The following is a 136,692-nucleotide window of genomic DNA, read 5'->3' on the forward strand; positions in this document are numbered from 1 at the left end:
CGATATTCAAAATTCGGTGTGTCGCAAAACGAAGTTATTGACGTCGATAGATTTTCTTTTCAAAAGTTTGATAAAGATCTTTCCGTGAAACTGTGTATGTATGCACATATTGATTTTATCGTCCTTGACAATTGAGTTGAATATAGTTTCCTATATTCACCGCAGTAAATCGCAGAGGGCGTGAATAACACTCCGATTCTTTACAAAGTCGGTATTACAGATATTCTCTATTTTATCCTTCGTCGATAACAACTGAATTTTATTGCTTGTTCTACATGTTGATCGATATATTATCATTTAAGTAGTTAAATAGAAGATTAAAGATATAGGAATAGGCAAGGTGCTAGTTGTTACCAGTGATAATGGATGTCGCCGTAATACTGTGTTTCATTCAATATATAAATCTATTTATGCAGTTGAAATATGATTCGTAATTCAACGTGTTTCTCACTTCTGAAGTGTGTACTTCGGAATCTGGATAGAAATATTGTCATTTTATAGAAACACAGGTATGTAGTATCTAGATTTTATATAATGTATACACCACATTTTAACATTATTCGCTGATTGTTATTATGTATTTGAAACTTTGTTACAGTTTTCAAGAACCGTTTTTAATAATTGTTTGCCAGATTATACGTTATATGACAAAAGTCACTTTGTTGTTGAATTAATTACTTCTAGCATAAATGAAAGTGGAAGGTAGCTGTGTCATTATGTATTGCTCTTTAACATAGAAAATGAAGACAGAGGGGAAGATAGTCATTTTGGGTTCACAAGGTAAATTCTGCGTAATAATAAACATTTTACATTTTTCATTTTCTTTCGTTCTATATTTCGTGTTTATACCTGAATACGTTTATTCCTCGAAACCGTGTATAACCTTGTATAGCTTTATTAAAGAATATTTAGGTTAGTCTATTGTTTATATCGATATGCTCAAACTACTTTGTAATACCACCTAATTCTAATTTGTAATTTTTCAGGTGTGGGCAAGACAAGTATGATCATGCGTTATATTGGGAAAACGTACAACGGTCAGGTGAATCCTACAATCGGAGCATTGTTTTATAATTGCAAGTTAAATATACAAGATACAGGAATAATGCTACGGGTACAACGATAAATATAAAATTATTTCTCTTTGTTCTCTATGTTTCTATTTGCTGGAACATGTTAAATAGCTTCGATGTTGCTTAAGAATTTGTATAAACACTTTTAAGACAAAATAGAATATAATATACTGAATTTTTAAAGATATCTTTACTACGTTATTAGAGCTGAATACTGCATGGCTTTATTTGTTTTATGGGATATAGATTTGGGACACAGCAGGACAAGAAAGGTTCAGATCAATGGCACCAATGTACTATCGAAATGCTAATGCAGCTATCTTGGTATTTGATTTAACTCAGTACAATACGTTTGCAGCAATGAAACGATGGGTGACAGAACTTAGAAGAAACGTGGAAGAAGCTCTGGTATTAGTAGTAATCGGAAACAAGTCGGATTTAATAGAAAAGCGGGAAGTCAATGCAGAGGAGGGTAGACTTTACGCTACGAAAATTGGTGCAAGCTATCATGAAACATCGGTTCTTCAAGACGAAGGCATTGAGAATGTGTTCTTAACCGTTGCTAGAGGTCTCCTTGGATTATCTTCAACTGACCATGACTCTACACCAATAAGAGTATGCGAATCGACGAACTTAGATCCTAACGATATAGGCATATTATGTACACCGATTATCGAGGAAAGTGCTCAAAACCTTAGTATCGCTCACGGAATGCAAGAGAAACCTTATGCCTGTTGCTAGACTTCTTCTGATTCCTTATTTCAATGATTTTATGAATATGGAATGATATGTTCTTGTTTTGTAATTGTTCCTCGATAACGATTTAAGATAAGATCACAATCTTCCTGTTGTACATAAATACGCACACGAATCAATGCGCAGATTCTTATTTTCGGTTTAAAAAAATACATGCCATTTATAAATTTTTCTATAACTACGTCTGCCTTTCTTATATATCTAATATTTTTGATACATTTTTAATAGAAATAAAAAATATTTGATACTCTTTACGACACATTGAGTATTTCTGATATGATATATGTGATAATACACATAACGATATCAAATAATTATGATATTTGAAATGAAATTAAAAATGTAATTATTTCTTTCTTCGTTCAACGAGTTGCGAGTATAAAATTTATTAATGTAATTCAGTACTAATCATGGTAGTTAGTATGTATCACGTTAGTGTTCATAACGAAACAAATAGAGGAATTTTGTGCTCATAAGCACAGAATGATAGTGGTAAGGTGAGTCATTCCCTCTTTGGGCCAGGCTTCGCGAAGCGTAACGCATCCCAGCTTTGTTTATGTTTAACTCGTCTCACTTCCGTTACATAAGCATTTCTTTAGTACAGTACCTTCGGTTATGCCGTTATGCCTCAGATAGTTCATAGTAATGATGATTCACTGCATAAGGAATTCGTTTGAGAGATTCCGTTAAATGTGATAATCGTTTAAAGCGATTGAAATTGTATGGCTCGTTTGGTGCAACGATGCCGTGACTTAAGAATATTGATTTTTGGAAAAGCAAGCGTGAACTTGAAAACAAATTTTACAAGAAATTATTTTTACCATAAGTAAGTAAATTTCGTCTTTTCCAAAGCTCTACAGTCATTACAGTGTTAATGAAATCTAAAAACGTTTTGTATAAGATATATGATATATTTATAAAAAGTTTCTATAAGCGTTGAAATACTTTTGCGAGCCGCTGTATATCAGAGGATAAATTTAATCAATTACATAAATCCTGCATCCTTAATTTCATTTCAGGTATGTACCTGCAGCGTAAAGTTGTATTGTGCGAGTAACCCAATTAGCGGCGTTCATTCTGCGCGACCAAGTCGCGTGAATAAACGCGAGAAGAAAGGAGCGCGTTATTTGAACATCGTGATGTACATGTAACCAGGAGAACAATGTGCCGCAAGTGCACATTGAAAGAGTTTCTTCGTGTCTATGAGTAGAGATCTGCAACAGAAGAAGGAGAAGCAACGGGCAGAGAAACGTTTCTAACGTAATAGCGGCTTTGGAGAACACTCTTTACATTTTGTATAAGAGAGCATTACTGTTCGTTAGTATTCTCAGTCAAGTTTAGATCGTTGAATGTTACAGAAACCTAACTAGAAAACTATCTCATTTCGATTAAAGTATCTAGTGTAAGATGTATGACCGCGTTATCGATAATGTCATTACGTTTTATAATAATAGTGAATCCGGTTATTTGCCGTTCTAACCGATCGAATCTTTATTTGATTAATCTTTCGACTAAAAATATAAACAAATTATAATCGTTCGTTAGACCGATGTTAAAATGTTTAGACCGGGTTATATATTTTTGCCACTCGTGTTGCAAATTTTCAGTATTCTTCAACAATGTTCACATACTCTGTGTCTTACAATTGATAATCGTTTAACACCTACCGGGAATGGTAATTCCTATAGTAAAACGTATTCGTAGAAAATGTGTGTTTTTTTTTTTTATAAATATTGTAACGATAAAAATAGATCTTTTGATTTAGATTGTTTTACAAGGATATCCATTGGTTCTAAGTTACCCGAAATGGACATCGCGTCACGAACTAATGCCATGAGTTTAACGGAATGTGAAAAAAATTGTTTAGGAAAGAAGCATGATTGCAATGCGTTTTCATTTGGGTACGGGATATTGTCGATATCGCGAAAAAATTGTTTAAATCAACGCAACATTTTATCGAGCCACCGTGGTATTTTACCAATCGATACTATGTTCTCTTTCTTTCATTTTCTTTTTCTTTCTAGCGTTGGTGTAAAGGGTAACAGTACCTGTTTAATTAGCCGACAGATACCGGCATTAGAAAATTTAGAAACCGATCAGGAGTACGATGTTTACGCGAAAAAACGACGAGACTCGATATGGTGCGATTTTGACCGTTTCTATAAAAGTTTCGTACGCGAAGATGAAAATCGTTCAACGAAAGCAAATAAGCATATTAGTAAAGGATCCATTATAAATAATGATAATCCTTTCTCAAAATTAATACCAGAACCAATTTCGGTATTAGTACCACATAATACGTTAACATCTTCAAGGTAATTCCCTTTTTATTTCTATCTTTACTTTTAACGATAGAAAATCATATTTAAAATCGGCGAAAAAAATATGGACAGTTTAGTGATCAGTAATCTACAATGCATCGAACGTAATAATTTAAAGAAAGTATGTAAAATGATATATTTCTGAAATTTCAAGAAACAAAAATGGTATGACGAATCATGGGCATATTGGTAGCTATGGTTTGCTTATTAATCACGATCAACGATTTCTTTCCGAGGATAATAACCGTAGTGTTCCGGATATTATTGGAAACAAAAATAAAAAAACATCGTCCACGCCTTTCGGTAAGTTTCAATATTTTATGTCCTACTATATATATATATATATATACACTGCATAAATACATTACTAATAAATACATTTTTGATAGTGTAATTACGCAACTATCGTCATATATATGATTTCTAAACATTTCTAAACATTTACGTGATAATAATTGCTCGATATAAATAAACGTGTTATAAAGTTACTATTTTCTTAGAAGCGATGGCTCATCGACAAAAAAGTACTGAATGTATATGTAAATGACCAATTTTTTCGAATCATACTACAATTAGAATGATCGAGCTAGCTGAAATAATAGCATCTTGTATCCTTGACGAATCTCGAAGGACGTAAATAATAGAGCTTGCTTAGTTTTAAAGTGACATAATTTTAATATGTATGAAAAATTAATAGTAAATTAATAATGAAACAAGTAATGGCAAGTAAAAAGTATCTTCCACGTAGAATTCTAACGTATTGAATACAGACTCTATCAAAAATTATAATACAATTTTAAAATTCGATAAATAAAATCGAAGAAATTCAATATCATAACATACGACTAACTTCTTCTGTTTGATGAACATTGACATGAATATATGAATTTATATAAATATTCGCAGTGCAATAATAAAACAATTAGAAGATAGAAGCAGTGAAAAGCATTCGATTTGTAATAAATATCAATAGATGCCTCGATACTTACGGTCCTCGCTGTATTTGTGAAGACAATCGTTGTATTTGCATATTAAGAAACCAATTCTTCCAAACAACCTTTAGCAATCATCACGATGTCCCTCCTCCAACGTGCGAATATTTCCTCCCACTATTACATCCGAAGCACTCACTTTTCTATAAAACCATGCTGGACTTCAATTTCATTATTACTTTTTACACGTTTTGGTGTTCCCATCGTATACAATTTTACACATGTTCGGTATCTCTTGAAGGGTGTAGTGTTCTCTGTTGATACTCAATAACGCTGTTAATACATAATAAATGTAGCTCGATATAATTAGAAGAAGTTGAAGAAGATTTATGAAGGAAGTATGATCACGAAAATTAATATTTTTGTGTCTGTTACGAAAATCATCGTGGCGAAAAGTACAACGATTTTAATTATTTCGACTAAGAAAAGGGAGGCTTTCTGAATTGGCTGTGTCGGTTTTAATAATTAAAGAAACAGAAGCAGATATGTTTACAAAATCGTGGTTTTGGAGTCTCTTTATCTCGCTGCTTCTTCTTCGTACGATTCATAGTTCAACGATCTCGAAGAGAAGTAATAACGATGATTTTGCACGTAAGTTTACAATGATACGACTGGATTGTCCAAATCCTAATGCTAGGATTTTACATATTCATTTATTGGTAAATGTTACGCGAATGTTCTCGTATTACGATCTGTTAATGTTGCATGTGATATAGGTGTATGTATAGCTTACAATTAGATAAATATGTTTCAAAAATTTAGTTATAATTTGTCATCGAAAGCTGCTACCTGGCAAGAAAATGATGGGATTATTCATCGAGCGTATCGTCAATTGTGAAAATCTACAGGATTGTTGTCGAGCATGTGATTACGAAAAGACTTTTGTGTGTAAAGGTTTTAATCACAGGTATGTGAAAATGTCTCTATATACTACGCTATCGCTCTAAAGTAGACAGACAATTGCTTATTTTGACAAGATGCATTTTAATTACAAAATTAGAGATAAATCGAGGTATAATGATTTTATTCTTTATAATCATCGTAGCTGTATGCAATAGAATATTGTAATGTTAGTGAATTGGTTTTTAAAAAACTATATGCGATAACAAAATTCAACTGTGGATTATAATATAATTTTCCCGTAATTTGAAGACGTAGGACCGATGATTCAAAGTGCACATGCGAATTGACATCAACACCATATTTTCACATGGATACCGATGAAGATTTTTCAATCGATTCTTATTACGATTATTACGAGAAGGTTGACAATTGCCCTTCCTCAGCATGGCATGATAACGGTATACCACGTTGGAAAAGCTATGTAAAAAGTTCTCGAGAAAACAGTCAAAACGCATGGTTGGACCGTGAAAATGCGAATAAAGATTTCGTGCACACAGATCATTCGATCTATAAAGAGAATTATCCACTATATCGCGAATCAGCTTATGATTTTCCAAATGGTCTCGCACGATCTGGCAAACCATTTCATTACGAACATCCTCATGGTAAATAATTCTATTTAGATTATGATACGATACGATTACGATGTAATTGGAGGAGAGTAGTGATATAAGACAGAGTACACAACCGAGACAATAATCTATCATATTTTTCTCGTTATTAACGAAAATACTATTTTTATTTCAAACGAAATAGGTTTTACGTCTCGTTATCACGATTTGAATTGGAATCGCAACTGGAAAGAATCGGAGTCTCGCAATCCCGATGTCATTAACGACAATACCTTTGTCAACTCTCGCATTGATTACGATAAAGGATATTTTGACGCAAAATCGCCACGTTTCCCCAATTCACGATTAGACCATCCTCTGACACAGGAATATTCCATTCCTAACGAGAACGAACAATTTTATGGGAAATTGTACAATTACGGCAGTGCATTCGGCTATAATGATAATTACGTGTCCGTTCCAAAAGAACCATATTATGAAAAACACGAGACATCACAAATGACACGAAAATGTTCAGTGAAAGCTGCCTCAGGTTCAAAATTAAGTAGAAGCGTCTTACGAAAGACTTGCGCGGCACACGATTTTGAACAATGCGAAGAGTTTTGTACCAATGAAACAAGTTTCTCTTGCGAAAGCTTTGCTTATAGGTAAGCGAAAGAATAGAAGAATTTTTACTAATACCTAAGGGTTGGGCATTTTTTATTTGAAATAAATATAACGCCAAATAACGATTAAATGACTCAAATAATAAATGATTTAATAAATATTGAATAACACGAGAAACTTGTAAATACGGTAATTGATCAAATACTTTCGCAAGTCACTGCATGTTTAGCTGCTTTTGTCGCATCGAACGTTAAAATTCAACAACTCCGTCGTAGTTGAACATCAGTGACCTCGTTCTCACTAGAGAACGTCGAGGTCACCTTTCGAATTATGTTATGTTATTAATTTTATTCTATGTATCTATATAGATGCAATGTGGCAACCACGAATCCTACCGATAACTGTTTACTAAGCGATCGTTCCTATCAGGATCTAAATTTTTACACGGATCTTGAACCAAATCGCGATTACGATACCTACGTATTAACGTCAGATGCTAAGAACTGTTACTTAAAAAAGTCAACAAATCGATATCCTTTGGAAGAATGTTTCTCGAGGATCAGAAGTGGATTTACCATGCCGATGGATGTCACGAAGAAATCAATATTTGTCAATGATTTTGGAGAATGTCAATTTGCGTGCACCACGTCGCAAGAATTTGTTTGTAGAAGCTTCGTTTTCAAATATGCGATGGACAATCACAAAGTATACAGTCATGAACGCGTATCACCCAATTGTTTCTTAAGCGATTGGCCGGCAGAAGAAATAAATCCTATCGATATGCCAGATATGGATGGTGCTGAGTTGTATGAAAGAAATACATTATCTTATGGTTGCGAAACGCATCCTTCGTCCCTATCAAATTCGAATGCAATTGCTCCGTACGACAAGGGATCCTCTCAATCGCACATGGACGAACTTTGTTATTCTGAATATCATAGACCATGCAAACTAATGTCTCACGCAGTGATCTCCTCGATGCGAGCTGTTACAAAACAGGATTGCCGCCGAAGGTGTTCGACGATGAGAAACGCCGGTGTGGTACCTTGTATGTCGTTTAATTACATGTGAGTACTTCACTTTCGGTGAGTGTTAATATGTAGTCTGCGAATGCTTATGCATTTAGGGGAAATTGAAAAATGCGAGAATGCACAGAATGAGAAATCACTCTTTGCCCGGTTGTAGCACGGTTACAGTGACATCCGCTATAAAATATCCAAAGTATAGTAACTATAATAACACTTAGTAGGTGAAATAAATCTCTGTTTGGGTTCCATTTCTTGAGTCGTGCCCATAAAACACATATACTTTGCATAAACATCCGCAGTCTATTAGTATAGGTATGTATAGTGTAGAAAAGGTATCGTACAATAATGATTAATTTTATTCGTAGCATTACTATCGATAATACACGGAGTAACTGTTTTTTAAGCGACATATCAATACGAGATCTAAGGCCAAATCTGGACTATGTTCACGATAATGATCACACATTATATACATGGAAAGATTTTGATCCATATTGTGGTTTAATCGCGAATGCTTTCAATACGACAAATGCACCAACGTTTGAAAATCACGATCAGTCACATCCTCCTGAGTTCGGTTATCCGAATGCTCAAAGAACACCCGAGAGCGAAATACATCAGCCTCATGAGCCAGCTTCCTATCATCCCACTCGATGGAGAAATAAATTTCGACCTGATGAACACGATTACAAACATAAGTTAGCTAGTGGAGACAACACATCCCCTCTTGAACCTGGTACTTCCGAATATGGACTTAACTTTTTCCATTGTAAGTATTTCGATGACCTTATGTTGTCAAAGTCAACATTCTGAATAATTTTTTCTTATACATAATCGCTGGTCCTCGCTTTCAAATATTCGAAAAAAATTTCAGTTACTTTTACGTTAAAATTACACTATATTTAGGCTTAAGCGCACACGTTTCTATATAGCTGAACCTCAACCGATATAAATCATTAATGATAATTATTCTTAGTATAGATGAAAAAGGAAAGCAAATGAGTTATAGGTTGAACTACATTAACATCGCTATCTATTAATTTTATTTGAATAGCAACAAACCAGCTACCTCCATCTCGACGTTATACGGTAAACGGTTCTCCTTGCAAAAACGGCACCGTCTGTCAACGAAATGAGATCACTGGATTCTGGTCTTGCGAAATTGAAAATGAATATGGTAATTGGGATTACTGCTGCGAACCTAGTCATCAATGTGGATTTTCACAAGGATATCATCATCCTTGGTACGATTAATATCGATTGAGTTAATTCCATTTTATTTCCATTTTCTTTGTTTTCCATAATTAATTGTAAACATTAATTGTAGATTCGCAGTCTAGTAATGAATAAATAACTAATTAAACAATCTTGTAGGTGTTACGTGGGTCCCAACGAAGATCAATGGAGACCTTGTAGCGAAACATATTATCCATATCATTTTGCAATGGATCATTCAAGTTATCGCCAATCGCCATTATATACCGCTCGTCATTGGCCAGTAATTTACTTCCACGAAACATCACCACCAAACTGTTCTACCAATAATCCTAACGTTAAGGAGTCATGGAAACTACAGTGATAGATTATTTCAATAAAAAAAGAAACCTATCCTCATTGCCGTTTTCGCATACAACATGTACTGTGTTTTCTTTCTTATATTACATGATTTTAGCCATTATCAGACTTTCCTTTAGGTGATAATAACAGTAACAATTATTTTCTTTTTAAATAACAAATTCTTGATAGAAATATACTTTATGAACATTATATATTTCTATCGCAATTCCGTTGAATTAATAAATGGATAATTACGAAGTAAATAACATATCTTTGTTAAGATGATACTAGTAGACTTATAAAAAAATACAGAGTAGTACACAGAATCTACCCAGATAAATAACCCTAATTAATTTCAAAGAAAATAACTAAAATGTTCCATGACTTGGGCAAACTGTTTCTTATTATGTATGTGTATGTATACTGTATACATATAATCTGATATAATCATGTGTATAAGATTTAATGACAATTCTCTTACTTTCGTATTTCAATTATTGTCGAAAAGATAATTACAATTTATTATGAGTCGTAGTAGTATCTAAGTAATAAATTTATCTGAATAATTTATGTTAAAAATTTGGTTTTAATTTAATACATATTACTTATGTAAATACGTATGTACTCTGCATAAACATTAACCATAGGAAACTGAAAATTTGATACGCCAATTAGTAACAGTAAAATTAAACTGCTGAGAATAGGTCGAGTATCCAGTATCCATGTTATTTCATATGATCATCGATGTTTGAATGGTCACGTGAAAAACGAATGCTTTTAAATTTACTTAATGCTTTTAAATTGACCAGTGTAATAAGAGTTACATAGTTATTTAAGCAGTTATAAAAATTAAAATGGAATTTTCTGCCAGAAAAAGTAAAAGTAAAGTATATTGCTGTGTGGACGGTTGTAAGAGTCGTGCATGTAAACATGACACTGTACGTTTTTATCATTTTCCCCGTGAAAATGAAAACTTAGTTAAATTGAAAAACAAATTAAATAAGGAGGAAATTATTGACCGCTTCAGTGCATGGGTGAAAGTTCTAAAAATGGGCAAGAGTGTATCATCGTCGATGAGAGTATGCTCATTACACTTTATAAAGGAAGATTTTATCCCATCAAGTAAATATTACTGTAATTATATATAGTATGTAATTATATATAGTTGGGCATAAAATTTACAATTTTTTAAAAGTCGTGTCGGGAATTTACCAACATTTTTTCTTCTAGATAGTCGCATACGTCGTTTAAAAAACACAGCAATCCCATCAGTCAACCTCCCGAGTTCTTCACTTAATACACAGCTTAGTAAGTACATCAACAGCTTCTGAACGAGAGAAAAGATTAAATATAACAGCTCATAAAGAACATTTTTTTAATTAAAAAAATTCTTAATTGTTAGAAGCTGGTGATTATTTAGGATATATATAAATCAGCTGATTTAAATAAATGAACAAAAAGACCAAAGGACCTACGTTCAGTAGTTTGCCATCTTACCACCAGAGCATGGTCATATAAATAGGTTTCGACACTCGCTAGGGAAAACCGTCCAAAAATTGAATTATGAACAATCAACATGGAAGACAACAGAGTTATCGTTCTTGCGAGACAGATAGAAGTGAGTAGAGTGTCCTGTTCCTATTTGAGACACTTATAGCATATCATGTATAACGCAGAACGTAAACCTTCGTGTCTTCCATGTTGATTTTTTACGACTCAATTTTTGGATGATTTCTTTTATGTTTTTGGTATACGAGTGTCAACACTTGTCTATATGATTGGTGCACTGAAATCTAAGCCACGCCTCCATTAAATTTACCATCCATCACAGAGGTCGCCGGTGTTGCTCGTAACTTATATTTTCGCCATTGTGATTCTATCCATTATCTGGTTATCTTCGGATAGTCGCTGCCTTAATCATTATTATGTTATCGTTATCACTTTCGTTAATACAGCAGCATTGAACGTGTTGTGCAGTGTTGTTCATCATTGCCATTGGTTTCATTATGGCGACGCCGGTGACGCCGCCATCATAGTTCATTTTTGAGTCGATCGGATGGTATCACACAAACAAAGTTACATGTATAGAAAACCCAGCAACAATACACTCATTATTTTAGTATGAAACCCATTTTAGTCTGAAAAGTGTGAAGGTATCGTTAACGTTCCTTGCGGAAAATCAGGCAAAAACATACAGTAAAATTTTACTGAAGTTAAATGTATGTTACTCCCTGTAGGCAGTTCTGCACATTGTCAAAAAATTGTTCATACCACAAAAATGCCGAAAACACGACTGATTACGCGTTCAATAACGAACAGTCGACCACCTCACATGACTTTAAATTTGGAGTGTTCAGAAGAGCCTCTCAGCGAAGCACAGTTAGTGTTACGATTAGAACTCAAAGAAAATTATGACAGAGTATGTTTTATTTGTTTTCTTTAAACAATTTTCTTTTTTTTTTTTTGTAATTTTATATGGTAGATTCAATCTTCCTCTAATTTATTCACTTATATACCTGTAGGTTGCTGCCACTTTGGAGGAATTGGTTAAAGATCATGGAGGTAAATTGGTATGCCAAGCAGGCAATGTCAACGGTTATCAATATACATTGTAGGTATCATTTTCTACGTAGATGTTATCTTTTTGCAATTGCTGCTCTTTTAGCAAACTCAGTGATTGTATCTTCTCGTATACCAGGCCTTCAAATCCTGCTCAAGCAACGGTTAAAAATAATTCACAACCTATTGTCAATGTAGTAAGTGTTATGGATATTATAAACAATGTATATATGTATTATACAATTATCATTATGTCTTTAAAAAGTGATATTGATTACAGAATCAAAATAAAAACCAATCTATTAAATTGAATGTATTAAATAATGCAAATGGATCTCAGGGTAACATACAATTGGTTGTGGATTCACGAATGGGAGTTATTCTTGGATCCGTTGCTCAACCTCAAGGTAAATAATTGTTTATGATTGTTTATTGTGCATATACAATAAACCAATAGTAAAGTAATAAGTAAGTAACAAGTAATAAATTTTAGGAACTTCAATGACCAATGTTTCATCAGGTTCAGTCTCTACTTCAACATTAACACCAAATTCAACATCCACGTCTACAGCTACAACTATATCTACCATTGCACATTCTCAAACAGAAAATGTATAAAAGTTTCTCATTACTTTATTAAGCTCTAACAAGTTCTATTTTGAAGAAAACTTACTTTTTCTTTTTTACTTTTTCTTGCAGTATAAGTATACTCGTTCCGGACGCAGAACAAAAGTGCTCGAAGTACAACAATCTGACATAATAGAGGAAGTATGTTATGCGTAAATATCGTTTCACTATCAGATCTTTTTTCTTTTTTTTTTTTTGTTGAACTGATCCCATCTTACTGTAATCATGTAGCCCACGCTAGTACCTCGTGGAAAACAGAAATTAGGATGCTCGACACATGTTGTTACACCAAGTAAGTTCCATTTGATCACTTTGAAATATACCTTGAGTAAGGTATAAAGCATCTATAAATTAGCTATATACCAATTACGTATGCTAGACACATAGCCTCTGCAAATTAAATTTAATGTTTTAGCTACAACCAGCCCACAAGGTGTTACTAATCTCAGAATAAAAACTGTAAGTAAACAACAGGTTACACCGACAGTGTCATCGACATCGGCTACGATAAATACGACTACAGGAACTGTATCACCAACAATAACGGTATCGGCAACAACAACAAAACTGGCTATTGCAAAACCAACAGAGCATACGAGTATTGGTGGAATATCAGTTGGAAAAAGTGCAGGTTAGAGGAAGAATTTATGTGGAATTAAACGCTTTATGATTATCACGTTGATTGCTGTGTATTGACTGGGAAATCGAATTGACATTAGAGATAATTTATTTGCAGTCAATGTAGTAGACAAATAGAATTTTTCTGCTTTAATTCCAATAATTTTTCACTTTAGCTTGCGACCAAATTGATGAATCGAAGAAGAACCTTCCAGATGGAAAGGAAGTAACTTTTAACAAAATAAACGGAGGCAGAACGTTTCCTTCTTTGGTCATCGTAGCTAGACCGAATCTTCGTACAAAGGATATCGCGCCAATAGTAGCTCAGAAAGAAAGATCGGAGTTAGGTACCTATTAACATGGGTGTGATTATCGGTTGCCACCCTTTTCTTTATATAAATTATTAATGTACGTTTCAGATTTGAAAGTCAAGAGCGTACTCATGTACTCGGCTACAAAGTTTGCTGAATGGTTGATACAGCAAGGGTTGGTAAAGTCTGAACAATTTTGTACGCAACATAATAATAATTATCAGAGGAAATTGAAATTAGGAATGTATAGTGATCCCGGTACATTTCCATATTCGGGAGGATACGTTTGGATTTCAGAATGTTGTGCAGATCGTTTTGTTTCCCTCTTTTCCGGTTCAATTTTTCAGGGTGCTACATATACACCTACCATTCTTTTAAAATTAATTTATCATTGGGCATGCCAAACAAATGTTCAAAATGTTACTTCCTGGGTGAAAGTATCAAATGTATATGTAAAAAATTTTTATACACATTTACGTAGTGTTTGTACTGCCGCAATTTGCGATAAATTTCGTAAAATGGGAGGTAAAAATTCCGTGATACAAGTTGGTGTAATTAGCTTAGGTACAACATCGCAGGACGGAAATTTACGACAAGTTAAAGTCGAAGTGCTTGGTGTATTGCATTATGCCACACTTGATTTAAGATTAAGAGCATGTGATCCAGTGCAAGATGGTGATAGATCGTATAAACGACGGTTCAATAATATTTTACACCCACTGAAGGAGTGGGTACACCCGGATACGAAAATTATGACTGACTTCACCGTTGATAAAAGCACTCTTGAAGAAATGGGTTTTAATCATGTTACACAGTCAGCATTTACTGATCAGGGTCCTCGAAATTTTATGAGCAATTATCACATTATGGAATATTTAAGAAAAATTGTCCCAAGAATGTTTCAAAATACTCTTAGTTTGCTTAGTAGACAAATGATACAACAATTTTTGGACGAATTAGTATGGAGAGAAATGTACGGAACGACTGCTGCCCGAGCATTTGACAACATTATCGAACATATTGCAGAGCAAACTGGAATCGAGTCAAACGAAAGTCTTATAGATCGTTTAAATAAGATAGGTGCTAATCCTTTTCATAACTGGTCTTACTCAAATACGAATTCACTACCATTGACGCCGCTTATGACGATAAATAAAGAAGAATTTTTTTCGGGCTGCGAAGTTTTGATCCCAAGTAGTAGCAACATGAAACAACAAGAAACATTGCCTTCCGTTCAAACAACGAAACCTGGTCCGAAGAGGGGACGAAAGAGAAATCCAACAACAGCCATTAGCCCAGAACCCGAGGTGAAAAAAACCATCTACGATTCAAAAGGCATCAGAGAAACAGATAAGGAATGTAAAAACGATCAGGTACAGTTGCAAGAATTTTACTATGCTACTATGGAAGGTGATAAAACTCTTCTTTTAAAGGAACATAAAAGTTCCCTATATTTTAAATGCTTTCTTTGCGCTGCAATATTGCGTTCAAATACAGATGTAATGGAACACACTATTGGTCACGTGCCACCACAAGTACCCGGACAATCAAATTCTCCTGTATGCCGGTATTGTTGCACTGCATTTTCATCTCAACATCAGATGATTACACACGTTACGGAATCACACAGCACTTTTGGTCATTCTGATAGTGACATGGTTGTTTGTGCCATTTGTGAACAAAAATTCGGGAACACTGGTCTTCTAATTAATCACTTATCGTCGATGCATTGTCCTTCGGAGATGCCTTACCGATGCGAAATTTGCGGTTATCGTACTTCCAGTCATAAAGACGCGATTGATCATTTCTATCGCGGTCATGAAAGGGGTGAAGGGTTACAGTGTCCTTATTGTTTAAAAATAATAGATTTCGCAAGAGAAGGCAACCCCAATGTTACCAGCGTTCACGCATTCTTATTACATATGCAGAGACATGTTATCAGAAGGGAACAAGGACGTGGAAATAAATGTTCCAGATGTTGTCTTTGGTTTAATCAGAAAAGTTCATTAAAAAGTCATCAAAGGGAATTGCATGACTCTGTGTCTAGTACAAAGGTTGTTCCGTATTCAGATGGTAATAACGGAATAATGATTTCAAAACAACGATTTCAAAATAGACGATTTGAAATCGATAGTCCAGTTACGGAATTACCACACGATGAAAGAGTTAAAAAATGGATCACTGGCCCAATTACGGTGAACGTTCCAATTCAACATCTATCCTGTAAAGAATGCGAAGAGGATATAGATGAACAAGATCATTATCCAGGCGAACAAATATGCCAATTGTGTCGCTACGTAACTTGTTGTTGGCGTGCGTTTAAGGAACATCAACAACAAATTCATAACGAACGACCGATGACCAGTTTGGTAGTTCCTTCTCCTCTTATTAATATTCCATTAAATAAAAAGATGCGATGTACATGCGGTTATGCAACAACCGATGGAAACCAATTAGCCACACATTTGGTTAAATGTAACAAAGTGTCTAGCTACCCGGTTGAGGATACAGCACCGTCCGGAATGTTAAACAGTTTAGGTCTGGTACCAAAAAATAACTCAGACGAAATAGATATTGGCATCAAAAGGACTAATTTACTATAAAATAAAATAAAGTGAAGTACAAGTTTTTGAATTAATTAGGAGTCGTAGATGATAAGTTGTATAACTGTTTAGAGAATTAATTTTATCCAATATTTCAAATCGTTCTAAGTTACATCTGTGTAATTAGTATAAGATAACAAGTTACTCGAATAAGAATGTTATAAAATATAATAAAATGGAAGTGAATCTTATAAATCGGATCGATTTTGTATCATTTATCGATACATTCGTTTTCACTTTTATTGCTTACTTTCGTATTCTGTTATTTCAATTAAAGAAACCATAAAACAACCATGAATAGAAATTTCACTCATCATATTGTTATTAAACATCTTCATACACTTCATACACGCCATGCAATCTGTATTGTTTGGAAACATTGCTAATAATACTACAATAATAATACAATAACACAATTATTGAATTAAGTTGTATCAATATTATTAATGCGATTATGTTGCTGAGTTGTACCTTTATATGAAGTAATAAATTATTATTACATGAGAAGAAACTACAAGTTTAAAATATGTATCTAAGTATATAATACTTTATATAGTAGTGTTTGCGTAACTACAAAAACTCGATATTTTATCGTTGTAGCTATTCAGAAAAATATATTCCAGGAATTTATTTCTTTGACTTTCTAGACTTTCAATAGGTTTCGAGTTTCGAGTTAAAGTGAAAAGCGTTAAGTACAAATAAGATACAAAGAAAAGTTTGTTTGATATACGTAATGCAGAGTTTCGAGGTCACCTATCACAATGAAGCTAGTTACAGGAACGGACTGGTGAGGATATGGAGCTTCTGCTAAGTGGGGACTCGAGCACTACTTTTATGTGCGTGTGTGGACATTGTATATACAAAGGTATACATATAAAAGTTAATTTTTTCTTTAATTCTTCTGATATAGAACGAAGTACAAAATTTATGCATTTTTCTAAAGTTTTATTTAGCAAGAGTGTTTTCGGTAATTCCACAATAATAAATGTAACATACATGTATCTCCACGTAATCAACTATATCAATACATTATACAATACTAGTTAATAGAACGCAGAGAGTTTTATTTTCAATTGAAAACTCAAGATAAATCGTAAACTATTTGCTTTAACGTATACTAATTCATTATTCTGTACTTATCTATATTTCTAGCAAGCTATTAACACTTTTTTTACGTCACTTAACGTCATCTATTATCAAGTCAACACTAAAGAACGCATTTACTAAAACAAACTCCACAATGTTAATTGATTCGGGTTACCAAAAATTATAATTATAATTGCAATTATTGCCATTAGAAATATTATTTAAATACCTAAACATAATAAAGAAAAAAGAAAATATCGACCTAGTTACGATTACAACGATCGCTACCAGTGTGTAATTGATTGTTTTAGTAAATATTTTAACGAAATATTTTAAATATTATAAATATATTTTTTAATTGGGATTATGTTTAGAATTATGTTTGCACATCTCATTACAGATACTGAATAATATCAAAGTTTCATAAATCGTATCACAAGTTGATGCTTTATTTGAACTAATCTTTATTGGGAAAATAATGAATCTGTATACATCATGTAAAAAGTACAAGTTAAACAAGAATTAATTATTTAAGACAAACCAAACACTAGTTGCGCATCGTTACATGTATAAAATATCTGTATATGTGTATATAGAATAATAATACTTACAAATGATTTTTAAGATGTATAATAATACAGAATAAAACGCGGTAAAATCCAATTTGATACAATTAACATTGAGATTTATTAGTAGTAAATTTCTTTTATAATTTGACGTTTCATAGGTTTATGTAACTTTTAAGCCTTGATACCGTCAAATTTTTTACGTGGGGAGCTTCGTCAGCTGTTCATATGATCTTAACATTGTATTCAAGAGAATGAATCGACATATCCGCCCACAACCTGTTATGTTGGCGATCTACATATACCCGACTATCAGTTTCGGTTTGTTCTGTATTTCTTCGTTTTTCTCCCTACATCTTCATGTCTCTCTCGCTCTCACACTCATTCTCCCTATCTCTCTCTCTCTCTCTCTCTATATATATATATATATATATATGTACGTACGTATACATATAAAGATATTTCTCTTAAATTTAACGCCAAGGTGTATAGTGCTGGAAATGTTATTTTTGACATATTTTACATACTTTACATCTTTCGAAGTCGTTAGTTTCTAATACAATAATTTACTTTATGATCATAGCGAGTTGCGAAATGAAAATTTTGAATTTTTATATATTTTTTCGTGAAATCCTAAACTTGTGATTTTTTTTAGTAGTAAGTAACATGAACTAGCAAAGAAAGTAGAAAAGAAAGAAATTCTGTTTACTACTTAAGACCTTTGGATTGTAATTTATTTTTTGTTCCGATGGTTGTAGAACGTATATATTTCCGTTTATGTGCTTGTTAGCCCCTATAATTGAGAAAAAGGCAAAAAAGAAAAAAAAGTTTAGAAAAACGATGAGTTACTTGGAAATAGTAAAGCTTAGAAGCTTAGATCGACAAAAAATGGACTGGTTAAAGTTAAAACAAAAACAAAAACAAAAAAAAATACCTCTGCGTTAAATTTGAAAGAGAAGTCGAGCTTCTGGTTGACTACTCGATGGCATAGAGCATGTAGAGATTGCCAGCATCACTGCCTGGTGGTACCAAGGAGTGAGTCGGCGGTAGTACAGTGAAGCCCAAAAACATGAAGGTACGAACCAGCATAGCTAAACCATAACAACAAAGTGTTTTAGACGAGAAACTTCTCTCCTCATAATCAGTTTCATTGGAGTCAAAGAACAGTTGACAAGTACCTCGATCCGCTCTGTCTTTACGCAGACAAATGATGATATTTGTACATTGTAATGTTTCTTCAGCGTATTCCAGGAGAGACACGAAACCTTCTTTCGAACCTTCGGGTAAAAGGCAGCTTGGCACACGAATGTAAAGACAATGACGCCATACTACAGTTTCCCACTCAACGGATGTGCTTTCCGTCAAATGTAGAGTAAATGTCAAGCGTAATGATTCGCTATTTCGCACAGCTTTCAATAATTCATCCTCCTAGTAACATAATTGGAATTATACATATAAACCTTATAAACAAATACAGAGAAAATTTAAATATAGAAAATATAATAATATTTTAAATAGTATAATGATATAGAAAAATATTTTCATCTGATATAATAATTGTAAATACGTACTTGAACAATGTGGGAGCTCACAGAGAGCTGACTCTGCTTGATCCCCACGCCGCGGCTCTCTGTGTTGACTGTAGATACAGACAATGCGGCATGGGGCACATCAGGACCACCACAGAGGCCCCACACCCAACGTTATACAATAATGTTGTTGGAATCTAGAGCCTTCTTCTAAACTTTCATCCATGCATTTACTTGACATGTCACTGTAATTCCATATATTCCATCAATTCATATTTTATATGCCTAAAGTATATATTAGTTATAAAACTTTATTTGTCAATTAAATTTTATTGTGCCCACAATTACTTATGTTATCACTATTATCTGATATACTTTTATTACAATAATATCTGAGTAATTAAATTTCCATTTTTTAATTATCTATCAGGTTATTTATATTTTTAAGTATTTTATCTTTCTTTGTATATATTTACATTTCATGTTTTAGAATGATAGAAATTATATTCTTTTTTCGTTTCTTGGAATCTTGTACTTGCCGCACGTATGTGGCGCGTAATGTATTAGATAAGGTATTCATGGAAAATCATAGAATTTTGAACTCAAACATATTAATAAAACCGGTTGATATGAAATTGACAAATATATCGTAAATTGAAATTAATTATAGAATAGTTCAAAGAAGTTAACAAACACATGATTAATATTAGCGATAAAGAATATTTTTCAACACACACGCACGCACACACACACGCACACACACACACACAGCATTTCTCGATAATGAAGCGAACTTATTGAGGAAGATAATTATGATTAAGACTTTGTATGCTTAGATACGCTCGTAAATTTAGATATCACTGTTTATTGTAAGTACATTCGTTATCAACGAGTTTCTACTAAGTACATTCAAATTTATCTTTGCACGATTGTGAAACGAGGAAAAAGACGAGATTAAAATTGCATTGTGGATATTTTTGTTCAGACTGCTAATTATATAAAAACTGAATATGCATTTTCATAAAGATTCGTAGTGACTCATTTCGTCTTTCCATTCGGTTTTATATGATTGGTTATCGTTCGCACCGTAATACAAATAACGCAATTGTCACCGAAAATTGATGATTTCACATTTGTTACTTAATGCTTGAAAGAATTAATTAATTACTATATATTTTATTTATATCGTTACAGTAAAATTAGTTTGTTTTGACAACTATTTTCTTCTAACTATGATTTAATATTGAAAGTATGATTATATCATGATCTTATTCTACACATGCCAACTTCTACACTACAATAAGAATTATGTAAGAAATCTCTATGCTTTGTCTATATATTACACATATACATTTAATGTACCATTATTTCCGTTTCAATATAACAGTTTGTGTTAAATATATACGATATTGCTAATTAGTAAAAACTGCTGTAATATCAATGCAACCTCGATTTTTATTCTTATGAAAAGGAATTTATTCGGTTGAAATAACGTAACAAAATTTGTTTATTAGATTTTTGTGCTTTGTGCATGTAGAGAAGAAACAGCTGACACGTACAATGTGTCGACGCATACGCGCCGATTCTACGTCACGCAATGGATGTTCACGATTCACGTGGCAGCGTATCATATTATGGAAATAATACTTTCAAAATATTATAGGTCGCGTTAAAATTTCATTATCATTTTATTTTCGCACCATTAATTTTAATTAGTTTCCATTTATTCTATCGAATCACATTTCTCCAAAATATTATATCTCTTTAACGTATAATTTTGCTTATAAGTATTCCTAGCATACATGAGAATATAACAGTGATTACAAAATACATTATAACTCCGAAGATTTTTACTATTATCAAGGTAAATGATAGAATCGAAAGGTAATGTGAATTATTAATGCGTTGTTTGCATATTTCTGAAGTACCTCTGATGAAATCTTTATTCATGAAAGAAAATAATGATTGTCGACATTTGCTATTAATATAGCTTTTATAAGAAGTATTTTGGTTGAAGAAAAATTATAAGGATAACATAAATTCCAATAAATAGAATATAAGATGGCGGTGATCAAGTAAAGGCAGAAATGGCGCAGTAGTCGCACGGTACTTACCAATTGCTGGATATTAAACTTGGCATTATTATGCCTTTTTTAGTACTTCCACAATTACTTAATGGTAAGTCGGAGTTAATACTCATACTTCTTTCTTCGTAAAATTTTGGCGGCCGTAATTTTTACTTTTCTACAATGAAATATTCGCTAGACCAGCGATCACTATCCGATGAGGTGTATCGTAGAAATACTAACACACCGAGACAGTCGTGTTACTCAGACGAATGAAACGAACTGAAGCGCTCCTCCTTAAATGTAGCTTAGTTCGATTTGGTTCGACTCGAGTTATATCGAATCGATTTAAATCGATTAGATTTTTTCATTCACAACATTCTATTTACACAATTAACTTTTAATGAGCATTTAGAACAATATTAACATTTTTATATTATTATTATATTATTATTAATATGTATGTATTATTTTATATGTGGATTAATGAAGCTGTCTCACTTTTAATACTTTTCGGGAATGAGGTGTTTATAGATATATTTCAAAAAAGTACATGCCCGTTTTTTTATTTCAGATAACTAAATGCATAAAGAATATCTAAATTTTGTACTTAGGTTTCACTTTTAATAAATTTTATTTTCGTCAGTGCACAATTCTTCATATTTATAAATAACAAGAAAGGATATTTCCATTTACATACAAGTTCTAAATGTATACTGATATATAAAATTAATGACAAATATTAAAAATAGTTACTCAAATTAATACATAAATTAAAAGATTTATGGAATGATTAAATCCTTTCCTTTCTTTAAATTTCACATTAGTTTCAATTTTGAATATTCCTTTTAAGAAAACTTCACATCAAGGCATAATATATTATATAAACAAACAAAAGGAGATTAATGTTATTCTATCTTTCTAATAAAGCATTATAATGGGATGTCTATTATGTATAATCTTATGTAGTATTCAATAGTAATAAAATACAATACAAGTAAATAAAAGGAATTAAATGCTTGAAAAATACTTTATGGCAGATACAAATTTCTCTGATTGATAGTTACTTGTATCTAGTAAGATGAGAATTTAACCACACATCACTTGTCGAACAAAATCTTCATAGTTAATGTTACCCTGTGAATCTTCATGACCAGCCAATAGGGTTTCAACTTCTTCATCACTCAGTTTCTCACCTACCAAAAAATAGAATTAATTAGTCTGTGAATTAGAAAATGAATTATATATGATATGATCATGTAATGAATAATTATTAAAAAAATATTGTCAAAAAATCATACATACCTAGTGTGGTTAAAAGGTGTCTCAGTTCAGCAGAAGAAATGAAACCATTTCCATCTTTATCAAAGTGACGTAATCCTTCTATAAAATCATCAGCTGTATCAGATGTACGAGCTTTGCTTATAGCTTGATAAATTGGTAGAAACACTTCAAAACTAATACGTTCATCAGGTTTGTGTTGATGAGTAAATTTTTTAACATCTGACTCAGTTGGATTTTGTCCTAGAGCACGCAGTGCATCACCAATTTGGGCTACGTGAATTTTCCCATCTCCTCGACTGTCAAACAGTTGAAATGCCTCTTGAAATTCTACATAGTAAAAAGAATTTCATAATTATAAACAATTGATACATAAAATTATACTTTACATAAATATGCCGAAGTAAGTCAGAATTTGATTTAAAATATGATAGTTTCTATGAATTTTATTTACCCTCAATTGATGACATCATTCTGTTAGCTAATTCTTGATAACTACAACCATACATTGTGTATTTTAAATATATATATATGCATATATTTAAGTATATATTAAATGATAAGATTCCACCTTTTAAAAGATGAAACGAATAATGATAATTATAACAAATACGCGTAGAAATCCAAATGATATATATTAAATATTGTATTGTATTTTTTCCAAACAAAGATAACAATATATACAGAATATCAATAAATCTTGAAGTTTGTAGCACAAAATGTATATGTGTGTATATATATATATATATATATACATATATTGCCTATCACAAATATACCAACAAAACTACATTCAGAAACGAGTTAAAACCGAATATAAAGGTTCCACGGTTGTTACGACGCAATGCTATTCGTGTTCTGTCTTCGTTTCTTCTTTTCTGCTGCTATTTCTTTCAGATACCTAACCATAAAAGGAAATCACCGACACGTAATTCGATGTCACCAGGGTAAGTCTAATAAGGTAAAGGATATTCTTGACCTAAATTGAACATCGAGAACCATCTGTTCGCCCTTCTTTAATTTTACTCTGCTTGGTGTCAATGATCTCATTCGCATTTACGTACCTGCTAACTGATCCTCCGAGTAAGATGCCTAAAAATATGTATAATATATAAGTATATCTTTTTCTCATCGACACTTCTGTCTGAACATATTTGTATGTATTTCAACAAAATATTACAAAACAAATAAAAGACAGTGCACAAAAATACAAACCATTTTGCTTGACTATCGTTAGTAACACACACAGTACGTATCTTTTTACCGCGAACGTGTATATAGGTACGTTGGACAACGAGCGCCTCGATCGTACCAAGTTTTTCAAGCCAGTAGTATTCAGAGAATTTATGTAGTCATCGGTTTTATTGGAATGTGACGCATATAAAACGATAAAACTAATCAACACCAAAGCTGGATTTTTTAAAAATTGTGTAAAAATTTCTGACATTTATAACTCGATCGAATGTTTAGTAAATATAATGGTTAAAATAAAATAAGGAAACAGAAATGAAATTCAAAGAATTATATTGTTCTACATGGAAGTTGTGACTGTGACAATCATATAATAATGAGTAACCTCAATTGAAAAATTATCAATAGTTTGCTTAATGGTTTATTCATTTTTATAGTATTGGTCTTCAAGAACATAAGATTCAAATACTCAATATTCTATTCTTACATTATAGATTGTAATTTCTAACCTTAGTACATATATGTGCAATGACTCATATAATTTTGCTTTTTCTTCAAGAGGTCGCTATGTTTTTACCTTGTGTAAATAAGTACATATGTATATATCTCTGGTATATACTATATGACTTCTATCATCAATAGACCTTGGCCTTACACACAGATGAACTATAGAATAGACTTGATGGTATGATACAAAGTATAATAGGGTAAAAATATCGATAACAATTTCTAATAAAGATATAGATATAATTTCTATTTAAAAAAAGAACAATGTGTTTATACAATTAATATATTTATTAACAGATGTTTACAAAATTCTCACAAATGTACGTACATATTTACTATGTTATATCGATTTTGTTGATTAGTCTGTTAACAAATTTTTGTGCGTATTTATTATTTGTTCCTTTTAAAACTTCATATACCCGTTCATGAGAGTGCATAATCTCAAGTGTAAGAAAAATTTGTGTCAGGTGGATGTATAATATAGTATGTAGATATGTAAAAAGAGAAAAGAAAAAAACTTCTTTGAAGTTACATCTTATATCCTAGTTTACACACCATTAGATGCAACACTTAAATGTCATCAGTTGGTCGATTTCCATGAAGAAAAGTGTATATCGCATTCCTGAGTATAACGTTTGGGGTAAATGAAGTATCTCGAAGAGGTTTGTTCGTCATTGGACTTGTATATTTCCCACATAAAAACCATTCATTTATAGCAGCTTTTTCATATGTAAATCCATCTGAAAATAAGATACTTACTAGAATATCAAATACTTTTTATTATGAACCCTGTTTATATTGCTTACCAGAACATTGGACGGGTTCTTTCATTATTTCATGCGTGATAGGACATAAAAATTCGTGAGATATTTCGCTATCGTCTATAGGGATTTCTGAAGAATTATTGTCTTCACGTTTTAACCAGTACAGTTGTGTTTTAAATGCTTCCGCTGTCTAAAATCGATTGCAAATCAGTAAAGTGTACTTCTTTGTAAATAATTACGAAACAAGCACAGTAGAAAACGAGTTAGTTAAAAAAATAACTTCGATTATTTGTGGTTCTTTGACGATATACCTCTTCATCCTGTTCTATGTCCAGTCTGTTTATTAATTCATTCTCCGATAGGGAAAGTAAATGTCGTCCCGTTAAAGAAATCGTATTAGCTTTCTTAATTAATATCGATAAGCCTATTTCGTCTAACCATCTCAACGTATCATCGATTTTCCAGTCCGCAACCTTTTATATTAAAAATTAAACGTACTTATAACTGATACGATGACACGAAATATTATATATCATGTTTTTCAAAACATACCCTTTTTCTGTTATTTTTTAAGTTATTTATTAATATATTTTGCGAAATCAACTCTTGAGGTATTTTCCAGATTAAGACAGTTTTATCTAGAGCACCTACGAATGATTCAAAATAATTAATGATGTAGTAAAAAATCAATCAAGAAAATATGCATTGGATAATATAATATATTAATTGATCAAAACCTGTAATAAAAAGAGACGTGTCTTGCGAAAAAGCGCAGGCAGTTACAAGACTTTCATGCTCTTCTAGCACGTATAAACACGTTCCAGAGTACTAAAACCACATTTTTCGTTACTTCGTGTCATAAATTATTGCGTAAATTAATTTTAAAAAAAATTTTTTTGATTATTATTGATATTGGTTAGGTAGAAAGTTAACCCAATATATTACCATTTAGCGAAAAGTCTGTTTTTCGTGAAGAGAAAGGAAAGGATAGGATGTTTACTCACTACATTCCATATACGCGCCGTTCTATCAGTAGCTACGCTTCCTAAGATTTCGCTTTGAATTGGAGGAAATCGAACACAAGTCACATTGCCACCATGTCCGGCGAAAGATCTTCTTTCTTTATATCGTACATCACCGCTACTGCTTCCACTACTACCTGATGAGATTACGTTAACTTTGTCAATTGTTATTTCCCATAACTTAACCAAGGAATCATTGCCACCAGTTGCTAGTAGATAAGAATGTTTGTTGCTAATTATATTCTCGCTTCTTCCTGTAATACAACATAGCAGAATAGTCATATACATAGTCACATACTTGCTACACTTACTAACAATAATTCATGAACAGGATTCTACCGTATTATTTTACTATTCATGCTTACCATTAGTTATAAAATTAGATGTTGGACAAAAATCACACCCTTGGACGCCTAAGTCATGAGCTTCGCCACAAATAATCAGCGCTTCACAATTTTTGTTATCATTGATTTGGAACAGCCTCCAAGTACCTTCGTTGCATGCCGTAATCAAGTAACAGGAGTCATGTGTAAAGGCAATCGCGTTTATTGCATCGGCATGACCACTGAAAATGCTGTGACATACGTTTGCAACAACTTAATAATATTTTGCAATTTATATAAAGCAAAAACAATATTTTCGTAGATTCATTTAATCTTTTAAATACTTTTATATAATATATAATATATACAATGCATATATATTACATATACATTACATTACACACATATACGTGTATTTGTACGTATATACAGGGTGATGCACATAGTTGGACCCACTTGGATAATAACTCGAATAATTAAATACTAACTTTTTGCGAAAATTGATTCAGATGAATGTTGAATAGTTCGAAGAAGGCCACCCTGTAATCTCATACATATTATATGTACGACATTATATGCATATAAAGAATAACAAATCAATTGAAATCAAGATTCGATTTGCATATATAAAAAGTTTAAATCATGTACCAAAGTTCCTCCATATTATTCACATCCCATAATGTCGTCCTTTCATCATCTCCAGCTGTAGCAATTTTAGTACCATCCGGTGACCATCGACAAACACGGATACCGGATCCCGAATTCACGAAGGAAGATTTTGCTTGAGAACCGTTCTACGTGAAATTAATAACGGAGAATCGATAATATGTAATGAGCTTAATTTGCAGTTTAACGAACGCCTGTTATATGTGAGACTTTTTTCTATATAACTATCGAAACGTTGATAATCTCTCACGTTTTATAATCATGCTATTGGTTAATACCTCGGTATCCCAGATGATAACAGTTCCATCTAAGGAACAGGAGGCAAGCATACGACCACAAGGGCTAAATTCCACATGGTTTATACTATATTTATGACCATCCAGCGGGCTATAAGATTTCTCTTGAAATTTCGTAACAATTTTGGCATTGGCTTCCTCTTCGGTCTCAATGCTCCAAACTCGTATTAACTTGTCCCTGAGTATTTATCATAATTAAGCAGTGAAAGAAACAACGCAATGCAGAATATTCTACACAACTGGACCAAACAATATGCATCATTATAAATCATTTTGTTTTGCCGAATGATATTTTTGTCATTCATATTTTCTACCGTCTTAGAGTTGCAGCTTAGTCCGGTTTGGGCATTATTTAAATAAAATATTTAAAAAATAATATCTTATATACTGAATTATTTAAGTATGTTAGATATGACTAACCCAGATCCAGAAGCGATAAGATGATTTCCGTAGAAAGCTACGCTGTTTATTACTCCACCGTGCTCTTCTAATCTTTGAATTAGTTGAACGTCATTAATAGATGTTTCCGCGTTTTTCATTACAGTTTGTTCATATTCGACGCTCTAGAGGTAAGGCGAGGAAGTTTCATTTTATCAAACTCTATAGACGTGTAATTATTTACGTATACGATTCAAATGATCGAAGGGTATAATTAGCCTAGTAGATGTGGTAATTGGTGTAATAGAAGTGATATAGTGCGACCGTAAAATCGATCAGTGATTAAAGTTTGCAACTTTCCATGTCCGCAACAAAAAATTAGAGATTTATTGGGAATCATAAAGAAGATCTAGAGCTTCGTTTATTGCTCGTACTCGTTACATATATTTATATCTCACCTCTTCGTGATTATCTAAAAATAAGGCAGGTGTAAATCGTCGTGCGAGTTCCGAGTCGAAGGATAAGTTTCCTTTAAGATCCCAAACAATTACGGATTTATCATTGGAACCTGTAGCTAATAAATTTCCATCTCTCGAGAACGCACAGCATGCTACATATCTGTTATGTCCTGTTGTTATCGCCATCACTTTTCCGGTATCCTGAAAAATATCGGAATAAAAAGATTGGGGGATGAAATAAAAAAGCTAATAATCATAAGCGTTATCTATATACGGAATTTTTTTGTTTATCTCGAATATAATTAATTCACAAATCAGCATAAATAACTTATATAATATTAACGAGTCTGTTACGTCGCGCGAGATGGTCCGTGCGATGTCCCTCATGGTCTGACCGCCAAGGCCTACACCTCGTTACACTGACCTGCAATAAACCCAAGGAATCGCCATAAACCGAATCCTTTTAGCTTAATTCCTATTTATATAAGTATTTTCATAACAATCCTTAGGTTTATTGCACGCTCTTACTAATTACGGAGGAAGCAGATGTTTGTCCAGCGAAATAGTAGGTTTTTCCCATGAACAAAGACACCCATGAGCCACATCTGCAGGAGACTTTCTCCTCGTATTTTATTTATTAACATTGGTTATAAAAATGGGCATCGTTACCCTCACTTTTCTACCGAAAAGTGTGAACAACGAATCCGCGTTCTTAGTTCAAAAAGGGCACATCAAGTCTACCGATCTTCAAATCGTCTCACGAAAACTGTTCTTCGTATCTTCGGGTATTCGAGTCAAACATTGATCGGACAGTCAAACATTCGAGTAATCAACCACTGTACTTTCCATCACGACGAAGTCAATCAATTCCTGTCTACGCAACAAGTGTTGTAAGGTGTTGAAAAAAAAAAAGAAAAATATATATATATATTTATATAACTGTAGACTACAGTTGTAATATAAAACAAACACCCCTATTATCCCACAAGAAATAAGGATGCTCGTGGTGTCGATTATTATAATCGTAACGGGAATTTACGACTCCCGTTGAGGCGACTGTCCCCGCGACTAGACGAAAAAACAGAGTTCAATATAAATGAAACATCTTGTATATGTAAATGTCTATAGAAGTTTCACGAAATGATACGATAATCAAGTTAAGAAATTATGTACGTAGGTCAATCTACAAATAAGCTATTCCAACTTCTATTCTAAAGAACATAATTATATGGTTACCGCTATACATATAGATGCATATATACAGCGTAAATATCATAGTAATGCATTTACTTTGTGCGATAAGGGGGACTTTACATATTGTGTGATAGTTATCTCTTATTTTTTTTTGTTTCATACCGTTTCCCAGATTACCGCTGTTTTGTCGAGGCCGCTACTAGCGATGAATAATCCGTTCGCATTGAAACAAACACAAGTTAAGGCACTACTGTGTTTTTCCATGATTCTGCACAGGCTTATTTTCACGGTGGATGTTTCGCATTTCGACTGTATCACAGTTACCTCCCATAATTTTACGTAATGATCATTACCGCAAGTAACTAGTTGGTACACTTTCGTGACTGGTTCGTTACCTAAACACGAAACAGTTCATATATTGGTACATTTAGCAGTAAACATAAAATTTGTAGTGATCAAAGTCAATCGAATTCGTGGCTTCGATCGTTTTTGAAAGACGACAGTAAGTTTTATAATTTTTTATGTACCTGTAATCTTTTGGCAGGTTGAAAAGTCGCAAGATACGACACCTAAATCATGAGCATCATCTATCGAGGCGAGGGCAGTAATCGCTTGGTTATCGGTAAAGCACGAGTCGATGATATCGCTGGTGGCGAATAATTTCATGACACCAAACGTACAAGTAGTTACTAACCAACTGGTATCCGGTGAAAAGCATACGCTCTGCACAGCACCTTCATGTTTTTGAAAATATCTGTATGCGGATTCGAATTGTTACTGCCCGATTCGTCGAGTACTCGGATACATAAAAAGTATCAGGAGAATAAAAAGAATCTCACCTAACTAAATTGCGTCGAATCAAATCCCAAAGACAAACCTGTCCATTATCTCCGGCAGTTGCAAGTAACGTTGAATCGGGTGAAAATCTGCAAACTCTTACAGTTTCTCCGCCTACTTGAACCATCGTATGAATTTTCGATCCTGTCTGCAAAGGATATCACGATACCTCTTTCGTACATCTTTATACTAATTGCTAATGGCAGTGCGAAGATTTAGTGCATATGTACATACGTGTATATAAGAATCTGTATCTTACAGACGTATGAATTGCCGAAACTGGGATTTCATATTTGAGATTCACCACTTTTTTCCATGATACCAAATTTCATTTCGATCTTACTAACTCGTAATTAACTTACTCGTAAATTCCATAGCAACGTTGTCCCATCTATACTAGCCGAAGCTAGCATCGTCGATTGTGGGCTCACTTTGACAGATGTAACTCCGTATTTGTGCCCCTGCAACGGCGAAAAATATGCCTCTACGTACCCTTCGCCTGATCGCCATTGCCAAACTCTGACACGTTTATCTCTGAAAAGAACATATAAAAGCCCATATCGTCTTAATTACTGTAATTGGAAATAAGTATATACCTATGTAATTGGACTTAAGCGACGAAAAGTACAACTTAATGAACTATTATATAACTTATTTAACTTATTATATAATATATATTATATAATTTAACAAGGAGTATATATCAATCATATTAAACAGTAATATAACACAATATAGGTGATATTATAAAAGATGATCTATATCGTAATTTAGTGTTGAAAATGAAAATTATGTGATTTTACAAAAATCAATTCGAGAAAAGCAATTCGAGACAAACCCGTATAACTACAATTGTTTATTTGACAAAAAATTCATTTACATATAAAGCCCTAAACTTTGATAACTTTCTTACCCAGATCCAGTTACAAGTACGCAATCGCTCGCAAAATCAATACTCGTAACGTCACTGGTGTGTGACGTTAAAGTTTGCAGAGTTTGTACATCTCCTATCGTGGTGGTCATCTTCATATATGATTTTCTTAATAATTTCTTTCATATACCTATAATATCAGCCTGGAGCAACGTACGATATACCGTAAAAAGCAAGATAAGTACGAAATAGAATCAAATATAACTATTTCGTTCTTATATTTATACATATTATTGATATGCTATTAACAAAATATTTTACTTACATAGTATGCAACACATCATCTCATTCGTTTTTGTCTGCAACATTAAAAGCACTTGAAGTATTTTTGTGCAAATTACCTTAACTTTTTTATTGTAAGCTACAGTGCAAATCGTTTCGCGACACAAGTAGTTGTGGACATAATGTCATAAGCAAAATATGAAGAATACGCGGTGTAAAGAAACGTGGAACATCCGTGACCTTGATATTGTTCAATATACTATATGTATAAGTACGCGTGTACGTACGTGGTTTCACTGGATAGGATATATGTAGTACCGTAATTGAAATAAAAAAGAAATCGGGTGAAGTAGAAAGAAAATATAAATAAAAGATTATTGGGAATAATTTTATACCGTAATCGTCGTGTCATACAAATTGTACAAGCTTTCAACCTCTCACAGTGAAAATATTACATTGAAGAAAATAATACATAAAGAAATGCGATAAGAGATTACTTACGTTAATAAATGAATCGATGCAATGTGAAATAAAATACTAAGACACAGGTTTATTGGTACAACAGATTCGATCATAACATGTTGCATACTTGCTAAGGAAGATTTATTTCGGTAATGTATCACATGCTGTCTCTTTCAGGTAAGAAACGGAACTCATAAAACATCAAGTTCTGCGTACAAAGCATTCTACAACGATAATATGTCAACGCATGTCTACTAAGGCTATAAAATCGATATGTATGAAGTTTAAACGACTATAAGCAAATTGCTTTGGTCATCCGCAAATAGAATATTTAAAAAACGATTATTTAAATGGTGTATTTGGATAAAATATGATTTCAAATAGTAAATATATAGATTATTTTCATTTACATTATGTTACTTTGAAAATATACTTTATTTGATTAAAAATATTTTTAAAATACCAAGAATACTAAAAATATTGGAGCTGTATTTGAATATATATTATGAAATTTATTTATCTTCTCTTTATTCGCAACAATCAAATATTATTTCCGAAAATATCTATGTTTGCTTAATATCCCCATTAAAAATAGTTTCTTAATCTCTCGATCTTATAAAAAAATATATATAATCACTTTTCTTTCATAAAAAATCTCACTGGCGATATCGTTAACAATAACAGCAATATGCAGAATTAGGATTATTGTTAGGAAATAGTGATTCGTGAATTCAAAGTATTATTTATTAAATTATTTTTAAAATATCAAATTGATTCTGCTATCTGCCTCAGTTGGAAAACTGTTTAGTTTCGAAATAATAACATATATGTACATATATAAGAAATTAATATGAAATATTCCATCAATTTTTTTTATTGAATAGTAATGAAATTCTGTGAGAAAATTTAATTTATACATTTATGACACATTAATTAATAAATATTAATAAAGTATAATATATTCATAACATGATATGAAATAAAAAATATGTTATATTAATACTAAAATATGTATGAAAATAAAAATATTTACAAAATGTTTAATATTTTAGCTTATAATTCTTATTGATATAACTATACAAAATATTTTTATGTTATTTTAAAAAATTATAGGCAGTGGTGTTGATATAGTGGCAAGCCTTGATGGTTGCGCTAGCCTAGGACTACGTGGTGATTTATGTAATTGCAATTGTGACGATTCTGAAGTTGTTGGTGTTTTTGGTAATGGTAAATTTTTTCTTAGTGGCTTAGCAGGTGTTCGTATTGATCTTCTTCTAGATTTACTTTTAGATTTACTTGCATTTGCTAATACCTTTTCTGGCAATAAAGAACTTCGTAGTTCTTTCTTATCCTCTAAGTGTTCTTCAAATTTACTATATGTTGTGTCAGTAGCTGTTGAACTTTGTAACATGGAATTCTCGTTTTTATTTTTTTGTTTCAATACTTTTTTAGAACTTGTTCCTTTACTGTTTCTTTTACTTTTAGATCCACTTGCTCCTATGCTCCTATTTCTACGTTTTACCGAAGTATTTGGAGAAGGACTACAGAAAAGTTTCCTCTTTGAGAAATTAAGTGGTGTGTGACGACGAATACTGAATTTTTTGGATGAGCTTAAAGCAAGTTTAGAAGGAATTTTAGAAACAATTGGTGTTGCCTTTTTTGCTGATTTATCCTTTCCTTCTTTTCTAGCCTTCTTTATAGATTCCTTTTCTTCGTTTAAATGTTCCCATGATTCTTTCAATAATTCCTCTACTGACATTCCATTTATAGTAAATATTTCTTCATGCATATTTTCATATTCCTTTATTAAATTCCTTAATTGCTCTTCGATTTTTGGCAGCTTTTTCTGGATGGTCTTACGTTCCTTTTCTTCCATTAATAGCTGACCACCACGATTATAAAAACGATCTGGATTATTTGCACGTTGTAACAGTTCTTTCATTTTTGTCCACAAATCATCACGCTCTTGTAAGAGTTCATATATGGACTTATTTGAATCATAGAACTCTTGGATCCTTTTTACTTCCAGTTCATGCAATGTTAATAAATCTTCTGTATATGTATGGGAATAAAAATATATAAACTCTTTTCTTTGCTGTTCACTGAATTTACATAAATCCCATAGTTTGACCAATTCAGATCTTACTTGTGACACATATTTAGCAATGTTCTGCTTCCGTTTTTCTTTACATCGCTCCAATTCTGTGGTTAGTGCATTTATAGTTGCTACACTATATCCTTCGTAACTACTAAGGAATGACTGACAAATATGTTCAGGTTCGTTAAGATATTTCCATAATGCAATTAATTCTTGTCTAATATCTACAACATGTTCCTTTGCACTATTCACTTTATGTTCTAATTCTTCTCTAAGTTCTTTTAGTTTACTCATATTGCTATTGCTAAAGACATAATTTTCATCATCTTCATATACTATATGTTGAAAACTAGATGATGGAGATGTTCCTAAATCATCCATCATTCTAACAATTGCTCTACGTTGTTCGTTAAAAATGGCTTCTAAACGACATTTCTCACCTTCTTGTTTTTCAAGGTAGAGCTCAAAACTCTTAAGTTCTTCTTCAGAAGGCAATTTTTCTTCTATATTAATTGGCTGAATGCCTAATACCTTACAAAGAGATTTTTCCTTTGCAAGCAACTTTTTTAAATGAGTCAGACGTTGTGTTTTGCAATATTGTAAATTTTGTAAATCAACGCGCAGCGCCTCTTCTACTTCCTTTAATGATAGATTTTCATATCCTGCATTTGTAATATTTGTTCCTAATTCTTTCGTTAGAACACCTATTTGGTCCATTAAATTTTTGACATTGACTAATATCGTTTCTTTTTTCAGTTTTGACTCTGAAACCATATCGCCTAATAAATCTTCTATATGATCAAATACTTGTTTGCAATATATCGAACGTACTTCGTGATTATATCCTATTTCTTCCCATATTTGGTGCAATTGAGTCAATGTACCACTTAGTTTTGCAGTAATCTTTTGCATAAGAGGTTCCCATTCGGACGAATCGGCCATTCTTTTATTTCTTTCTCTTTCAAATATTTCACTCAAAAATTAAAATTTAACACGTAAAATAAGAACTCCCGCGAATTTATTTGTTCCCTGAATAAATACGACAGGTATACTGTATACTAATCTACGGAAAAACGAATTTTACACGTTAGAACACGATTGACCGTTTTTCGTTTGAATTCGTATCCTACAACAACGCCATCCACCTATCTGACTGTAACTAAGATTGGTACCATCTACCACCCTGTCCGATTGGTTGATTGTCAAGAACCAGTAAGAAAATAGGAACTTAAACATTTAAATCCCTTTACTTTATTGCAAGCACGTTTGGGGAATTTAGGTTTTGTCTGTTGATCGTAGAGCGCTAAAATATTTTGGTCGCGATATACAGTTGATAATTTAAAAACAAGCAATAAACTCGACTCATTAAAACTTGAACTCCTCAATATCTTAATTGAATTAATTGGATAAGAGACTTCGACTGAGCAATAAACGGATTAACTTTGAAGTTAAAAAAGTCCGGATTCTTCAAGTGCAGCGATAACTCTAATTTTTCATCTTCGTTGTTCGATAAGTATGCTTTTGATTTTAAATGACAAAGTGCTGTCAGCTTACCTAATATCCAATTGAGGAGATTGTTTATAACTAATGTTAATTCATGGCAGGAAAATTAAATATGCAGATTAATGAATGATTATAAATAGTTACTAATAATAAATAACATGTACAGCTAAAATTACAATTATGTTTATTTCACGTATATACAAAACTAGCCACACTTTTCATTCAAATCAGCGAGGGCCATGTCCGAAGTGTCCTTTGTGAGATACGTGGTGCCACCTGATGACTTCGCGCCAGGTTTGTTCGCATATTTGTTAATCATATTTATAAAGTACCCTCGCCGGGAAAAAATATGAAATATATTTAACACTTCTAATACAAACATTGTAATTTAATGAAAATTACATATTTCTTCTTGATAATTATATTAATGTTGTATATTATTGATTCTATTTATATTTACTTTTAATAAAGTACAATGAAAATGTCACGTTTAATTTGTGATACAATCAGTATCGCATTTTTTAAGATATCAAATTAATTATCTACGTCTCCTCTTAAATAGGAATAGTTCGTGATAGAATGATTTATCTATAAGACGTTTGAAAAGTTAAGGTCATACTACTCAACTGTTCGCTATTATCGAATGAATCTTGTTACTTATAACAAGATTATATTTTTTATTACCACTTTATACCTGTTATATTTAATGAGTAAACTAGTATAAAATATTAGTGTAAAATTACATAAATATTTAATATTAAAAAAAACAACACAATACTTAAATGAATAAAAGTTTTATGTTAATTTATTAATTGACATTTACGCAATATATTTTCGTATGACTGTTCCCTTGACAGTTCTTTAATATCTATAACTTGATAAAATCCAAACGCAGTATCATATATATTCCATATACTTAACAGCAATAATTCTTTCAGTTTATTTAATCGACGATATTTCTCCAACGAAATTGGACATGATATGATCAATTGCTTAGGCGGGACTGCTCCATAATATTGTACCGTGCAAAGTGGATCAAGATCTAAATGACGCCTGGATAGCGGTTCCGTTGATGTGTAATTTTCGTTACTCACGTATATCTGAATATCGTCGGTACGGTGAGGCATAGTAAGGTACCAAATAATGTCGAAAGACACGTGCGTCTGATTGTAACAATTCACGTCAGGGAAATTGACTCGTGTCCATCGATCTGCACCATATTCATCCAATTCGAAAAATTCCTTTTTGTTGCCGCTAGCAATTTTCCCATCTGGTGGACTGTATTTATTATAAGGAAACCCTTTGAATGCTTCCACGCTCTGCGGCTCGTATATGATCCGTCCGCAATTTTTGTTTATTCTCGATCTACACAACGCCGCACGACTAGGTGGCTCGGAAACAAATCCATGGTAATTGGCGATCTGATTAACAGTTTCGTGAATGGAAACGTCAGCGACTTGATAGAAAGCATAATTTGTTCCAGCTATTTTCAAGGTCGATAAAAGAATTCCTGAACCTTTAGAGAGATAGAAAAGATCTTCGATGAATTCACTGAAAATGTAGCAGTTGAATCGGAGAACGTAATTTTCAACAATCAGATGATCATTGGTTTCATACGAGCACGCTAAATTCAACGAGGATCTCCGAATCGGTTGATCCTCCGTGTAATTGCCATTGGATAAAAATACTTGAACCTTGTCAACTACCACTGTTTTATTGCTAAATATCCAAGCAATCTCCGTAACGAAATGAGTGGCGTTATGCTCCTTTATTTTTAAATAAGACTTGTTCCAACGTCCAGATCGATGTTCGTCTAATACATCATACAACGAGTTTCCAGCACTAGCGAGTTCTCCATCCTTTGGCCCATCTTTTATAAAATCTGCCGAACCAATAATCGTGCCAACATCGATATTAGATTTGAATACGTTGCAACCGTAATTAATTTTCACGAAACAATTGTAAGCCCGACTGGATGGTCTCGTTAATACAGCAGTAGTAGCAGCATTGACATCGTTACAGCTAATTAAATTAGTAAAAATCGTCGGTATCAGTAATGACGTTAGTAATAACATTTTATACGATACTGGCTGATGACGAATAAAGTTAAAGTTTGTGAGTTGTTGAAATCGACGTAAATGTTGATATAAAATCCCACAAGGATTAGAAACTATAACGTATTGATACGTATCTTAAAACGAACTGACAAGAATAAAGCGGTGTAATAACGTCTATATAAACCTAGAAGCAAACAGTTTTTTCTACGATAGATATCTTATCTGTAAGTATAATAAATCAATATGCAGAAATATAAACGATTAACAAAATCTCTTGGACCATCACTATCGAACACGTGCCTCCTTTGAATGATTATCTCAGTAAAACCTTAACACCATTAATTTATACCTAATACTTTTATCGTTTCGTAGAAAATGAAAAAAAAAAAAAAAAACAAAGTAATATCATGTAGAAAATATCAATTTCCTTGAAAACTCAAGAAAAGGTAGGAACGCGAGGAAATTACCGTCAATGTAGCAATGTTCATTGCTGTGCGCTAGTTCTAATTATTATTTTATAATTAATTTGTACAATTTTATTAAATTCAGATTTTTTTATTGCAAATCATCGTACGATTTGTACGCAATATATATCATGTATTGATAAATAATACAAACATGTAATTGCCATTTCTCTAGATAATTTCTTTTCTTAGAATACAAATTTACCATTGTCGGTGAGTATATACATCATGGTGCAATGATCACCTTTATCTTTGATAACGTCACTTTTATTTCCTCATATAACGATGTATAATAAGGGACTGATTAAAAATTTATTATACTATAAATTTTTTACATGTGTATAAGCACAGGATAATTCACGCAATTAGAACACATCGTATCTCTTCTCTAATTGGAGTCAAGAAAGAAATGTCAGAATAAAAAGCTTATTTCCAGGAATGCAACAACGTGCTTAAAAAATATAAATGCGTATTGTCTTAGTAGAAATTATATCTATTATTGTTTTACCTCTTGCTGTTTTATCGGTTTTAAATATCGCTATTTGAATCAAACGTGATCGTTTTTCCACGTGTCTAGGAAGGTTTTCATTATCTAATTCAAACAATTCCTAAATAAATTGAATAAGTTCTTAAATGATAAAGCAGTATTATAACTGTGGGGTTCCGTATAATACAGAATTTGGGGTTCTACTATATGGGTCACCTGCAGTCGAATGTTTCAAATGAGATAATAATTAATAGTTCATTTTTCTTTTGCTAAAGTCCTAATGCTTTTTCACAGGTTAACTTATGTTAAGAACTATAATTTTTACTATTAATAATAAAACCACCCCTTTTTTAATGTTCTTGTAAAGAAGATGTAAGATACTAATATAAGAATCAGTTTTAAGCTATAACTGCTTTCAAACAAAGACGAATATATTTATCGTTTAATTAGATAATTCGTAATTAACTTCGTAAGTCATTATAGGAAGAATTAACGGAGCCAGATGATGTTACAAAAAGCTATATGCAAATGGTGGGGACAAGAGTGGGAGTGTGGGATGAAATAGTAAGTGGGATATTTCTGTGCATTCACCGAGTATTGCTCAGTGTACGCCGAGTCGTCACTGCGGCCAGGTTGGCACACGTGTTTGTGTTGCGGGTTAATACGCACGCGCGTGGAATACCAACAACCGATTGGGGGGGAGAAAGAAAAAGAGAAGACGAATCCTTTCGATAAATATCGCGGAGTGTAGTGAACACGTGTGCGTGCGCGTTTTGTCCCTGGTGATCTAGAAAACGTGCGGAAGGTCCGGCTGAATCTTGAAATGTTACAAAACTGATTTATCTCGGAGAATACGTAGTTCCTTAGACATTTTTCAAATTGTCGACCATTTCTTCAATCCTTGCACTTCCTAACGTTTCTTTATGTACCACGTGACACCCTACGTACTTCAAAATTCGTGAGTTTTCTTATATTTTAGTTTATATCATTATCGTTGTAATCAGCTGATAAGTAGGCAGACTATTATTGCCGCTTTAACGTATTTCATTACTCTTGAAATTACTAATTGTATTGGGAAGTTAAACAATGTACATGTTTACTTCTATACATATTCATTTAAAAGTTGTCCAAAATGTTGTTGGACGCATAACCTCGCTGTTCTTTATTTTTCTATGAAAATAAATTCGTTTTGCTATCAAACAATAATTTTGTTATACTGTCTTCTACTATCTAGTATAATAAATATAAATATATTATATATGTATAAAAATAACGATAAAGGTAATGTAAAGAGCAGCGTTTCCTAATGTAATACGTAAGTACGTTCCAGAGAATGACAATTTTTGATATCTTTGGGGCAATTGGAAGATTATAGTACATTCGTCGCCTTTATCAACGATATAGTTAAAAAGTCATCAATGCTCGTTAAAAAGCCATCATCATCGAAATTTGCCCTATTATTAATTTAAATAAAATAAACCTCTACCACAATTGTATTAAGTTAGTTCGATGGCTAGAAACATATTTTTAAAATCTATATTCGTTGAAAACAGCCAAACTAAAAACGCAAAAACATCTTTCCTATGTCCTGCCCTTATTTTTATTTACATAACATTAGCATATTATACTTTTTTGAAAAATACAAATTTTGTATAGACAAAAATAAGAATTTTAGTCACAAGCCAAACAGAATGTTGAAAGAATATCGAAGCAGATAAGTCACAACGAAACCTTAGGATTAGTGGGAATGGAACGCACGTCTTACACGAAAGGTTTCACGTTGGAGGATTTTTTGACGCGCGTTCACTCGAACAATACGAATGACTTTCAAGACACGCATTTCAATTAAATACGGCGCTGTTACGCGGAGAGCTCGATGCGCGTGATGAAAATCCCATGGTCAGGAATTTCATAAGGCCTTTTTGTTTTTGCAAATCAAGTGTATTCTTACGCCATCAAAAACGATTAAGCAATACGTTCTCTCTTTGTATTCTTTCACCACGACTTCGTATGTATCGATAACCTTTTATTTATTTATTTTAACAATCTTATTGATATACATCGTTGTCCTAAATTCATATTACAGGTGAAGTTAAGTTTTATGATGAAAATAAAACAAAAGAACTAAATTGCGTTGAAGACTTCACACATATAGATATAACAAGGTATTGTAGTTTCAAATGTTAATTTTATTATTACATGTTATCTTTCAGAAATTGATTTAATCGAGTTACAATATACCGTAGGAATAGCTATGATAACTGTGAAGAATAAAATCATTGCAGTTTCATTTGACTATAATCGAAAGTCATAAGTCAAAAATAATAAAAAAGTATCTAGATATTTTTCTACGAATTATCTAAATTGTTTTCCTTGATTTCAATGTAATTTATTACATTGATTAATTATAGTACTGTGCATACATATTATATCGACACGCTATATCAATTCGTATTCATAACAGTAGCGGATGATAACGACGTTTTTTCTTCTTTGAACTTATTGCATTGAACTTGATAGTTACGCTGTACATCTTGTATAGTTTCAATGACACTTCGTATTGATTTGAATGCATGAAGCCTGATTTACATTAGTCAAGCTACCTATGTAGATTCAAAAAGCTTGAAATTACTTCACTCACTGTGAATCTGTTATTTATTTAACTTGAAATATTCTTCCAAATTTCTATTTGTTCGTCAAATCAGTTGACATCAAGTCGTTTGAAGTTTAAGTAACTTGGCTAATCTGAACGAGGCTTATGAAAAAAAACCAATCGGGGGGTCATGGTGATTATAAACAAACGATTCATTAGAATAGAAAAAGGAAATCAATCCACATAATACGATATGATTCATATCACTATTACATGTAAACTCAATTATTATCAAGATTTAGATTACTTACATTAAGATAAGATTATTTATATATTATTATTAGACTGTAAATATTTATGCAATTATTTGTATACGTAAACGTATCTCGAAATAACTTCTCGAATATTTTCCAATCCTATTATGTCGGCTATGTCAAATCTTTGCGGTGCTTCGCGTGCACACATGCTTATATACTTATTATTCAAGGGTAATCGAAAATGAGATCAGTCGTGAGTGCAAATGCTATTAATTCATAAACTTAGCTATGATTATGACCTCTTTGCATAAAAGTTCTTGACGCAAGTTACGATTGCACATCTAAAGTAAATCTGGGGGTCTTGACAAAGTTACGATGGTAGTGAGTGACGTCACGGTGAGAGAGAGCGAGGATTAAGTAGGTTAGATGCTTCAGACATAGGACGATCGGCCGTTGGTCATGAACGATTCGTTGAATGGATGCCTGATGTATAGTTCCATACGTGTATACGAACGTTTATTCACTTATGGGGAATCGAAAGATGCAAAAATGTACAGGATACGTATCACGCTCGAAAATAAATAAAATTCCCAAAGTATTGTAACTCGTTGTGGCATTTCTTTGCTGGGCGGGAAAAAGAGTATAGGTCAGAATTATTAGTTTCACAGAGAAGCATTTATGACGTTTAAAGCGCAATGCTTCATGCCCACCAAACATTTAATGGATGAAACAAATCTTTGCGTAGATTTTTCTGGTTGTGTACTATACTGGCGTAAAACTGGTTCCTCTAAAAAATTATACTTCACTTTTGAAGATAAAAATATAATACTTTTTTTTTACATAAATCTTTCATATCAAACGTAGGGGGAAACCAGTAAATATTACACGATGTAGCACATTTCGTTAGCGGTAATTAGGACAACAGAACTGTTCATCTCATTTCTAGGATTCCTTGCATGATTAAATTAATATTATTAGTGTTTTTTTGCGAATCACAAGATACAAGTTTCTTAGAGGCTTTTAAATTTTATTTGAGACAAAAGTAAGAAGTATCGCTCTGAAACAACTTCTAAATAGAAAAGTGAAACAGAAGTAATAACTTCTTCTCTTGTCCTTGCCAACATTTCCTTGAAAGTATGTGCTATTTTCTTAACTATCTTAATGATTTCCTGTTCTTTGCTTTCAACAGCCTTTTCTTCATCCTTCCGCGACTTTGAAAATGTTATATGGAACATCCATGCTCAAGTTCGTATAATACGAGTACATATTTAGATTATGCATCTAGAGATTCTCTAATTATTTTATTCGAATAGATAAACATATATCGTCGTATTACGTGCTTCATGTTCCTAAATTATTTTGCAGCTTGTCTCATTTGTGGAATATACATGCATTGCAAATTATTGACCCGTTTCGCATATCTATATATGGTAACTCGAGATTAGCATTATCTTGCCGATACATTTTATAATAAAATATTTTTAAAATATTTTTTAATGTATTTCTATTACTTGTTGTGATACGTATTTGATAACATTTCATATTAATGTAAACTATTATGAATTATTACGTTAATATTGATTATTATTAGAACTTATCCTGACATACATTGTTCTGATAATCAAGTGACTAGAATGTCAATTTAAAACGATTGATAATGCGATTTAATACGCAAATATTAACAATAAAAAAAGTAAAAGTGAAACAGTATTTAAAAATACATTGTAATATTAATATTATGAATGTTGTCGTTTCACGAAGCTTGCTTACACAATATCAGAGAAAACTCAGACAATTTGCTAGACTAGAAAGAAAATTTCACAAAAACTGATTCAATCTGGATAATATGACATTTGATCAATTTTATGAATCACCTCCAATCAAATAGCTTTTGTTAAAACATTTTTTCAATAATTTTAATCTCTCGCGAGATATTCTGCCGTTTGCAGATAAACGAAACGCCCCGTATATTCAATCATGCTAATATTTCATGAAATGTTCAATGGAATTGATGTTTAAATGTTTAATGGATTTAATGGCAAGTAGTCTGTGTATGCGAGAAATAATAAAAAATGTTAAGCATTCAGAGTAGTATTGAACATAACTTATAAGTGACAGACATGATTCTTGTACATCGGTTCATAGTTCGAATGCCTGCGTTTCAATTTATTTATAATTCTTTATCTAGTTTTCGTACTGTTTTATACTACCTATCTGTTTATGTATGTCAAAAAAGTCATATCATTTTTATACGCATTATTTCGAAGTTTAAAACTACTAAAAACTACCACATACAGAATGTAATGCAGAGAATATGCTATTTTGAGTTTATTACTGTACTGCATTGCATTACTCTACGCTCAACGTGTGCCAGATACCCAATTTAAATTAATATTCTGCTTTTAATAGAAATATAAAATAGAACTCTATTTTTTGTTTTAAGAATTCCTTGCAAATTCTATCAATCTTTTTAAGAATCTGCTTTGAATTGAACAGAAAAATTTTAGGCTGAAAATTTTCATTCGTTGAATTAGTTTTTATTAAAACAAAGAAGAGTTCGTACATTGTGCGAGCAACAATTAATTATTGGATTATAATTGTTGGAAGATTAGAACAGCGAACAGGAAAGAATTAGTGACAGTTACTATGTCGTAACATCGTCTCAAGTATTTTTCTTGCACAATGTCTCGTTTACGTGAGAATTTTCCCAAATTGACGAAAACAGATTCTATCGAGAACAATTACACTTCCTTCGTGCCTTGTGCTACGATTTCGTAATTTGTTCGTATCTTTTTAAGTGTTCTTACATTCCTGAGAATTTTTATTTCATGCTATTAACGATCATGTAACGTATGTAGTATACAATCCAAAGATGACTGAAAATCATTTGTATAATTCTGTATTTTATACAATATTATCTTATACTGTCATACACAATTGCAATTGCCCTTGGATCAGTGGGCATTTATAATAAAGAAAATGTTACAGAAAGAGAATGTTGCCAAAAGTGATACAGAATTGAAATTTAAGATAAAATTTGTCCATTTCTTTTAATTACATGTTGAATTTTATTATTCTTAAGAAACATTTTGAGGATTTTAGCAGAAGTACTGTTCGGTTAAAATTTTTGAAATTATTTTTTATAGAGTAGTCAGATACAACCAAGTCATTTCCTATTTTATTATATTTAAATATTATTACTCGTAGATACAGTAGTATTTAAGTTAATGCGGGTAAGTAGAGTCAAGTAACCATAGCTAAAAGCTAATTGAATTCGACTGCTGTTCACACAGTGATTATTTTGTCCCAGACGTCATTCTATTCTTGACCCTATGAGACTGTCGAACTCTATCAAAGCAAAATGTTTAATAATATATTATCATTCGCCGAGAGTGCCAAACTAATATGTATGTCTACTCTCGTTAATCGATGACAGTTAATGACCCCTTTCTTGCTAGATACTATACAAGGTATTCCTCGTTGGTTTGATAACTTTCAACTTTGCATATGATTAACTGTAGTATTCGTAACGGCTTCCTGTTCATACGGTTTTATTCGAATAACCTTAGCTTTTATCTACAGAAATTTAAACCTATTTTACATGTAAACGTAGTTAGATAAGAATGTACGTAAATCATTTGCAGAGTAATTTAGAAAATTCCGCTAATACATTAGACACATACGTACACTAATTCACGGGAGTGAATTTGAACGTTTATCATGTATTATACAAAACACTTTGAAATTTTGAATGGGTTCCATTAACGCTGTGACGAGACACGATTGTCATGATTGTATTAATATTTGAAACCAATCGGAAAATGTATATAGAAGTAGATATTTACCGCGAACATACATTTAATGTTAGATAAAAATTAATTCCGCGTAGATGAAGTTTAGATTTGTCTATGCATAAGGTACTTGATAGAAATTTAGATAGGTTATTATTAGTAGCAAATGTGAACCAGTTAGTACTAGTTGAGAACCAATGGTATAAAGCCTTTTGTGCAATGAAATCGTGATATCAAAGCTCTTAGATTCTACAATGTGAATTACGATACAGGTAATACAAACTTTCTTATCATGTAATATGTTTGTGATTATATTAAACTGACGATTGAATTACTGGTATCATATCATGAAGATATCTACTCCTTTTGTTGAACTGAAACACTATTCCCTCCTATCGGTCACACAGTTTATTGTTTTGTCTATGTAACAGTATCGACGTTAGATAATAACAGGATGCAGAACGTAATTTTAACTATTAAGCATTCTTTAGCCGAAAATACCGAACATTACATTTTTCGAAATATAAACACGATATAATTTATATTCAGTAAAAGTCAGCGCATAATAAATAGAAGATTGCTAGATAAAGATATTATTATTTCCAAGAGATTAGCGATTCGAGTGACGAGTCGACTCGTCTCCCCCGGTAACTACAGCTATACAGGTTAAGCGATAGTTCCCTTATGATAATTGAGAATACTTTCATACCGTAACTCTTATTCGTTCGAGAGGACTATTGTTTCATACATCTCTTTGTTGTATAATAGCGTTATTCAGCTGATCGATATTTTATGTATTAAAACATTTATTCCAGGGAGCAGAAACATAAATTTCATTTATTTAATGCACACAACTTTTTGCATGATGAATAATAAACTAGAAATAACGATGAAATTGGTAATTATAGATACCTCAGTTATGTCATCGATCTCGTTTTTTGGATATGTTGTAGAAATAAATATTTTGAATAACTTTTTCCTTAGCTTCGAATTATTCGCAAAAAAACTACCGGTATTCCCACAGTGAATTCTGTTTATAGTTAGGCGTTACTATCGTTTGTCGGACGCCATGCTGTAGATCGACCGGATGATATAGCCGCCTAACCCAAACTTAATTCTTGTTTTTTGTGTATAGTTCATATAGGCTTAGGTTTAAGTGTCATTTTATGCGGTCGTGTCTGACGGCCAGCTGGCGTATACGCTATCACAGACGTACAGTTATGGGTAGAATTTACTGCAGTGGCACTAACAGTTTTTTGCGAATATATAGGAAACCAAATCGAGCGGTCGTTACACGCAGAAAGAAAAAGTTGTCGGGAATCGTATCCTCATACAACGTGTTAAAAAATCATCGAAAGAGGCGAGATGGGGGAGATATCGATAATTATCGCGAAATTTAATATCGCATAAATATTGGTATCTAGAAATAGTAGGAAATAACAATGTTTGATAATTGTCATGAAAAATGTGAATTTTAAACCGAGAGAATTGAAAACTTGGCAAAGTTTCAAAGAGATATTATACGTATATTGGATGATTGAAACTTAAAGAACATCAGCGATTTAGAGTTTCAAGTGCCACGGTAATTGTGGAAACTTATTGAGCGTGATGAAGGACTGTTTGATGCTGGACAATGAGAGATTCTCTTTTCAAGCTGACCAGCGAATCGTTCTGTAATACAACTCAATGACATTTAAACAGGAAATGGTAAATTTTATTGTCGAGGTCAACACTAATACATATACTCCACTGATGTATGATAATACTCTTATTGTTCGTGAAATCGAACAATTCTCGTTTTTGTTGTAATCATTATCGCATATATTTTTTGCGCTCCTCGACAGCGATAATCAATTTCGCGCAATGACCTACGCATATTTTCTGAGCAAATCTTTTCGTTGAAATATCTTTCACCAATCCTTGCACTTCTCGAGTTTACTTTTCCTGGAGATTATCTTAATTGCTCGTAAGCTATATCGTCCATCGTGATTGTTTAAAATCTTATCCTCGCTGCTTTTTATCTTATTTGTTATTTTTATCTTATTTCTCGTTTATCGTATCTTTCGAAGAAACGATCTTGTAGGACAGTTCCGTAGAACTCATCGATCTCAATAATATTTGTTGAATATGTTGCAAAGTCCAATAACTTTGAACAACTTTCTCCTCTACATATAACCTTGGTCGGCCTTAGTTTTCAAGATATTCGTAAAAAAAATACTGCTACCTCCACGATGAATTTTCGGTGGCAGCTATGCATCTGCACGCGCTGCCACCGAAGCACAACTATAAGCAGAAATAAACTCTGTAATATCTTATTTATAATTTATATAATTTCATATCGCGATTTGGCCCGATGATAACGAGAAATTACATTTTTTCAATGATATGCATAAATATGCTAGTTATGGTCGTTACGATTCGTTGCATAGAGTTTTCGAAGCTCGACTCGTTTGGTTCAGCCTAAAATTGGTTCTCGCGGTGAAACACTAGTCACGTAGTCGAAGAGTGGGAAGCGAGCGCGGAAGCTGAGAGTCTGAAAGATCGGTCTGCGACGATTTCGTTTTGAATGAGTGAAATACGGAGCATGGCCGAAGTGTGGCTTGTTTCAGCAAGCAAGGTCCCTTGGTGGGTCGAATAACGGTTAACCGCTTATTCCACTTGGCTGTTTTACTCGTTCTCTCGCCGTTTGATTCATCAACCGAACCTTTGGAATTCCTCCGTGCTAAGAAATTCGAAGTAGTTTCGGTGCACCGTTATTTTTATTGGCGGGACGCGATCGAATAACGCTCGTTTCTCAGACAAATAAATGGAACATAAAATTATCGATCGAATTCACGGGGTATGGGTAGGTTCGCTTGAAAATCGAATGGAATGCGTTTATTACTTTTTTCTTTTGTGTTTGAGTTCGCTTAACCTCCTTCCGCTCATTGTTATCGAAAGTGCAAGAGTTTCACAACAGAGTAGGTTTATTTTATGTTGTGTATATACCGGAGCTCTCTTGCACGGTAATTTGCTAATAATAAACACACAACGAGACGCACAGTAATTTTCTAGAAAACTAATCAGCGATATCGATAAATCGACAAGTTACAAATTGCCAGTTACACGGACTATTTTTTTACAATTTTGCAATTATAAGTGATGCAGAATAATGGAGTGACCGACGATTTCTAAAGTTCATTTGTAAAACTTAATTTTTATTCTGCTAAGAAAGAATGTATTAACTCTGGTAAGTTGCAACGTGCCAATTGCAAACTTTCACTAATAATATTAGTCTAATTACGCAAGAGAGAGTCCAGGTTTTCAGCACACACGTCAATAAAATATTCCAAAAGACGATTATTAAATCGAGCAATCAGCTTTTCGACTAATTTGCCTGCGAATACTATGGAACCCTGATTCCATCTTATCGGTACAGATAGGATATAGTATTAATCGCAGAAATCACAAGTAGAGTATTCATGCTACTCTCTCCTCTTTTCTCTTCTTCTCCGCGTTAAACAAATTCAGCGAAGAAGTTGTTAATTTAAGAACACTACGAGTCATTGATATTGCGTGAAACAATCGTGAATAGCGATCGATCACCGAGCTTTCCATAGCGATTTGTGGCGATCCAGTGTATCGGAGGTTTCGATCGGTCATAGTTTGCTGCGACTAATTGTAAACGTTGTGAGAATCTCGTGAAAGGAAAGGAAAGAGATATACGGAAATAGCGCATCAGTTAGATACGATCGCGCATCGAACTTTCGCCAAAACAGATCTCACTGACCCACTGCAACCGGTAGTCACGTTACGATCGAAAGAACATCCATTGCGCGTGCAATTTCACAGACTGCGACATACGATCCTCAATTAATAGGTTGGTCGATCGTCGACTTTAAATTATCGTTATTAATATTCCCTATGCATTAGCGTATCCCAAATCTCAACTTTGTCGTTGCAACATTTTTTCGATCGTGTCTCACCTCAACGTCCGAAAAAGATTTTTATGCACCGTTTAGCATAATAAACCAAGTTTTGAAAAAATGTATATAATATAAATAGGTAATTCGAATAAGACAAAAAGGAATAGCGGAAGTGTTTTTAATTAGACTGCTTGATTTAGTTAATTATGGGAAAATGGGCAATCAGGAGACCAGCAACACGTATGAATGTTACGTAATAAAGAACGCCTGCTAGTATAAAAAGTAACAGTGATTTCTTGGCTATACCGGCGATGAAGATGACGAATACAACATAATTTTTTAATTGCCTCCAAAATATGTATTCGAGATTTCTTCTTCAAGTAATCTGTACGTTTCACATCGGCAAACACCGCTATACGCCATTAAAGATCGCGTAAAGAAATGTTTATTTATAATCTATTTATTTATAATTTGCTGCTTGTTATGAATATCTGACGTAAAATAGCTATTTTTTCGTTTCAGTTGACGATACCAAAGAGCCAAATCGTAGCATGCCAAATCAAAGATGGATCATCACGAGTATTCTTATTTGCTTTTTCCTCGTTGGAATGTTGAAAAGCGCTGTTGGTATGTAAATTGCATTTTAGATCGTTCGATTAATTGAACAAATAGTATACGGTATTGTATACCGATAGAAAAAAAGATAAAACATAGGGTGAGAGAGAGGGAGGTTTAAGCACATTGCTACTTTTACATAAACTATATGATAGTTTATTACTCACGTCGAAAATGGAGCGAAACGTTTGCAATACCATAACCTCGTTTTATAGAGAAAGTACTTGAAATTTATATGCCGTCTGATGATATCGATTTGATTACGAATTATGGGATTTCCTGAGACACGCTTATTATAGAATGTTTCTAGCGTATCGAAGAAATTATATAATTTAAGCTCATACTCTGCGTGAACACGTACTCTTAGATAGCTATACATTTCTGATATTGGCATACTTTGCGAATTTGCTTAAACGGACACCAAAATACCAAAGAATAGAATCCTGAAAGTAAACTTTACGAACTTTACGAAATAAAAAGAACCTTTGGATGTTGGATCTTTTTTAGATCGACCTTGGTTTCGTCGATAGAGACATAGTTTTGTCCTGCTATACAGTTTCGTACAGGTTTCATCTACGGTCGTATCATTGAAACAGTTAAAACCACATTTCCTTAAAAAAAAAAAAATGTTTATTATTTTGTTCTTGCAGGAAGTCCCGCCAGGGACAGGTCAAAGGAGGAAGAGGAAATGCCTATGAGCAACTGGACGCAACTTGCGGACGAATGGCTCGCCAAAGCAAGTGCAGCAAGAGGGTTGGACGTTACCGTTTTACCATTTACTGAGACGCTCAGAGATTTACCACCGACCGCGGAAACTATCCGCATTAATGGTACTAACCTCGATCAACTTTCACGGGTAAGAAAATTGGTAACGTCTGTATGCTAGGCGTAAGTTCGGGGCTTTCCAAACTTTTATAGACCGAGACTCATTTTCGAAAACGTTAACTTTACGCCATCCACTCGGAATATCTCATATCTCTGTGTCATGCACGTATCCCACAGCCAATATTCCATTACTAATACAAAAAAGTTACATATGTGCTGCGAAAGTGCGTTTCTGAGTGAAAAGGTGCATATTAGACCCCGCGATCTCTATCCCACTTTCCATACCATTCACATACTCTATATCCTACGTGCCAATATCCTATATCTGTACATCCGAAGTCAAGTTCACGGGATGTGGGACACGGGATAACACGTGGTCTATGTAAGGAATAGAGTAATGGTATTGATTAAGAAATACTGGACTTGGAGCGTTGGAATGTTGAATTATGCATATTAAATACGAGGTCGAGAATATAATATAATTTGAGAACCGAAGTTCGACGAGCTGTATGTGAAAAAAATGTTAATCAATATTTTCACACGAGGAATCATTTTCTTTCCGATTGTTCTATGATTTCGAAAACACTCTGTATATCGATTTATTTTCACAAGGTGTTACCTTGTCTTTTGGTTCTTCCGTATTTCCCCGCCTTTTTTTCACGTTCCACGATGTCGCCAACTCTCACTTTCAGTGCCAAAATACTTTCACCAACTTGATCAACAAGGATAAGTATATATATACCTGTACTGTATCCTTCCTACTTAGGTTTATACGTAGACTCTAATCCAATGTCAGTGACTTTCTCCGCGAAAGTTTTTGCGATGATACGATTCTTCGTTTCGATAGAAAATTCATTATTCTCCGAACGAAGAAAGAAAAAAGAAAAAAAAAAGATGCGTCTCCTGCATGGAGGGATCCACTTGCTTCTCGCAACTTTCTAGGAAATATTTCTAAATTCGTGTAAAAGAAAACCAGTCTTGCGTTATCGATACTATTATTTTATTAAAAAAAATTACGACCAACTTAAATAGAAACTCTGTGATCCAATTGCCGCTAAATTTTATGTAATTATATTTATGGTTTAATATTCTATCATTGATCTTGGTAAAAATTCGCCTGTTTCTTTTCAGCACAATTATTCTAGAATGTTGTGGGAGATGGAGAACGCTCAACCAAATGGACACTTGTCAGGATTTGTGGATAAAGCTTTAAAATTGCTGGATCTAAAGCAAGTGATGATGGAGGTGGAGACATCGGTGATGTCGAAGGTGTCTTGTTCAGCGTGCAAAGTTGGGGCAGGTCTTCTTCTACATTACATAAAGGTTGGCAAAAACGACGAAGAAATTATGAACAGCATTTACCAATTTTGTACATCCCTTAATATTCAAAGCCCTCGAGTTTGTCACGGAGTTACGTTGCTCTTTGGGGTAAGTTTTACGATATTAATTTCCCTTCTATCAAACCATTCTACAATTTCCTATCATTTCAACTCGTTCATTTTGAAAAACAGCTCCTCTGAAATGAAACTCTATCTATTTAAAATTATTTCTTATTATTTTTAATTATTCGTGTATGAAAACCACGATAAGTACATTCTTATTGATCTTCTGATTTTAGCGTTACTTTGTCAGCAAAATCTTCAAACGTTTTATAGATGCATAGACGAATAAGCTTTGCATAAAAATTTCCAATTTACTCGAAATATTAAATATCGTTATAGACTGTTTTCTATGGAATTAATTGCACGTCGAACGATGGTTTTCTTCAGGGCGAAGTTATCTACGTGCTGAAACAAGTAGATATGGGACCATCGCAAATCTGCAGCTTTGTTATCGGCGACGCATGCGACGACGCGTATAATCCTCTGCACGAGTGGGAAGTTGCATTCCCGCCGGTGAATAAACCACCTGTGAAACCACCCATACCGCCTCAAGAAGGTGCGCCTACCTTCAAGGTTCTTCATATCTCTGATACGCACTACGATCCTTACTACCAAGAGGGTGCGAACGCAGATTGTAATGAACCCTTGTGCTGCAGATTAACCAATGGGGCACCCCAGACACCAGCCGCACGTGCTGGACGATGGGGTGACTACCGAAAATGTGACACGCCAAAAAGAACGGTTGAACATATGCTTAAGCACATCGCGGATACACATTCTGTAAGTAACTAGATTTGACATATACGCTACAGTTGACTACATTTAGACAAATTTTATTCGAAGTAAAGATAAAAGATGACAACTTGAAACAACTGTTGCTACCAAATTGTATAAAATTTGTAATTATATTTAAAACAACGAACGGTGATCGTCTGTGACATTTAAGTAAGCGAGGAATGTGGAAAAGTAGTTGATTTATATTTAATCAGAAATGTTTATAAGAAAAGATGTTTTTATACAAATTCGTAGAGTATAATTTGGAGAATTTCTCGTGTTAATCCAGGATATCGACTACATTTTGTGGACAGGAGATTTACCACCTCACGACGTGTGGAATCAAACGCGAGAGGAAAATCTGAAAGTTTTGCATGAAACGGTGACACAGCTCATTGAGATGTTTCCCGGAATACCGATCTTTCCTGCTCTTGGAAATCATGAAAGTGCTCCTGTTAATAGGTAACTAAAATTCTTTTATTTACTTCCTCAACTTTCTTCTTTGTAGACAAAATTTCGTTTGTTTCATTGACAAACCTTCTTATTAATACTGCCTTGCTATTAATAACGTGTAATCCTTGATTCTGTACTCATTTGGCTTAATAGTAAAGTATATAAAAATAGTAAAAAGAAAGAGATTAATGTAAAAATATGTTTCAGTTTTCCACCTCCATTTGTGCCAAAAGAAAACGACATATCGTGGTTGTACGACTCGCTCGATAAACACTGGAGACATTGGTTACCAGCAGGTGTTTCACACACTGTTCGCCGTGGCGCTTTTTATTCGGTTCTAGTGCGTCCAGGATTCAGAATCCTTTCTGTCAATATGAATTATTGCAATAACAAAAACTGGTGGCTGCTAATAAATAGTACGGATCCAGTGAGCGAACTGCAATGGCTAGTTTATGAGTTGCAAGGAGCTGAAATGAATGGCGAGAAAGTTCACATCATTGGGCATATTCCACCTGGTCATTCGGATTGTTTGAAAGTGTGGTCTAGGAACTATTATCAAATCATTAACAGGCTAGTATAGTAGTAATGAGTTTCCAAATGACTATGATTCATCTGCTGTAACATTTATGTCCAGATGCATATGCAATAGGTTTATCGAAGTGTTTTATCGGTTTTCATGCTGCCAGTCTTATGTTGCGGTAATACACGGTGTAACAAAAGAGTAATAAGATACTAAAAAATGAAAAATATGTTGATATTCAATAGCAACGGGGTCAAGCAAATCGCAAATCGATTCGAATCCTCTATAAGTATTTAAAAAAAAAAAAAAAAAAAAAGAAGTACATACTTTCAAGTAGACTCGAACCTAAAGTTTTATCTGTAAATTCAATGTTTACAGGTACGAATCTACAATCACGGCACAATTTTTTGGACATACCCACTACGATGAATTCCAATTATTTTACGATATTGCTGATCTTGGAAGAGCTGTCAGCATAGCTTACGTCGGGCCATCGGTCACGCCTTATTACGAACTCAATCCAGGGTACAGAATATACTACGTCGATGGTGATCATCCAAAAACCACGAGGGCAAGTGATCCTAAACTCCCTTTTATTATATGATTGCGTGATTAAAATATGTCGTAATTTTGTTACAGATGGTCGTAGATCACGAAAGCTGGGTAATGAATCTAAAAGAAGCGAATCTTTATGATTATCCTATTTGGCACAAAATGTACAGTGCCCGACAAGCGTATCAAATGCCATCGCTTTTACCACGAGACTGGGATACTCTGATAGATAAGATGAGCAATGAACCTTCGCTTTTCGATCTGTATTATAAGTAAGTAAGAGATACAGCGAGGTCATAAAATTGGCCAAGCATTGAAGTTGAGATGTGATTATCTCTTAAACATCAGTTCTTGATACAATTTAGTTAAAATTAAAATACCCGTAATTCGTTATATATTGTTACGTTTCAGACATTATTATAAGAATTCTCCCGTAAGACCGCCATGTAATGATGAATGTCGAAAAAGATTACTTTGTGATTTGCGAAGTGGAAGAAGTCACGATCGCAAAGCTCTGTGTCAAAGTCTCGAATCTAGGATAGATAACGAAACAAGGACAGGTTGGCGAGCTTGGATTTACAACGGACTCGCTTTCTCGTACGTACCTAATTGGTGGTTCCAATCTTATTCTGGTGATGTTAATACCAACAAAGTTGACGTATAATTCTGCAGATATTTTTGTCATTTAATTATTATTCGTATATGACTGTCACTGATATTTCTTGTATTCTTTAGATAATTTTTCCCTATTTCATTAGCCTAATTTCTAATTGTAATAATGTGTTCTTCTTTCGTGAAAGGTAATTGCCAATATTTACAGATTTTTAATGTACAAAAAAATTCAAACTTTTTATTTGTAAGATTTCATTTCTTTCAATATTCGTTTCAGATTTCAAATTTTAAAAAATTCGGTTTTTTAAATAATCATTTTAAAAAAAAAATTTGTAAAATATTCTCATAGGCAATAAAATTAAGAATTTAAAAAATTCAGTGAAAGCAATGAAAGTAATACTATAAATAAGTAATACAAATTTTTAGAAATGGGCAAATACTTGAATTGTGATTAATGACATTAATGATATTATATTAATCATGTTAATAATATTATTAAGAAATTTTGTAACAAATGTTAACAATTAGCTCTAAGTAATAAGTACTACAAATGTATATAGTTATATAAAGATCTGATACGTACAATATATTTTACTAATCTGCACGCTGCAATTGCCTGAATTACCACTTTTTGTCTATATTAAGCAAAATAATGATTTTATGAAAGATTATTAACGAATGTTTATACAAGTTCATATTTCTGTGGATGCAACTGAAAATATAAAATTAAAACAGAGAATTGTTCCATCTACTAAATGTTATTAATTATTGATGACTATTTTTTTAACATTTTATATATTTTCGCATATTACATATTTACATTCTGTATATTTTTTCTTATCTTTAAATTTTTCATAGACGCATAAACATTCGTAATCTACTAACAATAAAACATTTTTGCAAGAAGTAGTGAACATATACTAATATTTAAATGTTGCTATTTTCGAAATATTAATGCATTTTAATTATTTTCAACTTAACTGTCTTTCGTTCCTGATTTTCTTTCATTTAGCTCTTTGAGTGCTTGTTAACATAACATAAATGTGTTAAAAGTGTGTTCACATTTTTATGATTTAAACTACTTGTACCTGGTGTAAATAATATGGAAAGATATATGTTACGATACGCATACATTCTAATCTTTTTGAATCTAATTTTTAATACAGATACAATGAAAAAAAGTAATAAGAAATAATGTGTTCCTTTCCTGCGTTTCTTTTTGTTAAACATAGTATGTACTAAATTAAAATATTTATTTTTTTTGGCATTTAATTTTTTATTTGTTACAGTGTATTATTCTCTCAATTTATCATAAAATAAATTTTTTATTCTAATCATTTTAAATTGTCTATTTAATTTATGGATTAAACACTCAAAGGATTAAATTAATTGTCATTTTAATGTTCAATATAGGTTTCTGCAAGTCATATTTAGTGCATGTATATGCTGCATAAAGAATTAAATCACTGTATAAGTTGCATACATTGTTCGTATGTTTCAGCATTTTCCTTGCAAGAAACGTAGCAACATAATTTTTCAGAATAAACAGCGCACAGCGTTAGTACATTTTATAGCTGTTACATGTTCTTTGAAGCGATATGAATTACTAAAGAAGTGATATAATTGTTATATCAAATATTATAGAGGCAAACAATATTATTAAAAAATTCTGCCACAATATATAAATACTGTATATATGTTATTAAATAAAATATCAGTTTTGCAATATTTAGTAAATCTGTAATGCTTGTACATATATTAATGCTTTTGTGGTTTCAGCAAAAGATTACTATAAAAGGTGGTGTTTTGAAGTTTGTAATATATTTTAACTATTCTTTTTACTATTTTGCAAAAATTTTCTACTGATATAATGTAGAAATAAAAATCGGAAGATCTTTCATTGTTTTTAAACTACATAAAAGAAATTAATATTTTTTATTTTCTATTATATATTAATGTTGTATAATAAGTACTCAAATTTACAGTTTATTGGCCATTATTAAGGTCAAAAAGCTATTTCATGTGATATACACATTTATTAGCAAATGGCACTTAGTAATTAAATAACAGACAGTACCTTCTGGTGATGGAACACATATAACGGTGGTTGAAATTTCCAACACTAATCTACATTGCTTATAGCGTAAGTATGTACATAGATTTTACCTATACGCTTAAATTATGCTCAATGCTGCATAAATTAGTATTTAGTAGTTATGAAAGCCTCCACTATATAATATAAATTGCTAATAACTTTGAAACTATATATAACTTCTCTTTTAATATGTTATTGAATATTACTTGCACAAATAATTAATGTTTATTTCATCATAAAAGAGAGAGAGATATTAGTTTTCAAACTAAAACCAATAGATATCTATATGAGTAACGCTAGTATGATTCATTAACGTATACAGATTCATAAAAATATTTGTACACCAATGTATTTATAATTGAAATAATTTTGAAATTGCTGTATGTATTTTGCATGGAGAACATGCAAGATAATGTTACGAACAAGATGTTATTCATTTCTTTTGAAGTTATACAAAACCACTGTATATCTTTAACGTAATTCTGCAAAACAATTTATAGACATAACTCTGGATAAGTCGTATCTCTGTTTTGGTTATAACAAGAAAAAATGATAGAGCAAAAAGATCAAAAGATTTAACCTCTTAACGAGCGAACTTATCAAAGTCAATTCATTAAAATATTTAATGTATCCATTGCGTTTTCGCATTTACGTATATATAATTCTAGTTATTTCGATATCATTAGATAGCATTCCAAAGTTTTAATATCTTTCTACTGATTGAAAGTTACAAACAGATTGTTTTAGGTTAAATTATTACTCCTACAATTACTATAATTACTAGATACTACAATTAATAGATTAAAAATTTTTTTAAGAGATTGCGACTGCTGAAATGTATATATATATTCAGTTCTTAAGCTGTTATGAAATTTCCTACCTAACAAATAATTGTATATTATATTTTCTTTGCAGATTGTCTGTTTTCATGGCAATTCCTCGATTTGCATATAATTTACCTAAATACGTATTAGGCCTGGGATAAACGAAGATAACATTAAATGGAAAACTGATGTGATTTTGTTGTTAAATTATTAAATATTTACAATGGTGACATTGTTATTTTGAAAGCTGTAATATGCATTATTACACGCAAAAGTATGATGGAATTGTCAGATGCAGATACATATATTCGTGAGATCCGTGTTATGTTATAGTTAAAAGAATTTATTTAACTAGCAATAGAGAGATTATATAGCGTAAAGTTTCACTTTCAAACATGAATTATTTTTCCTTTGAATGTGATAAACATACACATCGAATGTGTGTTGCTGTCGTATCAAAAATATTTGACAAACTGCTTCTAAAGAGGAATTACTTTATTTTTTCTTTTCAGAAATGATGTTCTATTTATAAAAATACTATATAAAATGTACTAAAGTGTACTAGACAGAGAAGCGTATTATCATATTAAATTTCATGTTTAGTTTATGTCAATTCTATACAAATTGAAATCGTAACTACTCTGTGATCTCAACATAGAGAATACATTTTTGAAAAAAAAGATATAGAGTGAATTTACATAAAAGTAATTGCATTTATAGGTTTGTTACATACAATGCAATTAAAAGATCAGGCAAATGCAACTAGTTTGAATAATAAGATATACAATCGATCAGATATAAAATCAAATCTAGGTAAAATCGACAAACACTGTTGATTATTTTTAGAAATATTTTGTACATAACCTTATTTGTATTGTATAGTTACTCTTGAATTCGTTGTCAGAAACATAATTATTATAAATGTATTAACATTTTTATGAATGGAAATACAAAAACTGTACTTACAATTAGCGATTATCACACTTAACTTCATTAGCATAATCGATGTTTGACATATAGGATTTAATTGTAAAATTGAATAAAAATTTTTTTACAATTTACATGCTTTTGTAAGAAATGGATATTCAACAATGAACGATATAAGTTTTAGTGTGAACGAGAGTGCACCAAGTAAATTGAGGAAGCTTTTTGGAATCTAGGTGAAGAAAGCTGGTTGTGGATTAGCGAATTGAATTTGGAATAAAGGATTATCATCCGAAAAAAATACGCTACAACGATCAAAAAGCAAGAAAAGTAACAACATAAATGCATAAAAATCCGTGGTCTATTCGTTAAAGTTTGTTTGTGCTTTCTTTATCTCATATTTCCTTTACGTTTCTCAATTTGGTTATTTTAAGTGGAATATTTGAGAACAGCGCGTTTAGTTTTAAATGTAATTTTTATTTAGGCTATGTACAACACATACGTACAATACGTGACCCTTGCTTAAAACTATATTACGCTCGCCCGGTATGCATTTCCACTTTTAATCTTTTCTCTTTGACATACTTGTTAGTGTGTGTGAATGTGTGCTCTCATGCATGCGTCGTCGTAATAGACACACATATATGTTGTGTTTCTCTCTGTATGTATGCAAGTGCAAATGTGTTCGTATATTCGTGTGATATGTTACAAATTTTTAGGAACATTTCGCGTGGAACACCGCGAGCGATATTAGTAATAAGGTTGCAGCAAAACTACACGAAAACAATGCAGTCGTCTGCAGCTTCATTCTCGATCAATATATTAATTAGACAATTATCGAAAAATGACACCAATATAGACGATTGTTGATTGGACAGATCCAAATATCACCACTGAAAGACGCCAGGGAGAATAAGGGAGATCGATAACGATCGAATAGAATAAAATTTCGTTTAAATTAGATATCTTGTTCGTTTTTACGTCGATTATGTCCGATAAGAGAAATACAAAATTTTTTAATTGAAAGTAAATCAATATGATATTTCATTTAATTATCGATTTTAAGCCAGAAAGGCGTTAAATATAAAACTGCCAACAGATATATTTACATTTGCAATAAAATTTTATCTGTAATTTAGCACGCAATTTCTATATTATGTAGATAGATACGTAATTGTGTATTTTCTTTGAAATAAAGTAACTTCATTTTGATACTTTAAGAATTCCATTAAGATTAAAAGTAAATACCAATTTACTTTTGATATTTTGAAAACATTGTATCTAATGACTAAAATAATTTTACAACATTGTTCGCGAATTAAGTCTTGGTATAAGTATGGGTATATATATATATATATATAAGATTTGGTGTAAAATTATTTAAGATAAAAAAGGAACTGTTATATAGAAATTGACGTAATTATTTATTTAGACGCCCCTGGCGTCTCTCAAATTTCAAACGCAAGACATTGTCAGTTATCCTCGTCTCTCATCCCGATTATTTAAAACTCTGGCCAACATAAGCACACAAATCAATACCTAATATTCCACTAAGTTTAGGTATGCTTATATCTTTAAAAGGACATTGAAAAATCGCATATGCTAGAATATCTGTTGATTACACTGTATACGTATCTCTTCCTTATTTACAATCTCCTCTGTTAACGAAACTGTTTTGGATCGTTGTTAAGAAACTAACAAAAAGATTACGTGGACTGTGCGCGTATCGAGTTCCACTCTGCGTGCATATTGATTATTCTAATTGTTAGTTATGCGTAGCGCGTGCTGTGTCAAAAAAGAAAAAGGAGAATAAAAAGATAGGGAAGGAAGAAAAGATGAAATACAAGTTCGATTCATTTAGTCGCTGACTTTGCCTTTATCAGCGTTGGAAAGAAACTATATATCGTAAAAATAAAACGAACAAACAACAAAAGAACACGTTTTATCGCTATTTTAGAAATAATCCGGACAGATCCGGATAAAAGCAAAACTGCTTTACGCGGCAATATGCGTTTCTACTATCGTTACGAAAAATGAAATCCTTCCGATCCTACGGACATGTATCGCATAATTTAAGAATCGAAAGTTCGATCGAAATATGTATATCACGCTTTGTACAGAATAATAGAAAATTGTTGTACATACATAATCATTTTCACTAATAATTATAACGTTATGCGCGAATATGTGTGTTTAATGAAATTATACATATCATCCGTGTGTATGCATAACGCCGCACATGAATAATATTTGTTACTTCTTTTTACCAATAATACCAAATGATATTAACAAAGTTACTTTTGTCGAAATATCATTAACGTTACGACGAAATGTTAGAGATCATATCTCATTAACTGAAACGCAATAGTCAGAGCTGATGATTTTCTATCATAACATTAATGAACGAATAATCATGGTAAGATGTTAAACCGTTTAACACGATATTGTTTCGTGTCTATCGTAAATTCGACTTTTCGTCTCTTTTTGTGCAAAATGTCACGAGATTCGCGTTAATTTGATTTCGTTTCACTGTTCTCTTAAATGTACTTCATAGTGTCGAGAAATAATCTCGTCTCCTCTTGACAACACGTTTTAGCGGTGCTAAGTTGCCTGAATGAAGATATGCAGTCAAATATATATATATCGTAACGATTTCATCTGATTCACTCGTATAATGTTTACAATTATGTTTGATATTGCAACATTGGCGCAGCGAGGTTGGGATGATGAGCCGTATTCATTCTTAGAGCGGAAATGCTCTTGTTGTACCACTCGTCCTCGGCTGACATGCCTGAAACCAAGTAATAAATTAATAGATAAATTGATTCAGCCCGCAGATTCTTATCTTTAGCTCCGAAAGCAAAGCAAAACAAAAGGGTAATTTTCGTTGAAACACGGAGTTGATCGATAACAAGATCGAACGTTAAAATCGTTTGGAAATCGTCTTCTTTTCCTTTCCATAGTTTTTATACGTCACCAATGGCAATAATTATGGCGATAATAATTGTCGCCAATGTAAGATAACGATATACGCGCGGAATATTATCTTTTTAATACGAAGAATTTATTGATCGGTTGTAATAAGTTAAATAGCCATTCGATTTAACGCGAAAAAGGAAGACCGACAATGAGATATCCATCCACCCTTTCCCATCGGAAACAGCCCGACGAACGAAAGTAAATTTCTTTTCTCTTAAGAAAGCAATCCGGTGAATCGATTTAATGACTTTTCCAGGAGGTTCGTCGTAATCGTTAATCGGCCGATTTGTTATCGCATTAAGACGTTAAATCGTTATAAGAGCCAGAGATATTCTCCGAGGACCTACGCTCTATACCGAGCGAAAACTCGAACACGGACACCGGCATAGGCAGCCAATTCGCGAATAGTCTTGATTCGATTTTAAAGCGATATTCCATCTTGCGCCGGAAATGATGTAAGACGGCATTCGAGCGGAAATAGAGAGAACGTCTTGGACCGAACGAACGAACGAACGTTCGTACGGATGTCCGATTCCTGTTATTTCCGGTCCAACGTTTTACCAAGTCATTTAATAACTTTAGGCCAACGCCTATGATAATTACGAAAAGAAAAAGAAAAACAAACAGATGTTTTCATTTCTATAGAATCGAATCGGTTCTAATATTTTTCAGCCTTTCCCTCTTTTATATTTCTGCAAATGCTACACTTTGTAATTGGACACGTAACAGCGATAAATCTATAGCATCGATGGTAATGTTACGACAGCAAATCAAATTTCGAATTAAACCAAATACATTTTCTGATTATACGAATTAATTCTGCAACGATTATTGTTCGTATTTGGGTAGAGCGTGCAACGTTTGGATATAACGCCGGTTCGCTTCAACTACGAAGTAAAATATTTCTAATTATAAATTAACTCGCGAGTTAATGAAATCGTAAATCGATTAACAGGCTATTATTCGAATAGTGCATAGTTAGAGATCACGTGAACTCACCCATCGCATCTTGTCTCATACCAGTAACTGCAGACATATTCGACGCTGAATGTGACATAGAAAATGGTTGTGTCATACTTGGATAGGACGTCGTACTCATCTACATGTAAACATAAATTCATGTATAAATTAACTACTCGTTACACAAGGAAAATACGATAGTATAATTTCGTCGTATCGTTTAAAGGGCATTCGTCGATTCTTCTTCGAAATAAATAAAATCAAACTTTGTTGTTCGAAAGATCGTAGTTTAAAATCAACGTACAGGGCACGAAATGGTGGAAACTTGTTATCGTGGAATGATTAAGTTTAGATTAATACAGAGAAGAGGAATTACAAGCTAGAAAGGATAACGGATGAAAAAAGATCGGAGCAAGTATCGGTAAATTTTATCGTGGTACGTCAAACATGACTTCGAAGATCGATTAAGAGGATCTCGAAGCTTTTTTATCGGCAAACCGATACGCTCGACGAATTATTGGCTTAATTAAACCGGTAGGCATTCGGTAATCCGTCCGACCCAACTAATCAGTCGAAATGCAATTTAGCTACATCGACCGATAGCGATGCGCCGGACGCACGCTCAGGTGCACTTCAATTTAATACCTCGGTTAAAATCATTAACGAGAAACGCATCGAATTCATTCGTAGGGATACGATACGTTGCTTGGTAGGCGTGACGCATCCATTGTCAGCGTTAACGATTTTCGTTTTTTTCTTTTTTTTCTTTTTTTTCTTTTTTTTTTTTGATATACGTAAATACGATAAAAATATAATGAATTATATCGCGATTGAAACGTGACGATTGATTTACACACCTTGAAACGTTACTCGTATTTTATCGCGTACGTATCGATGCCTAATATCTCGGTTTTTAGCGTACGTGAAACCGTGTAAAACTATTTTGAGAAAATTTTCAACGGTAACGAACGGATGTTTCGACGGATGATCTACACGAAGGGTGTCTCAGGTTTCTTTTCGCAAAGCGATATTAGCATAATAATTTTCTTCTAATCTCTCAACAGAGCATCTGCGCTGTCGATCTTCGTGATTTCGTATTTTTAGTCGTAAGATATTTTATGGCACTGTTTCGCGGAAAAAGGCCTGCAACACCTTGTACAACTTATAAGAAGATAAAACCATCGATCGTTGCGAGAGATCTGAAAAGAAATTACGGATGAATATTTTAGAGACGAATGACTTGCCTGAGGGTAGCGGTTTATTCCATTTATGCTATTGTGAGGATGAGGATACGGTTGATAACCCCTGCTGGCACCTGGATAAATATTCCTCATCATGGCACCTTGGCAAGCAGGAATCGGAGTCAGGGCCTTCTGAAGTTGCTTCTCTTGCTTCCGATACTTCGCTCTTCTATTTTGAAACCAGACCTACCGGTGCGAAGAAAGTTCGATAGAATTTAGCAAAAATTCTTCGGAAACCCGAGTAAAACGTAAAGTATTGTACTAACGTTTTCCTAATGTTCGCGAAAGGTGTAACAGCGAGAGACGAACGAGCTCGTTAGACGAGCCGACTAGAAGTTTCGAAAATATGTACGTTCGAACTCGCGTTCTCGAATCGAATCTATGAGAACGCGTTAATCAGACTGTAAACGAGGGGGTGGCGGGAACAGGGGGCATTTCTCTTCTATATCGTCGGTCGCTGAGCTATTCCCGCTTTTCTCGGACTCTCCCCGAGGTAGAGTAGTTTATCTATCGCCATTTTGCATCGGGCAATTTCCATTGTTTCGCGGGATTAGTAAACCCATATTGGGGGTTGCCTGAACCGCCACCAGCGACTCCCCGGCATGCACACCGAATCCCCGAACCTCCAACCGCCACCCTCGAACCCTCTATCGCCCTCTCAACCCTCCATCACGCCTACAACCCCCTACCACCCTCTCCCCCTTCCACCCTATGGTCTCCTTCTTCGTTTCCCCTCTCTTCTCTTCTTCCGGGTTCTCGCGATTCCCTGCCAACCGACCCTTTTCCAAGCAACCCCCAGAAAGAGAAAAGCCTCTCCCCTGGTTGGGGTTGACTTGTTTCCACCCTCGTGGTGATGTTACCAGTGCCTCCTGATTGGCCAATGCCACGACTGTGACGTCACTCCAAGCTTCCTCATTGGCCAACATGTTTTATCGACATTTCTACTGTGCACCGTCTCTCCTCCTCTTCTCGCTGTCTCCCTCGTACACTCGTATACACACACATACACACACGTACGCATACACACAGCTATAGTCTCTCATTCTCGGTTTCTCTCTCGTTCTTGCACGCTATCGCATGGCGAAACGAGTGACACACGAGGGTGGCTCGATCAAGCCTGGTTTTCTCTACTTGTTTCGTATCTTTTTTCTTCCGTTATTTTTCTCTATTTCCTTCTGATTTGCTGCTCCCCCGTATCGCGTCTCTTTTTGGTCCGTTTCTCTCTTCGCGTATTTCTTGTCTATTTCTTTCTCTCTCTCTTTCTCTCTCTCTTTCTCTTTCTCTCGATGGAAGTACGATACGTAGTTTTCGAAGCGTAACTGGCGAAAACATCCGCGCCGATGATGTTCCGGTGTCCGTAAGAGGTGGGTCAAAGGGCTGCAGAAGATACGCGAGAACGTACGACGATAGAATGGAAGCAATGGAATTGCCCGGCGAAAAATTGTCGGGCAATTTGAATACCGTGGATTTTCCACCGTTGTGGGTGTAAATTCGGAGCACCGTTGGTAGAGATAAAGAAGAAGGAAAGTTATAGTTTACGACGAACGGGAGCTGAACGAAAGAAGTCCAATGCGATGGTCATTTAGCTGTGCGAGTTTACGGAGTCGAATTTTGACTCGAAGTATTTCATCAATCGCTAAGCGAAACAAAACAGCATCGTACTACAAAAATTACGCTGAAACATAAGTCCTATATATTTTTATATATATTTTCCATGCTGCATCGATTGCATTTTTACCTGTACAAAGTAAGAAATAAAACGCGACTGTTCGAAATGAGACGTCAGACGCTACGATGAAAAAATATTAAACCGTCGCTGCGCCAGTATCTTTCTCTTTCTATTATTAAAAAGACAGTCGACGAACTATTCGTAAAATGTCATTACCATCGTGTATTGGATTGATATAAATTCTTTTGTGAATTAAATCTGGAACACAATGTATCGGCTGTTAGGCAAAGAGATTGTATCGATAATTTCAAAAAGGGACGCGCGTGTATACGTACGTGTATATCTGGCTATACCTACATCATTTTAAACTGCACATACGGAAATCACGGAACAAGCGAAGCACCACGCATAACCAATTGCGACCCGCATTTGAATTCATGGCACATGAGCCGATTTGCACTTGCACAAAAGATACTTGCATCCGAAATAATTTGAATTTACGTGTCACCCTGAGTCATTAGTTTCGCATCGAAGTTGTCGTAGTTGTCGACGGAAGGAAGAGAAACTTTCGTTAAAAATAATAATGCCGTAACAAAGAATAATTTTACTTTACATTCCATCTATAATAATGTACACGATTTTAACCAACTACGATCCTGTACTATTAAAATAATAATCCGTCGATCGATTTGTGACTTTATCGATTTAAGAGTTGATTCGTCGTAGTTCTAAATATCTTGTTTCGGGTTATACACGAAATATATATGAATTTCCAGAGTAACAAATTTCACTTTCTTGTTACTGCGAGTCTTCTATCGGTTTCGTATTTTATCAATTTTTAATAAGACTTTGCGCCATGTACGTTTGTACATACGTAAACGACATGCATATGTATATTTCCAAAAGCCATAAATGTTATATATCTTACGAGAAGATGAAACAAAGAATAGCATTTTTTTTTTTTTTTTTTTGGAAAACGCAGAATTTTACAGAATCCGTGGCGATAATTTTATTCGTACTGTATACGTTTCTGATACGATACATTCTATCGAAATATTCTATCGAAACGTAGATTTTCGAAGCATTCTGTTCGAGAATACCGCGCGTCAAAAAGTACTGCGATTCGTTTATTCCTTTTTAAGGCCTTTATTTTTGATTATGGCGATGTACTACTCTATGATAGAGCTCCGATCTAAAAGTCAAAGTTCAAAGTATTCGAGTATGCATCGCTGCAAATTATATTACCCAGCAAATATAACGACATTTCACTTTGCACACACACACACACACACACGCAGGTTAATACGTGCTTGCGAATAGAACAGGCCTCGAATCCATAAAAATGGTAGCTCTAAACGTTATTAGTACCGCTGGATGTATTTATCAAACGTATCGGCAAAAAGCGTTTGTGAATATCTTGAAAAAAAAAAAAAAGATCGATAATGAAACCCGGTAAATCGTCCCCATTGTTATTTCTCGCGTCATATTTGTAAAAATATTGGTTTAATCGAAAAGAAGAAGTAATTCGAAATGCTAAAAGCGCGAAACTGGATTATCTTACTCCTGCTTCTTTAATACCTTCGCAGGTATCTTTTAATCGAGTCTCTTACGTGATAAATTGTATCACGATCAAAATATCTGCTAAATCGATCGTTTTCCAACGCGAATAGTCCGATACGTTTACACGAGAAACAACAAATTGCATGGATCGATGCGTTCAGAATTATACGATTTAAACAAACGTATCGCGAACTTTGTATAATCTCTACGTAAGCATCTACGAAAAATCTAATTACACCGGATTATGTCTGCCTGAAAACCGTTCGACTCGTCGCTGAAAGTTGATCCGTGAAAGGCATCGAACAAATCGGTCGAAAGGAAGGTAATTCGTGTATGTTTATCCGTAGATAAATATACGGATGCGTTTAAGCGACTAGGTCTCGTAAACGCGGATCGCTCTTTTTATTTGCAACTCCTCTGAAAGAGCTTTTTGCGAACATACTTGCGCGCGTCCCTTAAGGCGCGTACCCTACAAGAACTGGAAAGCTAAGAGTTGGTAATTCAATAACCGTGCTCTCCAATCCTCCCTTTCTCCGCCCAGCTATGTTCTGCCGTAGAGAAAGATAGCGCCAGAAGATGGGATAGCGAAAGTGCAGTTCTCTCTCCCTCAAGGGTAGAGAACAGCTCAAAATGTCTGCTACTTTGAGAACCACGACCAAGAAAACTATCCTTCTGTATACCTAAGAGAATACACTCCGTACTCTGATAGCTAACCCACGTACAGAGACAGAAAATGGATCCCGAGATAATGGATTACTCTCTGCAAGAAAATATACCTACTGCTACTTTCTTCTTGCCTCATCGCCTACTTTTATTCCCTCGTACCAGAACACGCGTACACGTACACTTTGTCGAACGAACGTTCGTCGATCGTAGGCTGCGGGTCTTCTATCTTTCGATTTTTACATTTCTTCGTCAGATCATGCCGAAACTACAGCGCGTCTCGATAATTAGATCGCGGCTGTTTGCGATATATTTTTCTGGACGTTTCTGGACTTAAAAAATGCCGATGTAACGTAGAGATTTGTCTTATTCGTTAAATATCAGAACGAGAAGTTTACTTTGTTCCGTATGTTCGTCGAGATCGAGATTTTTTTTTAACCGGAACATTCGCGATGTTCTTAGAAATATAAAAGTATCTTAAAACTGATAGATTCGTAATTCCGCGTGAAAGATGTACAAATCATTGTTGGAGAGAGAAAGGAAGAATATTTCGCGAGCGAGTGAATGATTTGACCAGAAACCGTAAAATAATAAACGTAAACGCGAGTTTCATTCGGAGTGCAGCGATCTAAAAAGGTATATTCCGTCCGATGATAAAACGAGGAATGTACGTTGGTAATTTTTTATTTCGCTCGTCAGTTTTTCTTATTTCCTCTCAGATAGGAAGTCAATTTTCTCGTAAAACGCCCACTAGGTAGGCTTCGATCGGAAGTCGAATCGAAGTAAAAAGGTCGAATGAAAACTTAGCTAACTTAATATCGGGTCTCGGATTCACCTTTCTTTTTCCTCGAGGTAATGGGATTTCTTGTGCGGTGATTCGAGAATTATTCTCTTACCACGATGCTATCCTTTTTCTTAACCGTTATCATTATACCGTATTACCATTATCAATAAAAAGAGAGTTTCTTGGTAACGCGTGATCGGTCGACCAGCTATCGCATCTTAAAATCGCTCTCCCGTGAAAAATAAGAGGATTGATCGCGCGAAAGTGCATAGAATACGCGTAACGTGTGTATAAAATATCTAAAATAAGGCGTACTCGTTATAACGTATAACACGTGACAGAAATCTCAGCGCAGTTTCTAGTCTCCTTTAATTATTTCCATGATAACGCGCATTTCCATAAATATCCCTAGTCTACTTATATAAACATAAATACGAGAATTCATCGTCCAAAATAAATATTACGTATAAAAGGTCCAACTGATTTTCTTTCGCCAGTATGAAAATGTCGATTAAATTGCAATCAGCTTTCTACCTTCTCGCGTGTTTCACCTCGCGTTCCTCGTTAGGCAAAATTCTGCCGTTAGCATTTGGACAGGATAGCGAAGACGTGGAGTATCCATCGCGAAACAGGGGTTGGAAAGACAAGACGAGACAAGAGAAGAGAAAAGGAGGGAAGAAAAGAGAAAAGAAGAGAAGAGAAAGATAGGGAGCCGAGCCATAGGGGGTTTGGTACCCTTCGTACGGTTTCCCTCTACTTTTCCTCATCTTCTTACTGCTCGTCTCGCAACGGAGGAAGAACCTCGGCAAGGCCGAGACGTTTCAGATCTATCTAGGGTGGAGAAAATTCAATTTAAAATGGCGGCTCAGATATAATGGCAGCCTCCGGTACAGCGCCACCCAACCACCCTTCCTTCCCAACTCATCTCAACTTTGCCACCGCCGTTCCCTACCTATTTCTCTTTCATCCAAGAGCACCCTGTTCGCGTGTCGCCATCTTCCAAAATACAAAATGCCGTAGCTACCACGGCAGCCTTCAAAGAATTCCGTAGCATCGAATATTTCAATGAAATAGAAACGCGCGTTCCCTGATAATTTCCAACTTCTTTTCCCAATTGTTTAACGAAGCGCAGAAACCTTCTCCTTTTTCAATGGTTTAACAGCGTAGAACAAAGGCTCGTTCGAATTAATTCGACCAACCTGAAACTCGTTTATTTGTTTCATTGTTGTTCGTTTGGCTGGAGATATTCTTCCTACGTTTCTATCGTCCCTTCTCGATCCAGCTACAGGACGTCGAGTAATTTCGGACGTCTCTGAGTCTTCGAAACCGATGGTTCAGTCGGTTCTAACGTACGCTGGAACGATATTCGCAGCAATTTAAAATATCGTAGACGCTATAGACGAGAAATTCGTCGCTAGATATACATACAGAACGTAACGTGTACTTTCATTCGACTGTGAAATTCGATTAGCGAACTTTTAATCCAAGTTGAAACTCCACTGTAAAGTTGTAATTCTACCATTTAACTTTATGCTCTTATTTTCCCTAATCCCAAAAGAAATAGCGTATAATGGTTTATCGTGTTCCATCCGTTCTTAAAAATACCTACGTATAATATTCGCGAAGGAACGATCAATGAATCGTGAATGTTATCTATAAATTTGCAGTGACGCGTTTAAACGGAAAAGAGGATTAAATTTAGGAGCAACCTTATCGGTCTATCTCGCTGAAAATATCAGATAGAAACGACAACGTACAGAGCACGATGGGTAGTCTGTGTGGACGTTTATACTAATTCCTACGTTCGCGAACACGATTAAAAAATCAAACAGAGACTTTAACGCCATTCGATATCTGAAAAAGAAACAAAAAAAAAAAAAAAAGATAAAAACGACGATACTTGGTGTAACGCGGTTAAAAAACGAGAATAATCCGTCGAATCCGAAAGCATCGACGATTTGCTTATCGTGTTTTTCCATCCGTCGTCTCTATTTACGATCTGTTCGACGTTAACCGTCGCGAAGGGATGCTGGTAACGGGAAAAGCTGCGAGCGATTGAAAAAAACATCGAACGGAGAAATTAGCGGAAACGGTCGGTGCATCGATGTTTCAAAAGTTAATGACTAGAAACGACGTTTCAAGACCGGCTTGGATACTTTTACATTTGAGGCCGGCAAATGAACGCGTTCGAAAGTCTCCGCCGCATTGGTGAAGCCACTTCCTGCCTGGTGGACACTTTGTGCATGGATTATAACCAACGAGTAAAAGCAAAGCAAACCGCGTTTTACTTGGCATCGCAGTTTAACAGGGTTAAGTCACCGCGGTTCCTGGGCTTTTAACTCAAACAACACCGTCCTGCATTATATATCAAAAGAGCGAAACGCACTGGCGACTGTTTTAATATGTACCGCTCCAGGATTCGGAGGGGCCAGCGGCGGCTCTGCACCAGCTAACGCGAATCCTTTGCCCAGCTACAGTCGCCGGAGTCCTCTCCATCCTGTCCATTCTTTAACGTTGTCAAAAACCGCACTACTACCCTCGAATCTGTCGCGTTTCATCTTCCAGCTGACGCGTTCGCTCGTATCGAACGTTTACCCTTTCTTCTTTCGCAACTCGTCGATTAAACGTAGATCGTTAGCGTTCCTTGATAAGGCGATTAAGCGCGTTCACGTGGATACGTAAGGCTACGGTGGCTGATATTTTACGTGTCGATTATTTCCATACGGTCGGTATGTCTTTTCTTTTTTTGGTGAAATCTTATAATCGTTTCGTTCCAGTGAAAAGTTCGTGTATGATGGCATTTCGAGAGAACTAGAAAAAAGAACGTATATATGTAGAGAGATGGGGTTTACAGTATCGTTCACAGAAAGAATAACAGTTTCATTTACCAGCACGACAATGCTTCGCACGAAATAGTGGCTGGATCAAAAAAATGTACAAGGTTTTAACACGACCAGTTTGGTCCTCGGATTTGAATCCCATAGAAAATCTTCGGGGAATATTTGGGAGAAAAGTTATTGTATCAATAGCGAGCGATATAATCGCATTAGCGAATTATCAAAGGTGGTAAACGAACCGTAGGCGTCTATCGGTAAAGAAACGTTACAAAATCTGATTTTGTCAACACCGAGTTGCATTTTCGATGTAATTTGAAAAAATGCCAATTGTACCAACTATTAATATGGATACAGCGAAGAAATTATCGTCAGTTTTTATTTTATTTATCGAAAAAGCGCGTGGCTCTGTAGAAACCTCGCCTTTTTTGTTTTCTCTTAAATTATATTTCTACGTGTTTTTTTAAATCAACGTTACTTCTATCGCTACGATCCATGTACATGTACGTTTCTTTCCTGGTTTCCCCAAAATGGTTACGAAGCTCGTTAGAACGAAATAATTATACAATTTTACCAAAAAGCATCAGTGGCTTTATGGAAATTTCGGTCACTGCATCGCGAAATACAGTGGCACGCCAAAGTACGGTGCTCCGAATAACTCAACTATAAACTGAAACATATTTTCTGCGTTACTTTCTCGATATTTTTAAGAAATCGTTGACCATACTTGGATATGTTAACGCGTTCACTGCGATACGAGAAGCGCAGAGCCGGGGAATAATCGCAGTACAACCGGCCGGTCGATGATTCTAAGACAAAGGGAGCGAAAAAATAAGAAAAGGATTTGGTATAATATTTTTTCGCCCCTGGCTGTGTTTTCGGAAAAATCGACTTTGAAGATTTGACAAAGTATACTTCGATCTGGCTAATTTCGAGGAGTTTGAACTAACTAACGTTTGAAAACAAGTAAAAAATGTAGAATACAATTTTTCCAAACGATGCTTCACTTTCGGGAAAAATAAATTTGAAACTGTATTATGCGCTAAATATTTTGAAATTTCCTTTTATTATCCTTTTATTTTCTGTCCGTTTAATATTCGGAATAGAGATGCTTCCTCTGTGTTATCTCTAAGATAAAAATATTAAAACACTTGAAAAGTTGGTCGTTTCGAGTCGTCTTTTTCTCATCATCGTTTCAAACAAAATTTCCCCTAGTCTGGAATAAGCTACGAACCTAACTTTCGTCGATATCGATAATTCCGTATCTGCTATTTCCCTATTTTACAGTGGATATCAGAAAGTTTGTCCGAAACGCCTCCGTTTCCACTGATTGACTCTGCAACCCCCCGAAAGACTCGAGGGTATCTTGGATCGACATTTGCGCGCGTAATTTCATTTTGCCACCCTACATGCGTCTTTGATTCGATTATTGCATGACTCATGGCCAAAAAGATCGACGCGCAGAAAATATATATACGAATATATGTAACGTTTCGCGAGAAACAACGCGTCAAATTTTTTTGAAGACCATCGGAAGCTAAATGGGGAGAAAATTTCGTGGGATACATCGTCGAATTTTATTATCGAGGAACAAATTTTCGAAGGAAACGTGCGTCGCTACAAGATGCAATTCGCTTGATTAACCTTTGAGTTTTCAAGTTTTTTTCTTTTTGTTAATTTCTATCCGTAAAATAAATTCTCGAAATGGCAATTATAGGGGTTCGTGTGAATTAAAGGCGAAAATGATTTTACGCTAATAGCTACAAAATATCCGAGTCGATTCCACGAGGCTGATCCTTTTCCAATTTCAGATCAATCGTTCGAAAAATTCAATGCTTAAGAGAAAGCGAATCGAGTAGTTTCTTATGTTTTCTGTTTCTTCTTCGTTACAAAGCTACGATACTCACCTGAATTCTAGCCTCGTTCAATTTCGTGGACCTCGCCAATTCCTCTCTGCAGTATATGTCTGGATAATGAGATTTTGCGAATGCCGATTCCAATTCTGCCAGCTGCTCCTGCGAAACAATTGGAAGGCCGTAGTGAAGCCGATCTGAACTACCGGCAGGAAATTTGAACGCTACACGAAAGATCTCGGGGATCGAGGTAATCGAAATTTCGTTATCGAAATATGTGTAACGAGTTTATCCGTAAATAATCCAGCTACCGAGAATCGTAACAATGGATGCAGACAGTCGCGAAAAACGGTGCAACGAACGAATCGATTCTTTTCAATTAGGGGAAACCTTAAGTAGAAAATCGTATCAGGCTTGGGCATTGTTTCGAGAAAATATTTGGAAAATGATTGCGCGTTTAAACGATATGTCATCCGATCTGGCTCGGATCTGAACTAAAATTTTGTCAAATTTATTTTAATGTTACTGCTAAATCTATTATCACGATCAAAATCAAATAACAAATAAACATAGTAGTAAATAAGGAATAATTTATTCCATATTGTGACAAATAAATTATTTAATTTCAAACGAATTAATTCGATTTTCTGTGTGTAAAGCACCGCGTGAAATACTAACGCCGCTTTAAAAATTAATTATTTCTCAAACGACTTTAGCAAATAATTTTTAAATACGTAATGTTATTTGAGAATATCTCCGATTTTATTTTAGACGTTATTTTAAAATAATCATGCGTTGGTCTGTTCGGGTATTTGGAATAACCAACCGAATGATCATTGAAAAGATATGTGGCATGATACTGGAAATTACTTTAATTAAATGTATCGATATGTTGAAGAAACTACGCGCAGGTAATGATCTCTTTGAGAAAACGGCGCTTCGTACGCACCCGATAGCAACGGTAATTAATTAGGAACTTTTGTACGCGAGAAAAGATCGGAAACTTCGAAAATATATACGTTTTTCTCTTATGCGCGTGAACGTGGAGTTGATGTAAAGTTGAGAGCAAACCTGCGTAAAAGTGGTCCTGTGCCGTCGTCGAGCGGGTGTTGGACAACTGGCGGTGGTAGGTGTATGGCCGATGTGAGGACTCGAAGCACAAGGGTCGGGTTTTAACTTTTTAAAAGCTCCTTCCGCGCCTGAAATTGGAAAAATCAATTAAATTAGTTTTCATTTAGTCGACCTATCAAAATTCATTTCCGAAAATTGAACCGTTCGAAGACAAAGACTTGCTGCAACAACGGAAGAATAGTCCCATAAGTTCCAGTTAATAAAAACACTGATTTTGTTATTGCATCTTAGCTCTCGTAAAAATCGACTTTATCGTGTCGTAATATTTCGTTGCGTAGCTGTCGCGACAAGAGACAACGAAATAAAACCTTTTTATCCGTAACTCTCTGCTAAATTATATCCCGTGAAAAAGGAGGAAAACTGTCGGAATATTTTCGATAATGTACGTCGTAACCATCGATGGCTAAGGAACCGCGTACGAATCGTGAGAACGATTGACACGAGGTTGCAATCTCGATGTAGAAGTCTGCGTTCGTCTTGGTTGTTTCACGGTATCGGCTTTATGAACGAACATACGAACGTACGGTCGGGGTAACGGTGGCGAGCGAAGTCCCTCGCACTATGCTAACTTGGTTAGGGCGTTAATGACCTAATCATGTTACATGCTGATTCAATGTTCAAGGATGAATGCTGTCCACTTTACATACCTTGCCCCGTTACCCGGTGAACAGTGAAACTCGGTCAAGTTCAGCCAGAAGACGAGGCAAATCTGCGCGTTATGATCTGTTTCTTAGCGAAACCACTAACACGATGGCAGCGTCTATTTCATATACTTATTTGTTGTAAATTGACAGTGAATACTTGGTACGGATTTTGATCGTTGTACGTTTCACGAAACTTTACGCTGGTATAATGATACTAGTTAGAAACGCTCGGCGATCGAGGTAAGAAGAAAGAAGCCGAGAGTTGGAACGACGACCTTTGGCGATTATGGAACAACGCGTAACGATGACTCGCTTATGGCAACAACAGGTGTCGCGATTACGTCAATTTTCCATCTACTCCGATATTACCATAGACATTAACCATGACAACAAATTTTCGACCAGGTGCGACAGAAGTAGTAGACTAAGGAAAGATACTAAAGTTCTCGTGTATGCGAGATGTAAGATGTTACAGCATAAATGTAAAAAATGTATAATATGTCGAAAGAAGTAGTTGAAATAGCAACAAATAACGAAACATGCTCGATATTATTCAAAATTCCTTTGGACGTCGCGTCTTGAATATAAAGCGAAAAATATGACTGAAAACCTTACATTTACGTTCTTACATTTACTTTTTCTTCCGAGAAAATAATTTCATTCTTTTATCGTTGAAAATCAAACCCTCGTTTATTTTCCATTTTCTAAAGCAAATGGCTACCTTTATCACGGATCAAAATAATTGGAAAAGGAAGAACCATCGTAGTTACGGTAGCTCTACGACTATTATCCCTGCAGAATACTGTATTCGAAATAATTACCAGCGATTTTAACAAGGTGAACGAGCTGACAAATGACACGATCTATGGGATTATTAATAAGGCAGATCCCTGCAGCTTTCGCAGCTGTCTTCCATCGGCATCTGCCACCAAATTCCAGTTAACGCGAAAAGCTATTCCGTCGCTGGCAACATTTTCGATCGATTCTCCCTCCAATTACAAATCTCTGTCCCTCGATGCTACGGAATTTTTACAACTTACGACTCTCGGATTTCGTTTTTACGAACGTATTAACGAAACATACCAAACGAATTTCAACGTATCTCAAAAAGCGAGAAAAACGTTAGTTAAGACGTTTCAACTAAAAAGGGACAATTTATATGTTTTAACACATTCCGATACTTATACAACGATCGCGTTAAATGCGATTGCTATATAAAATGTCTAGTAAATAGCAGAGAAACTCTATGGTCCGTAGGAGAAGCTGACTTTCGGTAAGTTCGTTCAGGTAGTAATATTAAATCGTCTTTTTTGAAAACAGAAACGGAAACCGTCGTTTGTAGTAGAGAAATTTCGCGGGTTCGCGTATTAAAAGGGGCTAGGGAATCGCGCGAAAGACCATCGCTCGAGTACTTTTAATGCCGCGGAGGACGCAGAGGGTTAACGACATTAATTTTTCCCTCCCCGTTTCTCTCTCTTTCTCCGCTTCCCTTCTTCCATCTTTCTTTTTCCTCCCTTCTTTCGCTTAGCTGAACGTTGCAGAGTTTTCATTTGCATTAGAATACTACGGCAGTTTCATCTCGTTCCTGAAAAGTCTGACCTTCAAGGGAAAAAACAAAACGCTGGACGTTCTCCACTTAAATTGGACCCATCGCGCGAAAGTCATTACCGAATAATAAGATCCGCAGAAATGTAATAAAATTTTACCGTGCGACCTGTTGAACCTCCTATCTTATTTTTAATATTTTCCACCCTTCCGATATTTACAGACGCATCCGATCGCTCGCATGGTTTGTTAGAGAATTCTACGTTCCACGAACATCGTCCAAAATGTGATCCCGAATAACAACAGTTCCCAAGTAACAACGATACAAATGCATCTTGAAAAGTTCTCTTTGTTTGTAACTTTGGTATATATGCCATATATTTTTCAACAAGACCACCAGCTTTATTTGAACGCTAGCGTAATGTTATACGAGCTTTTGTATACCTTCGTCATAGACCTCCGACGTCACAGTTCACACAACCATCGCTCCACGCAGTCCTCTAAATCATCGTTTCTTGTGAAGCGTTATAAAGGCAAAAACTTTTCAAGTTTTGCAAGAAAGATGGTAATCTGGCTCGTTGGACGCGTCTATCGTTTGCGATAAAGTCGCAAACACGTTCTCGCGCTTCACTGTAACGAGAGACGGGCGACACCAACGCTTACGATCGCATACAGTTTCTCTACCCTTATTGAATTCCCGCACCCATCGTCTTACCAATGATTCGTCCATAACTTTATTACCGTAAATTGGCGTAATTCGGTGGCGAATTCCAATTTGCAAGAATGTCTTCGGCATTCGAAAAGCGTAAGAGCGTCATCGGCGGGATTTTCAATTCGCGTCGGCGTTTCAAACGCGCGACGCAACGACGATACTAAATATTTAAACGGAACATTTGTCATAACTCGCGCCGATGTACGAACGAATTCCGTACGTGGTTCGGTCGTATTTTCGTGATATGAAAATTTTGGCTTTCCGCAGAATCGTTATTCAACTCTGTAATTGATTTGATCCTCAGAGATTCATCGGAAAGAGATCGCATTGCAAATTATGCACGTTGCATGTTCGTTTTAACTATCTGGTAAAAACGAAACTAGAAACGACCAGTTTGTCGTGAAATCTTCTACTCCGCGATGGAAAAACGTTGAACTCGTTAATGATAGCCAACAGCTGGACTACATTGAATTCTGGCACTAAGTACAAGTTACTGTCAATTTATAGCAAGAGGGAGAAAGACAGAGTTCTGTTCGGCATTTCGCTTCGATGACAAGACTCGACACGCGTCTACATCCAACGATTCGAGTGAACCCCATTAGCACACCCTTGGTGCTAAGCTCTCTGAAACCCCACGAGCACATAATAATAGCCTATAGAACAGGTACCACCATATGGTCTAGTCCTGCACCCCATTGTCAACACTATAACCGATCTTATCGTCGACGTACGTGTGTACTCGAGGCTCAACAAGCGGAAAATTCATCTATATCGAGATGACACGTTGCCCATTTTTACCTCCAAATCATCCTCAACGTCTGTATCTCTTTCGTTCGTGATTAGAGGAAACAGACAAACGCGCGATCGTTCTGAAATAACGTCAAGCCAAATAAGATCGTGTTATACGCTACCGTTCATACAAGTATCCGGACACTTTAGCCGATTTGTAGTAACAGCAAACGAATGCTGGTAAGATACATAGTGGCTAAATATTTATCATCCTCTTATGGAAGATTAAAGATTTATCCTCGTTGCGTAAAAAATTCATCGATGTATCTATCGTTTTCCATAGAAATTTTTATTAAACCCAATGCTCCGAACATAAGCAAGCGCGCGAATACGTAGCGTCTTCTAAGCATCGGTGTGTATCGCTTGGATGATCGTTCTCCAAATATTTTACTTAAACGTCCGAGTCGGCCGTGAAACGAGTGGGCGACTCGAAATATACAGAATGGAAAGACGAGTGAATTCAGAGCGATACTCACCAACGGAAGAAGTAGCCCCGACGCTGCTCCTTCCAGGCGTCGCGGCTGGTGTCGGCGGGCTTGCTTCGAGACCCTGGTGAACCCCGTAGAGGCTGAAATCTTGCTCGTTCGAGCTCGTGCTGCTACACTTCCTCTTCTCTTGATTGTGATTCAAGTGGAAGCTCTCGTTCTCGACGAGTCCGACGCCGAGCAAACCGAGATTCGGCCTCAGTTCGTCCATCAGCTTGTTTTGACCGCAGTTCGCAGCTGCCGCCGCGGAAAAGTTCAACTGCCTGCTAAAGATCGCAGGGAAGATGTTGAACTGCTGATGATCGAGGCTGAGGGCGGTCGTCGGGAGCGATGAACCGCCACCGCCGCCACCGCCGACGGAGGTGCCCCCGACGGAACCGACGCCGCCTGCACCGGGACCCCCGGTACCTCCAGACAGGTCGTTAGCCAGGGTGATGCCGGGTTGACCTTGTTGAGGTCTCTCGTACCAAGTGCTCCTGTTGTTCTTTCACAACCTACCAAGACATCCTCTGTCGTTCCCCTTCTAGAGGCGGAACCACGATCGATTTTTTCCGATCTTTCGCACTCTTCTCTTCTCTGTTTCCACGAAATCCTAGATTTTTCCCTATCCCTCGATCCCTTCCAAGGGTCGATCCTGTTATCTAAATGTCCTGACACAGGCTCGTCGTGCGCTTATCTTACTCGTCGACTCCTTCGACGGACGAGTCTCGCTTTCTAAGTCTCTTAACGCAGATTGGTCATGATTTCCGATACCAGATCCTTCGATTCTTTGCAGCGAGGAATCCTACGCTAAGGGAATTAGGAAATTCTCTCGACAGACCTGCTGCGTATGAATTTTACGTTCTTGGATATAGACGAGAGTACATCCGACGAGGAAGCTTTTTCTTTGCAGCTTTCGAGTTGCTTACGTTCTACGAAGCTTCTCGCTTGAACGCGCTGAGAGATCTTTCGATTCTTTATTCGATCCTTTCCGGGGCGATCGTTCGTTAGTTGCTTTTAGGAACGATCTTTCGTTCAGACGTCTGTCGTTACGTCTTTAAGCGATACGGTATTGTACACCGATGTTCGAATTGGAATTTTCAAACATGTACCAACATGTGTTTATGACGTTTCGAGCGTTCGATTCGATTCGCGAAATCACATATTTACGTGACAACGCGTCGACTCGTTGGTGACTCGAAGCAACGATCGCGATGTTTACTTGCGAGCAAGAATTCAGAGGTACGTTCTCTGAGACTTTAAAGTACGCGTAGTCTCTGGTGGACGTATAAAGGTAACTTGGTGATCTTGGTAATTTTGGTAATTTTAGAAACAGTTATTTCCGTTCACACATATTCGAGAGTTTCACTTCTTTAACACAATATCGGCGACACTTTTCAGAAACTAATCTCGTTTCGACCGTGAATCCTTCCAATTCCAGCAATCGTTTCCCCAACGATTTTCACAGTTTTTTATCCCCAAGGTTGTAACGTGTAAGAGTAATCGGGATCCTTGCTCGGTTTGCGAAATCATCCAGAAGTACACTAATTTCACGTTTGAAACTCTATCCTGATATTTACGTATTCGTCGGAGCGTTGGTCTTGCAAATACAAGATCACTATCCTCCGGAGTCTTGCTGCCAGTTAGTAACTTGCGATAGCTGTAGAGATGGCGATATCGTCCTTTCGTGATCGCGAGCGACAGCGTACTCTTATCGATCTTAAATCCTGGTAGGCTGCTTTTGACGATCCGATTGATCCAAGTTTGCGTGCGGGTGCGCCAATGTTCACGGGGAAGCGTCGTAGCGTCGAATCCCAACGATGTTCTCGGAGAATCCAGCGACGTTGCGGTCGACCCGACGAACGAGAGACAAAAGGGAAAGAAAGCGAGGAGAAAGGAGAAAAGAAACGTTTCGTTTGCCCGAGAGACGCACGTGGATGCTGGACGTCGAGCTAGGAAAAAGAAGAGGAAGAAGAAGGAAGAAGGCGAAAAAGAGAAAGAGAGAGAGAGAGAGAGAGAGAGAGGGAGAGAGAAAGAGAGGAGAGCGCGGCTGGTTAATGAGAAGCGGACGTTACCGCTACCGTGGCCTCGATTCGAAATTCAAATCTTATTATCTCGTCGATGCAATTAGGTGGGTTAGAATTGGAGGGCAGAAGAAGGGGGAGGGGTAAGTATCACGAAGGTAGCAGGGTATGCCCTTGAAAATTGAAATATCGAAATAATTGCGGAGAAATGGCGCGCGCCCGATCGAAACCGCGCGGGGAACGAGATTCGTGGAGCGTCGCGAGGACACGGACGAAGAGTGGACGCGGGCAAAGACGAAGGTAAGGACGAAGATGAAGACGAAAACGAGTACGGATACGAGCACGAGGACGAGGACGAGGTGGAAGCGTCCAGGATGACTCGCGCCCTTCCTTCGTACCGTGGTACGTAACGCGTTACGTGGAGGAAAAAGCCGAAACGATAGGAGAGTCGGCCGTGTTAGAGGGGCGACCGCTCGCCGTGAGTTCTTGTGGGATTCTGTCCACGAAATGCAGTTATCCCGGTGACTCTGCGGGGGGACAGAGAACGTTTAGAGGGGCTGCTTCCATGGTAGGGGGTTGTTGCCTGTAACCAGCGCTCCCTTTCACCCCCGTGCTCGGTCGGGTAACGAAAGCACGAGGTTCTCCTCGCTTTACCCTATTGGATGCTCGAACGATGCGTTACCCGGACAACCACCAATCCTGGCATGTTCTCCGCTGCTCCGTCTACCCCTACTTCAACCCTCAACATGGCGGATCTACCAATAAAAATTCCTCCGGAAAATAGCCTGCGAGCGATTTTCTTTCTACCTCGCCATCTAGCTTTTCCAACGACTCACACAAACGTCTGGCCAATATGTGCGTTACCACTACTGCCTGTCCGCGTGGGACGTCCCTTTCTACCAGTAGACCGTTCGCGTTCGCATTCGCGTTTCTCTCTCCGCCTCGTCCTCGTCCTAGTCCTCGTCATCGTTCTCATCGTTCTCTGCCTCCTCCTCGACTTCGTCGTCTTCTCTGCTTCTCCTTTTTTCTCTTGCCTCTTTCTCCGTACCCTCTTACCAACCCTTAGCCTCCCTTTGCCACTCTCTTTCACCCTACCTCCTTTTTCCTTCTTTGCATTCGCAGACCCGTCTTCCTTTTTATTATCCCGTGGCAGATAGCTTTTTTAATTCTTTCTCCCTCCCCCTCCCCCCCGTTTTCGGTATTTGATCGTAACATACACGCATACGGCTGACCCAACTAGTACGTGTGCGAGTCGAGAAACTCTTCGTTTCACGGCCGCGTGAGTCGTTTGCCTACGAGCTGAGTTCGACACGAGCTTGTAACGAATAGAATAGGTTTTTCAACGAATTTCCATCCATGTCTTTGTGTTTTGCGCACAGCTTTTCGATGATTTGTAATTCCATGAACGAGTCTCCATCCTCTCTCGAAACCTGCGTACCGTACATCCGAAGTTTTACTTCGTTTCTTTTCGTCTGCTCTCTCGTTCAATTCTTTTTTCCCTTCTTCCTACGTCGTCAAATAAATTTTTTCAACCTCAATTTTCATTATTTCGTTGTAACGTTAAATCCATGTCCGATGTTTTAATATCGTTCTTTCGCCGAATTTCTTCCGAGCAATTTCTTTATTTATCCTTTATACTCTTCCTATGGTTTCCTCTTTGAATAGCGATATTTCCTCGCATCGATGATTTCTTTTCTTTCGTTCGAAACTTATACTTTGTTCATACTTTCCGGCACACGTATAAGCAGTTGCTTCTCCACGAGATTCTCTTATTTTCGAACGTAGATACGCGGTAAATTTTTACTCATTAACCAAACACCGATACCTTCGGCGTCATCCGGAACGATCCACGTTCTCAGACGCGTCTACGTCGAAGGTAGATTCTCCTTTTTCGACGAATGCTCGCGGAACCCTTAGACTCGTCTCCTTGACGCCCTCTTCGTTCGACCCTCCCTCGAAACGAGGCGCCAGGATTCTCTAGCCCAAGGGTGAGCTCGAAGAAGCATGTAACCAGAGAGGAGGGTTGCTATAAAGGAGGAACGTAAAGTTTCGAGAGCTTCAGCGTCTTCGAAGTTGCTCGAACTCACGGAAAAAAGTTGGTCATCGTTTTCGTCGCGATAGCAAGAATCAGTTCGTTACTCGTGTTGCCCATATTTAGGTCATCCTTCCTTTCACGATCACCTTGCTGTCTTCCAAAAAAGAGAGGCGAGAGATACAGGCAAATATCTGTTTATCTGAAAAGTTATGCTTCGTCGATAATGTAATTATAATTTTGAATGGAAGTTTCGGTAAACGTACAGTACCACGCCAAAGTACTTGAACGTACTGGCTGTAGAAAACATTTATCGTATATATCGTGTTATATAAAACATGGTGAAATTTCATTGACGCTGTACCTGTATGCGCTAAATAAATAATATTTTTATTCGTATTTGACTGTGGCAAATGTTTTAATATATTAAGAAACTTTCCCCGACCTTAATAAGCGTAACGTGGATACTGGAAAAGTCAGAGAATTACTAACAAATATAGACTTGCTCTGTTTCTCTCGTATGATTTTCAAACGATATCCATCTTTTCAATAATTTGCGAATAAAACGAATCGATTCGTCACGGTCGGGATACATCGATTAAAATAAATATCTAACGACAGAAAATTATCGCGGCAGGAAAAAAGCATTCCTATGTATTCATGGTACAATAATGTTTCGTTCTATTTAATAGAGCTGCTGTGTACACTAACCGTGTATCGCATCAGCGTAACATAATTCAGTTACATAGTTATATTGAATATTTTAGCCGCAACTCCCCATGCTTTGTTTTACCGCCTACAATTCCGTTCGACGATGCAAAATTTTCAGGAAAACTCGTCGACATGCATCGAATGTCTGAAATGTGCAACGTCGATAAAAGCGTACGTTTTGTCAACGTCGTACAAAAGACGAAGTATCACGCCGAAGGCCGGCAATTTCGTCTCTTTGAATCACACTTTGAAAACAGAACGCCCATCGCGCGTGTCGCCGTTTTTCAAGGCTGCAATTTCGTCGACAATAGTCGCAAAAACTTACGGGTGGACAGAGTGAAAAGTCGGCCAATTCGAGACCAGAATTGTCCCCATCGAGGTTTCGCTTATTCTATCGATAATTATTCGTTCAGTCCTGCTTGCCACGCTTATGATCTCCGTTAACGTTCCCATGAGTCGAACAAAGTTTGTTTCAATAACCGCCGTCTTCTTTTATGTTAACGATATTTCACATTTTTCGTTTCTGCCGAACGAGTGAAATAACCACGCGTATAGCACGAAAAACGTATATTTTGTTTCTTCACGCAAGAGTGTGATTTACTCGCGTCGATTAATTCTATTTAAAGAATATTCTCTTTTCTAATCTTGTTATTTGGATATTATAATTGATTAAACGGTGATAGACATTTTTTTTACGACTCACATAGCACCACTTGTTTCTTATTTCCTATAATATTTGATAGAAAATGATAATTCCCTTGCAGAACAGTATCATGGAAAGACAAGCGAGTTTATCGCTGCTTTCGCATCTTATCGATTAAGTAGGGTAGTCGGATCACCCTTATGCAGCACAAACTGCATATGGTCCATGTAGACCGTAAAGTCGGCTTTCCAATCCGTAAGATCTGATCTAATCTAAGCGGTCTACCCCTTGCAAATTAAATCGGTGAAACGGCGACTATGTACAAACAGTGGTTTGAAGTTACATAGAAGTCCACCTGGAATTCGAGTACAATTTCATAAATAGTATGCCAACTATTTCTACGTAGATCATCCTGTTATGCTTAAAAATACATGACCACTTGCTTGTTTTTGACAAAAAAAAAAAAAAAAAAAGAAAGAAAGACTAATAATCCAAACTGAAACGTCCACATATTTATGCGATTTTAGTGGATGTTCATATTTTACGAGTTAGTTTAACGCAATGCTATGATATATTAATCATTAATTAGTATGAGTGCCCGTATTAAAGAGAAACGCGTAACGTTCCAAAATTGGAATTCTATCGTACCTTAAATGAAAGAAAAAAATGTCACAGTTCAGGAATACGACATTCTTTTGACGTTATAATGTATCATCGATCGTTGATAAAAATTGTGTCTCGATTCAACCGATAATCATCCGTTGCCCATATGGGAGAACCACCCACTCATTTTCTCATATGACGCATAAACACGAGTTCGTAAATATGTTCGTTTTAAAAGTCTATGTCGTTTATTGCATCGAAAATATGTTCATCGCTGGATGAGAACTGCTTGATATTTAAATACTAACATTTGTAACGTATTTGATTAAACAATGGAACAATCTCGACGGTTCTAGAATAGAAGCCAAAGAGATAATCGTGTAAGGCAGGTTCGACGACAATACGGGATAAGGATAACGCATAAGATGATGTAATATATTGTAACTTACGTAACCAAGTCCACTTTCTGGGCTAATAAGTTGAAACGAATAAACTACCACTGCTACGATAGCATAATCTCTTCTAAAATTAATTACCAGAAATCTCGTTAGAAGTTTCTCTTAATGAAATAAAAATAAAACAATTTTATCCTTCTCGTCAATTTTCGTGGATTATTATTGTATGTTAACGCGTGATTACCTTTCGTTACACTGTGTTCGACGATCGTTCGAGAAATTTCGAATTTACACTGGGAGAAAAGCGTAGTAATCGGAAGAAATTCTATACTATTGCTGACAAGGCATCAGGTTTGTTCGCGGCTAGTGTGACAGATTTCGACCACGCCCTGTCGATATGGTGTGCACCCCCTTTTCAGAATGCCCCTGCACCCTCGGTCGGTGCATCGAAAATTCACTGGCTTTGATCTACACGCAGTACCTCTTCTGGGATCGTACGTGTCGTCTCCGTTTAGACGAATGTTCGTCAAAGGCGCTCAAACATCGTGTATAAACTTTCGCTTTTTGCTTCGTTCGATGGAGCGACTCATTCGCACTTGAAGCGATCCGTAACCTAAGTACTAAAAACATCAGCATTGCCGAATATCGCGAATTTACAAGAAACGTGTTTCGGAACATTAAAAGAATTAACATCAATATCCATAAGCTTCTAAATACCTTTCTTTGCTTGTTCACCGAACTTCTTTTTTCATTCTCACTTCTTTTCTTCCTCTTTCTTATCTCTTGTACCTAAAAGTAATAAATTCCAATAATTCATGCAAATAAGTAACTGGTTAATAGACGATTAAATTAAGCATTTTTCACATAGTACACAGACCTTTTTTTATTTATAACGCAGCTTCGTAATGCTGTGAATTAAAACTGAAGCGATGTCTGTGCAAATAATCTTTCTCTTTTTAAAAAGATGGGCGTATTTTCGGCTCTATCTTCATAATTGGCCTATTCAAATTGCCAGCAATATTTTGACGCGGTTTTATCGGTGACACGTGCGGGGAACAAATTAGCAAGCACGTGCCGCTTAACTCTCTCTCTCTCTCTCTCTCTCTTCCTCTCTTTCTCTGCATATCTCTCTGACTTTTCGATAATAATAGGCACTTTTGTTCAATTTAAACGTTCCCTTAAGTGTTAAAGTGCCGCACGTACCATTGCCAAAGGTATAATCAGTGTATTATCGATATTTTGGTTCCCATTGATCAACACAAAATATTGTCCAATCAAAGTACGTTCTGCACAAAGAGGAGCACGGTAATTCCAAATTGCGCATTAGTTACATATAGCATTAGATTGTCAAGTTTGCACCAAACAATGTCGATACATTAAAACGAAGAGTAGAACAGATTCGAGCGAAATGTAGATTGCGTTTTGTTATAGAAAGATAAGTAAAAAATAATAAATCTCTGCACGATTTTGCATTTTTCTCGTCTTCTTTTTGTTGGCTCCCATTTTAACGGATAAAAAGGATATCTGACAATAGCAATATCGGGTAACTATTTCATAGTAAAATACGGCGGAGTCTCGGTTTTTCGAGTCCCGTTCAACCGAAGTTCCGTATTATACGAGGTGCTTTAAACTTCACCGTAACTTAATTTTTTCGAAATTTTAATACGAACAGTATTGTGAAAGCAGTTAATCAAACTTTCGACCGATTAAATAACGAATTAAAGCTAAATGCACGTACGATATTGCATTATTAAAATCTTCCTTACGATTTTACCATACGATTTATAAACCTTAATTAGACTTTTCCATATTATCCGAATTTTCGATTATCCGTGGTAGAGTCGGTCCGCGTCGCGTTTAATAATCGACCTTCTCTTCGTTCCAGCTTACATGAAATAACATAGAAATCAGGAAATCGAGAAAAATAAACTCGCCATAGTTTCCCAGGGTCTGTCTTCGTACTTTATCCGAAATAAACGAAGGTTGAACTTTCTGGCCCATGCAGCGAAAGCAAATAACATTCGATTCTTATTCCCGTTTAGTTCTGTTCTACGTTTTACTCTAAAGTCATTTTACTGAAAAACACGAGGCAAGAAGGAAGAATTCGATGAAGCGATGCGCGATCTAACGGAAAAACGGAGGTCGAAGCGTATTCCGAGAAGAAAAAGGAAAGAATATGGGAAAAAAATCTTGGAGGAGCGTCGGAAAGAATTCTCGAACGAGTCGGAGAGAGGTCACATCCCGTGGAAGCCGATCTCGCAAGGAAACACCGATTCGATCTCTCGATCCTCAACACCGTTCCCGCTTCTAGTTTTCTTCCCTCCAACCCTCTTCGCCATCGTCATTCTCCGCCTTCGGTTCCCCTTTCTCTCTTCCCCATTTTCTTTTTTCCTCGCTCGCGTGTTTTGCCAAGAGCCCTCATGGGCGGAAGCGTCACGTACAGCTCTGAAACAAAAACGTAGCGACGTCAAATGCGATTACGAGAGCTGCGAGAGCAGCTCCAGAACGCGGATGCTGCGCTAGGTTAGGTGGAGAACGCGGCGAAGGGTGGGTAGAGGGTGACTAGAAAGGTTGGACCAGGAGAACGAGGGGTGCAGAACGATACGGGAAAGAGAGAAAGAGAGAGAAAGAGAGAGAAAGAGAGAGAGAGAGAGAGAAACCGAAGGAAAGAGAGTTCGCTCAGGGCTGAATCTATATATGTACACTGGCTCGCGAAAGTATTTGAACACTTACCATGAAAAACTTTTTACGTCCATATTGTATGTGTTATATAAAACATTTTTAAATTTCGCTATCTCTGTAATAAGACACGGCTGTCGTGATTATATTGGTCAGATTTGAAAGCAGCCGCAAAATGTATATAAAAATTGCAACATCTTTATTGCAAACATATATTTAGTAGAAAGTTAGTGTGCAACATAAATATTCATCTTAAGCGTATGATAAGGATTAAGTATGATCACGTCGAATATCGACGTTTATTTTTATTTCTAATGTAACGTATAAATGACTATTTAAATAGTTGCACCGTCTACGTGCATCCTCAGTCGAAAATTTGACGAATCCAACGATAATGGCTGTGCTCTACTACAGTGTTAATTCAGAATGCTTCGTATAACGCGCATAAAATATTCATAGGAGGCTCCTATAAGAGATCAACTGCTTTCGCGATCCCACTGCACAGCCAGTGGAAATTTTCCCATTCGACGAAATAATTTTTCCGCTACGGTTGTTTCTCGGCCGTTTCGTCGCTCGATTTAAGATAAAAAAGTATCTTGGTAATACTTGAATATGCTATGAAACTCTCCTTAACCTTTTAACTAGAAACGTGAGTCAAAAGAAAGTTTTTAATAGCGTTAGAATAATCGTCCTTTCCTTTCTTCTTTTTTCGTTAAAGAGTTTTCGCGTTTATTTCGAATCTCTTGATATTTGTGAAACGCATTAAAGCTTGATATCGTTTGAAAAGAATATAAATTGATTATTCTTTGATAAATGAAACATTCGCCGTTACAATGTATACGAAACTATAAAGAAGTTCGCATAGATCGCATAAATAGCGCGCGTTAAATTCACATACGCGCCCGTATTATCCTCGTTTACTTCGAATCCGATTAATAGCAGAGAAGCATCATCAGACCCACCAAGATGACGAGTTTAAATTCTTAGAGTATACCATTTCTTGCCTCTTCTTTTTTTCTCTAATATCATTTTACGACTAAAAACATACAGATTCTGAAAACACGTTCCTCGTTGAATTCTTTTTATAAGATTAATCGCGTAATTAAATTTGCAGAATTGTAGTGTCACGGATATACACAATTTGCTTATTTATTTCCTAATTTACTTAGTACAATTTCAAACTACGACTCTTGTAACTCTCGTCCCTAGTTTGCAAATATTATCCTGTATCGAGTAACGCCTACGATTGTTTTATAATTCTCTTAATAACGACTTCCAAAAACCGTTTCGCAACCAACTTTCAATTAGACCTTTAAAGGACAGCACGGGAATGCTTTAACCTTCCCGTTGATTATATTCGTTATTCGATTTTACAAGCATGCAATAAAATATAATACGCAGTACGTAAATCAATTTGTTGAAATGTTATTATATAACCTGCATTATTCGTAACACATTCTATGCATATATTTAAATATATATATACATACATACATACATACATACATATACACACAGAGGCATATGTGTTATATATATATATATAAAATATATATAATTTTATTCACATATGATTAAAACCGCATTTGAATTCTCTTCTCGCGCGACTCGTGCACAACATACCGAGAGGATATCGTTGAAAATAGAATTTGTTCGCTTCCATCGAGTTACATCGTGGAAACCAGGCGATATGCTAAAGATCCAAGGAGGGAGGGAAGTGGAGGATCGAGGGCCAGGGCTCCGAAACTCCGGTAGCCAGGTCTGGATTTGCTGGATAGCAAAGGGGTGGCTCGATAGGGACGAGGCAGGAGAGATGGTGGACGCTTATCAGGGGTGGAGAATTGTCGTGGATGCGGGGGTGGGTTCGGGGTTTGACTCTGCGAGAGCTTGGAGCAATGGCTCGGCCCGAATGTGTGCCTCCGCGTGTCTGTGCCTACCAGCTTGCCTGCCTGCCTGGCTGGTTGCTTGCGTGAGTACGTATGTACATTGTACATGCGTACGTGCGTGCGTGCGTACGTGCGTGAAAAATCGATTGGTTCGTTAGAAACGGCGAACCATGGCCAGCTATGATTCCTAGGCTTGTAAATGAAATAGTTGTTGTCTAGGCGAGAATCGCTCTTTCGGCTTTCGATAAAATCAAGTCGATTCGAAGGCCGCAGGAGACGATCTTTAATCGACTTGAAATATTTTGCTTTCGATAATCGAGCCTCTCCAGAGACAAAGCGATCGGTTACGTTTTTCCGTAAATCTTTCTATCTCGTTGCGTGCGTTGTTCGATTCTCGTGAAACGGGTGATTCGTATCCGTAAGTTCGTTTAACGTAGGCACAAATCGTGCGAACGCTTATGTATCCGTGGGAAATTTAGGTAACAACACCGTAGAATACGCGTAACAGGGAAAAATATACGAAACGTTTAAAGGCACGAAAGGGAATTAGCAACGCGTAACGATTGAAATTTCTATAAGAAATATTAGGATCTGAAATATTAAAAATTCCGTGGGCAAAAGAGACACGGGATGATGTAAGTTATTTTTAAGACGACACCCGTTAGAATTAATGTTTCAACGTTGGCGGCGGGGAGATGGTCGCCAAGCCTCCATTAAAAAGTTGTTAAACGCAGCCTGACGGCGCCCCGCGGCAAATTGGAACCCCATCATAAGTCTTCCTTGTATATAATATACATGGCTGTTAGAGCAAGCCATCTACAAGATAGCGATATCAAAGTAATTAAGTATTCGATGAAGATATTTTGATCGACCTTATGGATGAAACTGATATTAAGTAATGTATGTACACGCATAAAACACTTTCGTTCTGATAACATATCCGTTAAAACGCGTAAAAGAAACTCTTGACGATTTAAAAAACACGATATTTGATTTATCCGTATTGTTTGCCCGTAATCTTGAAATCCATTTTTCCAACTTTTTTCTATCTCGTTAAAATTTTTAAACGTTTTTCTTGCACGATGCTGTGCGATCAACTTGAAAAAACACAGCTTACCTTCTATCTTCTAAACTTTGATCGATGTCGGCAATTTGGTTTTCCCATTACCATTTACATCGCACGTAGGTAATAACAAGGTATTAATCGTTTGTTCGTGGGACAATGAAATTTTTTTCGTTAAGCAACAAACTGATTTCGATACGCTCTTGTCTACGCAGCTTTATATTTTCCAACGGTACTCGTGTACATCCTTTACACACCTTTTCCATTCCACGTACTTTTAAACCATCCTCTCTCTGAAACCCCTACCACTCCGATGCTTTTTACGTTGCTCTTTTCTTTTATTTTGAACCTCTCGTTGCTTCGGCCAAGAGTTTCTAGTCAGCGTTACGTAGAAAACGTTGAACTTGTTCGAGAGCTTTTTTCTCGAAAAAGCAGTCGTAGAGAAGACGAGAGATATGGAAGGAAAATGTCAAACAAATTTATCGCGTCCTCCAGACGCTAAACCGTAAAAAGCATTTCTTGCTTCTTTTATAATACGCTACCGTTCGAAACGTAATGAAATAAACGCAAACGAAACGTAAAATATCGATGGATTACACGAAACGCGATATGTTAACTAGAATTTTCTCAAAAATATTACTTCGTCGGACAAGTTGGAGACTGGTAACTTCCGAGCATCAATTTTCTCGCTCGAACGTTCACCGGGGTAGCTTTGTATAATATTATAATCGTATCATACTGTAAAAGTTCGCTAATTAGAAACTGTTAAACGTATAATGGGAAACTTCGACGTTCTTTTCGGTTGTTTAATTCATAATTCTTGCAATTCTCGTATCGACGGAATTTTTCAATATTTTTGCGTCTTCGAACTTTACAATACCAAGCCACAAGAAGATTAACACGCTTTACCCTAGGGTTACTTATCCCTTCACTAGGTGATTATAAACGTCGTTCGGCTGAACTTTCCCGAAGATTGGTGGTTATCCTTCGAAAGATTATTTTGAGACCCGGTGGTTTGTCGTTCGTATACAACAACCAGAGGTCTGCGTTCGTGAGGATAAAAAATACGAAAGGAGCGCAGAAACCGCGGCGAGTCGAAAAACCGCGATGCGGCATTACCAATTCCTTTCGCCCAACACGCATCCCTCTTTTTACGTACGCACGCGGGGTGGATGGGGTCAGCTTTCAGGATAACGTGGTTAAGAAAATGTTTTTAAAATAATTTTGCACTTAGCTCGATGCAACAAGCTGGACGAAGAAGTGGCCCGTGAATCGAGTCGAAGAAGAACGAAAAGAGAAAAAGGAAGAGAACGGGGCTTTATAGAATATATTGCGCTCTTTCCCCGCCTTCCACCTCTTACGTGCATTTAATGACGAGAAAAATGGAACGCTGAGTGAACTTGCAATATGAAAATAAATCGTACGTTTACAAACAAAATTAACACGGCCAGAACCTCTCCAGTATTTGAATTTTAATATCGAATCGACGAGAAAGTAACGTCGGATTTGTACATATAAAAAATAGATTAATTTACGCTGTTATTTAATCGATCGCCCTTCCTGATTATCCCACTACTCTCTGGGAAACTTCTCCGTAGCATCTTCCACGGCGAAACTGATTTTAATTGGAAAGAGTAAATTAATCTGTTTATATTCTTTCGCTTTAAATAATTTTACAACGACCGAAAATGATGACAGAGTCTGATGACACCATTCTACCGAACTGACAGGACGAGGAAGAAATTCTCGTAGCTGTCTCGATTAACATTGAATTTTAAGCTTAGAGGAAGGTCAAGCGTTTTATAAATACAGAACATCGGTCCTTAGAAAATGATTTTCTCGTAAACCGTAATATACGATCCACTTGAAGTTGGTTTCCTTGGTACGACCAAAAACTCGCATTACTTTGCCACCAACTCTCAATTACTGTCTCACCGAAATCGCTTAATTTGTCTCGCGTATTGTTCGTAATATAATGATAATATGTTGGGCAATTATTTACGGGAACCTGGTTGAAAAGCAGGGTGCATCGGCCCTACCTGTTGACCCGGGCGTCGAAACTTTGCTCGGCCGCCACAAGCAAATCCTACAACTCTGCGTGTTTTTTTTTTTTTTTTCTTTTTTTTTTCCCGAACAGAAATCCAGGTCACGCGCTTTTCATACAAGTATTTCGCCAGTTAACAGCAGTATTTTTTTTTTCATTTCGCGGCAGCCGCTCGATTGAGGTGTGTCGCATTCTGACGCATGAAAATGGCCCAAAGGGATGCGCCAGCCATGATCGATGCTCCATCCGATCGGAGACTACCGAAACTGCCCGTCAAATAATATATTCATAGCTTCCGGATGGTTGAACGCGACTCTCGAAATCCTCTGCCCCCTTCCGCGTCGCCGCCCGCACCCCATGCCGCTGCCACCCTCTGCAACCACCCTCTATTCCGCGTATCACCCAACGCTGCATCCGCACGCAAATCGACTGTCGAATAATTATCGAAAATACACGACTGAACAGCTTACCTCTCTCTCTTCCTCTGTGACGGGGAGAGGAGAATCTCTCTTTCTCTCGTACTCTTCTCCTTTTTCTTTCTTTATCTCTTCTTCCGCCTTCCGTTGTGTTCTCGCTGAACTGAAAGATGAAATAGATTAAAACGAGTATTTGACTACGGACGAGAAGAGTAACGGGACGAATACGTTCTATAATAAAATAGATAATTTATAGAAACAAAGGAAAGATATATTTTTAGATGGTAAAAGAGTCGCGAGACTTTTCTAACTCAATTTGATTGATTTAAGTACATGTACTCGTTCTCATAAATATTAGAACAGGGGTTCGTGAGTATCAGACGTCAAATCAGGACTATTTCAAACGACGCTCGAAATTTGATATTTAAAGAAAGAGGACTTCTTTAAATTAGATAATTAATAGCTTTTCATCGTTTTATTTCGTAATTGTAATTAACTAATGACATAATGTATAAAATTAAAAATGATGTTGCAAATCGAATCTTAATGGATCGAAAATGGGCAAAACTGAAATGAAAAGTAATGATACGTTAAATTTGTCACGAAATTACTTTCAAACGACCTGAATAAAATAGTACGGTAAGTACTTTCCCATTAATCGTAGCTTTATAATTAAAGTCAGCTGGACGAATTACAAGGAAATTATAGTATATCCATTTTCAAAGCGTTTTATATATTTTAAACTGATGCAATTATTACAAACAAAATGTTATTCTCTAGAGGAAATTTCAGATAACGAGCAGTTTGAATTTAAATAAAGTGTTGATGCGTAACAAAGCAAAAAATGGAAATTCATTAGAAGTTGAAGTACAACTTAATATTTATGTAGTCAATGGGAGTAGATACCTTCTGAACGACTTTTTAAATCTTTAATTAACTTCGTCCTGACATTTAATTAAGCTTTAAATAGTATTACGTTTAAACTAGCAAGCACGTTCCAAGCGGCTTTCAAATCATTCGCGGAAGTAATCTGGAAAGTTATGAAGAAACATGGAAACTTAATCCCTAAGTTTCTACCGAATATTTCTAGCACGTGAATTCTAAAAAAAAAAAGCGACGTAAATACTTAAAGATATTCTATCGAAGAAATTTGGAATTACGTTTACATCGTGTTTCGAAAATACGCGAAATTATACTTCGACGACGACGATCAAATCGGTTTAGTCTTGATTAAACTAGTTTTGATCGTTAAATAATTAAATTTTATCGTTATATGACAAAAGTAAAATTAGTATAAACTACTAGTACACATTTTGTAGTAAAATTTATCTTAAACGTGTTATCTTAAATGATCTAATTGCGCAAAATGTGATAACGAAAATAGAAAATGAAATATTGATAACTAAAATACTGCTTTACGTAATGTTTTGCAAGTTGTAGAGGAGACAGGGGCTCGTCACACAGACGGAACGCATTCCCTAGGCGGTATACCGTTCATCTAGATATCACGATAGGAGGTCCTGTTCGTTGTAATCGGGTAGAAAACTCAATCGCGATCTGACTTTCGCATCGGTTGATCCACTCGTTGTTATTGATTCGATTTTGAATAGGTGGTTACGGATAAAGAGAAAAGATTTGGTTTTTCGGTGTACCACGAGCAAACAGTCCTACGACAGATTGTCGGTCCTCGTTTTAAAGAACTGTTCTTTCGTAGCGATATTCTCGTAGCATTTTTGTAACAAGAACGTTGTAATTATTCGTACGCGCTTAGACAGGACTTAAAACGTACAAGCCGAACGAAAAGATACACGCAGTTGCTGTTCTCTGCAAATTAATCGAAGGACTCTTCGTGTGACCCTGCTTTTCTGGGGCACGTGCCCATGGGTATCGGTATTTCGGGGTACGTTAATACCTCACTATCCAGACGGATAGAGAGAGAACAGAGCGAAACATCCACTCCTGTACATTGTTTGCGGCTTGGAATCAATAAAAGCATAGCTTTAGGCGACGGTGGTCACCATGGCAACCAGAGACCCATCCGTGTACCTTGCTTCTCTCTCCCTCGTCTTCTCTCTTCACACACATACAAACATACATACACTCACACCCGTACGCGTACCCTTTCCTCTTCATTCCTCTCGCAATTTCTCTCTCGTTCTCTTTCCTTGCCTCTCTTCGTACATGTATACCATACCTATTCTCCTTCGTTCTCTGTTCCTAACTCGTGAACGTCTCTTTCCTATCTCCTTTTTTCCTCCCGACTCTCTCTATTTCATTCCCTTTTTGCCATTTTCTTTTTTCATCTTTTTAACTTTGATCCTTGCACACGTAACGTCTAATTCTCTGTTTTCCTCTCTATTCCCTGTTTTTCGCATACTTTTCTCTCCCTGTGTTTTCCCCTCCCTCCATTTTCCTTTGCTCGTTCACCCTCCGCCCGCTCTTCCACCTTTCCTTTGAACACGTTAGCCATATTTTCGCTTTTCCACCCTCTCCACTGTATTCCACCGATTCTCTATTCCGTTCATCTTCTCATTTTTCTCCCTTTTTTCGCTCACCTTTTCTGCCTCTATTTTGTCCGCGTCGGCGCAAACCGAACGCACGGTCCTTTATTTTCTGAACTGTCGTTCAACTACACATGTACATACATACATATATATATATATATACAAGTGTCTATATTATAGCTCGTTTTTGATTCTCCTGTTTTTAATTGTCTCTTTGTACTTGCAATTCGTTAAAGCATGTTTCTATGTATCGATACTATGGGCATTTACTTTTAATTATCTTTAGAATTGACTTCGCGCTCACCTTCTTATCGCTGCACCTGAACATAAATTTTCAAATATATGTACAATCACGAAAGTATCTGAACAGTCAATTATTCGTTACAATGGACAAACCATAATATCTAAAGGTTAGCTCGACTATAGTTTGACAATGAAATATCAGCATTCTGCTATTTTATCATTAGGAACTTAATGGAATAATCGGTTAGTTAAAAAAAAAGAAAAAAAGAAAAAACGAATAAGAGATGTCTATACCTTCATTTTCAGCCAATTTTTTATCTTGATGGATTTTGCCGCATCTCACAATTTTAGGAAAAAATGAGCCATCATAGAAAACCAAAGTATAATGTAATTTATACAGCAAAAGTGCATCTAACACAATGTAAAATATATCGACAATGAACAGTTTGAAAATATTTGTCAAAATGTATTTTATTTTTAATACCGACTATGTGGTAAATAATATCGGCTTAAATCAACCGAGAGCTTCATTTTTTCAACTCGAGAGTGAAAATAATAATTATTTTCATCTAACAAAAGAAAAATAATTAAAGTATATTAAATATATTAATCAAATACAAAAATTTCAATTAGAAATCTAAATTAGAAGAGCTTTTTAATTTTAAGTATCATATATTATATATGTAATACAACATACTTATGTATACTATATACATATATATATTTTTACTTAAATATATAAAATATACGATAAACGAGCAATAAATTACGTGATCTACAATCAAAATATTAAAATACATAAAGAAACAAGAATCAGAAAATAAAATTACAACAGTTCTTTACCTACAAGATGAAGGTTGATTGTATTTTATAGACAATAATTTGTGCAATAAAGTGATGAAATAGGACAAACCATTCCATTCCAGTTTAACATATTTTCTGAAAATTTAATGAGTTCTTAAAGAGTTGATCCACTGAGGACCGAGTAATGATAGAACGCGTAAATTTGTATGACTTCGAAACAAGGTAGCTTACCATAGTGTAATGGATACTTTAATTCGAACTTCATAAAATAAAAAAAGAGTAGAATGAACTTAACTTATAACCCATATTATTGTAGTCGCGCATATTCCAACGATACCATTCGAGGGTTAGGACTGTTCACACGCAGGGGTAATGACTCTTCGATTTTTAATATGCATTGGATCCTTGTTTCCGAAAGATATTTTCTATAAAGTTCAAAAGTAAAATAACCCGCTCTAAGGAAAAACGATAGCGAGCAACTCTTCGAATACGCAAACTCCATAAAGAACGTCGATAAATGTCACGCGCTTTACGGAAGTGACAACCCAGTTGAAAACATTGTCGAAAAGATCGACCGAGAAAAATCGAACGAAAGTTCGACCTATATTCGTAGGCCAATAACTGATAGATAGTCCACGGTAAATCCAGGTAAAAAGCACGTTCTACTTATTAATTTAATTATGCGTATTAAATTCGTACGATCTAAGTTGAGGAGGATATTCATTTGGTCTCGTCTCAAATTAAGGTTAGGTTAGAATAACCTGATCCGAGCTAAAATAGGGGTTGACTTCTACTTCTTCGATTCGAGATTACGTTTCGATAGTCACGGATACTGAATCTTGAAAGCTAGAGGGCGGGACTTTAAAAATATACATTATCGCTCGAAAGTATCCGAACATTTGCTCGTCTTTAACAAGATATTAAGATTTAATTACATATTTACATTATTATTACCTATTATTATTACATATTATAATTACATTATATAATAATTACATATATGAATGACAAGTAATTACTATGTTCAGTATTATTATTCTACCATTATGAATTAAATTATATTAGTATATAAGCATAAATTTTAGAGCGTGTTTTAAAAATAATATGCGTTAATGACATCGTTTTTCTTTACTTTTCAACTTATGGACTTGATTAGTATGGCTTCTGAGCGGCTCGTTTAATATTTGAGCAATACGATAGAATTTTCCAAGAGTGCATATGTTACTTGCATCGAAGTACATTGTATAGCGACATAATATATTTGAATATTTGAGGTTCTCGATTTGAACTATATTCTGCGGAAAAAATCTGGAGCGGTCACAGGTCCCCTGTAAGGCGACACAGGTACATATGGGCTCTTTCGGTGAATGGACCAAATGATATAAATTATTTATAGATTTCGACACCAAAGCGCGGGGAGGGAATCGAGGGTGTACTGTTCCAACTGGGGTGTATACCCCGGGGGGGTCCACTTGCATCAAAAGCCCCTTGAGGCCCCCTCAACATATGCATTTTCACTCGACCACCGTAAGCCTATATAAAATTGATTCCTAAGTACCCTGGATTTCCTGTCAATCTCGCGTGTCTTTTAACACCTATCTTCGTTTGTTCTCTACACAAATCTTCGAGTGTTCAGTTTGAGTGCAAACATGACTGAAAACGACACTTTCGTTTGCTCTTTCTTTCCTGTTGACGCTCTTTGCCAAAGACTATAGTACTGGTACGATGATATCGCCTGTATTTTTAGATGTTTCAAAAATTTCAATTAATTTCATTCGCTTCAAAACTTTTCGTAGTAAACCTTCGTATAAAATCTTATTATTTTAACACACATAAGTATTATAAACGACCATTTTAATAAATTCAGTCCTTAAAGAAACAATAAATTTAATACAACGGAGAGATATTATTTTAGCCGCATTAAATTTTATTTATCGGAATAACTAAACTAGAAGAAGAAAAGCGGAATGCATAGACTTTTAGTGTACACGTCTCATAGGGGTTTAACTGATCGCAAAGTTCCTGACGAGTGATGTGTAGCAAATTTGAAGACGGGCCCAGAGCATCGTACGCTGTACCCCCCGGGGTCCAATCTAAATCAATGGGCTTGTGGGTAATCGCATAATAATTACTAGAACCCCCTCTACCGCCCATCTGTCGCTAGCCAAGGGGTGTTCAACCCCTACAAGTGGCAGTGTGCAATGTCACGGCAACATAGACGATCAGAGTGTCTCAGCAGGTCCTATTGTTGTTGACCATTGTAAAAAATATCACGCAGTGTCACATATTTCCTCGGTTTTCGCGCGTTGTTTAAAATTTTTGTCGAATACATGACACATATATACCAGCAATTTAAGGAAATAGTACATTGTACATAATTTTAATTGTAATCTATTTGATAATTATAGTATAACATACTGATAATAATCCTCTCGTGAAGATCTCGATCGCCTTAATAAAAAAAAAAAATATGTATAATGATTACGAAATACTCTTTATTAAACTGTTACAGATAAACAAATGATACCTACAATTCTGATCGGTTTATTCGTCGGATTTTGTGATGGTTTACGTGGACCTCATCATCCACGAAGTCCTGTCTCTCATCATCATTACGTCCCCCAGAAAGATGTTAAAATAACGCAAGATGCACAACTACTACAGGATGCTACGTTAGTTAACACTTAACTCATTTACTTGGGTATCATAATTTTATTTAAGTATGTGTTCGTTGTTTCACTTTGTTATTGTTTTATCTTTACTCTAGTTTTAAACTTCTAACAATTTTTCATCTTTAGAATTTAATATTGCAATAATCAACAAACATTATTTTTATCGTCAATTATTTTGCGCATTTTCAGTATTATTTACCTTATCCATATTTGTATAATGTTTATATAGTCCTTACCACTGCGAAAGCTCGAAATATAAGCATAAAATTTCAGCCACTTAAAAGAGGACATAGGATCAATGGCCGATCAATTGGACTTTTCGAACATGACTGAACAAGAAATCGAATTCCATTACTTCAAGTACGTCTGTAATACTAATAATATATTATATTTTCAATGCTACAGTAAATAGTTTGCGCATCTTAGTAATATCGTTATCAGTCATTATTGTGAAGAATTTCTTAAAAGAAATATGCTCGGTTATCTCTCGTAAATTAAATATTTTTATTGACTAGCAAATTTATTCGTGTTTTCTTTCTTTTTTAAGTATCAAAAGTTATTTTTATATCTAAATTTTCATTCAGGGTTCATGATATCGACAATAATGCTAAATTGGACGGATTAGAAATTCTCTATGCGATTCAACATACGTTTCACGAGAACAGACTCGCCAATGCTGAACGTGAAAGGTCGAGTGAAAATACCAGAACTATGGATTACGAAGATGATTTGCCTTGGATCGTAGGTACGTATATCCACAATTATGTATTCGAATTAGAACAAATTTCGTAATAGAAATATAGAAATTAAGATACGAAATACTGAAAATATAATAATTATTTCTGTTATAAAGAACTTGTAGACAGAGTACTGAGGGAAGATGACTTAGATCATGATGGATACCTTGGATATATTGAGTATGTACTTGGAAGACAAAGAGATCACATTGCTCAAGCAAAACGGAATAACAAATTGGAGAATTAAAAGAGCATCTAGTACAACGCCTTTGGCCGATGAAATAATTATAGAATCCTATATAACATATAAATTTATGTCAAAAACATACGAGAAACAAGATCTTTTGTTTCTTTCTAATTAATTGATTTGTAACAATTGTCTTCAACTGAAATGTACAAAAACTGTAATTTTTAATACAATCCATTTTAATCTGCAAAACAGTATATTATTTATTTCAGGTAATTAAAAAATCATCCTGTATACTACAATAGTAAATAATCAAATTTTTTCCATATATACCATGCAACGACTCATGAAATATTGTTATTGTTTTAATTAAGAAATACTCAATATATTAATTCTATTTTCGTTAAAAATAGTTATTATTACTTTAATTATTATGTTATATGATTGTAATATTGTATAAATACACAAATATTTAAAAAATTGTAGTACAAACATACCTTTTTTATATACATATATCAAAATTAAGACAGCACTAATACTTTTATCAACCTTTGAGCTTTAGTATTTATTTTTTTATTGATTTTTATACATATTATTTAAAATATGTGATTATTCCAAAACACATAATGGATTTTCTGTTACAAGAAGACATTTTTCCCAAAGATCTTTAACTATCTGTATCTGTTAAATAAAAATAATTTAAGATATTAAATTATTTGTTGAATAGAAATAATAGAAAACATTCTATGTACGGTTGAGCCTTTCAAATTTGAACATAATTGTCTCTACTAGTTAAAATGCGAGAGATTCTACTGTATTATGATGCTACTTTGAAATGATTCATGTAGTTTTTTATTTACCTTATTATCTTCACTCTTAATTGGTAAATCTTCTACGCGTATAAAGTCAGGATATCGCAATATCATATCTCGAATAGCAGGTACAAATTCTTCACCAACTTCTAAAAATTGTGGTTCATACTCGTGATATTCTTTAGAATTTTCACTCGAATAATATATCCTATATGTCTCATCCTCTTTAATTAACCTAATAATAAGAAATAAAACTTTTGAATAGTAGTTCTGTTTCAGTATAAATTTTCGAAATTTAACGTCATAATTGTATGATTTTTAAATAACAAATTATGCAAAATCAATCAACATTTTCAAATATTAAATTTACAAACAATTAACAACTTATAATTCTAAAAAATTAGAGAATAACTCAAACTACCTTATACAATGAGACCTTAATAATCGAATTCTAGTATCAGGCTCTATCTCTACCCTGTTTTCAACAATTCCATTTTCAATCATCTCTTCGCCATCTTTAACAGCAGAGCATTGCTGTTCACTTTCAGAAATAACAGGTGGTAAACAGTCATGAATATGATTTTTTGCCATTAAATCTGCAGCTTTATCTATGTCAATATATTCTATTAATTTATTAAATAGATGTTTTATTCTTTTCTTGAATTCATCCTTGGCACTGTTCTGAATATCAGAATATGCAAATCCACATTGTCTTAGGTAATCAATAGGTAATCCCCTTCGAAATTCACTATCTGCTTCTATAGCAGTTGTTAATGCATTTGGAAGTAACTTCTCCAAAAAGTCACCCCAACTGTTTTTTTGGTAAACACTTAGCGTAATATGGAGACTATGTGTATTGTCAATAGTTTCACCTTGATGAATCGTTCCTCGTGGAAAATATAACAAATCTCCTGCATTTACAACTGTATCTAATATAGGTTCCCCAATCTCGGATTGTGAGAAATTCTTGGAGGAATACCTTGGCAAATATTCATTTTCATTCCGTGGTTTGTACAATCTCCATCTTTTTTTACCTTCAATTTGTAATATAAAGGCTTCAATATCGTCATAATGTGGAGCAAAACCTTGGCTATTAGGGGGTGTTAAATAGGAATTTGCACCAACAAAGCAGCCAAAAAATTCTTGTAGCGTGGCTGAAAATAATAAATATCTTTCATTATAAAACTAAGAAGTTATGTTTTTCCATATTTCTATAGAAAAAAATTTTTGTGTTATAAATATTCTCTTTGTAAAGAATACCATTTAAGGAATGTAACTTTGGTATGTATGTTTGTGGATTTAACATTCTAACAGAACATCCATTCATATAATAGTCCCAAACAACGCTTGGAATTGCACGGCCAACAGGATTATGCGTTTCTCTTATACCATTTTCATACGAGGTAATATCAATATTTTTCGTAAATAAAATATAAGATTCCCTTAATATTTTATCCAACATTGGAGTAGACATAAGCACTTTATAATATTTATGAAAATTTCTCTTTACATGGACGGGTGTTTTTTCCCAATTATTTCTGAAAAGAGAAATGGTATACCACTCATTAACTTATTAATTATTATTAATTATAAGTACATATAATTTGTAACTATTTTAAACTTACTCAAAAAAATCTTCTACTTTCATAGGATGTATTAACCATTCGAACATCGAGCGACTTGTTATTAGTGGATTCTCATGATTTTCTTGAGTTACGTTACGATTAGCAGAAGCAGTTTCTCGAGTATTCTTTTTTATTAATCTTTTGCTTTTAATTTGTTTCTGTTGCTTCTGTTTAATCTGTTTCATTTTCGCAACACCGCTATTTACCATTAAAACAGAATTTCTTAATTTTCTTTTTGATCCAACTTTCTTTGAACTAGGAATTATAGCCATTTTTTTATCTCCTTTATGTATTGGTTTTTGAATTGATTTATTTTTCTTAGAAGACACAAAAGAATTAGTCTTTTTAGATATTAGATTATTCTTTTCATTTACATTTTGAATTTTATTTATTGTTCTTGAAATCTTGTTTATCTCTTGAACACTTTTACGCACAGGTGCTTGTTTTGTCTTTCTTCGTATTTTCAAATGTGCATCATTTTTTAAACCTCCTCGTTTTTCTGGAGGAGTATGTTTTCTCTTTAATTTCTTTGAATTTGACGATAATTCTGCATTTTTACGTTTCATAGCATACATTGCAAATGCAGATGCTGGTTCCTGACATTTAAGCATCTATAATTATTGAATGATATTATGTAAATAGTACATAAAATTTTAATTAGCCTGTTTCTAGAAACAAATTTTCCTAATGTTAGCTTATGTTAATAGATTAGTTAATAAATTAACTCCTCAGTATGAAACTGTTATTACACGTCTAAATACAACAATAAAGACATATAAATATAATGAGAAATAACTATAATATATGTTTAACTTGCATATTATAAGCAACAAAGTAATTTATACTACAATAATAATTTATAAACTATAAATAAACAGTGTAACCGGCAAATTATAGGTTATATTGTAATGTTTTATCAATATGATAATACAATATTATTTTTTAACATTACCGTGAAATGTATACATCAACATGAACTTTGTGATTATAATCCGATCAAATTTAGCGGCTAATTAATATTACTGTTGTCATAAAAACTCTCAAACTGAATTTATCACTGTCACGAGGTCACAAGTTACTACTTACAACCACGGTCCTGCCACAACACGTGGTTATGAATGTACGTCATACCAGATAGATAGTAGTTTTAAACATTCAATTGAAAGCGGCATTCAATTCATAATATTTCTGCTAAGGAAATGGATTCCCCATGAATCGAAAAATATAATCAGCATCGTTTCAAATTTTGATTTGATTAACAAAGATTTTAGATATTTTTAGAGAAGAATTTTTCGGACGCTTCCAGTGGTTGTACAGGACTGGGGGACTGGGACACAACAATTAGATCTCTTTTGTCGAAGAACTTTATTGTTGTAGTTTCTTTGTATTCTTTTTGTATTTTATTTATTACATAACGTTTTCTTATCTGACAAATTTTACTTTTACATCCAGTGTTCGTAGTTAATGATTAATAATAAAAATAGAATAACACAAAAGTATAATCATTACTTTATACTAAATACTTTTACTTGTTTATTCACATATAGATGATTTTAGAATCATAGGCTTTTTGTTTTTATTTATAAATTGTTTATATATATATATATATATATATATATATATATATATATATATATATATATATATATATATATATTATATCTAGTAATTGAAATGTAAAGCGATGAAATGAGGTAAAATTGTATCTTTTACATAAACGATATATGTATATCCATAAGAAGAAAAGAAATATACTATACATGTACTGGAAATTGAATAATCATTTCGATCAATGCACAATATTTCATTCGTAATATCGTACAACGATAATTAATAAATCAATGCACAAGCTAAATATCGATATATTAAGAATGAAATTTAATCGTTAATGACACACAATGCACATTATTCCTATTGAAAATTAATTGTTAAACACTTATAAATATATTTTATACTATAGGTATGTATATAGATGTGTGTATAGATATAGATGTCGGCGTATTTGTATCTTACGATTAATAAATAACATTTTTCCCGGCATTTTGATAAAACTTTTTAACAGATATACTTAAGTACGTACTTTCAGTGTGCAACCGATAGTAAACTAGCAACACGCCTCTTAACAAATATCTATTCACCTAAATATAAGCGCCTTATTGTTATCAGTCGCATTTCGACATGTTTTTATCATGAACTTTTCGTATCCCAAGCGCATTATCCTTAAGGTGACCATCCCCCATCGCAGAGTATGTACAATTTGTGACTTTTGTATCGTAATTTTGATTTTATTTACAACCCTTTTAATCTTTACTCTTTACAATTATGAACGATCACGAAGATATTTATTTTTCATTTCTCCGAAGACTCGAAATTCAGATTTTGTAAATCTAAATACGAAGTAACAAGTTGATCGAAAGCAATAAAATGACCGAGAAATGAAATAGATGTAACCATTTTCGCTAACTATTCTACTGTAAAATGACAAAAAAAAAAGAAAAAAGACGTAAGAAAGTCCAAGCGCAAAAAATTAATTTCAGATTGTTTTATTAGTGCTAGAATCCATGTCATAATACAGCTATTTCATATTACACGTATCCGAACCCTCTACAATTCTCTAGAACTTTCGTACATTTCGTGTGACTCGTGTTTCTGACAAAATAGATCCGAACAATGATTGCTAAAATTGTCTAGCGAGTCTAAAAGTACAGCATGATAAAAATATATAGAGTGTACATATATGCACGAACGTAAAATCGTAAAACCACAAATGCTTCGTCGTTGAGTCGTCATCTTTAAAAATTATACGATAGAAGGAATGTCCGAAATGACCTTGAGTTTCTACTATTTAAACTTTTCTGTTTTACTTAGAAATACGTATCTCCGAAAACTTACGGAGACGGAGTACTATCTTTTAACGACGATCATTATATTATACATTAAGGAATTTGTTATACACACATACATGCACTTGGGGATTCACGAGCCAACGTTTTCAAATTTTTGTACAAAGTCATTTCTGAACGTTTCCGTATATACTCCGCTTATAGAAAACTTTAAAGACTTAAAACTACGAAAAGAAGCATTCGGGAAAGATTACATTAATTTTTCTAGCTCCACTGTCGTGAAGCGAAACTGCGCACGCTTTTAAAATCTAATTGAATATTTTTAAAACCTTCTACGTACCGTCTGTCTTATTCTTAATTATAGTAATACCCATAATACGAACATTTATTCGAAAGAATCATCCTATTTTATAATATGTATGTTTAGAACGATAATTGCACAGTGGTATATGTTACAACGATATTTACAGTAGTCTCGGAAAGAAACAAATTTTTCCTAAGGTTCCTTGCTCGAACCTTGCCTGGATTGTAGAGGGCTAACGAGATGCGTCGTTATATTATATAATAATATGCAACTCACACAACACGTTACATACATATTATATAGAAATTGGAATACGTAATAGTTGTATTGTGCAAAATGTAAATTTTTATTGTACGTGAAGGTTGGATGTCCAACTACGAAACTCAGAAAATGGTCACCTCGGTTTCTTAGATTTTTTTTCTTTTCATACACATGTATATTCGGTATTACACGTTTCACTCGCTCTCGCATTTTCTCTTTCTCTCCCTTTCACTCTTTTTATTACGAGGTTCTCTATCTTTCTCCCGCGCTCTTTCACGCTCTTTAAAATTTGAAAAATCTGTATTCGCATTAATAAATTCAAACTTATTACTTGCCACGTCGAACACGCGCAGATAAAGCGCCAGGCACTTGTAGATATAAGGAAGATTTATACAATTTTTTCTATCCGGTGGGACGTCGAATTTAGTTGAACAAGGCAGTTTGTAGGACGGACGACATTGTTCTAATAATGTCACAATTATTTCGATGACGCGTATTTTATGTTTTCTTCCTTTTTTTTTTAAATCCTCCTCAAAACGTGTATAAATAAGTCGTACGCTTAGCGTCCTCATCGTGTAACATATCTTATTCTGGAAAGTTTACGAGTAAACTTGAGTGAAAATAAATACAAATTTCAAATCGTAAGATAATAATGTCCATCGTTCCAAAACCCACTATTTAATTCTAAATTCGATTAAAAAAAACTAAACAAGTACCTGCTACTACATGTTACAACAGAACAAAGTTATCTATCTGTAATTTGCGAAAATTCGTATTGTTTAGAACGCAAAAAATAAACATACCAGTAAACGTATATAACATATATTTAAAATGATACAAAACCCAAAAATTACTTCTATAAAAATATATTCCATATAAATAAAGCCTTTTATAAGCATAATTTTCTTTTTGGATTTGTATCTTTTTTTTTTTCTTTTTCCAAAATCCAACAGGTACAGTAGTATTCGAACATTTTCCTCGCTTTCACGCTCTCGGTATTTAAAAAGAAAAGAAAAAAAAAAAAAAAAAACTAAAATAGTTCGCATAAAATGTTAGTCGATAAAAATTTTAAATAAAAACTTCGAAAATAAGTGGTTGATGTCACGTCTTGGCTACAATTGGCATCTATCATGGACTTTGACGACTCAAAGTTCCGACCATCGCGTCGCCTTTACCATCTTTTTATTTCTTTTATTTACATTGCTTGCTCGTCGACGATACCCTTCGAGAAAGCCACCAATTGTAGTTTAGATGCGCTCAACGTCGCTACTTTTACACTCTTCTGATTTATTCATTCGTAATTTTAACGTCTCATCGCACAATTTTTCACTAGCTATATAGATATAGGTATTGATTAAAGACGCTGTTTCTAGTCAACTTACAAAATTAGTTGTTCATCGAAAATTATATGTATAAAACGTTCATCGAATATTACAACAAATCACTAGACTGGATTGACACGATAATAAATGCTATTTCCATTTTAGTCGATAGATCGCATTATATATAAAGCTTGCAGAAAAGAAAGCTTTTAAGTTGCAAAAGAAACTCTTGTACTCGTTATATGTTTAAGTGAATGTGCAAATGAAAATATCATCAAAAAAGAACAATCCTTTTTCGATAATCGGAATTATTCGTAAGAGAAAATTTGTTAACTAAACGTGCTTTTAGTTAAAACGGTTGAATCAACTTTCGTGAAAGTTAAAAAATTAACAAATCTCATGAAATTTCCAGAAATCGGTTTCCCATCGATACGATCGATGATAATATTAAGCGTGGATATGAAACATTGATCGCTGATACGGTTAAAGGAATTTGCAAACTATCGATATTCTTGTAACGATAGAATTAAAGTCGTCCGAGAGGCTTCCTACAAACGGCAAACGTATTTAATCGCAATTTACATTACTTTGAAATCACAAATTTGCATAAACCTTTCCTTACAGTAATTAAGGTGCTCGAGCTCACTGGTACGAAAGGGTTAAAGAGAGCTCGTGCTTAAAAACATAGCAACGTAATAGAAGGTGCGCAAACATCCTCTGAGATCACTGACGAAGAAGCGCGTGTAGACAAGAAATCAGAGCACGCTCAACAAGAAATTATACAAGTTAGCTTAGCCTATAAAGCGTTACTTTTACAGTCGGCTAATTATTATCATTGTCATTAATCATCATTGTTACTCGGTTACCCTCTTATCTCAGTATGGTTATTCATGCGATACTCATATTCGCATTTTAAAACGGATTTAATTAGACAACCCTAAAACTACGATACTATATTATGATGAATCGTAAAATTCATTGGGAACGCCATCACTGAATTTGTTCGGGGTGCTGACATTCTTAAAGCTAATATTTTTTTGTCATTTATACCCCTAAGCACCTTCACACGTGTATGTTTTTCGAGTGCTTAAGCGAAGTAAACTTATGCTATGATAAAGTTTTAACATTTTCACAAAGAAAAGGATAACGGCTAGTGGTTGGAACCTCGTAGGAGAAGCAAATAAAAAGTATTGGAAAAATATTATACAACTTCTTTGTGTATTATACGAATGTCTATGGACTGTCTTGGACTGTTTTGGACTGTCTATGTTGGAAATATATCGTATTTCGTATAGAAACATAAAAGAATGAGATTTAAAAGAGAATTCATATTTTCAACGTTACGAATCTAAACATTACCAAATATCTTTGATGTAAATTAGAGAAAAAGACTAAAACAATAGTACAACCACGTTTAGAAAAATGACATAATGACATGTAGTTTCAAGAACGATCTTATCATACATATAGTACGATAGATAATTATTTATAAAATACATCCGATGTTTGACGGTTTAAGAAATAATTAAAAATGTAACGTATATAACACAAAATATAAAAGCAAATTAATTTAACAATTTACGATGTAAAACCATAAAAGTGTTAATATAGGTTCTTGCTTCGGTGCAAATAGTTACCAATGTATATCATACTGTTTTTAATAACAGTATGATCAGTATCGAAGACATTCAAGTAAGATAAGAAGTTGGTAAAATATTTAATTTAGAAACGTTTTAAAAACGAGATAATAGTTTTTCATTATTTATACACAGTTCTGTATTGCCCGTACTAATATCTCTGTTCGTCCCTATACACCCTAATTTCTATTTTCTTAAGACCGTATTGCAAGTTGAATTATTTGCATTTCCTGGAAGTTGACCAATATCCGTTTAACATCGTGCTAATCTGGTTAATACAATTTTTTTTCCCTTTATCGTAAACCTAAGTAATATTTGTTGAAAATCATAATATTACAACGTCAAGGTCTTTGGTGGCGCTTTGCGAGTTACAAAGGCTAAAAGAAAGAATCACAATTTACCTACATGATTTTGTGCAGAGATAATGGTACAGTGGGATCGATAACGAATATTTACACTGTAAAATGATTTGATAAACATTCAATGGTATCGATAATTCATAATTTATCGAAATCGAACTTGCTTAATTTTTATTAAGTTTATCGTTAAACGCCACTTAAAAACACTGACGATTACGACGATCCTTTGAGAACAAGATAAAGACATATCTTTTTTTAAAGACGATACAGCTTATTAATTATATATACGAAATCACGAAAGTCACGATAATAGATCACGAAAATCGATCACTTGCAAATACAATTGATTACGATGTAACCTGTAAAGCTCTTCGAAATACAAGGATATTTATCGTCATCTTACTCCTGGTGTTGTTGTATAATTCATATCTATTCTTTGCACATGGCATTTGTTAACAAATGCGGTACAATTAATCTTCTCATATGCATATATATATATATATATATGTATATATATATGTGTGTATACGTAGATGTATATACATATATATGCATATGTATATATATATATATACACATATATATATCGTAGGTATACAAATATAAATTATTTGCCTTATCTTACAATGTTTGGGACTCGTGATAGGAAGTAAATTCTTGTTTTGTGAATAGACTCGGTTATTTTATTATATACTAAGTAAAGATCATTTAATAAACCTGTCTGTCTTTTCTAAATTGCCTCGTGATTTCTTCAAAGTGCAAGTTTACAACACGTTGCGTAAATTTATGTACGTTATGAAAATTGGATTTTGATCGAGATATTATTTATTTTAATGTAACATTCTATTTTATATCAGATTTAAAAGATCGATAAACAATGTATAACTAATATCTGAATTCATCTTGTTAAAATAAAAATTACAAAAATCGTTCTTAACGTTCCACCTGTCGCCCACCGAGCATTATTTACTAAATGGGATAGTGATGTATGGATAAATTACTGAGGTATATTTACAAATGTAGGCTAGTTCTTGATCGGGCGCAGGAAAATATCAAATGTCAGCGCAAGCCCATAAGAAAAGAATCTCGTTAGAAAGGATCGCTTAGATCGAGATACGAAATGTGAATAATAAAATGACAAATACTTTACTTTGAACTACGAACTATAAATGATGATGAATGCTTTACTTTTGATCTTTTACTTCATCGATGTCAATTTTGGTATTTACTTGCGCACCGATTATATTTACACTGCAACGTTTTGCAGCACTTAAATTGACTTAAATCTAAAAAGTCCATATGGCCTTATTACGATTCAAATCGATTCGTAATTCATTAATATTTAAGCTTTTCACGTTCTATATTTTGGTATTTTCACACCCGTGAGAATAATAAATTTATTTTCTTTCCGTTAGTCAGAACTCGCAACTTCTCTTTTACTTTCTATACTGATTTTATTATTTGCTTCTGTTTATCCGCTGCCTTTAATTGCTTGGAACTAATTCAACCACTGAACTATCATTGTGAACGTTCAAAGATTATATTCAGACCTTTACTCATAATCAAATCATATTTAACAAGTTACCTAATCTGTCATAAAGTCAGAAACTAGGCATTAAACATTATGATTACAAGTGATAACCTACGGTATAGACTTAAATTTATAATTAGAATAAATATTATTGATAGATTAAGGTCCTTTTCATACTTTCCGAGATAATATTAACATTGTATCGCTTGTAAATCTAAAATTAGAATCATTAATGCACAAAGTTCTACAAATTTCAGGTGCTAATCTACTCTATTATCCAAATTGCAATTGCAATGATTAATATTTTCGGAATGATTTTTCTCCTCTTGAGTTTTGAGATCTCTATTAAAATACCAAACGTTAGAGTAGAATTTTTGTATTTATTGTCTATTTATAAATTGGCTCCTACATTAAATAAAATTTGTAGAACTCTATCTCGGATATTTGTTAAAAATCTTTAACAAGTTTTCACGATTTTATAATTTGCTTCATCATGCAATGATATGATGTTTAAATGTTATTAATACTGTTCTATGTTAAATAAAATTAAATTATCATTTTAAAGAATCACCTGCGTTATATTTAAAACAACGAAAATTATCAAAAATTTTACTAGTGTATTAATGATTCTAACGGTATATGATAAACGATTTGTGGGCACGTCAATACATACTTATACGCTTCATTATCCTATCTATTGCCTCTACATTGTAGTTACTTGCAAGGCTCTTAACACAATTATTGTTTCGATTAAGATTATTGTTCCATTTGCATAGTTCATTTGCATATGAATCATGAATGATGAATTTTTTTAAATAAAAACTCGAGGACCTTAAAACTCACGTTACACGATAAATAAAATAAAGCTTATCCTAATAATTTTACGTTATATTCTGAATAACTTTGCATTTATTAAATTACCTTATTCTATTCTTAATCAAGTCATTTTCTGTGCCAATAAAGAATCACCATCAACCAAGATCTAATGCCATATAGATTTCATTTAAAAGTACTTGCCTTGCTTGAAGAGATGTTTCATATTTCAAACATACAGATAGAAGGTATTCATTTACCTTCGTCGATATGAATAAAGTACTACCACAGTTCAAGCTACGCAATAATTCTTGCTTCACATACAAAGAATAATGTCTGTGCAACTAAAAAAAAAAAAAGAAGAATAAAATATGCGTCTCTGGATTTTCGGTTGATAACGTTAAATTGTTTGTATGTGCAACATACTATTCTTTTACATAATAATAATTCAATGATCAAACCATATTTTATCCTACTTATTATTATGAAGAACAAACTCTTAATTACATATCATTCATTTGAAGTTTTTCTTAGTCACATGAGAAATTCTTGATCTGTGTTTGTATATAGGTCAATCTTTTAGATATTCTAAACAATCCCAAAAATGACATTAAATTTAGTTTCATTCAAGTTTAAGTCATACAAAAGATATTATTTAGCAAATGTGGCACGATGTTCTTTATGAGACTAAACATATTACATAACACTATGTTTTATCAACTTGCCACAACTTTGGATTTTAGTAAAGATTCTTAACATATTTTGGCCATTGACTCGGAGACCTTCACAATTAACATTTACAAATTTTATTTATTTGTATCTCCCTATTGACAAATCATTGCTTGATGTGGCCAAATTTTTTAATGCTTATGATAAATATGATAGATATGATAAGTATGTTATTTGTAAAGAACATAGTCTCATAAGCATAATAACGAATATGCTAAAGCAAAATAGATTTTACATGCCAATATTTTATCGTCGTGTGACTTGAAAGTCCACATCCTTTTTGTTTTTCCTTCTTACAAAAAATGACTGATACAAATGACAATTGTATATAAACAACAAGATAACAGTCTTGCAGAAGCGATTTATACAATCGTGAATTTATATTATAATATGATCTTTTTGCATCATACAAATGCTAGAGGAAATTCAACCTCTTAAAAAAAAAAAGAAAAAAAAAATAAGCGTAATATCCACGGCAGCACGGATTCTTAAATTATTCGTTCATGTGGTTTTTATCGCGAAACGATCCGACAGTGAAGCTGCATCAATCTAAAACATGATTAACTAAAAGCACCTCGTTTAATACCTACTTCCTAACGTGTTTAAAAATCTGTCCAAAACCTAGTCGACAATATATTAAATAAAAAAAAATAAGAAAAAAAAGCTTAATATAAAATTGTTCAACATATTTTTAGGTATTAGACAGATTTATTTGATTATAAAAGTAAGCAAAAAAGTTGACCACTCAAGAAGATTGTCTAGCATTTCAAGCAGTCTAAAAATATCAACGCGTAAGATATGCTGACCATCATCATTTTATGGTATCATTTTTATTATTTTTACTATTTTGCTTATGTGTCTAAGAAAAATTCAAAGAAGAATTATGCAAAGTACATAACCCGCTTTGTGTTTGCATGAACTGTGATAGCTCTTGCCATTGCACCTGGTGTTCTGTCTTCGCTACAGCCAGATTGATGAGATCCCTCTCCACTGAAATTAAAAAATGAAGATTCATGTTGGTAACGAATGGTAACACATATGTGATTAATTTATTATCTTCAGAATCTTTAACTATATACTACGTCTTATAACAGTTGGCATGTTTAATTTTATATTATCATTTTTTAATGCAGCAAATTGATATTTCGCCTTAGTTTAAAAAGAAGATTTTATATAATATCAATATAAAATTTTATGTACCTATCATGCTCTTTTTCTACCAAATGATATCTGGCTCGGAATGCTACGAGATGAGCATAATATGCTGGTGCAGGTATACTAACAGATCTCGTACATCTGACATACGTGTGACATAATTGATACGTTAGAGATTGTAATTCATCACTTTCAAAACGATTATCATCCCATAAAACGTGATAATGTGATGGTCGAGACGTGCCCTACAATAAATACAAATAAATGTAATATCTGGATCAACTGAAACAAACAAAGAAAAAGATTTGATCAAGAGTTCTAAAGTTTACCTGGATGCCTTGGTGACTACATAAATAGAAGTCAAATTCAGTTGGATGCGTTATACAGACATCGACTGTTGTACCGGCTGGTATATTCCCGCTTTTACCACTTTGATCTCTTTTTTCCGAACAAAATAGGCGAGTGTGATGTCTCTTCTGGACTACAACAAATGTTATTCCAGGTCTATACTCAGCTTCAAGTTTAATACAAGCTTCTCGAATGGCAGTTAACTCGTGTTGTAAAACATGAAGAAATTGACCTTCTGAGACACCATCGCGATAAAGAATTATCCTAAGTGGTTTATATCCACCAGTGCTTTTATAGAACATAAGAAGGAGTTCCCTTAAAAAGAAATAATATTTCGCCGTTATTAATTAAAAATAATATATGACAAAACGTATTTACAAAATATGTTTTGTATTTATATGTATATGGAAAAAAGTAAACATTCAATTTGCACAAAATATTTGTTTACTTAATATAATATTTTTTATATGAACATTTTATAAGAGCTTAAAAAGTAAATAAACGTGTATTATTTAAAAATTATAACAATTTACTTACCTCACCATTGAACTAAGTTCCTGAATAATTTCTTGTCTATGTTGTTGAACTCTAACAGTAGCTGCGTACCGAGATGGATGAGCATCCATACTAGCAACTACTGCCGCTATGCTAGGCTTTTTATTATCTCCAGCAGGAGGATGAGTCACATCAGCTCCAAAAAATATAACAGGTTCATCAAACACTTTCGGTCTGATAGTGGGTACTAGAATACTATTAATACCACCTAATTTTACGTTAATTTTCAAACATAGATTCGACAACGTCTGTGGTGACGTTTTATTAACATTTTTTGCTTGCACACACTGTGTTGCCATACCCAATAATGTATCTCCTACTCTTTTGACTTCAGCTGTAAGCAGAGTATGCAACATATGTAGACCAATATGTTATCAATACTGTAGAATTTCACATAATGCAAAACATACATTTTACGTTGTAACAACCTCCAATGTTATTTATTGTACTATATATGATTAATTTACTACATTATAAAATTATATAAATTTTTCATCACATTATACTAGCTATTAATGAAATATAATATATATATAATTACTATATATATATTAATAATAATGATAAAATTAATATATGATATATAATATATATATATATACATACTTACCATATACAGGTGTTTTTCCAGGTAATATAACACAAACAAGTTGTAATGATGAAAATGTCGCTTTTAGATATCTAAACATGGGCTCTACTTGATCTGGCCCAGTAGCATATTTACAAAAACATGGTTGCCCAATAATTGGCATCCCAGCATCATTGCTTATTCTTTGTAATTGTGCTATAAAATTACGTATCGCGTCATCGCGTACAGTTCTTTGTGGAGCGAAACAAGCAATTGCCCAAACTCTAATTTCCACACCTGTGAAAAATTGTTTGCCTCGCATATCCCAAACACCACCATTAGGTATAGCCTGCTGCTTTGTCTTTAAAAAGGAAAAAAACAAGATGAAATATATCATTAGATATCATGATGAATACTTTGAATCATAATAAATAAACAAGATGCACCAGTTTTCTATACAATCCATGCAATCATTACTCTTCCATATATTTATCTCTTCTTACCACAAAAATTATATAAACAGTAATTATAAAATAACACAAATAAATGCTTTAAAGTTTCACAACAAAAAATCAAAATAAATAACAATCCACTTCATTTCACTACTGCATGGAACAAAACTGATAGCATCAGACAATATATAGTGATAATGAACTGTAAATGTAATGCAAATTATATATAAGGAATGAATTTTTTTCTTCGTAGGATGAAATAATATCTGAAATTATTACTGGACTATTTTTGTTGATTTTATAAAAATAATTTATTTCCATTACAATGACAGTCCATATATCAAAATCAACCAGGTCTAGAACCGATGCATTCATTTGGCAACTTTTAATTAATTTTTTAATGTATTTAAAATAAAAAAGTTTAAGGCCAAATGTATTATTATCTTAGAAAAAATCTCATTCTATTATATAAAGTCGTATTTATTAAGATTTTTGTTTTAATAAAAAAAATATATAGATCTCAGAAAAAGATTTAAGCTATTCTAAAACAAAAATTTTAAACTAAATCATGATTGCAAAAATATTATTCATGTATCTTCAAATGGGAAAAATACATTATAATTAACAACACTATAATATACAGCACTGCAAAAAATATATTTCTACCAAAAATAATACAAGAGCCTCTGCAAATGTGTGATTTGGCTAGACCTGACTGATTGAGTTGGAAGTTTCTCACCTGTCCACTGAGGGAACTTACGCGCCCTCCATACTGTAGCTTGGGTGGAGGCAAAACACGACCCCTAACTTCCATCATATTGTTTGATATTGTCAGACCAAACTCTTGAACATATGAATCATTATTAAAGTCAGCTCTTCTAACTAAGTTATTTATTTCTCGTTCACGATCTGGAGCAGACCGGGCTGTAGCTTTTATCATAGTAGAGGTCTGCATATCAGTCAATTTTTTGATACAACGTTGCCCAGCAACAATATTGCACACCTAACAATACATATAAATGAAACTTCAAAATTATTTACACTATACTCCTTGGAAAAAAAGACATAACTTTAAGGATCAAAAAGAGATCTAAATACTAGAATCAGGAGTTCGGTTCGAGTCAGAGTGAGGGTGGTACGCGGACGGAGAGATCTGTGGAAAAAGTGAAGTGTGAAGAGAAAAAGGGAAAAGGAAGCATAAAGAAGCACGAAGAAGGGTAAATAATAAGTGAACATACGAGGAGAAGGCAAAAGAAAAGTGAAAAAGAAGTCAAGAACGAGAGTGAGCTACAAATAAGAAAAACTAGAAAAGAAGAGATTAGGCCAGAAAAGCGGCAAAAAGTAAGGTAGGCAAACGGCAGATGGCGACAAACAGTGGAAGATCACAGAACATTAGTAAGGCAGGAAATAAGGCAGACTTCAATAATACACTGGACAGACACAGCTCAACAGAAATAGAGATACCAGCCAGAGAGAAAGGAATGGAGGCAGTGAGGCGAATAGGCCGTGATAGTTGTAGTTACTGGCTGTAGATGCCGCTGCCTAGGGTACTACTGTATTTTCTTCTAATTTATTTATCGAGGAAGGAAAATATCGGATTACGAGCGCCGCGATTCGAACCCGAATCCCGAATGTTCGTAACCAAAGGCGTTAATCATCGTCCGGTACTAGTTGATGTCGAGTGCCGCCACAGCAATGATGGAAAAAATAGAGAAAATGGAAAGAGGATTCGAAGCAATGATCAAGGAAATAAAAAATATATTCGAAAAACAAGCGGAGAGGCTGAAGAGGGAAATGAAAGAGGAAAGAGAAAGAAGAGAAAGAGAGAGAGACAAAGAGAAAGGAGATTAGGAAAGGAAAGGAAATAATTATTGCGTAGAATCAGAAGAATTGAGGAGGAACAGGACAGGACAGAGAGAGGGAAAAGAAGAAGAAATATAGTAATCAAAAGAGTGGACTGGAACGAAGAAAGCAATGAAGAAACAGTAAAGGAGATCATAAACGAAAAAATGAGGGTAGGGGTAGAAATAGAAAAAGCACATACGATAAAGGTGGGGGGCAAGAACGCAATAATAGTAGCGACAATGAAATCAATGGAGGAAAAAAGAAGGATAATGAAGGAAAAAAGCAAATTGGAAAAGGAGATATATATAGACGACGACCTGACAAGAAAAGAAAGGGAAATACAGCAACACATAAGAAAGGTAGCCAGAGAAAGAAAGAAAAAGAGAGAATATGTAAAGATTGGATACAAAAAACTAAAAATAGAAAACAAATGGTATAGGTGGAACGAAAACGAAGAGAGACTGGAGGAAAAAAGAAAGAGAGGGGAAGAAAAATGAAAAAAGAGGAGAAAGAGCGGGGGGGGGGGTGCGCGCTACAAAGGGGATGAAAATGTGCTTCTGGAATATAGAGGGGCTAACAAGTAAGGACATGGAGGTGTCGAAATATCTGAAGACATTCGACGTGATCGGACTCACGGAAACATGGATAGAGGAAGGCAAATAGGAAAAGCTAAAATATAGACTACCGAAAGAATTCGACTGGAAATGCAGGGCAGCAAAGAGAGTAAGAAAAAAAGGAAGAGCAAAGGGGGGAATAATAACGGGTATAAATAAAGAACTAAAAGAAATAGAATATAAAGAAATAAGTGATAATATAGTTGAAAGAAAAATAATATACAACGACAAGACAGATACAAGGACAGAAAAATTCTGGTAAGATTTAGATGCGAAAACGAGACCAAAGCAAGGGAATAATGGAAAGAAGAAGGAGAAAAAAGAAGCAGACTGTGTAAAAGGAAAGAAGATGACCTGAGACACGTAATAGAAAAATGCGAAATAACGGGAGGGACAAAGGAAACAGAGAAAATATTAAACGAGACAGGAGAAGGAATAAGGGATCTGAAAGAAATAATGGAGAAGAGAAGGGCATTACAAGACGGGGAGGAACGGCAATAAGGAAGCACAGCAAGCAATAGTCTTAGAAATAAGTTACACAGCGGAGTTCAATATAATAGAATAGATAAGAGGGGAGATAGACACATAAGAAAAGAGTGTAAAGTTTAGATATAAGAGAAAATGTAAAAGCGTGACTAGACAAAAGATGTAAAACCGAAAATTCGTCCAAAGCCGGAAGGCACGGACTAAGAATAAATAAATAAAAATAAAAAAATAATACTAGAATCAACAAACCTCAAGTGGCAAATATGTATGTTTATGTTCTTGTCCAACTTGGAGGCATGGAAGATATGGATGTCGCAATTTCATTTTATATTTGTCTAAGAAGTATTTTGCAACCGTGCACTCGACTGTTTGTCCATTTTCTAATTGTAATGGGAATCTAAAATTTTCATAAATGTTATATGTGTTTAAAATAACATTACAAATTGCTTTTATGTATACTTACGATTGCATTTGAGCAGGTTTACGCGTAACATTACACACTCTATATTTTCGCCTCATTGTCCCACAGTGTGTGATTTCAATTTTAAGTCCTTTAATTTCTTTGGTAAATTTCACTCGTTGAGAATCTGTTAAGGGTCTCTTTTGATCACCTATGTCTCGAATGTCTAATACTTCACACATAAATTCTATGACAGGTTGTGCCTTATAAAATGCAGTTGCAGAAACTGTAAAGTAAGTAACATACACATAAGAAATGAATACAACATTTATTTTATATTTTATTCTAACTTATATATTTACCATCAATGTTTAGCATCATTTTCCATTGGGATGGCCTAACAGATTGATGAAAACCAAACCAAACTTCTCTACCACCACCTAATGGATGGTAATATCCATCTGGTGTACTAAAGAATGATCTACCTACTGGAGTATATGTCATAGATGGTAAATGCCTCATTACAACATCTAAAGCAAGTATAGCGTCATATGGGATTTGTCTTGTACGCCCTTCTAAAGCTTCTTCTAAAGCAAACAGTGAAACTTGAGCCAGCCACTTTATTACCACTCTAAAAACTCTATCTTTACCTTCGCCAGGCAGTGTTACCTAAAAAGTGTATCTATTATTAGAAAATAAACTTTAAAAAAGAAGTCTGTATATATATTTTATTATGCATTGTACTTACTTCTAATTCTATTTTGTCAGTACCGATAGGCAAGGGGTCCCTTGTATATAAATTATTCCTGCCATCGAATACGGGTTTAAGAGTTCCAAATATTTTACTATATGCATGAACCATTGTTTCTATTATTTCCCTATTAACTTTACGAGGACATTTATCAGGTTGGATATTAATATCATAATGGTGCACATAACCACGTGGCATTGTTATTTGGAAGTGATTAGCTCTTAATGTAATTTGTCTGCCTTCACGTCCTATGTTTGGTCTTCGAGGACATGAAAACACTGCAAATATATATTTTAAATTATTTACACACCAAAATACATAACTTATTAACTTGTTAATCCATAACATGTAGTATATATGACCTAAATATATTATTTTCATTTCCATTGAAAATATGAAAATATTCTTTACATAAAATTTTTTAGCTGAGGGATTCATTTGAATATTTTTTAGATTATTATCTATACAGGTTTTAATATACACATGTTATAAATTTTCTCACAATTATATAGCTTTGTCTTTTTTTTTCCCCCAAGAATTATATTGTTACCAATTTTTATAATATCATACATTTAATAAAAATATTGCATTTTAAAGAAATTTTATATAAAAATTTAATAAGTGGTTTTAATTTTATAATAAAAAGTATGGAAAATTAGTAACAAGAAACAAAATTCATATATTATTGAATAATTAAAAGCAAAATTATTATAAAATATTTATACTATCATGCCAGTGTCATATATTCTTTTTCATTATATATGAAATAGTTTTTAAAAACTTACTTGGCAGTTCAGGAGGTTGAGGAGGAGTGTGTGTTTGTTGTGTGGCAACAAGTCCTAAAGAACCTGGAGCTACAACATTACTGCCAGTTGCTCCAGATGCACCAACAGAAGTACTTGTTGTGGGTCCAGGTGGAGGAGCTGAAATAAAGTAGTAAATTTATATATTTTTCATACATATCTAATGCATGTAAACGAATACATAAATAACTATTTCTATATATTTATCCTAACAGTTACAAATACATGTAACAAAATAATTGAAAAACGTAAAGATACACTACATAGTTATCAAAATATAAAAAGTAATAGTTAAGTATAATATGATATATACATATACTACAATAAATAAATACTTTGCTATAGCAATATCTGTTATAATTATATCCCTGAATTATAATTAAATTATAAAAATTGATTTAACAAACAATTAATAAAACAATTAATTCAGTTAATACCATTTTCAAGATCTTCCCTCAAATCCCTGTTTTAGTTATTTATTACATATATACTTATATTTTTTACATAATAATCATAAGCAAATGATAATTACAAGTGATATTTTATATAACGCATACTCAAGTCACCATAATAATGTAATATATATAAAGACTTGTAATTAATATATTAAAGAAAATATATATCAATAAAAAGTAATAATCTAAGAAAAAATGACAATGAATTTTATTTATTTTTGAATATCAATATAGAATATTTTAGTTCAATATTATTTTATTGTCTTCTTTCTTGTTACACTATTTAGTTGAATAGATTAGTTGAATTAAACAAGTTATACTATAAGCTAAAAATATAATGTTAATCAAGGAGAAAATAACATAACAGAAACTACAAATATGCACATAGAAATTATTTATGAATGTTTTATAAAATAATGAAACCGAAAATATCAATAACACAATAATAGTTAAGTTTAAAAGTGTGTCTATACCAATACAAAAAATTGGAAAGCCTTCATTTTTCATCGGGATTATTATACTTAAAATAATACATTAAAAATACTATAAATAACAAAAAAACCATCAGTATTAGATGCATATACATATGCGCTCATACGTTATCCGTGCATTGACGGATCAGAGTGACGACACATTGTGCCTGTTGAACGAGGTTCATTCGAGGTCATATTTTAAATTTTCTTTGATTCCTTAAACTTTAACTTATTGCTACGGTGAATTTTGTTAGCACGTGCTTGAATTAAAAGAATTCTCATCACTTTGAGGTAATCAAACAGGAACAAAGGATGAGATTTAGTCAAGTAATGAAATTCTGTTCTTGCTTAGAAATGCAGAAAAGGCTATTTTAAAATATTTTGAAATGTTATAAAAAGAAATAAACACGTTATAATACTCACGCTGCCCTACAGGATACATTTTTTTTGCTGACGATGAAAAATACGAGATAACCACTAATAAATAAGTAAAAAATTCAACACAAAACCCACTGACCACACAACACACTTCTCCAAAATACACACTGCGAACAAGACTGCCTCTTGCAATGGCTGCCACCAACTTGATTCCGATTGATCTTATCTCAACCAATCAGCGCATAGATAATAAAACGATAGTTAATAGTTTTTGGCGTCATCATTCTTTTTTAAATTATTTAAATTTTTCACATTGAATAGAAACATGTTAACAGATATTATAAAACTATATACATATAGTATATAAGAAATTTATGCAACATCAATAATAGATAGGATGTTAGTAACATTACCATCCTGATACTTTCATTTCAGTGTTTCGAAAATGCTAAAAAATATAATACCTCGAACAATATAAAGCAATATAAAATTTGTTTTCTATATTTTGACTTATTTTAACATATTATTTTACTTTATAATTGTCTTATAATCTAATGATAAATAAATTTTGATTATATTGGCAGCACTGCATTCAAAACTATTTCCCCTAGAATTGTAACTATTGGTGATAATACTACACGCGATTGCGTGCTTGATTTCCGAAATGTCGATTCCTTTCAATGGAACTCGTACACGTTCTGCCGGATTAATATCTGCAATTGCGAAGCACTTGAGAAATTTAACTTTAAAACCAGTTAAATCAATCGACATAAAGTTTGATCCCTTTCATGATAAAGCTTTGGAGGCAAGGTTAGTTCAATAAAATTTTGTTTCTTATATATCTTTCACTGGAATTTGATCATAGTACGTAGCATTTTTATCTTGAATTTATAATAAACAGTATACAATCTGTAGTTAGTTATAAATTCTTTTTATCTATAATATTTTATCTACTATACTATACTTTTTATAGTATGGCTTGTTAATACATAGTACGTGATTTCCTCTTTTTATTTAAAAGATGCAGCGAAAGTTTTGAATATTATTATCATAATAAAACATTTTTTTTGAGATTAGAAATATTGCCTCAATAACGATTATGTTTCATTTCTCTTCGTAAGAGGTTTGGTTAGTTTAATGACGTCAATATCCTGCGCATGTGTAACGTGAAGTTTCTAGTAACTAGCAGACGATGTCAGTATTTTTAGAAAACGTTGATGATTAAGTTGCTACAATAATATAATAAAAGCATAATATGAAAATTAAGTAGCCTGTAAAATATTGGAATTGAATTTTAACAAACGTGTGGTGTAATTTCTTGTTATACACATTTGAAAAGTTACAGTTGATTTTCATACGCGTTATACAGGGTGTTCCAGCTAAGATATTACGGAACTATTAAAGGTGACGATAAAACCTATTTGATTTATTATTAATTGTTGTACTTTTTTATATCATTGATAGACTATTGAATATTTGAATATTAACTATTGGAGGACAGAATTTCATTTTTTAAATAATGGAATAATATATAAATATTTATGCTCCCCCTATTTAACTCTAATATATCTACTTAAAATATTTTTCTACTTTGTATAATTAATTTTTTGTTTTATGAGATTCTCGATAACTACAAGTTTTAATAAAAATTTATTTTAGTAGTCTTGTTGAAATGTAAATTTATCACAAAATATATGCTTGCTTTTATTTTAAAAAGTTTCTACTTCTATAGTTACAAAAATAAAAACTCACCACTACACTGTCCACATCCATATGCTTTACCAAGCATGGAAACAGCTGTAGTTATGCGAAGACTACTTAAATCTGGCATTTGAAGTGGTAGTTGTTGTTTCATTTGTGCCATTTTTCCTGAAAATATTATAAACAAGTAAATTAAAAGATAATGCAAGAATTATCAAAACTAAGATGATAGAAAGAAGCTATCTTATTAAACTATTGCATGAACATAATTATAAATATAAAGATAGACTTAAAAGAGAATATATATTTAGTGATCTAATATTACATATTATAACAAACATATATTGTATTTGCAGAGATTTTTTATTTCAAATTACAACTCCAAAGATTATTGCAACAAATCCACGTTGTATGGTAAAACCATGCATTGTATCTAATTTATCTGAACCCATAATTACATTCAATTTATGTGAGTATCACAATATCTTTTTACTTAAGAAAAATAAGATTAATAGTTTATATCGCTTTTGTTTTTAAAATAAAGATGTGGATTAAAAAATTTACAAGTTTATCTAAAAGTGGAGTAAATTCACTAATGTTAAATTACAGTAACTAAAATTACAATTAAATATTATAAAATCTTTTTAAAACAAATTTGATGTTATATCCTTGCATCTGTATCTTTTAGTATCTGGTGATAAAATAGTATGCAAAGGTGCAAACTTGACATCTTTAAATATTTTGGAACTTTACAACAAACATATCACACCTTTGGCTCCACGTGAATCTGAAGCTGAAGTTGAAGGCACACGGTTAAAAAAGAAAAAGAAGAAAGGATTGAAAATTAAGCGAGGAAGCAAACATAGAGGACTATTCTTATAAATTTATTGGCAATTTAATTTGATTATGAGGCATTAAAGAAAAAATTGAATATAAATACGAGTATAAGTTAAAAAATAAAATCTTTAAAGAATAAATGTCAGAATCAATTTTACCATTTATTTAAAACAGTCCAGTTCTCATATTTCACTTTATTTGTGGGATAACAGTGAAAATTAAACCTACATTGTCAATTCATAAAAGTCTTAATCATAATATATTTATTAAAAATTATACTTTGATATTTTTGTTAAGCATTTAAATATAAAACAATTGTTTATGTGAAAGTCTGCAAGAAAGCACATAAGGAATTCTTAACAATACAGTTTAATTGCTTAATTTTCTTCCTCCTGAAAATACTTTAAGAAAGGTATCTGAATTCTACAGTTCTCAGAATTTTTGCGTTTTACACGATAATTCATTTCTAAAATGGCAAGTCATACTTCAAATAACAAAAATTATAATATGAAACTTATTGATACTCTCTATAATCAGGTTCCAGCTTTTACAGATGTATTTGATGAAGAAACATGGTACATTTTTGTTGCCTGCTTTGTAGCAGGAACATTTTTAGTTGCATTCATTCTTTCTAGATTTATTACACTGAAACCTGTAGAATAAATTTACAGTGTTGTTTCAAATATCGTTATATATATATTCACAAAGAAGGCATCAAATACATTTACCAAATTTTATTAACATTACATTATAATAATAAAATTTTCTATATGTTCTATATAATATGTAAATGTGAGACAATATAACATTATATTATAATAAATTAGAATATATAATGTTATATTGAAGTACTTTCAATTACTTGAAACATTTATTTAGTAGTCGTATTATTTTCTATCATAAAGCATTAATTAATTACTTTTACGTATGTAATCTTTTGTGCTTTGATCATGCAACTTATCAGATTGATGCTTATACAAAGCTTTAATAATTGTATTTTTGTAATTTTAGTGAACATTAAATAATCTGTATCTCCAATGTAATAAAAGTTATCTAATATTTAATAATAAAAAAAAAATGGACAAAATATCATTGTAATGTTTAATATAAGTTACAAACAATTTCATAAATCATTATGATTTACTATGGACACACTGTACTATTGGTTTTATTTTGTAATTGCTTATAATTGGTGAATTACTAAATTTAAGAATTTAATATTTTAATAATCATATAGTTTTAGTTGTAACTGGGATTATATTATAAATAAAAAGAAATTATTTTTATATTTATTGATACTTTATAATTTTAATTCATGATATTGTATTATTTTGTAATACTAAGATTGATTTTAATTCTAAAACTATTTAATATAAAACTTTACAAATTTATTTGCAAATTAAAGTCTTTTTCATGAATGTTTATAGTTATAAAAACGTTATTACGTCGCACGCGTATGTTTAAATATATATGCGATTAAATGTACGTATAATCAATTTAAAAACTCACCTGTTTTATAGAAGTAGTATTCAATTTATAATATGCGGAATAGATAAACACTGTTATCGAATTCACATAAATATTATTTTTTTATATACTTCTTTAGAAACTTCACGGTAGTGTCTATGCACTGTGTAACAGTTTTATATATAGCACTATAAAAGACACATCTTCCGTGATGAAATATAATAATAATTTATTATGCATGACAATAATTAATTATCTACGTGAAAATATACATGTTATATAAAATTAATTTTTTGCATTATTTTCGATAAATGCACATTTTCAAAACAAGAAAACATGTACATATACAGAAATTGTGCCGTAAAACTATATCGTGCTTGAAATCTACAGCAAATTTCAATAACTATGGTTTATATGCTACAATAAGTAGCTTTTAAACATTAATGTTTTATATGCATGCAGCTATATACGAACATATTTATCAAAAAAATATACGAAGAATATAGGCATAAACTACATTTGGTATTTAATACGCAATTAAGGAGTAGATAAGTAAATATTTTATAGAAATATTTTCGTACGTGGAATAGTTCAAAACTTTTATTAACATTGTTTAAGTTTTTCTATCTGAAGATTGAGAAAAAAGACTTTACCGTTGTTTCGAACAATTTCTGCGTAATTTAGCGAATCGATTACATTTTTTTTTCTTTCATAAGATTAAAATGCATTGTTTTCTTTAAGTTCACTTGAAAATAAGAATCATTCAACCTTCACATATGTTTACACGTATATACAATTCATGATCGCATATACCCAACGTGTTGATATACAGTTACATAGCATAGTTTGTTTTCATTGCTGGCAGTCCAACAAAAAAATTAGGTCGTTGAACCAATCAAACAAAAATATTATAAGAAAAAATGAATAAATATAAATTTTCAAACAAATAAAATTTTCTTGAAGCATGTATTTCACTTAAATATAGTATAATTTATTTAGTTAGAATTTTACTATTGTCTAACCTTAATTGTTTATTTTTCTCAATTTCCAATGTGTGCACAAAATGTTTGGTGCGGTTTGTTATATGATGTATTTCTTTATAGAACCAAAGTTTACACGAGAATTATAAAGCGAACGAAATTGCAATCACGAAAACAAACACAATAACGGAATATCGTTAATACGAAGCGCGAAATATTTTACTGATTCGATACTGCCAAACTCTACAAGATTTTACAGAATGGCCACCGCCGCTTTCACTCACGACGCGATCCTACCAAACACGATTTCAGTAAGAACGGAACGAAGCCGCCAAAAACGATCACCAAGTGTCAAGGTTGCCATTGTACACGAACATGTCGAATATACCGATTGTGTGAGTATGTTGAACGCACTCGCATACACTCTACACTCTCTTCATTTCTGTTATGTTAGTAGAGACATAAAACAATAGTATTTTATCGTAATGCTCGCACTTATTTTACAATGACACCGATACTGATGTACGGTAATCTTTGTTATAAAGTATTTCAATGCACTTTTATATTTTATGCATAACGAACGCCTTATGTTTTTCATTAATTTACCGGGAAACTTTCGGCAACATTCACCGAAACAGTAATCAACATCCGCGAGAAAGACCCCACTACTTGTTCGATTCACCAGTTATTGCGAATGCTCATGTGGTCAGGATTGTAACAAGTAAATAGAATGAGGTATCATTGTCTCATGGACTTGTTTACAAACAATGATGTACATATAATGGCATTTAAATCTATTTACTTGTTACATATAATTAAGCTGTATATAATATTATATATAATAACAGTCTATGTAATAAGGATTTAATGTTAAATCCTTTTTATCTTTGATTTAATACGACATATTATATAAATACAGAATTTTTTAAACTATCAACTAGTTATACATTAGTAAACAACATATAATTCTTTATAAGAAAAATAATAAAAAAAGATCATTAAATTTTGTATAAGTTAGATATTTAAGAGACTATCAATAAAATATTTAATTTAATCATAATATCGCTAAAATGAATTTTATTTTAACCTAACTTTATTATAAAATTGTACACATTAAAAATTATATAATTACGATTTTTGTGCAACTAGAAATACTTGTACTTTACCATTTTTTAAATTACAGTTATTTTTAAATAAAATATAGAGAAGTACTTTCAAATATATGATTTCTTGTTTTGAGCCGTTCCTGGATGATGTCATAATCGACAGACCAATGAGAAATTCTGTGAATTAACTATACAACTGTCTGGCAACATAGGTTATATGCGTTCTACCACTGTTTATGCTATAAGGGACAAACTTGTTAATATATAATATTAATAAGAGAGAATTATATTAAATACTCGAAGAACCGAGTAGAAATACGGAATTTACATAACAATTGTTTCTTGACACAAGTTGTGCAATTTTACGCAGAACATGATAGAATGACTATGTTTAATCTTCTATATCGATTATCCGTGTTGGCCAATAACGTGTTTGTGCGTCGTAAACAATGTTCTTCTATTGGTCAGTTATATTTCCGCTATTAAATATTGAAGAATATGAAATTATATACAAATATGTACATAATTTAGAAATTTTATATTTTTTACTTTTACTTACTTTACTTTAAGATGTTCATAAATATTTATCCATAATTCGTTCAAGAACACTTAATTGAAAAACAATATATCATTAATTAATTACAAATATAAAAATTGTATTTTATTACAACCAATTAAATTTGGAAAAACAAGAATTATTTGCTAAAGTTTGAATTTACAGGATGATTATATAAATTAATATTGATAGATTATATAAATTCTGTAAAGGCTAACAATTATATACATAAAAAGTGTAACTACATGTATTAGTAATATGTATCAATAATATATCATTATATTAATAATATTAACTAAATACAATATATTACAAAATTAAAAATTCAATTTGAAGATCATTTTTAATTTTGATTTATTCATTAATGTTTTATTATACAAATTTTATTGGATTTGAAATTTAAAAAACTTGATATATTTACAATAAGAAGGAGAGATATATGTAAATATCATTATATTATAACAAAGTATATCATTCATTAAGGAATTATTTATTACACGTAAACGATTATAATGTAATACACATTGTATATCTTCTAAATGAAAATATTGTTAAATTCTATTTTTAATCTAAATCCAATCCTTCATCATCATCACCTTTCTTATCAGGACTAGATGCTGGTGGAGCTTGTTTAGTATTTTTGTCCTCTTGTCCTTGCTGCGTTTGTTCTTGGCCACTCTTAGCTTCAGACTCGAGAGCAGTGACGAATTCTTCAATGTTTCCACTGGCTGCAGCATTGACAGCATCTGGACCCAAGCCAAATTGACGGATGACAGGTCCCGCCTGGCCTGACTGCAAAGCAGACCAGAACATTGATAGCGCCTGGGAGAACTGGGGAGACACTAGCGTGGTACACAGGTGATCCCCTGGTGGTAAGTGCGGGCTCAATGCACGCTCCAAGCTTTCCGTTGCAGAAATTGCCGCAGGGATGACATTGGTCAGCTCAGTTGCTACTCCCCTCTGCCGGACAATAAGCTGTGCTGTAGGTGGCCGAAAACAACAAATAATCCCAGAGAAACTTCCCCAACTACTCAACAGAGCGAAAGTCTCCGACAGCCAGGAAAAGTTCATGTGGAAAAGAATATTAAATAACGAAACAACCATGCCTCTGCCCTTTGATTTTATAGTAATAGTTTTATTGGCTCTATACTGCGTTTCAACTATTGGTGGTACCACTGATTCTATGAAATGATAAAAATTAATACGTTACACAGCTAAAATAAAAAATTCATAATATTTAATATATATTATTAGTTTGTTTATTGTATCTTCTCTTTTGAATATCTTATAATGGTATTAAGTAAATTAATGAAAAGCATACAAATAATAAAATAAAAATATTAAATAAATAAAAACTGTGTATACAATTAATATACCACATATAGTCTAATAAATTATTCTTCATTTGAATTAGAATCATATTAGTTCTAGAAGAAAGATACGCAATACATAATCATATATAAACATTAAATGCTATCTTTTAAGATTTATAAATAATATCAATATCAATAATTTAATTAGTACACTGAAAATTTCATAGACATAATTTATAACAAAAGATTTATCAGTATTAAAAAAATAAATACTGGTTTTTACGAATTAAATTAATTATTTGACACATGTGTTAGTTCTGATAAATAAGTGTATAAAACATTCATTAATACCTGGCCTTGAAATTTAATAATTTATACCACAAAAAAATTTATATTAAATCAACCTTATGATATCAAAAAATGACACATAACAGAACATATTTTAAAGAGCTGGTTAGAAAGGAAATAATTTCGTCATTAAACAATGAAATATCATCTCAAGTATGTTATCAAGAATACCATTCTGTTCCTGATAATGATAACAGCTGAAAGAAAAGATATAATTAATAAAAAAAAGCAGAAATATATTACAGTGAACTACTGTTTAATAATTGTTGTGACTGAACAAAATGTAATTGCATAATATTGAAATATTTAATTATACAATATAAAATGCGAAATATATGTTTGATAAATTGTGTGATATATAATATCAATGTGTGTATGCGCGCGTGCGCTTGTTTGCGTGGAAGTTATCTAATCTGTATGTATAAATGTAAAATAAAATAATGACACAGAAATCAAATATAAAATTATTATAAAACCATACTCTGCACACGGGAAATTTCTGTATTAAAAGAAAAAAAAAATGAAATTTTTTTATATGATTAAAATTCATTCTAGCAACAAGCAAAATAAGATGGATACAAGACATATTTCTAATGTTTTCTATATAACATTATGTAGTATGATAGAAAACAACATATAGTATGTTAGAAAAAAAGAAGCTATTAAAAATACTAGTATGTTATACTAGTATGTTATGATAATTTATCTATTTGATTTTATTAAATATTTGCACTGAAGTAATGTATATGTTTTTTCTTACAGAAAAAATGATTTCGCTCTTGAGTCGTTAATAATCCATACAAGTGATTGATTTGATGTTAAATAATCGAAATAAAAAGAGAAAAAAAGAGAGAAAAAGAAAATGAAACATAAATATATATTATTTTATTCAGCAAATATTACTGTAGAAAAAATTTGTATATCCACATAGCATTTAATATTTTCATAATATCTCCTTTTTGTTGCCCTAGTATTTTATATCTTTATTGTATTTATTTTTCTTCTATTTGTTATAACTGTCACCAATTAGAGTATTTCAATTTTCGTTAAAACGAAAAGTATAAAAAATAATAAAGATGAAAACTTATATAAACAGAAATAGAACTACGCAAGTTTCACAGCAATATAATATAAAATTGACTATCTTTATAAATGCACATTTATTATTTTTATTATTTTTGAAATAATATAAAGATTCTTTCTTGTTGTTGCCTTTTGTCCTATCGTGTTCTTTGTTCTAATTCTAATTTATGTATATTTCTTATGTATGAGATTATTCTAAAGTTGTGATTTCAATGATTGTTGTCTTTGAGTTGATTGAATAAAAAAGTTATAATAAATAAAAAAGATATACAAGATATTCTACATAAGATATTATTGAGAGCCAATGTATATTGTCACACATCATTTAATTTAGATTATTATTATTTCTGGGTAGAAATTGTTAGCTGTTAGAACCTAAACATTAGATAGATTTATATTAATATTTTGAAAATGAGTTTTATAATAATAATATTGTTGAAAAGCTGAAAATTTAGAAAAAATATATTATATAAAGCTATAAATGGAGAAAAGATATTACCTGAACAACAGATTCTGTTCCTGTAGGTGTTGGAATCTCTGATAAAAAGTTTTGTAGATCACTAAGTTGAATTTTGTTATTTGTATTTGTTGTTGTTGTTGTCGTTGTTGTTGTTGTTGAAGCAGGTGTTGATGTACCTGATGTTCGTGATGATGATTTATTATCACCTAAGCAGAGATTTACGTGAATCACTTATACAAATTATATAATAAACTATACAATAAATGTGCTTACTATTAGGTTTAGGGGGATCATTAGCAGACGATGCTGGAGATATTATTTGCGTAGCAGGTCTTACAGTACTTGTAGTAACTCGAGTCGATGCAGTTGTTGTAGATGTTCTAGTACTTTGCACACCTTGAGGTCTATTCATTGTACCCAATAAACTACCTAAACCAATTTGGCCTACACCACCAAATAATTGCATTAACTGCTGTTGTGACATATTATTTAATAAATTTTGCAGATCTCCTTCTGGATTTGTACTACCACTTCTTTGTGATCCAGGAGTTGGTGGATTGTTAAGAACTTCATTAATTTTTCTACAATATTCTTCATCTTTGTCTGTTTTAAGATCCTGTATAAAAATGTAACATTACCTACTTACTAAAATATCTTATCAATTTTTGTGGAATTACTATATCTTTTCCTAGACTACACAAAGTACATACATATATTTTATATGATATACCTATATATTTTAGTTACTTCATAATACATTCTACAATATTTTGTAATTAATGTTATATTTTATTACAATCTATAATATATATAAATATATATATTTTGTATAAAAATATTATTACATTCTTATTTATATTTGAAATCCATTACTACCTGAGGTGGTAATGAGTAAAAGTCTAAGGTAAGAATAATAATAATAATAAATAAATAAATAAATAAATAAATAAATAAATAAAAGATAATACACATTGTATAATTTTTAATCTAATTAATTACCGATTTAATAATTTTGGATGACATGATTTTACTTGTGTCATGCGTATATTATTGTACATAATCTATTACATGTACATAGAGTGTTTTAACTGGAAATGGTAGTATATCTCACGAGAGATTAAAATTATCAAAAAAATGTTTTAACAAAAGTTGTTTGGGTTGAAAAGAGGCATCATATGGTGCAAATTATTCTTTTGCGGATTGTATAATGGAGGAAATTATAAGTACAACTTCAGTTTTTTTGAATGGAATCATATATTTTTTAATATTTTAATCGATCCACCTTGACGTTCTCTATAAAAAGGTGTTGACCTATATATGTCAAAAAACTATTAGTTTAGCAGATATTTTAAATTTAATTTGTCGTATGAAAGACAAGGAAAGACGCGAAACAGTTATCTTATGTTTACATTGTAACGTATGAAAAATAAAGATAACATAAACACAAGAATATTGTCTCGTGTATTTCCTTGTCTTTCACATGACAAATTAAATTTTAAATATCTACTAAACAAATAATTTTTGACATAGATAGGTTAATATCTTTTTATAGAAAATGCCATGGTAGATTGATTAGTGTATTAACACATATATGGCCCCATTTAAAAAACCACAGAACCATTCTACTATTCAACCTGCAAGAAGATAATTGGCTATACAACTTTCATTGAGATGTTTTTTTTGATAATTTTAATTCTTTGTGAGATATCCTATCGTATCCAGTATACAAAATACCTTGTATAATATAATACATGTTTAAAATGTATTAGTTATAAGAACATATACAACAATTATAGATAGGTCTGTTTTAATTGTAAATAAATATTAATCTTCATATATACTATTAGAAAGGTATTAATGTAAACCAGTGAACAAATAAAAATATTTCACATAAAAGTTTCAATATAACATGTAAAGTTTCTTAACAAGTTCATTATTAATTAAAGAATTTATCTAACAAATAATTTATAAGCATTGAAAAAATAATCATTTTGTCTTTGTTATTTTAAAAGTCTATACCTTTTTTATTCCCTTCATAAATACTAACTTTCTATAATATAATTTGTACAAAATATAAACAAATGTATGAAATTTAATATTTAACATTAAAACCCATCTTACCTGAAGCCAAACAAAGAATTTTTTGTTCGATGATTTAAATCGTAAGAGGTATACTCTTCCAGTTTTACATTGGGGAACATGTTTAAATTCACAATCATCAGGAAAAATAATTAGGTCCTATAAATAAATAAAGAATATGGATAAGATGATTATAGAGAAATCTAAACAAAGTTTGAAAGAAGTATATCAATTTTACAAATAATAAATATTTTTGAATTGTAATGAATTTTAAAGATAGTGAAAAATATCTTTACATCCTCAACATATCCTGACACACGATCTTTCCAACAAAAATGCATTAATGAATCATCAGATTGATAAACGTAAAGCTGTCCTTTTCGAATATCTGGATAAACCATCTTTCCCTTCATAGTCATTTTCCCCGCTTTAAATTCCACCAAATTTTTAGGGGTTCCGCGTGAAGCATTATTTCCAAATAAGGCTCCTCCTGACATAGTTGATATTTCAAACACCTTGTTTTGATAAATATATTAAAAAGTCTACACGCGGTTAATTTTCTTTTCACGGCGCGCTGATGACACTGCACTTTAAAATGGCGTGTCAGAAGATTTCCTATCTTACACAGAATTCTTAAACATATGCGCCACGTAGTGGCGAACTTGATAATTTAGATTTTATCGACAGAGCATAAACAGTCAAATTATTTATATTTTTATATCACTAACATGGTACAGGATAAAGGTACAGGATCATAGGAATATAAAAATAGAGTGAGTGAGCGCACTGAACAAACGATATAGGAATAGAAAGAGAACGCTGCATAGAGACCCCTTGTGTCCTTGTCTAATAACGCATGCACATTTATATAGTAAATATGCAAGTGTAACACCGATTAACGAGTGGCATTAGTGTGCAATACTACGTATACAATGTCAGAGAGGAAATTTTCTCTTTAACAGTATACATAATACCAGAGACTGGCAGAGAGTTTCCTCTCTGTTGATACGTATCTGAGTCATCTTCGCCCTGGTGGCAGAAATAGGAATTAAAATTTAAAATTATACCATTTCGCGCGGTGTTATATTGAAAGGAGGAAGCAACTTCTAAGAGCTCGTTATAAAAGTGAAAAATTTAATATACCACATCAAGTTATTGCTTCAAAATGGTGAGAATCTTAATTTGGTTCATTTTATATTCATAATGTAATAAAATTTAAAGCGATCTGTCGTTTTCGGATGCGAATAGACGATTATTAGTATTCAATCAAGGTCATACCTACATTGAGAAAGCATCGAGAACCAATATATTATTACCTATTGTAATTGATTATAATATCAATTACAATAGGTAATAATAAATCGTAGTACTGTCATTTCGATTTCGTTTCAATAATTTATGTCATTTTCGAAAAGGGATACTATCGCAGATAAGTTCGAGTATTTTCTGCGCATCGTATTTTTTGCCTATTGCGCAGATATGTTTAACTAACAAGAAAAGCACGCCATATTTGCTTAATACCAAATAAATTTTCAAAATCTAACAACGGTCAGTCAGAATTACAATTTTTGCAAATTGGTTGCATTACAGAATACTCATAGATATTTGATACGTATTACGATGTATTTTATAATGTATGACTATATCTAAACTATATCATATAATATAAAAGCATATTTTATATTTTTAATAATATGATATTTTGTTATCTATACTAAATGAGTAATAATTCGTTTACAGTTTGCAAGTAGCAGTATTTTCGTAAATAAATACTCGATAATTTTTGTGATCGCGCGCAATGCGATCGGTAGAGTCAGTGTTTGCTCGTTATATTATTTTTAATATTCTTTAGAGCAACATAGCTCTCATTAAATTTAATTATAATGATCACACGCGAAATTAGAGTCAGTGTGTTCGCCGATTGTTATTTAAACGGACGCGTTAATAGCTTTTATTTTTCTTTTTTTTTTTTTCAAACTTCGCTTTCGGTAGTAGAGTCGCAGGTATTCCAATAGGATAAAGCTTCTCCTGGACCTCAAGAATAGTAAGTACTTTTATAAATAAGTACTTTTGTATATTGTATTCTACTTTATCTTATTCTTGATATTTTGCCTAAATCATTATTAAGTAAAAAGTAAAGATGATTGGTAATTTCAAAAGTTTTATGTTTTTCTATTGAAATAAAATCTTAAAGTTGTAATATTGGGGTTATAACATTCAAGTCTAATAAACAACAATTTTTGATTATCTTAAACAATTTGAATAATCAACATTATGTTTTAAAAACAAATTATAATATTCTTTGTTTTATGATAGATTTTTCTCAATCTCTATGTATAATCTCTAGTCATAGTTTGTTAAAGGTTTATCACTTCTTCCTCTTCCTTCTGTTTTCTGAAAAGGATCTAGTGGAACTTCAAAAGCCAAGAATGTAAGTAATTTTGTAATCTATACTTTGTTTAATTCTATTCCTCGCTACTCCTGATTTGGATATTGTTATTAAAATTTTAATAGAAATTAATAGAGATCTTTCACTACTTCAAATTTTCCAACTAATTAACGTCATATTTAAGAGCAGATTATAATATTCTATGTATTGCTATAGTTCTTTCCATGATGGGACTGCATGGCTTCTCTTTGATGACGATCTTCACAGCATCGGTGACTATGTTCCTCGCATCTTATCGTGAGTCGCATGTATTTTTGTTCCCCTGGTCACTCAATCATGTCGTAGGA

The 136,692-nt window shown here is 33.5% G+C and overlaps 14 protein-coding genes and 1 long non-coding RNA gene across 35 annotated transcripts; 7 read left to right on the plus strand and 8 right to left on the minus strand.

Annotated features, from left to right (window-relative positions):
* The first annotated feature begins 408 nt into the window (after nt 1–408).
* LOC139991435 (ras-related protein RabJ) lies at nt 409–2,755 on the plus strand. 2 transcript variants are annotated; one of them, XM_072011492.1, is made up of 4 exons: nt 409–509; nt 599–780; nt 987–1,114; nt 1,320–2,755. In XM_072011492.1, exons 2-4 carry the CDS (start codon nt 741–743, stop codon nt 1,812–1,814), a joined length of 663 nt encoding a protein of 220 aa, XP_071867593.1. In that variant the 5' UTR covers nt 409–509; nt 599–740; the 3' UTR covers nt 1,815–2,755. The 2 variants fall into 2 exon arrangements, with proteins under 2 accessions (XP_071867593.1, XP_071867595.1); XM_072011494.1 differs by lacking the exon at nt 409–509 and having other exon boundaries at nt 594–780.
* Nucleotides 2,756–2,943: 188 nt separating this feature from the next.
* Row (relative of woc) lies at nt 2,944–16,768 on the plus strand. Its single transcript, XM_072011937.1, has 23 exons — nt 2,944–3,504; nt 3,595–3,730; nt 3,854–4,144; nt 4,305–4,453; nt 5,905–6,049; nt 6,295–6,650; nt 6,802–7,264; nt 7,592–8,290; nt 8,617–9,020; nt 9,306–9,495; nt 9,626–9,828; nt 10,649–10,930; nt 11,039–11,116; nt 12,046–12,227; nt 12,331–12,419; nt 12,507–12,564; nt 12,648–12,774; nt 12,861–12,979; nt 13,067–13,135; nt 13,226–13,286; nt 13,410–13,625; nt 13,789–13,959; nt 14,032–16,768. Exons 1-23 carry the CDS (start codon nt 3,387–3,389, stop codon nt 16,524–16,526), a joined length of 7,101 nt encoding a protein of 2,366 aa, XP_071868038.1. The 5' UTR covers nt 2,944–3,386; the 3' UTR covers nt 16,527–16,768.
* Nucleotides 16,769–17,450: 682 nt separating this feature from the next.
* Oda (Ornithine decarboxylase antizyme) lies at nt 17,451–19,950 on the minus strand. The gene is given in 5 exon segments (XM_072011496.1): nt 17,451–18,971; nt 19,113–19,269; nt 19,357–19,606; nt 19,750–19,851; nt 19,853–19,950. Coding segments are annotated over 4 exon segments (564 nt in total). The 5' UTR covers nt 19,949–19,950; the 3' UTR covers nt 17,451–18,971; nt 19,113–19,153.
* Nucleotides 19,951–22,784: 2,834 nt separating this feature from the next.
* On the minus strand, nt 22,785–24,679 carry Mlc-c (Myosin light chain cytoplasmic). Of its 2 annotated transcripts, XM_072011825.1 has the most exons (5): nt 24,270–24,679; nt 24,119–24,146; nt 23,509–23,549; nt 23,079–23,384; nt 22,785–22,969 (listed from the first exon to the last, which is right to left on the minus strand). In XM_072011825.1, the coding sequence occupies exons 1-5, from the start codon at nt 24,499–24,501 to the stop codon at nt 22,863–22,865; spliced, it is 714 nt and encodes a 237-aa protein (XP_071867926.1). In that variant the 5' UTR covers nt 24,502–24,679; the 3' UTR covers nt 22,785–22,862. The 2 variants fall into 2 exon arrangements, with proteins under 2 accessions (XP_071867926.1, XP_071867927.1); XM_072011826.1 differs by lacking the exon at nt 23,509–23,549 and having other exon boundaries at nt 24,270–24,411.
* A 95-nt stretch (nt 24,680–24,774) lies between these two features.
* On the plus strand, nt 24,775–25,444 carry LOC139991597 (uncharacterized). The gene is made up of 2 exons (XR_011800877.1): nt 24,775–24,952; nt 25,050–25,444. It is a non-coding gene; the product is annotated as an uncharacterized lncRNA (long non-coding RNA).
* Nucleotides 25,022–32,562, minus strand: LOC139991592 (WD repeat, SAM and U-box domain-containing protein 1). Of its 5 annotated transcripts, XM_072011816.1 has the most exons (18): nt 32,345–32,562; nt 31,887–31,920; nt 31,604–31,764; nt 31,053–31,224; nt 30,693–30,838; nt 30,381–30,607; nt 30,016–30,248; nt 28,660–28,860; nt 28,244–28,386; nt 27,806–28,001; nt 27,510–27,655; nt 26,904–27,112; nt 26,521–26,792; nt 26,254–26,344; nt 26,069–26,163; nt 25,828–25,989; nt 25,559–25,706; nt 25,022–25,492 (listed from the first exon to the last, which is right to left on the minus strand). In XM_072011816.1, exons 3-18 carry the CDS (start codon nt 31,717–31,719, stop codon nt 25,323–25,325), a joined length of 2,727 nt encoding a protein of 908 aa, XP_071867917.1. In that variant the 5' UTR covers nt 31,720–31,764; nt 31,887–31,920; nt 32,345–32,562; the 3' UTR covers nt 25,022–25,322. The 5 variants fall into 5 exon arrangements, with proteins under 5 accessions (XP_071867917.1, XP_071867916.1, XP_071867918.1 ...); XM_072011815.1 differs by lacking the exon at nt 32,345–32,562 and having other exon boundaries at nt 31,887–32,277; XM_072011817.1 differs by lacking the exon at nt 32,345–32,562 and having other exon boundaries at nt 25,022–25,192; nt 25,308–25,492; nt 31,604–32,277.
* A 254-nt stretch (nt 32,563–32,816) lies between these two features.
* On the minus strand, nt 32,817–35,920 carry LOC139991594 (protein regulator of cytokinesis 1-like). Of its 2 annotated transcripts, XM_072011824.1 has the most exons (2): nt 35,235–35,920; nt 32,817–35,167 (listed from the first exon to the last, which is right to left on the minus strand). In XM_072011824.1, exon 2 carries the CDS (start codon nt 35,118–35,120, stop codon nt 33,405–33,407), a length of 1,716 nt encoding a protein of 571 aa, XP_071867925.1. In that variant the 5' UTR covers nt 35,121–35,167; nt 35,235–35,920; the 3' UTR covers nt 32,817–33,404. The 2 variants fall into 2 exon arrangements, with proteins under 2 accessions (XP_071867925.1, XP_071867924.1); XM_072011823.1 differs by having other exon boundaries at nt 32,817–35,920.
* Nucleotides 35,921–39,498: 3,578 nt separating this feature from the next.
* LOC139991593 (sphingomyelin phosphodiesterase) lies at nt 39,499–59,796 on the plus strand. 5 transcript variants are annotated; one of them, XR_011800875.1, is made up of 12 exons: nt 39,499–39,872; nt 49,983–50,087; nt 50,726–50,931; nt 52,032–52,328; nt 52,670–53,062; nt 53,346–53,518; nt 53,717–54,079; nt 54,408–54,600; nt 54,669–54,853; nt 54,993–55,178; nt 57,179–57,336; nt 58,204–59,796. XR_011800875.1 is itself a non-coding variant. In XM_072011820.1 (11 exons), the coding sequence occupies exons 2-11, from the start codon at nt 50,012–50,014 to the stop codon at nt 58,271–58,273; spliced, it is 2,142 nt and encodes a 713-aa protein (XP_071867921.1). In that variant the 5' UTR covers nt 39,499–39,872; nt 49,983–50,011; the 3' UTR covers nt 58,274–59,796. The 5 variants fall into 5 exon arrangements, 3 of the variants coding, with proteins under 3 accessions (XP_071867921.1, XP_071867922.1, XP_071867923.1); XR_011800876.1 differs by lacking the exon at nt 39,499–39,872 and adding an exon at nt 49,196–49,414; XM_072011820.1 differs by lacking the exon at nt 57,179–57,336.
* Nucleotides 59,797–60,656: 860 nt separating this feature from the next.
* LOC139991342 (homeobox protein unc-42) lies at nt 60,657–79,372 on the minus strand. Its single transcript, XM_072011321.1, has 6 exons — nt 78,877–79,372; nt 74,651–74,778; nt 73,634–73,741; nt 64,220–64,402; nt 63,015–63,114; nt 60,657–61,827 (listed from the first exon to the last, which is right to left on the minus strand). Exons 1-6 carry the CDS (start codon nt 79,094–79,096, stop codon nt 61,721–61,723), a joined length of 846 nt encoding a protein of 281 aa, XP_071867422.1. The 5' UTR covers nt 79,097–79,372; the 3' UTR covers nt 60,657–61,720.
* An 18,040-nt stretch (nt 79,373–97,412) lies between these two features.
* Nucleotides 97,413–100,759, plus strand: LOC139991556 (multiple coagulation factor deficiency protein 2 homolog). 7 transcript variants are annotated; one of them, XM_072011743.1, is made up of 6 exons: nt 98,052–98,255; nt 98,308–98,438; nt 99,424–99,583; nt 99,857–99,943; nt 100,168–100,328; nt 100,437–100,759. In XM_072011743.1, the coding sequence occupies exons 3-6, from the start codon at nt 99,432–99,434 to the stop codon at nt 100,565–100,567; spliced, it is 531 nt and encodes a 176-aa protein (XP_071867844.1). In that variant the 5' UTR covers nt 98,052–98,255; nt 98,308–98,438; nt 99,424–99,431; the 3' UTR covers nt 100,568–100,759. The 7 variants fall into 7 exon arrangements, with proteins under 7 accessions (XP_071867843.1, XP_071867844.1, XP_071867845.1 ...); XM_072011744.1 differs by having other exon boundaries at nt 98,052–98,241; XM_072011742.1 differs by lacking the exons at nt 98,052–98,255; nt 98,308–98,438 and adding an exon at nt 97,413–97,559.
* A 305-nt stretch (nt 100,760–101,064) lies between these two features.
* No66 (Bifunctional lysine-specific demethylase and histidyl-hydroxylase NO66) lies at nt 101,065–104,186 on the minus strand. 2 transcript variants are annotated; one of them, XM_072011739.1, is made up of 6 exons: nt 104,031–104,186; nt 102,945–103,555; nt 102,580–102,857; nt 101,741–102,473; nt 101,368–101,554; nt 101,065–101,188 (listed from the first exon to the last, which is right to left on the minus strand). In XM_072011739.1, exons 2-6 carry the CDS (start codon nt 103,553–103,555, stop codon nt 101,117–101,119), a joined length of 1,881 nt encoding a protein of 626 aa, XP_071867840.1. In that variant the 5' UTR covers nt 104,031–104,186; the 3' UTR covers nt 101,065–101,116. The 2 variants fall into 2 exon arrangements, with proteins under 2 accessions (XP_071867840.1, XP_071867839.1); XM_072011738.1 differs by having other exon boundaries at nt 103,897–104,074.
* Nucleotides 104,187–110,348: 6,162 nt separating this feature from the next.
* Ago1 (protein argonaute-1) lies at nt 110,349–126,997 on the minus strand. Of its 2 annotated transcripts, XM_072011748.1 has the most exons (13): nt 126,074–126,997; nt 123,779–123,895; nt 120,703–120,840; nt 119,915–120,195; nt 119,529–119,835; nt 119,230–119,452; nt 119,016–119,163; nt 116,561–116,824; nt 115,412–115,730; nt 114,784–115,135; nt 114,228–114,561; nt 113,944–114,143; nt 110,349–113,733 (listed from the first exon to the last, which is right to left on the minus strand). In XM_072011748.1, the coding sequence occupies exons 2-13, from the start codon at nt 123,888–123,890 to the stop codon at nt 113,625–113,627; spliced, it is 2,787 nt and encodes a 928-aa protein (XP_071867849.1). In that variant the 5' UTR covers nt 123,891–123,895; nt 126,074–126,997; the 3' UTR covers nt 110,349–113,624. The 2 variants fall into 2 exon arrangements, with proteins under 2 accessions (XP_071867849.1, XP_071867850.1); XM_072011749.1 differs by lacking the exons at nt 123,779–123,895; nt 126,074–126,997 and adding an exon at nt 122,072–122,327.
* Nucleotides 122,626–124,671, plus strand: Mrpl53 (mitochondrial ribosomal protein L53). Its single transcript, XM_072011753.1, has 3 exons — nt 122,626–122,836; nt 124,084–124,196; nt 124,416–124,671. Exons 1-3 carry the CDS (start codon nt 122,691–122,693, stop codon nt 124,607–124,609), a joined length of 453 nt encoding a protein of 150 aa, XP_071867854.1. The 5' UTR covers nt 122,626–122,690; the 3' UTR covers nt 124,610–124,671.
* Nucleotides 124,805–125,445, plus strand: LOC139991560 (uncharacterized). The gene has a single exon (XM_072011754.1). It carries the CDS (start codon nt 125,036–125,038, stop codon nt 125,225–125,227), a length of 192 nt encoding a protein of 63 aa, XP_071867855.1. The 5' UTR covers nt 124,805–125,035; the 3' UTR covers nt 125,228–125,445.
* Nucleotides 126,998–129,142: 2,145 nt separating the features above from the next.
* On the minus strand, nt 129,143–134,572 carry Rpn13 (regulatory particle non-ATPase 13). 2 transcript variants are annotated; one of them, XM_072011751.1, is made up of 5 exons: nt 134,253–134,572; nt 133,999–134,115; nt 132,151–132,493; nt 131,917–132,083; nt 129,143–129,633 (listed from the first exon to the last, which is right to left on the minus strand). In XM_072011751.1, exons 1-5 carry the CDS (start codon nt 134,451–134,453, stop codon nt 129,238–129,240), a joined length of 1,224 nt encoding a protein of 407 aa, XP_071867852.1. In that variant the 5' UTR covers nt 134,454–134,572; the 3' UTR covers nt 129,143–129,237. The 2 variants fall into 2 exon arrangements, with proteins under 2 accessions (XP_071867852.1, XP_071867853.1); XM_072011752.1 differs by having other exon boundaries at nt 129,143–129,465; nt 134,253–134,571.
* Nucleotides 134,573–136,692: the final 2,120 nt, after the last annotated feature.

This window comes from Bombus fervidus, chromosome 10, assembly GCF_041682495.2.
Source record: "Bombus fervidus isolate BK054 chromosome 10, iyBomFerv1, whole genome shotgun sequence".
Classification (NCBI taxonomy): Eukaryota; Metazoa; Arthropoda; class Insecta; order Hymenoptera; family Apidae; genus Bombus; species Bombus fervidus.

What these genes read in the sequence shown, in the direction of transcription:
- LOC139991435 (XM_072011492.1), top strand. Translation starts at nt 741, where the DNA reads ATGAAGACAGAGGGGAAGATAGTCATTTTGGGTTCACAAG. An exon ending in AGTCATTTTGGGTTCACAAG is followed by an intron (nt 781 to 986) that starts GTAAATTCTGCG and finishes GTAATTTTTCAG; the next exon opens with GTGTGGGCAAGACAAGTATG. An exon ending in ATACAGGAATAATGCTACGG is followed by an intron (nt 1,115 to 1,319) that starts GTACAACGATAA and finishes TATGGGATATAG; the next exon opens with ATTTGGGACACAGCAGGACA.
- Row (XM_072011937.1), top strand. Translation starts at nt 3,387, where the DNA reads ATGTTTAGACCGGGTTATATATTTTTGCCACTCGTGTTGCAAATTTTC. An exon ending in TGTATGTCGTTTAATTACAT is followed by an intron (nt 8,291 to 8,616) that starts GTGAGTACTTCA and finishes TTTTATTCGTAG; the next exon opens with CATTACTATCGATAATACAC. An exon ending in AACGGTTATCAATATACATT is followed by an intron (nt 12,420 to 12,506) that starts GTAGGTATCATT and finishes CTCGTATACCAG; the next exon opens with GCCTTCAAATCCTGCTCAAG.
- Mlc-c (XM_072011825.1), bottom strand. Translation starts at nt 24,501, where the DNA reads ATGTCAGAAATTTTTACACAATTTTTAAAAAATCCAGCTTTGGTGTTG. An exon ending in AACGATAGTCAAGCAAAATG is followed by an intron (nt 24,147 to 24,269) that starts GTTTGTATTTTT and finishes ACATATTTTTAG; the next exon opens with GCATCTTACTCGGAGGATCA. An exon ending in ACACCTTTTAACCACACTAG is followed by an intron (nt 22,970 to 23,078) that starts GTATGTATGATT and finishes ATTTTTTGGTAG; the next exon opens with GTGAGAAACTGAGTGATGAA.
- LOC139991592 (XM_072011816.1), bottom strand. Translation starts at nt 31,719, where the DNA reads ATGAAGATGACCACCACGATAGGAGATGTACAAACTCTGCAAACTTTA. An exon ending in AACCTGCCAAAAGATTACAG is followed by an intron (nt 30,249 to 30,380) that starts GTACATAAAAAA and finishes TTTCGTGTTTAG; the next exon opens with GTAACGAACCAGTCACGAAA. An exon ending in CGGCGCGTATATGGAATGTA is followed by an intron (nt 26,345 to 26,520) that starts GTGAGTAAACAT and finishes ATGTGGTTTTAG; the next exon opens with TACTCTGGAACGTGTTTATA.
- LOC139991594 (XM_072011823.1), bottom strand. Translation starts at nt 35,345, where the DNA reads ATGGCCGATTCGTCCGAATGGGAACCTCTTATGCAAAAGATTACTGCA.
- LOC139991593 (XM_072011820.1), top strand. Translation starts at nt 50,012, where the DNA reads ATGCCAAATCAAAGATGGATCATCACGAGTATTCTTATTTGCTTTTTC. An exon ending in CTTTTCGATCTGTATTATAA is followed by an intron (nt 54,854 to 54,992) that starts GTAAGTAAGAGA and finishes GTTACGTTTCAG; the next exon opens with ACATTATTATAAGAATTCTC. An exon ending in TACAACGGACTCGCTTTCTC is followed by an intron (nt 55,179 to 58,203) that starts GTACGTACCTAA and finishes TTTTCTTTGCAG; the next exon opens with ATTGTCTGTTTTCATGGCAA.
- LOC139991342 (XM_072011321.1), bottom strand. Translation starts at nt 79,096, where the DNA reads ATGGACGAACTGAGGCCGAATCTCGGTTTGCTCGGCGTCGGACTCGTC. An exon ending in TGAACGAGGCTAGAATTCAG is followed by an intron (nt 64,403 to 73,633) that starts GTGAGTATCGTA and finishes TCGCACCGGTAG; the next exon opens with GTCTGGTTTCAAAATAGAAG. An exon ending in GAATAAACCGCTACCCTCAG is followed by an intron (nt 63,115 to 64,219) that starts GCAAGTCATTCG and finishes GTTTACATGTAG; the next exon opens with ATGAGTACGACGTCCTATCC.
- LOC139991556 (XM_072011742.1), top strand. Translation starts at nt 99,432, where the DNA reads ATGATACCTACAATTCTGATCGGTTTATTCGTCGGATTTTGTGATGGT. An exon ending in CAACTACTACAGGATGCTAC is followed by an intron (nt 99,584 to 99,856) that starts GTTAGTTAACAC and finishes ATAAAATTTCAG; the next exon opens with CCACTTAAAAGAGGACATAG. An exon ending in ATCGAATTCCATTACTTCAA is followed by an intron (nt 99,944 to 100,167) that starts GTACGTCTGTAA and finishes ATTTTCATTCAG; the next exon opens with GGTTCATGATATCGACAATA.
- No66 (XM_072011739.1), bottom strand. Translation starts at nt 103,555, where the DNA reads ATGCTTAAATGTCAGGAACCAGCATCTGCATTTGCAATGTATGCTATG. An exon ending in AAAGTAGAAGATTTTTTTGA is followed by an intron (nt 102,858 to 102,944) that starts GTAAGTTTAAAA and finishes TTCTCTTTTCAG; the next exon opens with AAATAATTGGGAAAAAACAC. An exon ending in AAAGTTACATTCCTTAAATG is followed by an intron (nt 102,474 to 102,579) that starts GTATTCTTTACA and finishes TATTATTTTCAG; the next exon opens with CCACGCTACAAGAATTTTTT.
- Mrpl53 (XM_072011753.1), top strand. Translation starts at nt 122,691, where the DNA reads ATGTCGATTCCTTTCAATGGAACTCGTACACGTTCTGCCGGATTAATA. An exon ending in GATAAAGCTTTGGAGGCAAG is followed by an intron (nt 122,837 to 124,083) that starts GTTAGTTCAATA and finishes TTGTATTTGCAG; the next exon opens with AGATTTTTTATTTCAAATTA. An exon ending in CATAATTACATTCAATTTAT is followed by an intron (nt 124,197 to 124,415) that starts GTGAGTATCACA and finishes TGTATCTTTTAG; the next exon opens with TATCTGGTGATAAAATAGTA.
- Ago1 (XM_072011748.1), bottom strand. Translation starts at nt 123,890, where the DNA reads ATGGCACAAATGAAACAACAACTACCACTTCAAATGCCAGATTTAAGT. An exon ending in TCAACCTCCTGAACTGCCAA is followed by an intron (nt 120,196 to 120,702) that starts GTAAGTTTTTAA and finishes ATATATTTGCAG; the next exon opens with TGTTTTCATGTCCTCGAAGA. An exon ending in GTAGAAAAAGAGCATGATAG is followed by an intron (nt 113,734 to 113,943) that starts GTACATAAAATT and finishes TTTTAATTTCAG; the next exon opens with TGGAGAGGGATCTCATCAAT.
- LOC139991560 (XM_072011754.1), top strand. Translation starts at nt 125,036, where the DNA reads ATGGCAAGTCATACTTCAAATAACAAAAATTATAATATGAAACTTATT.
- Rpn13 (XM_072011751.1), bottom strand. Translation starts at nt 134,453, where the DNA reads ATGTCAGGAGGAGCCTTATTTGGAAATAATGCTTCACGCGGAACCCCT. An exon ending in TGTCAGGATATGTTGAGGAT is followed by an intron (nt 134,116 to 134,252) that starts GTAAAGATATTT and finishes ATTTATTTATAG; the next exon opens with GACCTAATTATTTTTCCTGA. An exon ending in AATTCTTTGTTTGGCTTCAG is followed by an intron (nt 132,494 to 133,998) that starts GTAAGATGGGTT and finishes ATTTTTATACAG; the next exon opens with GATCTTAAAACAGACAAAGA.